The sequence below is a fragment of the Poecile atricapillus genome, chromosome 20 (assembly GCF_030490865.1).
Source record: "Poecile atricapillus isolate bPoeAtr1 chromosome 20, bPoeAtr1.hap1, whole genome shotgun sequence".
NCBI lineage: Eukaryota > Metazoa > Chordata > Aves > Passeriformes > Paridae > Poecile > Poecile atricapillus.
The window spans coordinates 2,250,853-2,374,772 of NC_081268.1; the positions used below are offsets into that span (position 1 = coordinate 2,250,853).

The 123,920-nt window shown below is 52.2% G+C and overlaps 7 protein-coding genes across 17 annotated transcripts in view; 3 read left to right on the forward strand and 4 right to left on the reverse strand.

Annotated features, from left to right (window-relative positions):
- PTGS1 (prostaglandin-endoperoxide synthase 1) overlaps positions 1 to 9,073 on the reverse strand; it is an 11,004-nt gene extending 1,931 nt beyond the window's left edge. Inside the window, exons 1-9 of the mRNA XM_058854025.1 lie at positions 8,908 to 9,073; positions 3,660 to 3,776; positions 3,414 to 3,554; positions 2,532 to 2,675; positions 2,021 to 2,202; positions 1,858 to 1,941; positions 1,293 to 1,539; positions 722 to 1,008; positions 1 to 121 (exon numbers count right to left, since the gene is read on the reverse strand). The exon at positions 1 to 121 is cut by the window's left edge and continues 27 nt beyond it. Of these exons, the coding sequence (XP_058710008.1) occupies positions 1 to 121; positions 722 to 1,008; positions 1,293 to 1,539; positions 1,858 to 1,941; positions 2,021 to 2,202; positions 2,532 to 2,675; positions 3,414 to 3,554; positions 3,660 to 3,776; positions 8,908 to 9,016 (1,432 nt within the window). The 5' untranslated portion in view covers positions 9,017 to 9,073. The remainder of the gene's footprint in view (positions 122 to 721; positions 1,009 to 1,292; positions 1,540 to 1,857; positions 1,942 to 2,020; positions 2,203 to 2,531; positions 2,676 to 3,413; positions 3,555 to 3,659; positions 3,777 to 8,907) is intronic.
- A 7,417-nt stretch (positions 9,074 to 16,490) lies between these two features.
- On the reverse strand, positions 16,491 to 30,468 carry MRRF (mitochondrial ribosome recycling factor). Of its 2 annotated transcripts, none has more exons than XM_058853543.1 (7): positions 30,336 to 30,468; positions 29,215 to 29,414; positions 28,787 to 28,942; positions 27,436 to 27,554; positions 24,562 to 24,653; positions 19,059 to 19,218; positions 16,491 to 17,641 (listed from the first exon to the last, which is right to left on the reverse strand). In XM_058853543.1, the coding sequence occupies exons 2-7, from the start codon at positions 29,387 to 29,389 to the stop codon at positions 17,564 to 17,566; spliced, it is 780 nt and encodes a 259-aa protein (XP_058709526.1). In that variant the 5' UTR covers positions 29,390 to 29,414; positions 30,336 to 30,468; the 3' UTR covers positions 16,491 to 17,563. The 2 variants fall into 2 exon arrangements, with proteins under 2 accessions (XP_058709526.1, XP_058709527.1); XM_058853544.1 differs by lacking the exon at positions 30,336 to 30,468 and adding an exon at positions 30,114 to 30,303.
- RBM18 (RNA binding motif protein 18) lies at positions 30,426 to 41,789 on the forward strand. The gene is made up of 5 exons (XM_058853545.1): positions 30,426 to 30,604; positions 36,119 to 36,245; positions 36,789 to 36,875; positions 38,603 to 38,688; positions 40,017 to 41,789. Exons 1-5 carry the CDS (start codon positions 30,492 to 30,494, stop codon positions 40,174 to 40,176), a joined length of 573 nt encoding a protein of 190 aa, XP_058709528.1. The 5' UTR covers positions 30,426 to 30,491; the 3' UTR covers positions 40,177 to 41,789.
- A 2,236-nt stretch (positions 41,790 to 44,025) lies between these two features.
- Positions 44,026 to 61,685, forward strand: LHX6 (LIM homeobox 6). Of its 9 annotated transcripts, none has more exons than XM_058853635.1 (10): positions 44,026 to 44,157; positions 44,677 to 44,817; positions 45,115 to 45,297; positions 45,374 to 45,495; positions 51,020 to 51,240; positions 53,481 to 53,581; positions 53,667 to 53,762; positions 55,366 to 55,540; positions 56,032 to 56,135; positions 58,009 to 61,685. In XM_058853635.1, the coding sequence occupies exons 1-10, from the start codon at positions 44,083 to 44,085 to the stop codon at positions 58,027 to 58,029; spliced, it is 1,239 nt and encodes a 412-aa protein (XP_058709618.1). In that variant the 5' UTR covers positions 44,026 to 44,082; the 3' UTR covers positions 58,030 to 61,685. The 9 variants fall into 9 exon arrangements, with proteins under 9 accessions (XP_058709618.1, XP_058709619.1, XP_058709624.1 ...); XM_058853641.1 differs by having other exon boundaries at positions 44,065 to 44,157; positions 44,690 to 44,817; XM_058853637.1 differs by having other exon boundaries at positions 44,065 to 44,157; positions 44,752 to 44,817.
- On the reverse strand, positions 60,948 to 75,537 carry MORN5 (MORN repeat containing 5). The gene is made up of 6 exons (XM_058853644.1): positions 75,473 to 75,537; positions 75,023 to 75,170; positions 74,647 to 74,758; positions 73,639 to 73,770; positions 62,281 to 62,395; positions 60,948 to 61,051 (listed from the first exon to the last, which is right to left on the reverse strand). The coding sequence occupies exons 1-5, from the start codon at positions 75,517 to 75,519 to the stop codon at positions 62,301 to 62,303; spliced, it is 534 nt and encodes a 177-aa protein (XP_058709627.1). The 5' UTR covers positions 75,520 to 75,537; the 3' UTR covers positions 60,948 to 61,051; positions 62,281 to 62,300.
- A 118-nt stretch (positions 75,538 to 75,655) lies between these two features.
- On the forward strand, positions 75,656 to 78,194 carry NDUFA8 (NADH:ubiquinone oxidoreductase subunit A8). Its single transcript, XM_058853787.1, has 4 exons — positions 75,656 to 75,783; positions 75,868 to 76,031; positions 77,324 to 77,489; positions 77,950 to 78,194. Exons 1-4 carry the CDS (start codon positions 75,733 to 75,735, stop codon positions 78,085 to 78,087), a joined length of 519 nt encoding a protein of 172 aa, XP_058709770.1. The 5' UTR covers positions 75,656 to 75,732; the 3' UTR covers positions 78,088 to 78,194.
- Positions 78,195 to 90,534: 12,340 nt separating this feature from the next.
- LOC131586759 (carboxyl-terminal PDZ ligand of neuronal nitric oxide synthase protein-like) lies at positions 90,535 to 121,608 on the reverse strand. 2 transcript variants are annotated; one of them, XM_058853941.1, is made up of 11 exons: positions 121,364 to 121,605; positions 117,617 to 117,688; positions 99,655 to 99,747; positions 98,997 to 99,055; positions 97,455 to 97,563; positions 97,044 to 97,185; positions 96,489 to 96,649; positions 95,335 to 95,502; positions 94,218 to 94,395; positions 93,635 to 93,992; positions 90,538 to 93,537 (listed from the first exon to the last, which is right to left on the reverse strand). In XM_058853941.1, the coding sequence occupies exons 1-11, from the start codon at positions 121,466 to 121,468 to the stop codon at positions 93,063 to 93,065; spliced, it is 1,920 nt and encodes a 639-aa protein (XP_058709924.1). In that variant the 5' UTR covers positions 121,469 to 121,605; the 3' UTR covers positions 90,538 to 93,062. The 2 variants fall into 2 exon arrangements, with proteins under 2 accessions (XP_058709926.1, XP_058709924.1); XM_058853943.1 differs by lacking the exon at positions 95,335 to 95,502 and having other exon boundaries at positions 90,535 to 93,537; positions 121,364 to 121,608.
- Between the last annotated feature and the right edge of the window lie 2,312 nt (positions 121,609 to 123,920).

Consider the following 123,920-nt stretch of genomic DNA (forward strand, 5'->3'; position numbering starts at 1 on the left):
GCTTCAGGCCAAACCTTTTGCGATACTCATTGAAGGGCTGCAGCCTCAGCTGCCGGGACTCCTTGATAACCCCAACAGCCACGTGCAAGACATTGGCATTGATGGTGTGTCCCCCACCGATCTGCAGGGAGAGCACGAGGAGGAGCACACATCAGGCACAAGGCAGAACCAGCTCCAGAGGGCCACCACACTAAAGCATCCATGTCCTGGGCTCGTGCTGTGGATGCCAGCACATCATTGCAGCAGCAAGAGGAGGGGCAGCCGGTGGACAGAGCAAAAAGCAGCTGTACAGCAGCTTGGTCAGATCAACCCTGATCCCAGGACAGGGCACGGGGCAGGAGAAGTCCTGGATGGACAGTGACACAGTGACCTGTGAGGAGGGTGAGAGAGATTTCAGGCTCACTGGGAGAACCCAAAGGGCCCGAGGCTCAGCCTCAGCTGGGCTGCTTGGCACAAGCAAAGAGGATCAGGAATGGAGCCGCAATTGCTCGGAAGAAAACATCCATGCGATGGCAGCAAAGAACAGCGCCAGACGCTGCTCCAGGCGCCGCGGCTTCCACAGGCTCCTGCCATCCCCGGAATGTTTACTACAGAGCACCGAGGGTGAGCGGCTGGGGCTGCCAGGAGAACTCCTGATGTGCCCATCGGGTGCTGCCCTGGGCAGACTCGGTGTGACATGTGCATGAATGTCCCTCCTGGGGAGGGCGGAGCAGGACCTTACCCTTCCTGCCACCTGCTTGGAAAAGGACTCCACCAGCGCCTCCACGCCATAGTCCATGAGCATGGAGGTGTTGTAGAGGAACTGCTTGTAGCTGTACTCCTGTCCCTGGATGATGAAGGAGTCGGGCATCAGCCCGTGCCAGTGATAGAGCTGGTTGAACTCCACTGCGATGCGATTCCGGTACTGGAACTGTGACCCGAACAACAGCTCGGGGTCGAACTTGAGGCTCAGGTAGTACCCACTGAGGTGCTGGACGTAGTCTTCAACAACAATCTTAATGGTCTCCCCTGGGCAGGAGAAAAGAAGGAGCTGGCAGTAGCAGGAGCCACCAGCTCTGTACCTGAGGTGTTACCCACATCTACCACAGCAGCCATCCACCTCCTCCTGACCATTTTTGATGGACCAAAGCCAATTTTTTTGCTATGTGGCACAAACCAAACGATTCTCAGAAGGATGCCAGAGGAACTGCCTCTAAGGCAGTTTGGCCATTACCCTCAAAAAGAGGCTGGTGAACGTGTGAGTCCTTGTGGGCCGCCCAGGGGGGTGGGACAGGGCGGTGCCGGTTCCTCACCGATGAGGATGAGCCGTGCAGTCTGGAAGAGCTGCTCGTCGCTCCAGGTGGGATGGTCCCGCTTGAGCAGGTCGCAGACACGGTTGTGCTCGCGTAGCCAGAGCGTGGCGTACACACAGAGCCCCGGCAGCAGCCCGAACACCTCCTGCCCCACCGCCAGCTGCTGCTCCTTGGGCACTCCTGACGGGTACACCATGTGAACCGGAGCCTCGGTGACCATGGGTGGGTACACCTCTCCATCCACCACCTGGGGACACAGCAACGAGAGGGCAGAAAGGGCAGAGGGGATAAGAACATCTTAGTAAAAGCCTGCTCAGCCAGGAGCTGCCTCCCTGAGGGCACCACATCTGCTCTCCTGCAAGAGGTGAGAGGAATGGAAACACTTCTCTCATACAGCCCCAAACGCCTGCTGCCGTCAGAGCAGCTGCACCCCAGAGATCATCCCCGGGCAGCAGCCACACAGGGCGCCAGGGCTGGGGTCCCCCAAGAGCTGCTAGAGGAACATGGGCTTCAAACAACCCTGGCTCACAGGGCTGGGATGTGTTTCAGCTCTGCTGGGTGGTACCTGGAATTTCAGCTTCCCATCTCGGAAGAGTCGCAGCTGGTGCTGCCGCTGCAGGTTGTCCCCGTACAAATGTCCCAGGTCCACCTGTGGAGAGCAGAGCTCATCAAGGCTGTTCTGAGAGGACCCCAGCACCCCCTCGCTCCCGCTGCCCCCACACCCTCACCCCGTGCCCCAGCGCCTTGGTGAAGCCGCGTCCCATCTTCCCAGACGTCTTGAAGAACTGGTGGGTGAAATGCTGGGCGAAGAAGGCAAACATCATGTTGGTGCCTCGGGGATCAGCTTCAAACTTCTGCCGCAGCAGGAACCTCTCTGCCAGGAGCTGGGGGTCAGGGAGCTGCAGCTTCCCTGCAGAGGATGGAGGGTGAGGACAGATGCCCAGTGCCGACCCAGCTGGGTATTGCTGGTGCCTGCTGCAGCATCGGGCTCAGACTCATCTGCACAGACACCTCGCAGCCCTCTCACACAGGCCATGACATGTCCCAGCAGCCCAGCCCGAGCTGTCCCAGCAGAAATCTGGATGCCATCAAGCTCCTCCTGCTGCAGAGCCAGCCTGGGCAGGACAGCGGTAGCACGTGGCACTGCCAGTGGTGCCTTGCAGATGTGTCCGTGGTGGCAAAATCTTGGCCATGGCTGGGTGGGAAACAGGATACAGATCCCCTGGAGCAGCCACATACCTTTGGTCCCCATGGGCGTGGGGCAGTCGTCCGGCACGGGCGGGAGGATGCGGGTGTAATAGCTGATGTTGGCATAGGCCTCCCAGCTGATGTAGCCATAGTCAGAGTTGAAAGTTGGGGGGCTGGGGATGAGATTGGCACGAACTGAAAGGAGAAAGGGGGATCACCACTGTGGGGCTTGAGGCAGCAACCCACAGGCTCTGCCCCTGGTCCCTGCCCACCTGCTCTGTGCTGCCAGATGCCCCCCAACACCCCAAAAACCAGAAAGGTACCAGCACTGGAGGCATGGGGGTGTCCTGGGCTTTCCTCTGAGCCTTTTAAAGGCCGCAGTTCCCTGCAGAAAAGGAGGGCTCATGCTAATGTGCTAAGTGGATTCTTGGATGATGAATGAGATGACAAACCCATAGAAATGGTGAAGCCAACAGCCAGAGCCTTGTGAGTGTGTAACTATGGCTCCAAGAGCTGGAACCTAAATATTTATATAAAGTGATGAATATGGGGACATGAGTAACAAGGGCCATATTTCCACAGGCTGCTTTCTGTGCAGCTGTGGAAGAGCTCCTTGGCCCAGGGAGCGCAGCATGCCAAGAACTGCTCGTGTTTTCTGGCCAGTTGGCAGCTTGGCACAGTGCTGGGGACCCCTACACCCCACTGCAACCCAGCTGGGCAAGCCCCCAGGCACAGTGACAGTGTGACAAGGTGATGGAAGAACGGGGTGACAACCTCTGGGTCTCCTGATGAGGTGACTGAAGCCTGATACCCACCCTGCTCACAGGAGCTGCTCAGCATCGCTGCAGCCCTGCTATCCCCACCCACACATCTGTCCATGCCAGGAGGGTCCTCGATTCCTGCTGAACCCCAAGACCCTCTTCAACCCCTCACCTGTCAGCACGAGCCTCATGAGCGTGTCCCTGATGAAGGTGCTGTTGATAATGTCCCAAAACCACTTGAAGTGGGTCAGGATGAAGTGGTAGAAGGCAGGACTGGGCTTCAGCAGGTTGTGGAGACGTGTCCAGAACTCAGCTGGGGGAAACAGAGCAGTCAGTCTCCCTGCTGAGGATCCAGCCCACCCACACCTGCTGTCAGTGGGCACAGGCTGCCCTGGCACCCACGGGGACAGGGACTTACGGGAGGTGCAGTTGACGCCGTAGTAGCCCGTCCGCGTGCAGTCGCACTCGTATCCTCTCAGGCCCACCCTCACACACACCCCTTGGTTCTGGCAGGGGAAATAGCAACAGGGATTCACTGCAGGGGCAGAGAGAGAGAGAGAGAGAGAGAGAGTCATCACCATCCAGCCACCACATCACTGCATCTGGTGGCTCCCTGCTCCTCAAGGGGGGGACACTCAGACACAGCCCAGCTGGCTCCAGCTCGGGAGAGGAGGTGCTGGGCTGCAGGAGCCAAGCACTGCCCTGTTGTGGTGGTGTCCCCCGGGTCTGGGGGTGTAGCTTCGTGCCTGGGGGGCTGCTGTGCCCCCGGAGCCCAGCACGGGATAAAGCCGTGCAAACAGCAGCTGTGTTAATAATAACAGCCATTGTCAGGGCAGTTTGCTTTGGCAGGGGCCCCTCCGCGCCCGCCCCCCGAGCGGATGGAAAGGGCCTCTCTGGGCTCACTCCCGGCTCCTGCCCAGCCCCTTCCTCCACCACCTTCATGCCCAGCCTGCAGGGACGAGATAAGGGCCCCTTCCAGCCCTTCCCAGGGCTCTGGGATCACATGGGTCAGGGAGACCCCTGGCACAGAGCAGCTCCCATGCTGAGGCAGCGCCATCCACACCAAACCTCTCTGGTTTGTTCCAGAGCAGGAAGATCCTTGTAACCCCACCATCCGCAGCCTCTCCAAGAGCAGAAAACCTCAGGAGAAACAGAAACAGTCCAGGGTGGCCAGAGACTCCTCTGCCTTCCATCAGCCTGAGGAATGCTCTGGAAATTGGGATGTTCTCTGTCACAGCTGCCTCCTGAAATCCTCACCAGAGGCATCCTCAACTCAGCAAGCCAGGTTTCTCCCCGCAGAGCCTTTGTGCCAGGAGGAGGGAAGTGCCTAAAGCCCAGACCTCCTGGAGCACATCTGGCTTTGTCAGAGCACACTGCTGGCCACCAGCCCCACCAGGAGCACTCATGGACAAAGGTGCCACCAGCACAATGCCCAGCTCTGGAGCTGTGGGCTGTGGGAATGGGGGACAGGCAGCACACCCTGAGTGCTGCAGAGATCGACAGCCACTGCCAGTGCCAGTGTCACAGCTGATGGAGGAACTCTCCTGAGTCCATCAGCTGCTCCATGTGGCTCGTGAGCTCACCAGACCCCTGCCAGACCTGCTTCAGGTTCTTCTGAAATTTGGGAACAGGTTCCATTGCTGGGGTGGTGGGATGGGCATGCAGAACAGAAACTACATTTTTCCATAGGAAATTGCAGCTAAAAATTAACGTATTTGAAAAATGTTGCTCAGTCTCCCAACAGCCACATACTCGGGGCAGGGCAGGGGCTGCCTGGGAGCCCGGGGCTCAGCCAGCAGCTTTGCCAGGCTGTGCTCAGCCCTGTGGTCCCAAATCCCTCACAGCACAGGGCCCGACTTGCAAAGACACATTCACCTTCTAGCACTTCCATCAGGCTCCCTTTCATCTGGGATCTTTTCATGTCTCCAGACGGGAGGCAGCAGGCAGGATCTTATTTATCTCAGACAAATTAAGGTCAGACCACCCGTTCAGAATTTTGCAAGATGGGAATTTTTGGAAAGGGGGAGGTGTAGCAGCGCATCTGGAGCATCCTCTGGGCTATTCCCTCGCCGGTAGCTCCACACTTGGCTCTGCTGCAGACCTGGTGAAAGCCCCGAAGAGCAGCCCGGTGCCGTGCCCGGTGAACCCGGGGGAAGCCGGGCTTTTGCCACAGGGCTGGGAGGATGCTCCGTGCCACAGGCTCCGGCACAGCAGGTCGTGTCCTGCCCCGTCTCTCCAGCTGATATGGGGAGTTCTCTCTGCCGGGGCCCTCCCTGGTGCTGGGCTCGATGGCAAGTGGTGCCGAGCCCTCCTCCGAGGTGCGTTTGGCAGCGTGCCGGGCTCGGCCGGGCCGCCTCCTCCCCCGGGTCACGGCAGTGTCAGTGCCGCGGGGTCCCGGAGCGGGGCGGGAGCAGCACGTTCCAGCCAAAAGGGTGGGAAGGGGATGGAGCGTGTCCTGGCCCGCGACGCCAACCCCTTCACATCCTCACGGAGCCTCCCTCTGCAGCAGCTCTGTGCCTCTCCACACCCCGGGCAGGAATCCTGCGCTGGCCTTGCCAGGACGGCTCCAGGTATGGGAAAGCCGCTGGCAGCGAGCGCGGCCCCTCCGTGCCGGCAGGGCTGCAGCACACGCTCCATCACCGCTGAAAAATGCCACATTTCGGGGACAACATCCGTTCTGCAAACCGCAGCCAAAGCAACCTGGGCTGAATCACGGCCGGGATGGAGCCGGGCTCGCTCGATGGGACACGGCCCCACTGCCGCAGGCTTTGAAGACGATGGAACTCATACGCACTTATTTTCCTGATCCAGGAAGGTATTCTCGGGCCCACGAACTATTCACAGCACACACACCACAGCCAGATCGTCATCTGCAACCACTTCTGGCAGCACCAGGAGCAGGAGCAGCGCGCCAGGGCCACAGCTGTGCTCCACGTGGGCTCCGCGATCCTCCCCCTGCACCTGAGCCAGATCTGCCCGCCGGGGCCGGCCCGGAGGGGTGACACAGCCCCAGGGCTCTGCTGAGGCTTCACTCCGAGCCCGGGCTGACTCTGCGAGCCCCACTGCGGAGGGGACGAGCTGGGAGGAGGCGCAGACCGCAGGCAATGTAAACAGATGTGAATGAATGCAAAGCAGCTCTGCCAGAGGTCCCCACCTGCCTTCACACAGCCGGGCCCGAGCTGCCCCGTCCGTGGCTGGGGCTCACGGTGATGTTGGGGTGCTGCCACTGCTCCGGTTTGGCAGCGTGAGTTGTGCAGTGGCTGCTGAGAGGATGGGCAGGTTTACTTTGCAAGAACAAAAACTACAAAACTACAGCCCTGAAGGAGAGTTAGCAGCCAAAGGCAATATCTGCAGGGAAAACTGAGAAACACCTTGGGACCAGGCTGGCTCTGCTCACAGCCAGAGGAAAAGTCTACAGAGAACACCATGGCTCAGAGCCAAGGTGCAGCCAGTGAGGAGTCAAATGGAGTGCTCTGAGCAGCAAATAAGTGAGCAGGAGATCCCAGCCTCAGCCCAACATCCTGTTATTTGGTCTTCGAGAGCAGATCCAAGGACTAGATTAGGGCTTTGGTCCTCCTGCTGCAGCGCTGGGGAGAAGCAGAGTCCGGACGCTCTGCTGACAGCACCTCAGGGCACAGCACAGTTCCCCTAATTTTTCAATCAGATATCTCCCTCCCTAATTAAGGCTTGGAAAAAAGCCGTCCTTTCATGTATATCGTGTATCCCAGGTATTTTTTTTCCCCCACATAATGAAATTTGCTTTGATCGTGCTGTGCAGCAGTCAGCTCCAGGGCTGCACCATTCCAGTGCTGCATCTGCCCCAGCTCTTCAGGCACGTGGCTCCCCAGCGTGTCCCCAGGCCCTGCCCTGTGCTCAGCAGGACACAGATACTGGCTCCAGCTGTCCTCAGCTCCCAGAGGAACTTCTCAGAAAGATAAGGCACATGTAAAGAGATGGCCAAGCCAGAGAAGGAGCAGGGCAGAGGCTGTCCCTTGTCTGTCCCCACCACCTGTGGTCCAGCCCAGCCAGTGACAGCCAGATCTGTCCCCTGGGGGCCCTCCTTTCAGCAGATGTGGCTGCAATGGGGTGCCTGCCACCTCCACAGCCACACTGGGGTTACTCAGCTTTGGGGTCACTCAGCCCCACTGTTTCTGATGGCTGGACCTGTCACATCCTGCTGGGTCACACCCCAAATCCTGCTGTCCCCTGTGGAGCTGACATGGCTGCCCTCTGCATGGCCATGGGTCACGTTCCCTTCCTTCACAGCCCAAACTGGAAAGTCTGCACCCTGAGGTCACTGGTTTTGCAGAGGACCAGCTGCTCTGGCACAGAGAAGTCCCTGCTCTCCCTGCAGGATGGGGTGGGAAGAGGTGAAGGGCAACACCCCCCACACTGCCCAGCTCTGCTCAGCCCAAACCCACTCAGTTTGTGTCCCGCTCCCCCTGCCCTGGGGATGCCTGCTGCACTCCACATGCTCAGCCTGTGCACGTTCTGGGGACTCTTGGGTGTGGGCACCTCGCTTCCCACAGCGGAAAGTTGACCTGGGCAGGCTACTGGAGACGGGGTCCCCATCGGCACCACTTGAACACCGGTGGCCAGAGAGCCTTGAGACACAGCCCATGTGCCTGGGCTCATTTTGCTGAGAATGTTAGAGAGGAATTGTAAAATCTGTCAAGGGCCACAAGTCTGTGCTGTTTTTCTTCAGGGAATAAGGTCATTTCACAGAAGAGGGACTGGATTCAATGCCCTGGGTAAGGATCTTTACTGTAGGGGCTGGGGATGGAGCTGATGGGGTTTGAGGAAGGGTTTTATTTAACCACATGCTCCGTGGGTCCCTGCCATAATCAGCATTATTCCTTGATATCTCCTGGTGTGCCTGAGGTTGGGCAGCACGTGGTGAGCTCCTACAGCACACGGGCATGGGAATGAAACCATAGCTGAGGCCACAGGAGCCACCCCTGCTGCCCCCAGCCCTCCATCCTCACTCCCAGCCAGTGTCACCGGCGTGTGTTTGGGGACACGGGAGGGCCCTGGCTGCCAGCACGCTCGGGTACTGTCCCCCTGTCCTTCGACAAGCCCCGTCCCGGACGGGAGGCCGCCAGAAGCAGCCGGGCACTGCCCTCAGCCCGGTGATGGGGCCGGCCCGGGGTGGCCGCGGTCTTGGCGGGGGTCCAGCCCTGTCGTGTGTCCCCGGCCGCCTCGGGCCAGCGATGTCCCCCCCGGGCCCTGCGTGCGGTCCCTGCGCGGCCGCTGCGGGAGGCGAAGGGGAAGTTTGTTCTACCCGGGCGCTTTTGCTCCCAGCCAGGCGTGACGGGCCAAAACCTGCGGCTCCGGGCTCTGCGGGCACCCTGACCCGGGCGGTGGTCGTGGGGCTCCTGCCAGCCGCTCCTGCCCTTCCCGGACACGGAGGGCACCGGCGGGCGAGGATCAGCCGGGGGTGGCGGGTGCGATCCCGCCGGGAGCCGCTGGAGCGCGGCCCGGTCCCGCAGCGCCCGCCCCGCAGCGCTCCCCGCTTCCCCGGGACTCCCGCTACGGGACCCTGCGGGACCGGGTCCCCTCGCACCCCTCGGTGCCGAGTGCCCCCTGTTCGAGATGTCGCCGCTCCACCGGTACCGACTCCCCCGCGTCTCCCTCCCTCCCTCCCGGTGCGGTCCCGTCCCCCGTACCGGAGCCGGTGCCGGCGGCGCTCCCGGCGGCGCAGAGCAGCACGGCGTGGGCGAGCAGCAGCCGGAGCCCCGCGGCCGGAGGGGCCCGGGCCCGGCACCCACCGCCCATGGCGAGAGGCAGCTCCGTCCCGTCCCGCCGTCGCACCCGGCACGGCCCCACCGCCCCCGCCCCCGCCCCGCCGCGCCGCCTCCCGCCCCCGACGGGACGGGACGGGGCCGCCTCCGACAGCCCCGGGGGCTGCCCCGGCTGCGCTCCCCTCCTCTGCTCCCCTTGGCCACCCCTGCATCGCCAGCCGGGCCCCGATCCGCGTCTCTCCCGGGAACCCCAAGTTCCCTCGTTTCCCGGTTCCCACCCACCTGAACGTCTCCATACCCAGCTTCTGGTCCCTACATCCCGCTGCATCCCCGCGCCCATGCCCTTGTTCCCACGTCCCCCTGCATCCCTATTCCACACCCCGATCCCAGGTCCCCCCCAGGACTCGGCGCCCACCCCCGATCTCCTTGGCCTGGCTCGGCTCCCCCGGCTGCCCAGGCGAGGCTGCCCTGGCAGTTCTGCCAGGCTGTGCCAGGCTGCCACAGCCGCCAGCGGCCAGAAAAACCGAGTTTAATCGGTGAAACCATCGCTGCCTGTTTCCTGCCGGATGCTTTGTTCCCAGCACCAGCCGCTGGCAGCAGGGACAGGATCCAGCCAGCCCAGCCCGGGCAGGCAGCAGCCACCCCACAGGAATCGTGTGGGGCTGGGACAGGCTCTGCACGGCTCTGGGGTAGGCGAGAGCATGGGGGGCTGCAGGCCTTGCTGGGATGTGCCCAAACTGGAACCCAGAGCTCAGAGCCTGAAGTTGCTGACCCTGTGCTGTGCTGTGGGGGGGGCAGAGACCCCAGCTCAGGCCTGGCTGTGTGAGGATTATCGTGGCTTTTGCTGAGCTGCAGGAAGCCCGGCAGGCTGGGGGAGCCCCGTTCCTGTGTGGATCCTGCTTGATTCCTCTGCGGGGTTTTAGCAGCAGGGAGGGAGCGTCCTCACAGGGCAAGTGGCTTTCACAGGTGTCCAAAAATGAACGAGGGTCTCAGATCCAGCTTCAGCAGGCAAATGCACCAGCCATGACATAAACATGAGCTCAGCAGGCTCTCGATGTGCTCACACAGGGTGGGGACACTGCCTCTGCCTCCCACGGCCGAGCTCACACAGGGTATTGGGGCAGGTTTTCCGTACGTGTGCAGTCGGTGCAGTGTGTGCCGGGGCCACGGCTGCTCCTGCCCCCTGCCAGCCTCCCCAGGGTGTCACAGCCCCAGGGAAGGCAGTGGTTCAGTCTGTGGGTGCATGTATTGCCCCTCCATTCCCCCTTGCAGCACCACCAGCCCCAGCTCTGTCCCCCTCCTATCCTGCATCCGATGCCTGACCCTGTTGACCGCAGCACGTGTGACCTGGCACAGCCTGACCCCCCCGCGGGCCAGCCCAGCAGCCCCTGGGGATGTCCAGCTCCAGCAGCGTTCCCGTTCTCACTGCCCCCTCCTTTCCCTCTCATCAGGTTTTAATAACCTCTCTCTTGCACAATACGGGAAACGCTTGCAACAGCCCGGGGCCAGCTGTCTCGCCAGGGCTGCCGAGGGGCTGCCATGGAGGGGCTGCCATGGAGGGGCTGTCCCGGTACTGCTGGGTGAGGGAGGGGGCTCTGTGGGCTGCAGGGTGTCCTGCAGATTCCCATCGCTCCTGGTGTCTCTCGAGTAGCCAGACCCCTCACTCCAGCACTCTAAAGCAGCAGGCACTGAACTCCCTGGTGCCAGCCCTGGCTGCCAACAGACCTCCCGTGACTCTGAGCTGCAGCCCACGGTGTCTGACCTCAAGTCCCAGGATGGCAGCCAGCCCTGGGTGCCCGGATGAGTTCCTGTCCCCAGCCAGGGCGAAGGAGGGTGGGTGCTGTGTGAGGCTGTGGTGCAAGGCCAGGGACACCTGAGGCATGGAGGGCACATCTGGGGATTTGCCACGGGCTTGGCAACCTGGGCACTGTCTCTGGCCACCAAACGCCCCGACAGCACTCGGGAGCAGAAGGGAGATCTCTGGTGCGGTGCTGCCAAATCCCACGTGTGCCTCAGTGGCCGGGGGAAAGCAGGAGAGAAACAGCTCCCCTGGGGCCCTGGCTGTTCCGGGGGTGCTGCCCTGGGGATGTGCCGGCCCCAGACCCACGGGATGGGCACGGGAATGGCCGCTGCCCTTCGGCTGCAGTGCCGGCCAGGAAGGAGAAGGCAATTTCGGAGCGGTGCTGGGATGCACAAGAGCCCCGCCTGAGGCACCGGTGAGAGGTGACGGCCCCGGTTACGGCACCGCGAGTATCTCGCGGCGGGGCCGGTGCTGCCGGAGCTTCCTCCGTAGGGAGGCAGCAGAACACCGCCGATGGCAGCGCGGAGGGGCCGGCGGGAGGCGCTGGGAGGCGCTGGGATGCACGAAATATCGCTGCTCCTATGCTGCTCTGCCCTGGGCCGCCTTGCATCTCCCCTTCGCTCCCCGAGTCCCTCATCCCCCGTGTTTGGGGTGGTGCCGCCCCCGGAGTCCGAAACGTAACTGGAAGAGGAGAGAGGGACACGAGAAGCTGCGGCGGGTGAGCGCCCAAAATCCCTCCCCTCATCTTCCCGAGGATGCTGGAGCCGTGGGAGCGCCCGTGCCGTGGGGACACCTGGTGCTGTGGCCCCACAGCTGTGACACAAGGGGCAAAGGAGCGGCTCAGGGAGATCACCCGCTCTGAGCCTCACGCAGGGAGCAGAGCTGTGGGGCAGCCGGGCAGGGGCACCCCACAGCTCCCCGGTTCGGACCTGTCAGGACAGCGTCGCTCTGCTCCCAGGGGATCTGCATGGCCGAGGAGCATCCCCGGGCTGACCCATCCTTGGTCCCTGAGCAGCTTCTCTGTGGGATGTGGTTCGGGGGGGAACACCGACCGTGGGCTGTAGGGGATGGACAGAGAACACACAAACTGAAACCCTCTTTTTTCTGCTGTGAGGTTAAGAGGTGGCCGGTGGCAAGTCCCACTGGGGAAGATCCACAGTAGCCACAGAAACAAGGGCACGGCAGGCGCTGGAGGCTGGAGACCCTTCACAGGACATTGCTGGTCCCTCTGGCTGGGCTCAGGGGAGTGTGGGGGCACAGGGCAGCAGCGGGGGCAGCCCGGGGGGCAAAACCCTCCCCGATGGCCGAACAGGGCTGGCGGCCCCATCCCCAGCTCCGCCGGGCACGGCAGCGGAGGACCCAGCATTTCCTCCGGCATGGGGAGCTGACAGACAGTTTGGGGGGCTACAAATCAGAATTGAAAAGCCGGAGCTGGACAGGCTGTCTGGGAACTCGTAACCTGAGCCCCAGGAAAGGAGGACTCAGGAAAGCGCTTTCAGCAATCATATTCATCATCTTCAGCTCAGCCCAGCCCCGCCACCGCCAACGCCTCCCGCACGCAGATAGAGCCGCCGGCTCAGACAAATAAATGCTTCCAGCTTCCCGGTGGATGCGGCAGGTCAGGGAGCATCTGATGCCAATTACCCGCGGTGTAGGGTTCCCCGGGCAGCCCCGGCAGCGAGGAGGCTCCTGCGCTCCGAGCCTCCCGCCCAGCGCTGCCCCGGCCGCAGCCCGCTCAGGTCCCCTCCTGCTGGGGGTGGCCCCTGGATCACCCTCTGCTCCCAGTGCCAGGAGCGATGGGGGCAGCCAAGGGGAGAGTTTCAGGGGAAGGGGTTCCTTCAGAGAGTTTCTGTAGCAGGGGAAGAGCAGCCCTGTGCCCCCGCGCTCCGGGCTCCTCCATCCCGGATCAGGGACCGGCACTGGGATCACCCGAGCACTTCAGGGGGTGGTTGAAGGCCACCTCATATGGCCATATGGCCATTCCCACCAGCGCTGGCACCAGCGTGTCCCTGCTGCCACTCCCTGTAGGGCTGGCCCCACACACGTGCCCCACAGCAGGGACGCTGCTCCCTGGCACGGGGCAGAGGGTGGGGGGATGCCCCAGCGGGTGCAGCAGGTTTGGAGCTGTCCTGGCCGAGGGGCTGGCAGAGCCCCGAGCTCTGGGCAGCCCCACAGCCAGCACTGGGAACCGCGTGGGGCTGTGCCAGCCCCGTGGTGCCCTGCTCCCCACCGTGCCCTCGGTACCCCCGGGGCAGCTCATCCCCACCCCAGGCCCTGAGCAGGACAGCTGCAGGATCCTCTGTGAGATTCAGGTCCAAAACCACAATGGAACACGGAAACCCATGGACCGGGCTGGGAAGGGTCCGGGTGTCCATCCTGAGGGGTGATGGCAGCCAGCACAGCGGTGAAATGGGCACAGGTGGCTCTGCTCACCCTGTGGCTCCTGGGGACAGGCGCACGTTCCACTTCTCCAGGCTGGGGCTGGCCTGGATGTCCTTAATTGCCCAAAGGTCGCTGTCCCCGAGCCCGGGGCCACGTGTCGGGGGGACTGCGGGCAGGAACCTGACGTGGACACAAGTCATTCGGGATCAACGCTGGGGGTCAGGAAATTACAATGGACACGAACCTAAATACGCTGCACGTCCCCCCAGGTAATCAGGGGCCGGGCCAGATTCCAGCTGACAGCTTCAATGCCTTAATTCCTCAGCCGCTGTGGTTCGAGGGGGTCCCGTGTGCCGTGGGCTTCTCCCAAACGGTCTCTGAGCTGGAGATTTGTCTGTAATTGGAGGCGTGTTGCATTCCCCTGAAAGTAGCCAGGTCCCGCTGGAGGGGGGCTGCGGGAAGGCAGCAATTTCCCTTATGGAATTATTTACCTGATTAGAGAGTTTATTTTATCAAAATTGCTTCAGAATGGGGCTGCTCAGTGTGTCCAGCGCAGGGAGCTCCCCGGTGGTGCTGGCGGCCTGGAGACAGGTAATTTGTGTGGTTAATGGGACTAATCCACCAGGCAATTACACCAATAGATTTCACTGCTGCAAAGTGCTCTGTTCCCATTAATTAAAAATCTGTTAAGAAGATTAGCAGTAAAGGTATCAAAAGAAACCCACGAGTTTCTTTCCCCACAGGCCCCCCGAAGGCGAGTGTGGGAGTGCTGGATTGCTCACATTAGCACAAAAATGATTCTTTTAAAGGTAAGGGCTTCACATCTAAAGTAACCGCTGACAGTTTACCCCGACTTCTCTACCAAGAGGTCCTTTATTTTTAATTACAGTTTTTTAAAATTAGTCCTGATTGTTCGTGTGGAGTGGTAGCTTAAATATATTTGGACCGTGATGTTCCCCTGTGTGTGGTAGCACAGGGTGAGGAGGGCAGCCCCTGGCCCAGCCCTGCACTCTGTGCTGGTGCTCGGGACTGCCTGGGAGGGCTCCGAACTCAGCATCCCTGGGATGGTCCCGCCGGGGCAGGAATGGGGATGGCACCGGTACCACCAAACCTGGCTCTGCAGCGGGCACTGGGCACCTCCCCAGGGCGCTGCGGGCACAAGACTCCACCAGCAGCTTCCCTGTGGCAGGGACTTGTGCCAGCACCCCACGGCCACCCCACGGCCACCCCACGGCCACCCCACGGCACCGCTGCCGGCCAGCCCGGCTCTGCTCAGCCCCTCGCCTGGCCACTGCTGCCACTCCTGCTCTTTGTCCACAGCTAGACACGAGCAAAACAAAAGCAAATTCCCCAGCAGCTGAAGGTGCCATTTTTACGGCTGGGCTGAACGAGGAAGTATTTTTTGATCTCTTAAAAATCCTGAATATTATCTGACAGTTTATCTTGTTTCTCGAATCCGTGTCTTTGCAGCAACGCCAGCTCATTTACATGTGTATTGCGCCTGCCTCCACGGGTGCTGAGGTCAATTGAAACTCAAGAAAAGAGGAGAAATTTATGCAAAACTGTTGATTGCATTTGTATGTAATGAAATCATCCAATATTCATCTGACTATAGACTCTAATCTGAAAGGAGAAGTGAAGGACATAAGAGTCACTGGAAAGCAATAATGAGCTTCTGTAGTGATTAAAAAAGCACTTGAGCTTTCTGAAAATCCAGCCAGAAATCGTGTCTAATCAACACGGAATATAGGAGGCAGAGATTACATTGATACATTTTGCAAAGCTCACTGTTGAAAATGTATGCGCGCTGTAAACTCTGACATGCCATCCAGGGTCTGTTGGATACAAATCCGGGCGGCACAATCAGCGCCCGGCTCGTCCCTGGCACAAAGCAATCTTGGTGTCTCTGCTCGATGACTCACAAGGAGCGCAATCACATCTATTTTGAAGAGCAATGTTGTTTTTTAACTATGTCGAGAGCTTCCAGCTTCCTTGGAGTTTTTCCTTCCCGTTGCCTCCGTTTGGCGTGTCCCTGCGGCCACGGGGCTCGCTCCAGGAGCTGACAGGAGCCTGGTGTCTGCCCTGGCGCTGTCCAGCTGCTTGGAGCATTGGAACCTCCTGGTGGGACTAAGAGTGGCTTTGGGCAGCCTGGGAAGGGCACAGCTCTGTCCTGAGCAGGGATGTGCACAGTGCATTCCTCATGTTGGGAGTGTGACCCCTTGGGGACCTCCAGGCCACAGCGGTGCCCACCAGGTGGAACCTGCCAGGCCCCAGGCTGGCAGGGGCTGTTGGGAGAGGGGTCCCTGCGAGGGCAGTGGGGTGTGGACAGCCCAGGGCACAGCAGAGGGTCTGGCCATGGCCCTCCCTCACCCTCTGCCCTGCCAAGGCCGAGCCATTTGGGGCTGATGTGGCATCGCTGACACTGAGCCACATTAAAGCAGCCCAGCCGCTTTCTGGCCCGCTCCCTTCCCCTCCTGGGTTATTTGGCACAGCTGGAGCTCCCTTCCCACCCGCCAACAGCATCAGCTGCAGCTTCTTATCAGCTCTGGGTGCAATCCAGGCTGGAACCAAGTGAGAGGCTCCCGCTGGTGCCAGTGGAGGAGTGTTTGGAGCAGGCAGACCTTGTGCTGCAGCTCCTGATGTGGAGCAGCAGGTGATTCGTGCTGCGAAGGGAAAGTGGGACCTCTCCAGGGCCGCCCTGTGAGCCAGCCGGTGGTGAGTGCCCATCCTTTCTTTTCCTGGATGCTTCTGTGTGACTGGGAGCTGCTGGGGCTCTGTTTTTTTTCTGCTTGTCCCACAGGGAGCAGGATGGACTGTGGGGGCACAGCTCCCCAGGCTCACATCCATCTGCCCTGCTTTAGTGGCACCAGGGCTGAGAGCAGTTTCTGTGGGCCCTGGGGCTGCTCCAGGGCACAGGGGTGACAGGGGGATGAAGGTAAATGGGCTCCCCAACCATCCAGCAGCTCTGTCCCCAGCCTAGCACCAGGGTCGTTTTACCACAGGTTTTATTCCTCGTGTAGTGGTAAATATTTGGGAAATTCCCATGTGTATGACCCCCTATAGCTCCACTGCCTGCCTCCACCAGTCCACTGCCTCCATTCCAAGGGCTTGGAGAATGGGAAGAGGCTGGAGAAGCCTCCATAGCAGCAGCAGCAGTTCTCCACCTGCCCTGGCTTTGTGGATTTCTCAGCCCAGCAGCTGCTGCTCCTGGGCAGGTACCAGGGAAACCCTTCCAGCCCAGGCTGCTGTGGGGATGCTGAGACTGCAATAATGGCAAAAAAAAAAAAAAAAGCCCAGTTGATAAATGTCAAAAGAAATCCAGTAATCGGCTGAAAGCAATTTCCCGAGCTGTGGAACCGCCCTGGGCTCGCCATCTTCCTTTATTCATTTATCATGGTAAGGGCTTTGGCCAAAATACACAAAGCAGAGAAATTGTTGACATGTGGGGCCCTAGCAGAGCAAATCCTTCATCCTCCTCCCCCTCCCCATGGCACACAAACTAACTTTTGGGGAGTTGTTTATTTAAGGAGTGCAGAGCACTTGGTGCTCTTTGAACCCAAATGCTTTGGGAGCAGGGCTGGGGGGCTGCCAGCATCTTCCTGCTCCTGCCACCGAGGCCGTCTGCTGTCCTGGGAAGTACTTGCTCACAGTGAGGAGCTGAGCTCCGTCATGTGCTCAGGACCTGCTCTGCTTGTACCTCCTCCAACCCTGAACCGTGGTGCCAGAGGCTCCCAGGCGTTTGTAAATGGCTGAGGAGGCAGATGCTGCTTTGGGGAAGTTCCTGTGTTGGTTTTAGGTCTTCTCATCCTGGCTAAAGCAGCCGTGCTGACAGCGCTGCTTTCAGTTCTCTCCTCACAGAGCCCCTGCCCAGCCTGTGCCGAGCTCCCTCGTCCCTGCCCGCTCTGCTGGCAGTGACAGCCATGGCACGGGGCAAATGCTTGCTTTGGAACACGTGAAGCCGAGGGAACACCCAGGACCTGCCTGTCGTGAGGCTGTTCCTCCACATCTCATTCTGGCTTTATTTCAAGCAAAAATAAATGCTGAGGTTTGCAGCAGGACAGGCAGGTTCCTCTCGTGGGTGGTCTGATGGTGCAAAGATGGGGCACAAAGTGAGCAGGGCAGTTCTTCCTCTGTGCCTCCAGCAGTTTCCAGTTCTCCTTCCTGATATTTTATTTTTGATCTCATTTCATCCAATGCTGTTCCCATCTGGATAAAGGACAGCAAGGAGAGCTCCCCCCTTCCCTTCAGCACACCCCAGGGTAGGCAGTGAGAGCTGCCCAGGCACAGAGCTGTCCCTGCCCATCCCTGAGGCTGCTGCCCCCGGGCAGGGCTGGCTGCTGGGGAATGTGGCAGCTCATTCCTGCTCCAGGGGGAGGAGTGTGGCCATTGGGATGGTGTTTATCCAAGCAGCTCCTTGGTCTTCACTGCCAGCAGCTTGTCCATCTCCGTGGCAGCCTCATCTGCCATTTGCTGGATCTGTGGCAAGACAGTAGAAATCAGAGCACTGTGTGAGGTGACGCCACAGTTCAAAGGGAAAAGAGTGATCAAACCACCCCTTGGAACAAAGCTTATGGTGCCCATAAAACCCCAAGAGCACTGGGGCAGTAACTGGCTCTTCCTGGGGGTTGCCACCAGCCCTCAGGGAATCCGTGCCAGAGTGGCACCTGGACTGTGAGAGCAGGGACTGACCAAAGGCTCGGAAAAGAGATGCCCACAAAACTCCTGGCTGGGCTGCACAGGTCAGGTCAGGTTTAACAGAGAGACTCGGGGCAGAGCCAAAGACCTGCTGGTGCTGGCACCAGGGAAGAGAGGCTCTGGCAGCACTATTGGAACACACAGGTCCTGTGCACATGCCAGGAATTCACACAGCACGTAACAATCTGTTTATCTCTTGTAAAAAGAAATAAAATGGTGATTGCTCAAGCCCTGCCCAGGGATCAGCTCTCTTGGTAAGAAGAGATGGACACAGCCAGGGTGCAAAAGGGATGAAAACGTTCAGGCAGGTACAGACTGGAGCACTCTGGGAGTTGTGCACTGGTTTCACAGGATTCAGATCTGCAAGGTCTGACAGTGACCTTTGCTCATAATGAAAAATTTGGGTACAAGAAAAAAAATTCCACTGGAGATGTTACCTCTACCAATGCAGAAAACCATCTGTGTGCTCTGGGAGAGCTGCTTCCCGCCAGGATTCGGTTACAATGGCATGGCCATTTTTCCTGCTTGCACAAACCCTCTGTATATCGATGTTTATTTTTGTGAGCACACAGAGAACTGTCCCAGAGCATTTGCAATGTATCTAACTTTAGCTGTTAATAAACAAACAGCTAAGAAGTAATGGCCTGCCTTCAGAGGCATCAATTCAGCAGAACACTTAGGCTTGTGCCTGAGTTTATGCCCAAGTAATTGACTTTAGTGACATCTGCTCTTAGGGAATTAGGCATGTGCTTAAGTATTTTCCTGAATTGGAGCCAAAAACTGTGAACAGAGATAATCTTGCAAGACCTTCATTAATGGCAACTGGAGCAATGCTCATTAACACATCTGCAGTGGCCAGGCACAGCATGAGTGGTGGTATAGCCATGCTTGTGGATTGTTTCACTCCCTAAATTCTGCTGGTTTGTGCAACAATCCCTCATAGTATGAAAGATTTTGGGGAATTCTTTTTCCCTCTATCAGCTTACAGTGGTTCCTATTCTAAGTCTGGCTTTGAGATTGAAGCCCCAAATCTCACAAAGAAAAAGCAGATACAAATGTCATTGCCAGCTCCAAAAATTCAGCCCAGCGCTGTCCATTGCCCTGCCGGGTTCTCAGTGCTGAGGATTTGTCAGCAAGGGCTGGGAGAAACCACTCAGCTGTGGGACACCATCATATGGCAGAAGGAAAGAAAAATTACCTGCTTTTCTAGCAGCCAGATGGTATCTTCTGACACTTTGTTCTTGAACTTCTTTACCTGGGTGATGCTTTTGCTTCTCACCTTTCTCAGGGCCTCTTTGGACTTGTTGGTGGACTGCTTGGCCAGCTTGGCCAGGCTCTCCCTGTGCTCTCTCGTGACCCTAGGAGAGAGAGAGGAGAGGAAAAACACGGAAAGGAAAAGCAGTGTCATGTGTAGCACAGCCAGATTCAGTTTCTGTGAAGGACTCTGGGTAAATGAGTGATCCTCTCCAACTGGTGCTGTCCTGCCCAGGGACACACAAAAGCTGCTGGGTTTAGATGGAGCTGGCTCTGTGTGGAGACACTGTGTCTCAGGCCAGAGGGACTGAACAGCTCAGGGCACATTTTTATTCTGCTTTGGTCCACCTGAGAAAATCTGCCAGCTCTGCACAGCATCCCAGGGAAGCAAGTCTTGAGCCTAGAATGGAAAATTTCCAGCCCAGCCCTAAGCTGGGGATCTTGGACTGAATCTTGCCTTACAGTTGTTGCTGCAGTGCCTGAAAGTCATCTTGAAATGCTCAGACTTTCCTTACTACCTACTGCCAAAGCATGTGTGGGAAAGAGGAAAAATCCCGCTCCAGACTTGAAAGATGGAACTGAAAAGTGTCATCCTAAAAAGCACCAAACTGCAAAGCCAGGAGGAAATGTCTGCTCCTGAAACTTGGATTTGCCTCCCTGAATGATGTGCCTGGAAGCCAAGGAGCTTCTCTTTCACTTTATCTTATTCCAGCTCACCATGACCAGAATTTCCCATCAGGATGATATGAACACCTGGGTTGACAAGAGGATGCTGCTGGACATGGTAAGCCACAGGTAACTCAGCCCAGGAGAACTTCCAGCGAACCTTCCCCCTAATGTGGGGCCAGTTACTGCTGTGGTGTCACAAAAAAATGTTCAACTTCCAATCCCAAACTAAAAACTGCTGATGAGGGGGTCTGGCCATCAAAAAGGCTCAGGAATGGCTGATGTGTCCCCTCAGCTCAGATAATGCTCCAGCACCTACAGCTGACCACTGTCAACTGCTAGTGCTTAACAATAATATTTTAATTATTTTCATAGCTCTTGGAGTTTCCAGACTGCCTGGAGAAGGAGAAACCCCAGCGCTCTCCCTGAGACTCACTAGCAGGAGAATGCGTGGGGGTGATACTGCAAAATAAACACTTCACAGGAGTATTTAGAAATTGGCTGCAGCAGCCTGGGTCACCAAAACCCTGGGGCCAGGACTCTTTCCACAGAGAGCTCAGGAAATGTGGGGTGAGAGCCCCTGGGTGTGGGTTATGGGGGGCTCTGGGGGTGCAGGGGGACCCTCAGCCCCTGCCCACAGCCAGGTCTCTGGCAGCCATCCCCATCTCACAGAGCCAGAGGGAAGAGGTTTCCCAGAACCAGTTAGGACTTACAGGAATTCAGGATTGCCAGGAAAGCTGGCAGACCCAGAGAGCAGCCTGGGCACCCCGGCCCGTCCCCGCCCTGCTGAGGGGCTGCGGAGGGAGTTGGCCAGGGATGTCACAAGGAATCTCAGAGTACCCTGAGCTGGAAGAGTTCAACTCCTGGCCCTGCACAGGACAGCCTCAAAATCCCACCCAGCACCTGAGAGCACTGTCCAAAGGCTCCTGCAGCTCTGGCAGCCCTGGGGCTGTGCCCATTCCCTGGGCAGCCTGGGCAGTGCCCCACCACCCTCTGGGGGAAGAACCTTTCCCTGCCTAACTCACCACATGTGGCAGGAGGCTTCTGGTCAGCACAGGCTCGAGCCTGGCCCAAATGCCCGTCCAGGAGGGAGCAGAGATCCTTGAGGTTCTCCTCATTGATGGGGATCACTGGTGCCTCTGGGGCTCCTCACATCCAGCCTGCCCAGGCACAGCCCCACAGCACATCTGGAACCCCCAAAGGCAGCTCCCAGGCTCACAGACCTCTGCCTGAGGTCACATTCTCAGGCAGCTTTTGGGGGGGAAGTGAGGAGTCAATCCTGGCTGCTCAGATGGGAGCTGGGAATCTCTGCCATCTCCTGCTGGGTGGGAGGGAGCTGCTCAGCTGCAGACCTGAGCTTGGCGTTCCGAGCTGTGCCGAGGGTATCGCTCGCCTGCCCGGGGCTGCCGAGCCTTGAAGGAAATGTTTTTGTTTATGCAGCGCTGCCAGATTTCCTCTGCTTCTTGGCACTGGGTCACAGCTTTCATGCCTCCTTGTCTGTCTTTATTAACACCAATTTCTTTTTATCACCGCGCAGTGCCGGGGAGTTTCTCAGCGGGTTTTATGTTCCAGCCAGACCGTGTGTAAATTCTCAGCAATGCTACCAATAATGCCAGAAACAGACACTTTTCCAAGCAGATGCTGTTTCTGGTTAAGGAATCCATCAACACGAGCCAGGCCCGAGGTTTCTAAGGACAGTTGTTTTAATCCTGCCCCGAGATCTGGGACTTTTAAGCTGTTCTTAGGTATGTTTTCTTTTCTGTCTAGTAACCATCGTCCCTACCCCCTCTTAAAGCCAAAACAAAGTGTGAATGAACTTGGGGAAAGGGGGTCAGATGGGGAATGAGGACAATGCTCCCACAGAGCAGCAGGGTCAGTCCCTGCCAGTCCCCCAGGGACAGCCTTGTCCTGCCTGGACCAGGGCAAACCTGGTGAGTGACAAGTCAGGGGACTCACATCTATTTTTCAGAGGAACATCCTTTTTTCTGTCTCCCCCAGCCCCAGGGTTTAAGCACTGCAGCCCTCAGTGTCCCACCCCGGGTGGGGCAGAGAGGGGACCCAGCTCAGCTCAAGACATTTCTCTGGGATTTCTCTACCTCCAACACCAGGAATTTCCTCTGAAGGAGAGGGATCAGTTAGAAGAAAGCAGGCTAAACGAAACACTCTGCATTCATAATTGCAGATAAACACAGGGTGCAGCATTTATTGCTCAATAAAACACAGCGAGAGGCTCCTGATGATGAGCAGGAGCAGCTCAGAACAGCTTTGGGGTGTTTTCAAGTGACATTTTTTGGTCCTTTCTCCCCATAGTAGGTATCTTTGCTTACTTCTTAAAGGGCAGAGGGGAAAAAAAAGGCTCACAATGAGTCATTAAACTTTCAAATGAGTCATCTGGCTTTCAGTAAAGCATGTGTAAAAATATTACTGATTTACAAACAATATCCAGTGTAACACAATAGGTCCAAAAAAGATGAATCTAAAAATGAGGCAATACCATAAAAGTCACAAGGTCAGGTCAAATTCGGCCAAGAGATCAACCAATACAAACGTTCCCATGGATGGTTTTTTTTCTTTTTTTTTTTTTCTTTTAATTTTTATTTTTAAACCCTCAGAGGCTACTTTTTATACAAATAAATATTGCCTATGCAGTGCTAGCCACACAAACAGGAGAATGCCTTGGGGAGCAGAGGGGTCCTGGCAGGCAGCAGAAGTAAACACCAACGACACGAGTGTATTTTTTCTGTTAAAACTGCACTGCAAAAACTAAACTGATAGAATAAATACTGAAAAGCAAATTCCATTTCTAAATGCTCTGTTGAAACACTCTGGAGCACAGCTGGACCTGCACAAGGCAAAATATGACACATGTGTGTCCAGTGGTCACACTGAAGAGTGGTTATAATAACAGGTAAGGACAATTTGGATTTGGTTCTATTTTTACTGCGCTTCCCTTAATGAAAGAACCAAAGTCTGCAGAACCAATATTAATATTGTATCTTCATTTCTTCTGATTTGTTGTTTATTTTGCACACCTGATGTAATTCTGCAATTTCACTGCATCTCTCTGTATTCTTTCATGAACTGCTGGAAATAACACAAAACTTTTTAAAGATTTTTAAAAGTAAATGAGGGATATGACAATTTCTACCCTGCCTTTTTCATTGTGGGCTTTTAAAAGGCTGGAACTGTTTGTCTTTTTGGTAAGTGGCTGAAACTCCCACAGCCCCAGCCATGGAGCTAGAGAGCAGAAGGGACTGGAGGTGCCAGACCCACAGGGCACAGCTCCCAAGCCCAAATCCTTAACTCAGGACTTCCCAAGCAGCCAGGAAGGGACCAAGAGCTGCAACCCTGACACAGGAGAGGAACACAGGAGCACAGGAGGCAGAGCTTCCCTGGGAAGAGAAGCCTTGTTTTCACTCTGCAGCACCACCAAAGATAGTGACAGACCGTACACATTTGTTTAAAAACACAGTATTTTGTTAAAGCTTGGGATTCGCAGTTTTGGAGTTTCCTCCCCTGCAATTCGTATTCAAGGATGACCCAAGTGCCCATTAACAATCAAACCACTGTGCAGCAACCCGGGAGCCTCAGCAATTACAAAGATAATGGTGCCCTCCTCCTCCTCTGCCTCCTCTCCTGAGGAATGGGGGAAGGGCAGGGAGCACAGGGAAGGAAAATCAGCAAATAGAATGATAATGTCATTCCCTCTCACCGACAGCAACGGAAAGCTGCAATTAGACTTCTCTGATCAAAATGCTGGGTAAAATTCCACAGAATTTTTAAAGGAGATTTACAGCACAAGAAATACCTGGTTCATCTCTACCAAGGAGTCACCTGCCTGTGCAAGGCAGTGCACGTGCCAGGGGTTTGTGCATGCCCTGGGTGGGAGCTGTTTGTCTCTAGCACGGTGTGAAACCGTGCCCAGCCACACCTGCCCGGGGTATTCAGATGCTCCATAAGGTCTGAGCACCCACAGGAGCTCAGGAATTTTCCTTGTGCCACGCAGCCCTGTGACAGGTTGTGTGTGTGTCAGCGGGTGGAGCTGATGGGAGGTCTCTGATTCCATCTGAATGGACCAGGCCCCAATCCCAGGCAGAGCCAGGATTGCTTCTCCTGATCCTAACTGAAGCATGGATGCACCTCCTGCCTTGTCCAGGGTCTGGGAGATACTTGTGCTGGCTGAGGGAAGTGATGCTCAGCCCTTGCCCAGGGGTAACCTGCTTTTCCAGCCCTATGCCCGATTTTCCATACAGCCACCAGTTACACACTGTGTATTACACCAAAGAGTGAGCAGATTTTTCTGTCAAAGCTATGAATTTTCTTCCTCTCACAGTTCCTTTTAGTGCTCTCTGCAGCAAGGTGATACTCTCACCTAAAACTACTGGCTCAACACTGCTGTTCTGTGCTGGTGTAATGGCAGGAATTTAGAGCAGGGCAGAAAATATCAGCCCCTGAATTAAAGCAATACAGTTTCAAAAGCCTTTGGCTCTCTCTTTCAAAGTGCTGCAGCCAGCTAGGACCAAGCTTCCTTTGCAGAGAGAAGATGAAAAATAAGACAAATCATCAGAATGTGGTGACTTAGAGCTCAGACACTCCAAAGAGGCTCCACAAGATGCTTCTAAGGGCTCATATTTTTTTTCCCAAACCCAAACTACAGCTCTTTGCAAAGCAGCTGCATGGGGCAACAAACAAGCAATCATGCATGTTTACCCTCTGAAGGGCACTCACTGCAATGCTCTGTGTTATCCTGCTCGATGATGAGCTCAGGCATCGATACTCACTTGGGAACTGGCACCCGAATCACCATCCCGTCCACCTCTGGGTTCAGGTTCATGCCACTCTCCCTTATAGCCTTTGCAGCTGCAGCTGTGCTCTGTAAAACACATCAAAAGGTAAAGGGAATTAGGAAATAATCATTCCCATATGCCAGAACTCTGTCAATAGCTGGCAATCCATCTCCATGGAACATGGAAACATTTACTTCTGTTACCAGTAAGATCAGGAAGTTACACTGGTGCAGAGAGCTTTGATCAAACCGAATGGGAAACTACGGCCGCTCGTATTGGGGTAGGGGGGCACGGAGGGAGGAGAGGGGAAGGGAAGCAACAACAAAAGAAAACTGTTTTGCTTCTTTGAAACTATTTGAATGGTTTGAGGCAACGCAGAGTGAAACCGCAATAAATTCCCAAGGCAGGGCCTGACTGTGGCAAAGGAGATGAAAGATTCCGAGCATTTAAAAATTCCAGTTGAATGTTTCCCCCTAGAAATCACCCAGTGCCAATTTTAAAACCTTAATGAACTTAACCACTTCAGCACTACAACCTGACCACAGGACAGCAGGGCAGATGGCTAAGAACCAGTGCTTGTGCCCAGCTCTGTTTATTTGACAGCTTATTAGTGAGGATTAACTTCTCAAAACTCCCCCACCGCTGGCTGACACTCTGCTCTGCTTGGAAGGTGGGGTGGCAGGTTTGCTTGGTGACTGCAAGGTGATTAAAAGGCTTCACCCCCCATCACAAAGTGTGGGTGCACCTTTACAGAGTGTCAGGCTTTGGGGTCAGAGCAGAGTTTGGCCAAGAACACCCACAGGGCTCTGCCAGGTCACTTCATTCCCAACTCTGACAAGCCCCAGGAGTCTCTTTTCCTGTGGCACTCACATTTCCTACAAGGCATGATGCTATTTCTGATACTCTTTGCCATCATTAACTTTAGCTCCAGGCTGCTGCAGTATTTATGTAGCTCAGACTGTATTTATAAAGCTCAGCTTTTGCCAGCTGAGGCACAACCTAAAGCTCTGCAGATTTGTTCAGGTCCCTCATGTGCGACATCACTGAATTAAATGAATGCTCTGCTCATATTCTGCAGGAGACAACTGCTGTCCCCTGAAACTACAAGGGCAGAGAAAATGCAACCAAAATGATCTCAGCACATTAGGAATGTCAATGTGTTATTCCACGGACAGTGCCTGTTCTGCAGGAAATAAATGCTCAATAAAAACTGTGTTTAACACAGATATTGAAGGAGATAGAAGTAGAGGAGAATAATGAGAGAAGGGAAAATATTGCAGTATTTTCCCCATCCTCCTGTAGCCTGTGAAAAAAATAACTATCTTTAAAAAAACAACATTGTTTGGTTTTGTAACTCTTGGGAAAACAGACTCTGGCTCTGCAAGTTCTTTTCTATGATTATTTTATTTGTCAGACTCTTTAGGCAATTCTATTTGCTTCTCTACATCATGATCCACTGACTGTATGCTGTAAATAATGACATCAAGTGATCGTGTCTCTAGTGGTTTTAGTTCCATCTATCACAAAACAGGTATGGGTATAAAGCAACTGTAGTGAGGGAAATGGTTCAAGTGGTCCTTTAGCATAGGAAACAAAAGTAGGCAATGCTAAATAGAGGATATTTAATTTCTCACATACCCATTTCTCAGCCTGAACTCCTGCCTGGGCATGGGACAAGCCATGGAGGGCCTTCCCTGTCCCTCTCAGCGCTGACACTCTGTGGGACCTTGCTGATGAGGGGCCTCTGTTCTTCAGAGCCTTTATACACATGGCCTACACTCTAAGAAACACTTAGGCATCAAGTGCCTTACACTGACCTCCTCTGAGACTTTGCTGACTTAATTAATTGGGGAAAGCCTTTGCAAAATAAATAGAGATAAGCCCTGGCAAAGCTCCAGCCCTGGAGTGGGATGAATTGTTAACCTTGCGCTCGCTCCTGCTCCCCTGTGCCCAGCTCTGTCAGAGGAACCTGCTGCAGGGCACCACAAGGGCTTTATCCTGAGCTGGGATTCGGATTTGCTGCCTCATTCAGGGGCAGGTCTAAGGCTCCTGCAGAAAATTAAAATAACTTGTCTCTCACAGAAGATAAATCAGAGCCCCTAATTCAGGTTCTGACCTGGAGGTGCTGCCAAGGGAGGAGCTGGCCAAGCTCAGCAGTGCCCAAGTCGAGCTCTGTGACAGCACTTAGCACAAGCCAGCTCAGTCCCACCGGGGAAGCTGTTCAGAAGGTCACAGGCTCCATCAGCAGCATCTCTCATGAACTCTCAGGGGTATCCCCAGCCCAGGTAATACATAAGCAAGTTTCAGAGGTGTCTGATGAAGTCCCCAGCACAAATTCCAACTACATGTCTGATTCTGTGCATGGCCACGTCTTGACAAGGAACTGAAATGAATACAACGGGGCTGATACAGCACTGCAGCCATGTGTGCACTTCAGGGGAGTGTGTGTGCTCAGGCTTCTCATAAATGCATGGGAAATGGGGAGGGCTGGAAGGACACAGTGAATCCAGGCACCTGGTCCATGATGCTCCCCGTTGTTCTGCAGATCCAGCTGAGGGGGAAGCGCCTGCAAAGCAAAGCCCTGCAACTGTGGCACTCCTTGGATACAACCCTGAGCAACCACAGCACTCAGTAACTCTCCTCTGACCCGGTGCTGCTGCAGGTGAGCTGCTCTGGGGGCCACGTGGGGCTGGGGAGTTGCTGTCAGCAGCAAAACGCCCCTTCTGCTCTGTGTCAGCACAAAGTGACACAGCCCAGCCCCAGCCCACAGCCCTGCCACGTTTGACTGATTCTGTCTAAATGCTCCTTTGCTCTGCATCAACCTGTTTGTTCCCGTGGCAAATAGCTCCCCTCCCAATGTGTCCTCACCTCTGGAAAACTGGTCATGTTCACTATCATGAGCTGCGGTGACTTCTGTGAGATCTGCCCCAGCTGGTTCAGCGGAAACTTCCCATCCTTTGTCATCACAGTTATGTGATCCAGGGCCCCTCAAAGAACCAAACACAAAGAGCTTCAGGGTGATAAAACACTGTGCAGTGATGCTGAAGAAAAACGTGTCCACACTGTCCCACTTCCCCCCTACCATGCAAAATACAGAGGTCACAAAGGAAAAAACAGTGTTTATTCAGACTTCAGGTGCTGTTTGTGTTCAGGCATCCCCTGTGTATTCACAAGTTAAATATTTCAAAGCTGCTCTAAAGCACAAAAACATGAAAACAAAACTCTTTGTTTGTTTTTGCAACTAGAATTGGAAAACCAAGCAGGATTGTTAAGAATTAAAGGGAAATGGTTATTTTTTAATTCTTACTACTTAAAGAAAATCAAAATGGTGCTATAAAAATCAAGACAAATATTGTTTTTAACTTAGCAGTGCTGTAAACCCCTCTTTCTTTTTTTTCCAGGTCCCCAGAGGGGTGTTGTACACTGCCTAATTTAAAGTATTCAGTTTCTCCCTGAGCTACTCTTAATCTGCTCTCTATTTTCTGCTGCAAAATGTTAACAGGCCAAAAGGCACATGGGACAGGAGGTACTTTATCAGTGCAATTAAAAAAAATACCTATGTTTAAAATAAATAGTTAAGAGACTGAGCTATGCTTTCCAGCTCCATTAAAGACAGAAGTGCCCCTGCCAGAGCTGGGGTGGTGAATGATTCAAGTTTGGTCATTGTTTAATGTTAAATTTTATCCCTGAAACTTGATACACTTACAAATGCATGTGTTCAGAGTGTTATAGTAACTGTAGCTCAGTCAAATATATTCAAATTTCTTCCTAAAACACAAAACCCATAAAATGAAGGAGGTTTGTACAGGTTACTACCCAAAAAGAAGCACAGCAGAAAAAACTTTGTGTATGCCAGACACCAGCCCAATGGCAATTTCCAAAAGGCTAATTTAATGGCAATTGGATTTTTCCTGCCCTACTGCACCATTAGCTGACAACCTGCTTCTCCATCACATCTGCAAACAGTTCAGTTAGACGCTTTTGACATCTCCCACTTAAAAAAGCTATTTCCAGGAAGCTATTAACAAAAATGGATCCTTCCTGGTCAAGCTCAGGGTGAAGAAAGCCTCTAGCTGGGATGTCAGGGCTGTAGGAATTGGATGCCCAGCAGGTAACTCCAGGAGAAGAAAACAGATTTTGAAAAAATTTGAGTTGTCCATTACTAGGATTTGTATCCTTATTTACAGGCTACAGAGCACCACACAAGGAAATTACCAACCTGGTGAGGTTCTAACATTGAGATTTCTGTTGAAATCCTCTTTCAGAGCTTCTATGACTGCCTGCATATCTTCATTGGTTTGCTCCAAATTGATAATATCCTCAACTAGAGCAGCACTGATATTCACTTTGGCTTGACTCTGTCCTTTACCTTTAGCTGAAGATCACAAAAAAAAAAAAAAAAAATTTGTTTCTATATCTGACAAGCTAGTTAGAAAGTAGAAAGAAGATATTAAAGTCTGATTTAGAATCAGTCAGATTTAGAGGTCAGATTTAGAATCAAGTCTAAGATAAACTGAAAGAACCCAAAGTAACTGTATTTTTAATGAGTAAAGAGCTCACCACTTGAGCACATCAGCCAAAATAAATAAATACATATAAATGCTGAGAGAGAGGTTGCAAAACCGTGAAAAAAGCTGCCATTTTTACCTTTTTTGGTAGCCAGCTGTCTGCTCGGCAGCATCTGCTGGGCACACTGCCTGCAGCCCTCCAGGAGCAGGGCTGGGCAGGCTCTGGGAGCCTGGGGCAGCCCCCTGCCCACGGCAAAGGAGGTTCGGTGCAGCAGGGACGGGAGAGGACGGAGGCACCTCAGCGCCAGAGCCATTGCTCACAGCCCCTCTCTGATGCACCTGGAGAAGAGAAAGGCAGCTTGGCGTGCTAAAGCAAACAGCTCGGGCAGTCGGGGCGGCCACAGGGGCAGCTCAGGGATGTGGGCTCAGGTCTGGGGTTCTGCAGTGACCACCGGGCAAGTGCAGCGACAGGGGCTCGGTGGCCGCCAGCCCGCGGTATCAGCGCGGCCTTTGCGCATCTGCCCAGATGTGCCTGGCACACACAGGAGCCGGTACCGGCTGTGAGCACATCAGCCGGGCTCAAACTTCAATTTCTGTCTCACGACCTGTAACACCCCCGCATTCACAGGGTTTATTCCAGACTGGGCCCTTCGAGGCTCCGGGGAGTTCCAGCAGCTGCGGATCTGCTGCCCTCAGAGCTGCGGCAACACAGACGGCTCTCGGTCCCCGCGGAGCCGGCGGCGGAGCCCCCGGGGGAACCGCCCCTCCCTGCGCCCGGGGCACCCGGTCCCCTGCCCCTGCTCCCGGTCCCCTGCGCCTGCTCCCGGTCCCCTGCGCCTGCTCCCGGTCCCCTGCCCCTGCTCCCGGTCCCCTGCCCCTGGTCCCCTGCTCCCCGTCCCTGCCCCTGTTCCCCGTTCCCGTTCCCGTTCCCGTTCCTGCCCCTGCCCCCGGTCCCGGTCCCCGCCCCCGGTCCCGGTCCCGCCGGTGTCCCCGGCCCCGCGCATGCGCGCCCCGGCCCCGCGGCTCCGCCCCTCACACCCAGACCCCGCCCTCACGTAGCCCCGCCCCCAGAGCCGCCCACGCCGCTCCCGCTTCTCAGGGCGCCCCGGCCCGATCATCCCGGTGCTCCGTGCAAAGCCGGGCCGAGGAGCGGGGATCGGGGGCCGGCGATCGGGAATCGGTGGCACGGATCGGGGCCCGGGGGCGGCGAAGGGGAGGGGAAGGAAGGCGGGGAAGGGCGGGCGCCAGCGCCTCGCTCACCGTCGCTCTGCCCTGCGCGTCCCAGGCGACGTCATCGGCCGGGCCGCAGCGTGACGTCACAGAGCGGCGCCGAGGGCGGGGCGAGGCCTGCGCGGGGACGGAGCGGCCGCGGCCCCCGGGGACGGAGCGAGCGGCCCGGGCCGGCCCCGCACAGCCATGGAGCCGGGCCGCCAGGCTCTGCCGCTGGAGAACGCCTCCATCCTCTCCGAGGGCGCGCTGCAGGACGGGCACCGCCTCTGGATCGGCAACCTGGACCCCAAGATCACCGAGTGAGTGACCGCGCGGCACCGGCGGCATCCGCGGCCTGCGGAACCCCCCCGGGCTCCGCCCCCGCAGCGGCACCGCCCCGGACGGGGCCATGTTCCCGCATCGGCACCGAACCCGCCCGGGCGGTGCCGCATCGCCCCTCCCCGGGCCTGGCAGCCCCCGGGGCCCAGCGTTAGCCCCGAGCACTGCCCGAGCACGGCCTCCGGTGCCGGCAGCGCTCCGGGTGTTGGGGGTGCCCCGTGCCCGGCAGGCGGCACCGGCTGGTGCGGCGCTCCCGGCTCCTGTCCCTGCCCCGCAGCTCTGAGGAGCAGCCCGTGCCTGCGGCAGACAGGGCTGGAAGCGGGGGTGTCTGTGTGGGGTGTTCTGCAGAGCAGGTCCTGAAGCACCGCTCGGGCTGCGAGCCCAGGGGCTGAAAACATCCCCGTCCTCTAAACTAGGGAAATGTAGAATATCAGGCCGGAGACTTTCAGGGTACAAACAATGGTAAAGCAAGGCACAGCCCTGCAGATTGTACCCAGAGTGGTTGGGGTCTGTGGAGAGATGAGGGTGGGCAGGGCAGACCTGACAGGCAGGCATCTGTGTCAAACAACAGCCTTGTTTTGGTGTTCTGCTGGGTGTGAGTTAAACAGAGGAGAGTGACTGCAGCAGTGGGTGGTGAGGAGGTGGAAGTGGTGGGACTGGCTGCTGTGGTGGGTAAATGCATGAATCAAACATGTGTGTGAGCATTTTGTGTTTTCTCCAGGCTATGGATAATTATCTCCTGAGCAAGCATAACATTTGAACAGCTAAATTGTTAAGGGAATATGATGTGCTGTCCAATATTTGGATAGGGTGCTGTGAAATCACTAGGTTGTATAAAAAGGAAAGCAAACCAAAACAATTTGGGCTTTACACACTCATAACAAACAAGCATTTTGATTAACTATTGTGTATGCCTGTCGTGGAATACTTTTTCTTCCTGGTTCTTTTTGTGTGTGTGCAGGTGCTGGGGTTTTATTCTAAGTGTGGTTCATCTGAGCAGAGCGGCTCCCTAATAGCCTCTAAATGGAATCATTAATGCATTGTGATTTCAGCCATTCAGCCTGGGGAGGTTTCTGCATTAATTACCACTTCCATCCCACAGCTCTGCTGCTGTGGTTTGTCCACATTCACTGACCACGTGAAATTAGATATAGGAATTTTTGAGTGTTGTTTGCTGAGTCCTCAGGGATTCAGGAGCTGTGTTAGTGTGAGGGCAGGAGTGAAGGGTGTGAGTGCATTGGATCCCAGGGTGATCCTCAGTGCTCGGTGTAAGTTGTTCCTTTTAATCTTGGCCAGATAAATAATAGGTTTATAAGGCAAAATTAACTGTTTTCATCACTTGGATGAAGTGAGTTTGGTGGTTTCTCCAAGGTTCTCAAACCTAGAGTGCTTCTATGCTCCTAAATGTTTAAAGTTTGCCCAGTGATGAGTGACAGTGTTTGCTGCTTATTTCAGACTTTATAATTATGTGTCTTTCTTTTTGTTTTTGCTTTGAAATGGCTCTTCTCTCCTGCAAATGGTGTTGTATCTCCATTTCCTTGTGAACAAAAGAAGAGGAAGCTCCTTTTAGCACATTGTCAGTGTAGAGAAAGTGTGTGGTCAGTGAGTTTCTATAAATCATCTTGACCCTTATTCTCTCATGCTAAGGGCTTGCATCTCTAGCTCTTGTTGTTCCTCTGAATTAATTCTGTTGAGGTTACTACTCACACGACTAAATCAAACCCCTGAAAACTTAAATATTTCTGCATTTGCTGCTTTTATCTGGTTTTTAAAGAGTTGCCTTTGTTATTTCTCTGTTGGATTTGTTTAAGACAGAGTAAGGTTGATTGAGTTGGCAGAGTTAATAAGTGGTTGTGACACTCTCGAGCAGAAATGAGATCAGAAAGTCTTGAATCAATCCAAGACTTCCATTTAAAGAGCAAGCTAGAGCTGCAGTCGAGTGCTGGAGAGTTAATAGGTAATGTACACATTGGAGCACAAGCTGCAGGAACAGGCATTTATAAATGTAGGGCTGCCCACAAATGACAGCTTTTGGGAGGCTGTTGCACACACTGAGTGACTGTGGCTCAGCTGGGGGTGCTGACATGCCCTGTGCACTGGGTTATGGTGGCTCTTCAGCTGGGCATTCCTCCTTGCTGGTACTGTTTGTGGGCGACTTCTTTTATGCAGCATCCTTGAAGCATTGTCTGCTGTGGAAGCAGATGGTGCTGGGAGTCTCCTGAGTGTGTTCTCAGCAGCTGGAAGGAGGACAGCTGGCACCAGGGGACCTCACAGCTGCTTGTGACAGGATGGTGTCTCCAGGCACTCTGGAAGCTCTGAGATCCCTGCCATGGGGTCTGCATGAGGACAGCAGCAGGTGGTTCCTCGTGGTTTGGTGTCACCACCATCATTTGTGCCCGAGCTGCACAGCAGGGCAGGGGATCAGTGCTGTGTGACCTCTTCACCCCTCAGTGCTCCCACCCCATGGGGCAAAACCACGTTGTTCAGTTACGTCTCCGTGTGGCAGGTGGGGTAGAATTGCCTCCTCTGCCCATTCCTGTTTGTAAAACCTTTGGAGGCTTTTCAGCGTTTTGGACAGGCAGAGATTTCATTTTCAGCTCTCTGGCTCACATGATCTGGTTTCCCGTAGCCTTTCAATGCCCATTCATTTTCCACAGGGATGAAGTAGCGGGTGTTCAACTTCCTCAGCTGTTGTGCTGCTTGTCGAGGATCCCATCTCGATGAGTCTCACCTAGAAAACAATGTGTGCACAAGTTGTTGTTACAGACCCCCGTTGGCTCCCAGTGGGGCAGAATTCCTCGCAATAATAGTTTTTGCATGTGGCCCGGTCCCCGCGCGGGATCCTTGGGACAGCATTGTTCAGAGGAAGCCTTGCCTGCGTCTGAATAGCGCTCGGGGTGCCAGGAGGAAGAGAGGAGGAAAAGGAAATGGGGGAGCTGCAGGTTTGTCTCGCATTCACATCAGATGACAGGAAGTGGAGATGGAGGTTGGCCGTGGATCTGCGGTGGGGCCGTGGCGGTGCCAACAACTTCCAAGCTCTGGATGACCCGTGTTGTTGCCATAGTAAAGCTTTTTACATCTTCTCACCTTTGGTTTTTTTTTTTAATAAGGCTTCAGGTTTTCCATTACCATCTTCTTCTTCGGTACCTCTTGGCCTGAGGAACCACTTGTCAAGTTACTGTTAATGCCTGCAATATTTTAACAATACCAATCCATAATCACGGCTTAAAGCATTAATTATACAGGATTTCTGAGCTGCTCCACAGAGAGGAGTTTACAATTTTACAGTTGTAAAATTGCAGGCACAGTTGGGAAAAGGATTCTGAACAAAATAGATGATATAAGTTGCTTCTAGACTGTTGATGAAAATTGTTTTAAAGGAGGAACTATCACCTCGCTGCTAAGTATTAATAATAATTAATTTAATTAATTAAAATTAAATTAAAATAATTAAATAATTAATAATAAGTATTATTTGAATGCAGATGCTCTCAAAAAAACCCCCAACAAACCACCCCCAAAGAGTTCCTTTTGGCAAGGCAGCTGCAGGGTTTTTTAGGGCAGAACTCAGTGAGAATCATCCTTGCCCTTCCCCTGCCTCTGTAATGGCCAGAAGGGGAACAGCATCCTGGTGGTGAGGACTTCATTTCCACACTGCTGAAATTCCCAGGGCTTTTTGTAGCAGTGTGTTTACAGAAACAAACCTGAGGTGCGTTTACATATTTTGGAGGCTGTGGAAGTGCAACATGTGGAGTTTTTTATACATCATGTCTCCAAAGTCAGTGTTTTCACTTGTACATCTGTGTCTGCTTGTTGGAAGTGTGAGGTGGTGAAATTTGGCTACTGTGTAATCAGCTCCTTTTCTTCACCCTGCTCTTTTCAGTTCCCCTTGCTTTCAGAGCAGAGTTTGAGAGCCCATAGGCTTCTTGGAAGACCATGCACTTCATCTGTATTCCAAAGGATGTAGGAAGCCTTCCATAATCAATGACAATGTGTGTGTTCCCCTGGGGGTAACTTGGCCCTTCTGCACTGCTCGTCTGTGCACACGCTGCACCTTCACCTCTTTAGAAGTGCACATCCTGAATGTCCACCGTGACCCATCCTGTGGGATGACTCACATTCCTGGAACTTTCTTGCCTGGCTTCTGAAGCTTAACAAAGGGCTAAGGCCCTTTTCAGACATCCTATCAGGCTTTATTAGGAAAAATGCTGTCTGCCCTTCCCATCTGGACAGTCCCTGTAGTTGCCTGGTGCACTTGGCTGTCTGGGGCCATTACTGACTGTTCATGTCTGGACATGGGAGTTTCACCTGGTGCCTGGTGTTATCCTGGCAGGCTCTCTGAGCCTTAAACACTGAAAATCTGGGTTACACTGCATGGAAACAAACACTGTACAGCTGCTTGGGAGATGAGTCCTGACTAAGACACCCTTATTAAACACTTAAAGAATTCTTAAATGTCAGGGATGGGGTCAGGCAGTGAAGGAGCAGGGAGTGTCACTTTTCTCCTAGGTCAGCCAGTGTTGTTAAACACTTCAATCCCAGGCAACCAAAAAAACCTGCAAAGAACTTTCAGGATTAGATGTGGCCTGTACAGCATATGTGTTCCTTGTTTTAAGTTGCTCAATGCACCAGATACTAAGCAGACAGATTTACTCTGGCTTTCCCCAGTTTTATTGGAAACAGCACACTCCCCACTGGATGGCAGGAGGATAATTGGCTAAAAAAGTGTCTGACTTCCATGAACATGTCACTGAAAAGCTGTCTAAGCCAGAAGCACTGGCAGATTTAGGCTGGATGATGCTGAGGGCTGCCTGGTGCCTTTTTTGTTGAGGTCTGCTGGCAGTTTCTGGTTGCAGGTTGTTCTGTTTATTCTTCTGTCTTCCTGCATCCCCATCTTTTCCAGGCAAGTGTCTGCGTGCCCTGGGGTGTCCGTGCCAGAGCACTGACACTGGTTGGCACAGGGAAGGGGAGGGTTTGTTCTGGGAGAGGGAGGGCAGCAGGAGGAGCGGGATCCTGAGGGGTGCAGGGTGCTGTGGGCTCAGAGTGCTTGTGCTGGGAGAGGAGTGCAGAGAATGGAGCTTCAGGTGATCACATCAAGGTTAGAGAGGGGGAGGCAGGAGGCTTATGCCTGAAAGTAGGAGTGATTTAGTGAAGCAGGAGGCAGAGCCCTCCCAAACCCCTTGGGAGCCATTGCATAATTGTCCAAAAGGCAGCTATTAATAGATCTCTGTGCCCTTCAGCTGGCAGTGCTGGGAGTGGAGGGAGCTTTGTGCCTTGGGGTTTTGGAAAGTCACTGGTAACGCTGCTCAGAGCTGTGGATGCTGAAGGGGTGCTGCACAGGGCACCCACCCCTGCAGGGATTTGGGAATCTGTGTGTGACACAGCTGAATGTGTTGTTACACTGAGTATGAGCTCTGTGAGTGTCAGGGGTTCATCTCTACCTCCTCACTGTCAGTGGGATAAAACATGTCATAAATGTTTTCTCTTCTCTCCAGATACCACCTCCTCAAACTCCTTCAGAAGTTTGGCAAAGTGAAGCAATTTGACTTTCTCTTCCACAAGTCTGGTGCTCTGGAAGGGCAGCCCAGGGGTTACTGTTTTGTCAACTTTGAAACCAAACAGGTAAGTTGTATGTTATCTAAAGTTCTGATATAAATGACTGACTCCTTTCCCATTTTTTTAGTGCTAATTCAAAACTACAAGATTAAAGGATAAATTCAGTACTTCATCTACACAAACTCACAGAATTCTAACAGCTCTGCTTTGTCACAGTCACTTCATGACTGCTCCTGGAAGTAGCAATAGCGATTTCCTTTCTCCTCTGCTGTCTTTTCCTGAATCCTGCTTTTTAATGCTAACTAGAAAGGGACAGTTCTTTGGTCCATTTTTTGCTGCTGGTGATAAGGACATCAGAAGAGCCCTAACACTGTGCATTAGCTCTAGAAAATTATTCATAGCAAGGTGGAGCAAGAAAGGCAGATAAAGTCTGGTTACTGGGAGTCTTTTGGGGATATCCCTGGATTGGGATACACTGGGATAAACTCTCTATGCTGTCAGTGAGCTGTACTTACAGTAAGCTAAATAACAAAGAAAAAAGAGCTCTTTCCATGTGAGTAGGTTTTGACTAAAGGCTTGGTTTGTTTATGGAACTGTCTTCCTGTGCAGGAAGCAGAGAAGGCGATCCAGTGTCTCAATGGGAAGCTGGCCCTGTCCAAGAAATTGGTGGTGCGGTGGGCACATGCACAAGTCAAGGTAAGCTGGCTGCTGGAAAGAGGAATTGCTTTTAGTTTGCAAAATTGAAAAACTTGAATAATAAAAGCCTTCTTATCAAGGCAGTCTTGGCCTGGCAAAATAATTACAGTCTGTTCTAGGAAATAACTTGGAGAGTTGATGTTTACAGCTTCTCATGTCTACCCAGACTGGGCTGGATTAGCTGTGAGTGAGGACAGGCCCTTTAACCTGGGGTTTTTTGGGAGGGGGTTTCTGCTCAGAGCAGTGTGAACAGATTACTTCTATAAATGCCCATGTTTTAACTTTTCCCAAACTTAGTGAGTAATTGGCTGGAAGTTTGAATCCTTCCCTTTGTGGTTTTTTTGCATAGGAGAGGTATGGAAATTCCCAATTACCGGTTACTGTGTTACTTTGTTCCACTTCTGAAAGCACTTATGTGGCAGCAGCTCTAATTAGTTTTGACTTTAAAGTAACATACTCTGCATCTAAGCTAAATATCCTTTTATTCCTTGCTCTGTCACATAAACAATCAAGTTTTTAAGATTGACTTAGGCAGTACCTTCTGGAACATCCTTATTTTCATTTTTAAAAATTCTTGCCTTGCTTTTCCTGCAGTTTTTTACTATCTCGTATTTGATAAAGCAATTTATTTTGAATAAATTTCTTTGCAGAAAACAGATTTTGGGGGAGGCACAGAGGAAATGCTTGTTGCTATTTTCTTTTGAGTAGTTTTCTTTTACATGATTATCCTCCCAGCAGCTTTCTGCTTTGTCTTATCCAGTATTTTAGTGCATCTGTTTCGGATGCTTAAAAAACCAAACCAGGTATCTCCATTAAAGGAGACCACATTGGTTTAGTTACTGATTCCTTGTCAGCACATCCAAGCTTGTACAAATCCAGTTTCCATTTTCTGTGGAGCTACTGGAGTGCCACGTGCTTCTGGATGCCTGAGGAATGATCAGGCCACAAAAGGAGTCTGAGCTGGAGGAGTGAGTGCTCAGGGGTCTGGGGAAGAACACGCAGAAATGATCGCCTCGCGTGGCATTTTCCAGTCCCTGAATGGAAAGACTTAACAGAACAAAACTTTGGCTTATTGTAACAAGAGTTTGTTTTAGACAAGAGCAGCATGTTGGTAAGCAGCTCTGAGATGAGTGGCCAAGGCTCACCAGACGCTGTCGGGTTGAGCAGCTCTGCTGAAAAACAAACCTGACTCCGTGCCAAGCGAAATAAGGAAGCAGAACACTGCAAATAGTTCAGGAGGCCCGTTGCCCACAGAGATGACAGACTCACAAAGCTGCCTTCTACAGAAGGGAGGTGGTTCCTAACTGGTCTTTTTTTATTTTTTTTCCCCATCTTTTCACCCAGGACTTCCCAGTTCTGTGCAGTCATGTGCTTGGGTTACCTTCTGGCTCTGCACATAAGGAGCATAGCAAACAGCTCAGTAGTTACCTTCAGATTTACCATCTGTGCTTCCTGCCTTACATAGAGGGGAACAAGAAGTGACAGGAGAAGGTTTAAGGATCCACAGTACAATGCACATAACTGTTCAGTATCCAGCCTGCATTCCATGTTGGTGCTAACCAAATATTGTGGTTGGGATTTGTTTCAGTGTTTGACCACCAAAATCTTTCCTACCAAAAGCTCCACAAAACCTGAGGCGATGTTAATCCAGTTTTAAAGTCCATCTGTGGGAAATGTTTCTTTGTCCCTAATTACAGCTGACTCAGTCCTTGGTCTCTTGCTTGCAGAGATATGATCACAATAAGAATGAGAAGATCCTTCCAATCAGTCTGGAGCCATCTTCCAGCACGGAGCCACCCCAGTCCAACCTAAGGTAGGAGATGGGTGAGAGGTAACCCAGCTGTGGGACTGGGTCCCAGTTGGCAGGAAACCAACTTTTTCAATTTCAGTAAGATTTAGAGTTGTTGGCATTGTTTCTGTTAAAAATCTAGCACGGCAAAAAAGCTGTTTTTGAAGGGGCAGTGCCTGTGAAATCACTCACTTGATGTGGGACACTTCAGACTGGAAGTTTATTTTCTAACATGCAAAGCCAATGGGTAGCAGGAAGGGAATGAGGTGAGATGGGGAGTTGGGAATGTGTAGCACTGCAGCTCCTTCGGCCAGAATCTCTGCACTTCATGTGAATTGGGTTTTTACTGGACTGATTTGGTTCAGCAAAATGCTCATGAGCAAGAAGTTCTACAGCAGTGGTAGAAGATTATAACAAAGTCACAGGTAGTACTTCACATAATTTTTTTTTTTTTTTTTGCCAGTGTTTTTTTGCCTGTAGGTCTTGTCTGTGGGATGTGGTTGAATTCTCCAACCACTGCATTTACCTAAAGCACATAGCTGCTTTGCTAATTCACAGTTTACTTGAAAGGGTGTGTGGTTTTCCTCTGTGTTCTGTCAGTGGAACCCTGTGAGGAACCAGGACCAGATTAATGCATTTGCCCAGAGATAAAATGAGCTTGGAATTCAGAAGTAACAGGCTAGGAAGTAAAGAGCAGAGGGGTTTGAGTCATGCAGATTGTTAACAATCTAGTTCTAGTAAGGATGGATGGTGCAAGAAGCCACAATGGGGAAGGGAACATTCCTCCCCGTCCATACCCACTGGAGGATAGGGAATAACAAAAGTCTTTGGAATTTGGGGTGTAACCTAGGATAGCTTCTCCCTTTGGGATAAACCCTGCTAATGCTGAAATAATGTTTCTTCCTGACCTAATTAGAGTCTGGGGTTTTCCCATCCCGAGCAAGCTGTAGCTGGGAGGAAGTCTGGCTTTCATTTCTCTGCTGTTCCCAGCAGCCTGCTCCAGGCTGTGCTCTGCTGCACATGCTCAGACCTCCTGAAATTACATCATTTCACGTGAAGTAGGAAGCCTTGTCGTGTTCTTGTCTCACTCTGCGTCCTCAAGAAGGCACTGAATAGGTTCAGGGGCCGTTATTTTGGGGTGCTGAAGGAGGAACAAAGCCGTGCAGAGGTTGAAATGCAGCAGAGTGGGCTCTGGGCAGTGCATTCCTGCCTCGCTGTGGATGCAGCACTGGGGCTGCCTGGCCCCTCCTTGTGCAGGGAGGATTCGCATGTCAGCAGAATCTCTGGATTTCTGTAGTTTGGTTTCATGCTAAGATCAAGCTCAATTTCCCTTCTGCTTTTTCTCTTTCCAGTGTCAGTGCAAAAATCAAGGCCATTGAAGCCAAGCTGAAAATGATGGCAGAAAATCCAGACGCAGAATATGCTGCAGCACCTGTTTATTCTTACTTCAAACCACCGGATAAGAAAAGGACTACTCCTTACTCCAGAGCTGCCTGGAAATCCAGAAGATGATGCTTATGAATGGATGATGGTAGCAAGAAGCACTGCTTTGTATACCTGGAGTCCTCCAATGCTTTTGTACTTTTGTAGAGTGGGAAGGACGGTGCCACCTGAGCGGGGCACGGCCAGCACAGCCCTCTGTCACACCCGAGGGTCTGCACGTTCCTGCCTGTGCAGCTCACAGCTGAAGGCTGTTGAGAGAAATAGGTTCCCTTCAAAGCCTCTGATGAACACACAGGCAAACCTCTTGTTAGTGTGCATTCATTAGCCAGATTAGAAACAGTAACCAGCGTTTGGAGTAAAGCACATCCAAAAATACTCCATTTAACTGATTACTTTTTAAAGTATTTTTGAACAAAATGTATTCCAATTCATGTTTTAATGGAAGGGGAAGCACTTGGTTTTGATTAACATGCTGTAGTTATAATGGAAAAACTTTTTCATCTCAATAAAACTCATTTTAAATAGATCTTGCAACACCTTTAGTAACTGTGCATGCGATATTTTATATGCACCAAAGCCAATTGATTTTGCATTTTGATTTGCACACTCCACAATGTTACTTTATGACATGGTAATGACACAGCACAGGGATTTTCAGTGTCATTTAGGCTGTAGGTGTGTGCCTGCATGTTGGAATTAGTGCATTTACACACCACTGAGATCTGTGCTGTGCCCTGAGCTTTGGCATTTGTGTTCAGTGATCCCTGATGGTGGCAGATCCTCATGAGCCAGATGTAACTGCAGCCTCTGAGACATCTGCCAAACCATGAACTTGGTTTTTCCCCCCTGTCCTGCCCAGCTTTGGTTTCCACGAGCTGGTAGAGGTGGTCAGCTGCCACTTGGTGTGAGGTGGCACCACTGTAAAACAGAAAGCTGAGGAAAAAACATTTTCTGGCAGCATTTTCTCCTTTGTGCACACAGTGCAGTGACTGCATGTGCCAGGGGGATGTCAGAGAGTTTGTGCTTGGGTCCAGGTGACACTGCTCTGATTTTCCCTCCCCAGTCCTGTCAGACCTCATCGGTCACTCTTGAGCTGCTCCCCCAAACTGGTTAATGGTGGCCTCAAACAGGAGGAGGAAAACAATTTGGGAAGAGCCCCGGTTTGTGCAGGCAGGAGGTGCTCAGTGGCACAGCCCAGGGAGGTTTGTATTCCTGCAGCAGCAGCAGCACACCTCCCTTCAGGCAGAGCTGGCTTCCTGCTGCCGAAGCGAGCACCTGGAACGGAGCCGTGCCTGTCTGTGGCGGAGGATTGTTGAAAGCCTCAATTGTTCTAAAGTAGGTCTCGTGCTGTTAATGTTTGTTTCCTAGTTTTTGGATACCTGAGTAGAGGGAAAAGTAGTATTCTTGGGAGTTTGTACCCTTCTGAATGTCAGTGACAGCCGTTTGCATTCCTGTGAACAGCCTGTGTTTGTTCCTGCGTGCTCTAACGTTTGTAGCTTTCTGGGTCTGTATCCGCATTGCTTAGAACAGCTCTGAATTCTGTTCCCGTTAGGAGTTCAGGAGATACCTGGTTTCAAATGGGTGTGTGCCTGTGCTCCCATCAGAAGCATAATTTGATATTTATTTGTATTTGAATACAATCTGTTGAAATTCTTAAGCTCTAAATAAACATTTAAAATGCATGTTTTCCTCCAGGAAAGCCGAGGGTGGCAAGCAGGAAGTGAGTGAGGGTGGTAAATGCTTGGCATCAGCCGAAGTCCACTGGCAGAACCCAGGCACAATGGCATCAGTCTTTTTTTTTTTAATTATTTCTTTGCACTGCCGTGGTCGCTAACAGAAGTGCCTTGTCTGTCGCTCGGCCAGACTCAGACCTGGGGGAGCTTTATTGCAGGTTGGTGCTCGTGTTGGTCATTCCTGCTGCCGCCGGCCTGGCAGGAGCTGCTGCTGCCTGCGCTTCCCGGGAATGCTGCGGCTTCCCTGCGCCGAGAGCACAGCCTAACCCTGGAGCTGGGAGGAGGGAGATGCTCAGAAATGGGATTTTCATGAGCATCGACCCTGGGACTTTGCATAAAACCGTCGTAAAAGAGGTTTGAAGAGCACCGGGGAGCGCAGCGTCGCTGTGGCCGGCGCGGGAGCCGTGAGTAGGGAGGTTGGCAGCTGGTGGTGGGAAGGAGAGCTGGGCTCAGTGCCCACCTGTGAAGAGGAATTGGGCTGTTTCTTGCCTCCAGCATACACTTCTGTCCTCTGAGGAGGTTCCTTGCTTCCCCTGCATTTACCAGCAAATCCATGGGAGCAAGGTGGGTTACTGAGGGTGATGTTCACCATCGGTGATTGAGAGATGGGGACATCCGAGGCGAGATCAGAAGCCAATTTAATTGAGTATACAAGGTGTTTATATAGGGTTTTACTTGTTTGGCACTTATATAGGGTTCTATTTTCGGTAACAATCTCCCATGGTTTCTGTTCAATCAGGCCTAAGATATTTGGCTCCTTTATCAGTTCTGTTGTACTCTGTTTTATTCCCCATAGTTCACCATGGCCACAGTGTAGGTTTTTCTGTGGTATTTGAACCATTCTGCCTGTGGTGACAGTCCCTCACTTGGGACAGGCATGGACTCTTCACTCAGGGAGCACAGAACATTCCCAACCCCAAATTCTGGGATTCTGGCCGAGCTGCTGCTTGACACGCTGCCACCTTGTTGCTGCCTTGTACAAACTCCAGCACTGGTGGAGGGAGCACATGGGGCTGAGAACAGGATGGGCTCAGTGCTGATACCTGTTGGCTCCAGTGCTTTGCGTTCCCCAGTCGCTGCCAGGCCCTGTTCCTGGTGCAAGAGGCACGTGTGAAATCTGTCTGCTCTCAGCAGGCAGTGAGAGCAGGAGACCCTGCAGAGCCAAGACTTACTCGTAAGGCTGAGAAGGGCAGAAGCTGGGCTGGAGTCACCCTGAGCTTGTTCTGCCTTTGCAGGGTCTGGAGAGCCTGGTCTGTAATCGTGAGAGCAGTGCAAGCATCTGCTTGGCTGTGCGGTGCTGGCCCGTGGTGCTGAGCCGTGGCTGCCAAGCCCAGCATCAATCAGGGATACAAATAAACCCCACACGGCCCTGCCTCGACCGGTGCTGCGTAGGGGGACAGACAGCTTTCATGGCTGCATCCACAAAAACTCCTACGTGTTTCTTCTGGAGCAGCCAGAATTCAGACCCCACCAGTGAGAACGAAGGGTTTAAATTGTCCTTTCTCAGCAGCTCGCCTCTGCACTTGTCCGTGTCCCCCCGCACTCGGTCTCTGTGGTGCTGGGGACAGGGGAGGACAAGCTGGCAGGCCTTGGGCTCCGTTTCCTGGGGGTTTCTCGGGCTTTCCTGCAACCTCGATGTTTAAACCTAATGCCTTGTATTTATTCTAAAATGGCTTTCATCTGATTTCCCTCTCGGTTAACAATTTAGCTGTCACAATCAATAACGGCGAGGATCCATCCCCGGCCGCCATCAGCTCACGTTACCGTCCTGCAATTACCCGGCGGTGGCACCGCTGCCGGGGCTTTGCTGGGGAATTATCAGGTTACTAATGAAGCCCGGGCAGCGGCGGGCGGCCAGACGCCGCGGCGGTGGGCGCGATCCCCGCTGCCGCGATCGGAGGGGGGCTGCGGGCCCGGCCCGGACCGTGCGCCCCGTCGGGGCGGGCAGCGGCGGGGGAGGACCGGGACGAGTCGGACCGGGCTGCCCCCTCCCCGCCGCTCCCGCGGGCGGTGCCGCCGCCGGTGCCGCCGCCGCAGGTAGCGGGGCCCGGCGGGGCGGGCGGCCCCCGGGGCGCGGCGGGGGGGCGCCGCTTCCTGCCCGGCCCGCGGCCGCCCCCGGCGGGGGAGCGGGGCCGGCGCGGTTCCCCGCCCGGCTCCCCGCCCTTCCTGCCGCGGCCGCGGGACGCGCCGCCCGCGGGCACGGAGCGCGGCGGCGGCGGGCGGAGCGGGGCGCGCCCGCCCCATGCACCGGAGCCATGGGGGCGGGCAGCCCCGGGGCCCTGGCCGCCGCGCCCCGGCCGGCGCCCAGGCGGGCAAGGTGAGCGCTGCCGCCGCTGCCGTCGGGGCCGGGAGCGGGGCTGGAGCGGGGCCGGGCTCCCCGCGGCGGCCGGTACCGGGGCTGGGGCCGGGCCGGGGCCGGGGCCGCTCGCTGCCTCCCGCGCCAGAGGGGTGGATTTTTCCATCCCGGCGTTTTCTGGGGCGTTTTGTGCTCGGCGGAGGGAGAGGGGGAAGAATTTCGATTTTTAATTACTACCATTAAAAAAATCAAATTTGCAATTCTTTGGGTGGCCTGATGGATTCCCTGATTGACAGCCGGAATTGACACTCTGGTACCTCTTATCTCGGGCATTTACGGCAATTTCTAATTGCAGGTAGTTTGGGGGGTTTTTCAGCGCCTTGGCTCGCATGGGAACCGAGCGATTACTTCAAGAGGCCCGGGTTAAGTGCAGGCAGGGGGAGAATTCAATCCACATTCAAATTGCTTCATTAAAGAGACGCAGCTTTTGTTGCAAAGGATTTAAATGGCCACTAGAAAGTTCTTATTTATTGTTTTGAGGCGGTTTATATAGGGTGCCCCGCGCTCGCCCGGCGCATGGAGCCGCAGCCTTCCTCTCCCGCTCTCTCCATCAAGGTGATGCCGCCGGAGCCGCTGCCCAAGGGGAGCTCCCGCTGTCTCGACCCGCACTCCCGAGCCATGGTAAGCGGGGCCGGGGGTTGCGGGTTCCAGCCGGGACCCGCCGGGCCGGGAATGCGGGGCCGCACTGGGCCGGGGGTGCCGGGAGCTGTGGGGACCCACCGGGATCCGCTGGGCCGGGGGCTGTGGGGACGCGTCGGACCGGGGATTACGGGGTCCCGCTGGGGATGTCGGGGGTTTGTGCGTGCTCGCCGGGCCCGGGATGCCGAGGACCGCGGGGACCCGGCGGGACGCTGCGCTTCGGTGCTGCGGGGAACGGCGGGGCCCCGGCTGACGGCCCCGCGGCGGCTCTGCCCGCAGTCGCAGCCCGACGGGGAGCCTCTGCCTGGAGCCCTGGAGAAGGAGGACGCCCGCTCAGCGCCCAGCACCCCTTCCACGCCGTCCGTCTGCTCCCCGCCATCCTCCTCCTCCTCCACGCCGTCGGCCGGCAAAAACGTCTGCTCCAGCTGCGGGCTGGAGATCCTCGACCGGTACCTGCTGAAGGTGAGCGGGGCGGAGGGCGGCGGGGGCGGCGGGGGGCGGCGGGTGGCCCCGGGTCTCAGCCCCTTCTCTGCCGCAGGTGAACAACCTCATCTGGCACGTCCGGTGCCTGGAGTGCTCCGTGTGCCGCACCTCGCTGCGCCAGCAGCACAGCTGCTACATCAAGAACAAGGAGATCTTCTGCAAGATGGACTACTTCAGGTAGGGACCGGGCCGAGGCCGTTCCGAGGGGCTCAGCCCTCGCCGGCCGCCGCGGGGTCGGGGCCGCTCCGGCGCTGCAGTGGGGAAGGTTTGGAAAACTCGCCGGGCTCCCTGGAGCAGCCGGGTGGGAGACGACCCTCAGGAAACGGGGAGTAAGGAAAGAAGGGAATTTGGGCTGCAGCTGCACAACCGCCCAGAGGGATTGCTGCCCTCTGGCCGGGCTGTGCGGGCCGTCCCGAGCTCCTGCTCCTCCCGGCTCGGCGGCGACAGCGCCCGGCTCCGGGGGTGCGGCGTGGCGGGGATGGTCCCGCGGGGGGAAACGGGGCTCAAACTGCCTCGTCCCGGCTCCTGCCGAAGGGTAAAGAGGTGCTGGCAGCCTGCGGTGCCCAGCGGCTTTCGGGGAACCCCTGTCAGCCCTGTGGGCCCGCGATGACCGGAGCGTCCGCGGCGGGAGCGCGTTACGGAACGGAAACGAACGACGGGCAGCGGCTGCGGCCCCGGGGCTCGGTCCGGACCCGGGGCTCGGTCCGCACCCGCACACCCGGGGCAGCCTGTCCCGCGGGAAGGATGCTCTGGCTTCGACAGTCTTTCTGTTCTAAACCTTGAACCACGAATTTTCCCCCAATTTGACTCTCCCGAGGGGACTGAGTATTTTGAGCTTCTTGCCGGGCTTTAACTAAACATTGGAAGCCCCGCTCTGACTTTCTCCATCCTACCAGGATGAGGGAATGCTGTTTGACCCGGGAGGAAAGGGAATGGCGGGCAGGAAATGGGAATGACCCTGGCGAGGCGCGGGGGGCTCGGAGCATCCTCCGGCCGCGGCAGAGCTCGGGGCTGCCCCGACGACAGCGGGCAGGGGAGCTCGGGGGGAACCAAGGAGATTCCTCCGGTGTTTTTTATTAACGGGTTTGCGATTACCCGATTTTCCGCAGCTCAGCCCCTGCCCCCGCCGGGCTCGGTGCGGTGCCGCCGGGAGTGCGGGGCTCACGGAGGCGGGTGCGGGGCTCGGAGAACCGGGGCAGTCCCGAGGCTGCGGTGCTCTGCGTCCTGCCCCGTGGTGGTTTTTGTTGTTGTTATTACTATTATTATTGTTGTTATTATTGTTATTATTGTTATTATTTTCAAACCGCAATTTTCGGTGATTTCAGCGAAATTTTCCCCACTCAACACAGAACGGCACAAGGGGGTCCCGGGGCCGCGGTGCTATTTTGGGGCGATTTTAGCGTTTTCATTCAATTATCACCGTTCTGGTGCCGTTGATCTTTGGTTTATTTTTGGTTTGTTTTTAAGAGCGGATCTTTCCAAAGGCGATTTTAAAGTAGCGCCGGGATCTCGAAATGACCTTCGAGCAAATATAGCAAATAACAATGTTTAAAAAATCTGTTTCGCGACTCCCCGTCCGAGAAGCCCGGATCCCATTGGGAGCAGCCGGGCTCTGCCCGCCGGTACCGGCGGGGCCAAGGGAAATAAAACGAAAATCGCGGAAGCCGCCGCAGGACGCTCCCGGTTCCTGTGGCACCCGTTCGGGGACAGCGGGGCCTCCCAGCCCGCGCTCCTCACTTGTCTTTTGCAAAGAAAGGTGGGGAGAGATTTTTGGAGAGATTTTTTAAATTTGATTTTGGTGAATCTCCGAGCGGCGGCAGCGGCGGCGCTCGGAGCCCGGCGGGTGCGGAGCTGCCTCGCTGCCCCCGGCCCCGCGGGGATCGCCGCGGTCCCCGGCCGAAGCCCGGGCCGGCCCCGGTGCGCTGCTCGGGGGGACGGGCGGGGGTCGTTCCCGTCGCCTCCCGCGGCAGAACCCGCCGGGCTGAGCCACCGCCGTCGGTGCCGGTGTGCGGCGGGAACCTCTCAGCAGGGCTGGGATCCCTCCCGCTGCTCCTGGCGAACTCCCCTCGTCGTTCGCTCTCTCGGCCCCCTCCTGCACCCACCCAGCCCTGGGATCATCCTGGCTGGCATCTTGTTGACTCCAGCCAGCGGAACCCGGTGCGTGGCACGGGGTAAACCTGATCCTTGGGATGGATTTGGGAAATTTTATTTATTATTTGAGGCAGATTAAATGTGTGGGTTTTTTTTTAAAGAAAAGCAGAAACCTCATCCTAGCGCGTGTGGTCCTTGGAGCCAAGGCAGATGGAAGGGGCAGTGAGATGCTCTGCATGGGTCACACGGATGCTCTGTTGCTGCAGCGCTGATTCCCCTCACACTGGGGCTGTTGGGTGATGCTGAGGATGAAGGGGTTGTCAGGCACGGGGCTGTCATGTCACAGCCCCACTGCCCACAGGGACTGTGGACAGGCCTGCTCTGTCCAGGTGTCCCTTCTCTGTCCCCATGAGGGGCTGCGTAGGTGCTGGCTCTGCCGTGACTCCATGGCCTTGTGCGCATTTTTAAGCAAATGCTGCTGTTTCCTGTGTCTTGTCAAATAATTACATTTGGCATCTAAGGCTGCAGCGCTTCAAGGAGAACCAAATTAAAATTGGAGCTCATTGAGCAGAACACTGTGTTCCTGGGCCATGCAAGGGCTGCTCACAGCCAAGCTCCCACGGCTCTGGCCGCCCGGAGGCCCAGCATGATCCCAGTGTGATTCCTGCTGTGCCCTCGGTGGGCAGTCTGCAGGCAGGTGACCCTGGGCTCACTGGCCTGGCTGTGGCTCAGGTGGCCTTCGCCCCTCGCCGTTATGTCCCTCAGGGATGATGCTCCTGCTCGGGCACAGTGCAGAGTGAAGGTCCTCGCTGAGGCACCGCTGCTGCTCTGCGGCGAGGCTCGGGAGATGTGAGCTGCAGCTGACTCTGAGGGCTGTGTTAGAGGTTCCTACAGGACCCAGGAGGGGACAGGAATGTTTGGAGCTGTGTGTGGCCCTGAGGCTGGGTGCCCCTTGTGCTGTCCCCACAGGCAGGGATGGACAGGAGGGCTGAGGGAGCTGCGGCACCCGGGTACAAGCGGCGTGGGAGAGACAGGATGCACCAGGGCATCCTCCCACCTCTGCTCTTCCCGCACCCCAGATGATGCGGCCGCCCCTGGGGGAGGTGGGATGAGTCTTCCTGGGCTGAGTCTCCCTGGGATGAGTCTCTATGAGATGAGTCTTTGCTGGTAACATTATTGTCAGTTTCCATCTCCCAGAGTTAGGCTTTGGGGAGAGCATCTGCTCATCTGACCACAAACCATGTATGCAGGGCAGGAGCCCACGGCTCTGGTAGCGTTTGGTGATGCTGCTCCAGCTGGTGCCACAGTTCTGGGCTTGGACAAATCCTCTGTCTCTGTGTCTCTTGCTGCAGTGTGGCCCTGTCCCTATTCCCATCCCTGTCCCTATTCCCATCCCTGTCCCTGCCAGGCAGGTGACAGCCCCTCTGTGGAGCCCCTCTCCTGGTGCTCTATGCCCCAAGCAGACGGGGCTCTTTGGGCTCTCCCTGCCCTGTGAGCCCAGTGAGCACAAACTCCCGTGTTGTGTTTGAGCTGTGATGGGTCGGGGCAGATTTCTTGCAGGCATTTCTCTCCCCGTTCCTGTGTCCCTGACAGTGGTGGTGCCACGGTGGCTGTCCCTGCAGTGAGTCTCTGCTGGGTGACAGCGGGTGCTGGTGCCTGGCCCTGGCTCTGGCTCTGATCGCTGCAGTGGTGCCGCAGACGGGAGTTGGCCGAGAGCCGCAGGCGCAGCGTCAGTGGCTGCTGGTGCCGCAGGCTGTGCAGCCGTGTGCCTGCATTGCTGCCTCAGCCTCTGTCCGGGTTCTGCTCATGCCATGGCTCTGCAGGGACAGCAGCAGCAGCCTCTGCCTGTGCTGCTGCCACGGCCTCACGAGCCCCCGCGCCTTTCAGCAAACCCTGTCTGGCTCCCTGGGCACTGCTGCCAACCTGGGGGTCCCGCCTGGTCCTCAGGAGATAGCTGGGTGCCTCTCCCACATCCCAGCTGATGTGTGATGGGGATGTGTGGCCTTTTCTTTGTGGTGCTTGTGCCTCAGTTTCCCCATGCCCGTGCTGTGCTCCCCCTGCCTGGGCTGGGACTCGAGCTGGGAGCGGCGATCACCACGTGCCATTAGCTCCGTACGCCTGCCCCTCGCTTGATACTGCTCAGCAAGTACGACTGTTTACATAGCACATTGTTCAAAGTAATTCAATTTACAGGAATGATCTTTATTTCTAAATAAAAAATTAATACAGTTCTTTTGTTTGTGCGTTTATATAAACGAGCTGGCACAAAGTCAGTTTACAATGTTCCCATCTGAAGTAAATTAGTGAAGTCTCTTAGCTAAGTCTCTGTATAATTTCAGCACAGAAATGTCCTCTTTTTTTTCTGCTTTTTTGGTCAGCAATGGTCAGGCTGAGAAATTTAGACCCTTCTTTTCCTCCCAAATAGTTTTGCTATTAGTAATCCCAGCACAGGACAGTATTTCCACATCTTGCTGGGCCCACGGTGGGCAGCAGCTCCTCGGTGTGGGGTTGGGCACGGGCAGCACAGTGGCCCTGGTGGCCTGGCCTGGGCTCTGTCTCTGCCTGTCCACAGAACCCAGGGCAGCTCAAACCGAAGGGTCTGTGGTGCGGGGTCTCTCCTGTCGCTTGCTGTGGCTGTTTCTTGTCGCTGTTTTGTGCCCGCTCTGAGAGATGCTGGAGCTGCTCGGGCAGTGCTGCCAGTGGCTCCATTTCCCACTGTGGTGAGGGGCTGGCAGGAGCCCTCAGGAGCTTGAGGTGACAGTGGCAGTGCTGGGGCTGTGTGGGGAAGTGCAGTGATTGTGTTGGAGCCAGTACCACCTCTGGTGTGGCAGAGGAGATGCTCCCTTCTCTCCTGATGCTCTTGCTGCTGCTCATTGCGTTTGTTATTTTAAGCAGCAGTAATGCTGAAATGCAGGCACCAAACCAAGGCTGGCACCTCATGTCAGACACTGACCTGGGTGTTCAGCGGGCCACACCTGCTGCTCCCTTGTGAATCATCTGCCCTTGACCATCAGCATCCTGACAGGAATGGAGGTTTTCACACAAACACCTGGGGAGGGGATCCCGGCTGTCTTGTTGCCTCTTCACTGTGCTGAGCTACCTTCCAGCACAGCTCACTCCAGCACAGTCATCATCCTCTCACAGTGAGGAGACCTCCTCCACGGGGGAAAAAGCAGATGTGTGTGCCTGTACGTGTGAGGAGAGCACACATGGTTTGATTTATGGCAGCGGGAGAGAACCAGCTCTGACACAGTTTCCATCCGAGTGTCACACTGGCTGTTATCAAAATAAAAAACCCACGGGCTCGGAAGCTGATTCACGGCGCTGCGTCACCTCAGCCCCTCGGCCGTGTCTGGCTCTGCAGGGCTGCCGTGAGTTACACCCCACTGCTGCCCACGCTGCTGCCACTGCCGCGGCAAAGGCGCCGCTGCGCCGGCTCCATCGCATCTCTCCATGCATGGTTCTGTGGGAGCTGGGGTGCTCGGGGTGAGCCACGGGGTCGGCAGCAGCGCCTGCACCCTGGCATCGTGCTGCCTTTCCCCTGCCTGCCCTCACCTTTCCTGCCCTCACCCTTCCCTGCCTGCCCTCACCTTCCTCTTCTCCTCCGCAGCCGGTTCGGTACGAAGTGTGCCCGCTGTGGCAGGCAGATCTACGCCAGCGACTGGGTGCGGCGGGCGCGGGGCAACGCCTACCACCTCGCCTGCTTCGCCTGCTTCTCCTGCAAGCGGCAGCTCTCCACCGGCGAGGAGTTCGGGCTGGTGGAGGAGAAGGTGCTGTGCCGGATCCACTACGACACCATGATAGAGAACCTCAAGCGAGCGGCAGAGAACGGTACGGAGCGCCAGCGGTCACGGCCTCGCCCCGTGAGGGTGTCACTGTCCCCTGTGCTGAGCCTTAGCACAGGGTGTTGGGGTCAGTTATATCGTTGCCAAAAAGGGGTGATGGGTGGCCCTGGGGGGGCTTGAGCACAAGGCCCTGGGCTGGCAGGGTGCTCGTGGGGTGGCCGATGTGCTGGCAGCACCTGTGGCTTGTGGCAGGCCTGTGTGCCTGGTCCTGCACAGCCTGGAGTGTGGAGCGTGAGGAAACCACTGGGATCTTGAGGCTGTGAGTCATAAATGTAGAAGGTGGGACTGGCGATTGGACAAAACCTTGCCATCATTTTCCAGCCGCCCTGCCCATCTGGGGTCGTGCCGCTCCCAGCTGGACAGCGCCATGGCCAGCCAGCCTCCGCTGTGACAGCGAGGTCACACAGCCCTGAGGCTCCTGTCCCTTCCCTTCCCTTCCCTTCCCATCCTCCTGCGTGGCAGTGCCCAGAGAGATGCTCAGGGGAAAAATTAGTGGGGTTAGTCCAGAGTGGTGTGCAGGGAGGCCGGGCAGTGCCAGGGCCTGTCCTGTGGTGGAAAGTACTTCAGCACATGGTGGGCACAGGGAGTGACACGCCATGTCCCGACCCATGCAGCATGTGGAAACCATTAACAACCTGACAGGAAAATAATGTGTTTCTGTTTACTGTGTTTGAGTAAGAGGACGAAGCAGAGTGCCCAGTTGGGCGGGAGGGTCCCGTCTCGGGACGTGGCTCGCGGCGTGTTGGTCCATATGGTCAGCTGCTGTGGGGGCCTGAGGGAGGTGATGGGGAGCAAGGATGGAGGGGGAGAAGCCACGTGTCCTGGGGGAGCAGAAGGGTGTGAGGACAGCAGGGTCTGGCAGCGGGGAGTCCTGCAGAGCTGTCACCCCAGCTGTGGGCTGGGATGGGGAGTTTGCTGCTGCTGCTCAGAACAACCTGCTGGTGTGGGCTGAGCACCAGTGTTGGACACTGCTGGGGCACCTGGTGAGTGTCAGGTGACACTACCTGTGTCCAAGGGGTTTTGAGAACGGGGTGGGATCACTTTGGAGAGCTGTAGTTGCTGTGGAGTTGGAGGGCCATGCTCCCCCCTCCAGTAATTACCCAGCAATTTCTTCTGCACATGAGGTTTTACATACAAGAAAAATAAACAGATGTTGCTGAAGTCAGAGTCCCATTCATCATCCGAAAAGAACAAGTCAAACTATATGAGAAAGTCCTTCAACTCAAGCCAAGACAATCACAGCCTGGTCCAGCTTGTGGAGCGATGGCCGGGCCGTGCAGGCGCATCCTGGGAGCGAGGCGAGCGCCAGCCCTGCTCAGCTGCCCTCCCTCAGCCATCCCTCAGCAGTGCCAGGAGCAGCCAGGCGTGCCACGGGCTGCAGCAGGGCCCTGGGGAGGACAGAGGCTCTGGCCTCCCCCTCTCTGGAGGCTGCACAGCAGCGTGAGCACGGCTGAGCTCGCCCCAACTGCGCTGGGCAAGGGGGAGGTCGGTGCCCCCCTGGAGTGCCCCCCTTAGCGTGGCTGCTGCTCAGAGCATCGCCACCCCAAGGCCATGGGCACGGTGCTGCTGCTGCTGCTGCTGCTCTGGGATGCAGGAGGAAGAGCTGGGTCAGGGTGCTGGGACAATTCGGAGTGGGGGACAGGAGCAAAGAGCCCACTGAAATGCTCTGAGCAAATGAAAGGACTGATGAAGGCAGCATCCACGGGGTCACAGGGAGCAGCAAGGGACAGGAGTGATGGATGTTGGTGAGCCTGGCAGAGACAGGGTCCTTTCCAAGCCTCTCCCTGGAGAATGTGGCCAAGTGGTGACCATGAGTCAGGCCCAGAGGAGCATCAGTGCTTGCCCTCACACAGCACCTTGACCCTCCTCCTGCTGCTGTCTCACCTTGTTCCCTGTGGCATCCACCACTTGCTGCATTTTTCTTAATTCCACAGTAAACTCTTGGGGAATGGTTGTTTCTCCTTCCCTGTGTGTGGAAGGGCCCAGGGAAGCTCCTGAGTGGCAGTGCTGGCTCCACTCTTTCTGCTCCCACAGCAGCAGGGGATGCTCTGGGTGTCTGTGCTGCTTTTGCAATAACTGCATTATTGCAGGCTGTGATGCCAGGGCTGTTGTCTCTTGGCTGAGGGCATGCTCTGGCTGTCCCACGCTGTGATGCCACCAGGTGTGTGTCCCCCAGCTGCTGCAGGAGCTGGGGCAGGCGGCTGTCACAGGGTTTGTGTCCTGCAGGCAATGGGATCACGCTGGAGGGGGCTGTGCCCTCGGAGCAGGACAGCCAGCCGAAGCCAGCCAAGAGAGCCCGCACCTCCTTCACCGCCGAGCAGCTGCAGGTAGGGCAGGAGGGCCAGGGGGGCTGGAGGGGCCGTGACTCCCCAGGCTGGTGCCAAGCCCCTCTCTCCTCTCCTCTGTGCACAGGTCATGCAGGCACAGTTTGCTCAGGACAACAACCCCGACGCACAAACGCTCCAGAAGCTGGCAGACATGACGGGGCTGAGCCGGAGAGTCATTCAGGTGAGGGCAGGGACGGGCAGGGGTGGCCACCATGGGCCGAGCAGCCCCAAGCAGGGCAGGGAGGGGGCAGCTGGAGGCTGGCACCAGACAGGGCTCACAGCCCGTGGCTCCTCAGCCCCAGACTTGCAGCATCAGCAGCTTGGTGCTGCCTCCCCTGCGCCTCGGCTCCTCTGCTCCCGCAGTGATGCCAGCACCGTTCTTTCTCTGTCTCGCTCGTGGGTTTTCTATTTGTTTTTCCCTCTTATGATGCAATGAATCAAAACCCCAACAGCCCCAGCCATTCGCAATAAATCACTGGGTGGGAAAGCTGCCGCTAGCACGAGGTCCTGGAGCGCTGTGCTCGGTCCCAGCCGCGGACAGGGAGTGTGGGAGCTGCCCCGGCAGCCGGCCCTGCCACGAGCAGGAAAAGTTCACCAGCGGCAGGGAGCATTGGGATGGAGAAGTCTAAAGAAAAAGGGGTTTTGCAGCCCCAGGGGACACAGGGGCAGGGAAGTCCCCATGCCTGATCTGGGACGGGAATGCGAGTGCTGCCGTAGGGACAGAGAAATGTCCCTTCTGCAACTCCCAGCTCACAGACAGCCCAGCTTTGGCTCGTAGTGACATTTACAGTCATCACTTTAACGTTCTGCTCACATACTTTCTGCATACAATAAAAACACGAGTGATTAAAATAAATCTGGAGCTTTCATCCAAGATTGTTTTGCCAATGACATTTAAATTTTGTGTGTGAAAATCTGGCTCGAGCCTCTGTTACTGAGATTCTTCATTTAGCAAAAGATCAAGCAGGCTGCACACCAGGTGATTTTTTATTTGGATATTTTTTAAAGGCGCTTTGAACAGGAAACAATTTGTCAAATGCTTATGATGGTTTCCTTCTCTGTGGTCCAGTGTGCTCTGCCTTGGTGAGCTGATCTTCACTCAGTCTTGGAGAAGATTTTTGCTCCCAGCTATCTTTCAAAAAGTAAAGCTTAAGAAACAGATCACCTCTTTAGCATAAAACCCCCCTTCCATACTCGTTTTAACCCTAGGATGTAATTCCCTAACTACCCCTCTAATTAGCAGCAGTGAGATATGATCAGAGATCTCATACCTGCTGCTCACACAGACTGTGGTTGTTTCCCACCACAATACCCTCCTTTCTCAGCTTTAATGTTCTGCTGATGGGGTTCTTGAATATGATAAACCACAAGTGATCAAAACAATATTGTTTTCATCATTCTTGAAGTCACAATTTACCCTAGTTTAAGCTTCTACTCGTTTTTGTCTCCTCTTGCTTCTCTCTTTGCCAGTGCTTGTGTCCCAACTGATCTCAGCTATACTTTTAGTCTGGGTGAGCTGGGACCGCAGATTAACAATTAAATAAGACCTTGAAGGGAGCTCCCATCATTTGCAGGGAAGCTCTGCAGGGACAAAGCTTTGCAGCTTCACTCTTGCTCTGCTGAGTGTAAAACAAACCCGTGGAAACTGGTGAGGTGCAAATTTCTCTATTTCATTCCTTTTATTGCAACCACTTGGAAGAAACACCCATCCAAGGACCCTGATGGAGGACCCCACTTTAACCCATTGTGTCTCAGCAGTCACGGCGTTCGCTGCTTTGTTTCAGGTTTGGTTTCAAAACTGCAGAGCCCGCCATAAAAAACACACCCCGCAGCACACGGTGCCGCCGTCGGGAGCGCCCCCGTCCCGCATCCCCTCCTCGCTGTCCGATGACATCCACTACTCGCCCTTCAGCAGCCCGGAGCGGGCCCGCATGGTGACGCTGCACGGATACATCGAAAGTAAGAGGCTGCGAGGCTCGGGCAGGGCTGGGGCAGCTCCCGGAGAGGCGATGGCAAAACCCTCCTGGTGCTGCGGCTGCGGGGATGGTGCCCGTGCTGCTGCTGCTGCTGCTCCTCGTGTTTGATTAATTTTGCCCTTGGGATTAAGTCGTCCCCAGGAAAGTCAGTGCCTGGGTTTTACCTGCCTGTAGCGCTCTCTGTGTCATGGGAAAGAGGCGTGAGTGTGTCCTGTGGGGTCTGTGGTGTCCTTCCTGCTCTGGACAGCAGAGCTGCTTTCTCTGACAGAACGATTTGGGAGGGATGGGCGGCTTTGGTCGTGCCTGCTCAGAGGTTTTGGCTCTGTGGCTCTTGTGAGGCTTCTCCCCTCCCTGAGCCCATGGGGGCTCTGGGCACCTCCTGCTCCCCGCGTGTCCCTGTGGAAAGCATCCATGCCGAAAGGAGGGCGGGTGTTGTTTGCAGTAACAGAGGCTGAAGCCTCTTCTCATCCACAGGTCAGGTACAGTGTGGACAAGTGCACTGTAGACTTCCCTACACTGCTCCACCAGTGCACCTCAAAGCAGACATGGAAGGACCACTATCTAATAGGGGTGAGAAGGTAAATGTAGTCCCTGTTCCAGGCTCTGGGGCCAACCCTACTCTGTAGCCAAGATTTGTGTGTAACATCACTGCCACCGCCATCTCTTGTCAGCATCACTGCCTCTCCACGACCTCGGGCAGCTGCCACCCTCCCATGTGTCTTCCCTTAGTTTTGGGTTGATGTACCTACTGTTGTCAAAATGGCATCACTGTGTTTTCCACTGGACACCCCTCGCTGTTGTGACGTGCTGGGACTCTGTGCCTGCATCCCCTGAAGGCTCTCACATCCTCCTGCCTGAATCCTCCCTGGTTTCCCCTTCCCGAGTGCCCTGAGCTCTGCCCTGCTCCATTCCTCTGGCACCTGCCCGTGTGGTCAGTGTGAACAGAAACTGGCTGGTAATAATGGAGCAGGAGGGACCTCCAGCATGTGCTAACTTCCCAGTTTTCCACGAGTTAACAAAAAGGACTCATTTCTTGTGGATTGCAGTGTTGCTTAAAAATAATAACTGGCTGTTACAATATCTGAAGTAGGAATGTTATTTCACAATGTCTGGCAATATTGCATGTTGATATTTTTCTGTTCAGCTCTTACAGTATCTGTTCTAACACACAGCTTATTGGGGGCAAGACTTCTCAAACATGCCTAGGTTTGGAGGATTTTATTTAGGACCCTAATTTCAGTGACTTCCTTTTGAGGGAACACTGAGCCTTTGGCAACTCCAAGTGGTTTTAGCTTTTCTCTTTACTGTTAGAAGTTCTCAGCTCCTCTCTTTTCAGATCTCTCTCTTCCCAGTGCAGCAGCTTATTGAGCTCTCTTTCAATGGGCAGAAGCAGGGGCACAGCCAAGATACTTTTTCAGTATAAATTCTACCATTTTGTCATATCTGTCCAGCAAGCTGCAGAGTTTTTCTGAAAATATTTCACAGTCCTGGTGCTGTAGTTAGAGAGGCTTCACTGCAGCAAGCAGCTCCTGATTTAAATGCAATTACTGGCTTGCAGCTGTTGCAGAACAGGGTTCTCAGGACACAGAGCTGCCCCCCAACCAGCTCCTTTTCTAAACAACCACTTGCGTGTTGAATTCCTGAAAACTGAAGCTTTTTTTTTTCCACACATCCAAAAAAATTTAAAAGCAGAGGTAGTTGAGATCCTGGCAGAACACAATTAAACGCTGAGTGGGTGTTTCCCTCTGCCTGTGGGGCACCCCCCACCCTCCTCTCGGGGTGCCCAGTGCAGCAGCTGGTGAGAACTGAGCTGTGACCACCTCAGCAGCTGCTTGTCCTGCCCGAAGGCAGGGGAGGGGCTGGACCCTCAGAGCAGGAGGTGCAGTGTTTGAGGGGAGCCTGTTCTGATCAGTGAGTGAGGGGCTGGACCCTCAGAGCAGGAGGTGCAGTGCTTGAGGGGAGCCTGTTCTGATCAGTGAGTGAGGGGCTGGACCCTCAGAGCAGGAGGTGCAGTGTTTGAGGGGAGCCTGTGCTCATCAGTGAGTGAGGGGCTGGACCCTCAGAGCAGGAGGTGCAGTGTTTGAGGGGAGCCTGTGCTCATCAGTGAGTGAGGAGCACAGTCAGGTTTGTCGGGTCATGGTCTTTGTCTTTCTTGGTAGCTGCTGTATCACGGCACAGGTGGGTGAACTGCTGCCTTTGGGGTGCTGCCCAGTTTTGTTTGGTGCACCTCTGCCACGGACCTGTCCCACTTGGGCTCCTCAGTGGCAGCTCCTTCCCTGGTCAGGGCTGGCGGCTCCTGGGCAGAGAATGTTTCCAGAGAGGGTTTTCCTGCGAGGAAGCGGCTGCCACAGCAGAGCCTGTGCGTGTGCTCCGCTGCTCCCTGCAAGCACATCGCCGTGGCACAGAGGCCTCTGTCTCTGGAAGGCGCTGACGCTCCCGTTTTTCCCCCAGGTCATCCTCTTTCAGTACTGACTGCGCGGACTCTTCCTCACCTGCCCGTGGCCCTACCAGCAGCGCTGCCCCTCAGCCGCTGACACAGCGCCCAGCCCTCGGCAGCTGCCACCGGTCCCGCGGGAGAAGCTCAGACCCAGCACTCTCAGTTCTTTCCATTGACCAGCACCTCACGTCCGCTCTGATTTCTCCAGCGACACTCTGTGTATGTGTGTGTTGAGTGCAGAGTTACATTTTACACTTGTTTCTTGTGGACTTTGTAGAATGACCGTGAGTCTCTCCAAGGCAGTGCCAGCCACAGTCAAAACTGGTGACTCTACTGTGCTTGCAAGTCTTGCTCCCAACCCATGGGAATATGAACAACCCAGAACACGCTGAGTCTCAGGGGGGTCGGTGATCACCTCTGAACACAAAGGAAGGAGGAATTTACGTGGTTTGGCCTGATTCTCTTTTTGCACCAGTGAAGCAGTTCCTGGACATCCCTCCTTCTTTCCACTCGCATGTGCGAAATCTGAAATTGGCTTTTTGGCTCAGCAACTCAATATATAGACAGACCTTCCCGAGCCAAACTCGCAGGTAGCTGAGACTCCACTGAGTGGAAAACATGATGCCAGCTGGAAATAGGCAGTTTTTCTTCCTCCTCAAAGTGCTTTAGAATCACATGTCCTTTGATCACTCAAAGGTAAGTAAATCTTAGTGTTTTTTCCCCCCGTTTTATAGGAGGGGAAGCAGAGATGTCCTAAACTGAGAGGAACCATGAGGGTTGGTGGCAGAGCCAGGTTTAGCACCCTGAAGTTTTTGATTGCTGACTTGTTCTTAGAACACTGAATATCTCTCTCCTCTCACAGCCATCTGCCAAATCTTTTTTTTTTTTTTTTTAAGTTTTTTACTCTCATTCTTTATTAACAAGCTACTTTATTTCCTTGGAGTCATATTGGATCACAAATGGGTGATTTCAGAATGTACCTACAGAAAACTCTCAGACAATCCATGCTCTGGGACTGGGAAACACTCAATAGAAGGTGGCCATAAAGGTGTAGAAATGCTCTGCTCTGCTGTGGACTCAAGCTCAGTCAGTGGAAAGAGTTGGGTAGAAACTGGAGACCAGTTAAAGAGGTGAAGGCCACGGTAAGGCCAGCAGGAACCGTGGCTAGCCGAGCGGACAGCAAGGGGATGGTGTCTTCCTTTGCCTGGCAGCATCGCTCTGATCCCCTCTGCCCTCCTGTTCTCCCTTGCTGGGTACGGCTGCCGGTCCTGCCAGGCCCTGGGATGAGGGTGCATCCCGGGAGAACGGCTGGGCTCACGGCAACGGCAAAGGAAGTGCTCAGCAGCCTGGCCCCAAGTCAGGAAAAGGACTCCAAAATGATCCTTCATTGATGGTAATAACGAAAAGTAAACAAGTGACCTCTGCCAGCCCTTCTCAGTTTGCACCGAGCCAAGAGCAGGTCTGTAACAAAACCTTTCTCCACGCAAGCACATGGGTCTGTCCTGCTGTGAAGTGTCTGTGAGGCTGCTCTTCCAAGAATGTGAAAGCCTACCCTGAGCCACAGCTAGTGAGGGATATGACTGAACCGTGCCCGAGGAGCAGGAGATGGGAATCCATCCGTTACATAACTTGTTTTGAACTGGAACTGTAGATACGCGTGTTTTCCTCTCTGGGAGGTCCTGGATCAATCCGTGGCATGGGCCGGGTGGGCAACATCCCCCTGCTCTGGCCAGCCCACACCGCACACGTGGGGAGCCTCCTCCCGCCCGTGCCCCTGAACTCCGTGTGACACCAGCAGCCAGCCACGTGGCTCCAGCTAAACGGCGAGGAACGCTCCGGGAGTGGCGTGGGGAGATGGGAGATGGGGATGTCTGCTGAGGTGGCCACCGAGATCTCTTGGTTTGAGGAGTAACTGAGCACAAGCACACGTTGATATTGGTTGGAACAAACCCGCGCACACGCGCTCCTCTGCGTGCGTGCATTATCAGAGTGATGGTACTACCTCGGACAGCTGGGCCAGTATCTGTCAGAGTGCAGCCAGCAGCTCCATTCCCAATTCAAAATAACATTTGAAAGGAGAGAGGGGAATTAAGTCCACAAAATATTATTGTCACCTCCTGATGTGTGACCGTTTCCAGAGTGTGACCAGTGACAAGGCGCTCCCGCACGCCTGACCCGACCGGAACCACCACTGCAGAGGCGTCCCCTGGGCGAGGGGACAGTCACCAGCTGCACCAGTGCAGTCCTTTTAGTCCTTGTTGGTAGCAATGAGGGAAGGATGAGTGTTCCCTTGGCTGGCTGCTGGTGAGTGTTTGTCATCACAGGTTGAGGCGGCTGCTGTGTCCTCGTGCCAGCCTTGAGATGCTCGTAGGGGCTGGAGGGTCACCAGGGCCTGACTTTGTTCTCCATTTGTGCTTGCACATCCTAATGACCATTTAGTGGTGGAATTAGTGCCATAAAGGAATGGGTGACTCCATTTGACACTGCAGGAGAGACTTCAGGCTGTAACTTGCCCTGACATCCCACAGTCTCTGAGATTGCCACAACTCTTCTGTTGAGGGAGAAAAGGGTTTGATGTGCTTCTCCCTTCTGTCTTGGCAATGCAATGAAAGGGAAACCATGAAATACGTTATCTGCTAAATACCAGCTTGATCAGAAAAACCCCACTTGTGAAATGTGCTGGATATCCAAGGGTTTGTAAGCGATACACGGCAGGGCCGGAGCGCGAGGCAGGGGCCGAGGGAATGTAGGTGTTCCTCTCCAGGGACCTGGGCTCACCACAGACTGTGCTCGGGGCACTTCCCCCCATAAGTAGCCAGGAGCAGCTTTGCTAATTCAGAAATCAGGCTCTGTTTATATTAAGCCCAAATTGTTTGCAAAAACTGGAAGCAATTCAGCTTGTGCAGTTTTAGAGCTAATTATGTGTATGGAAAATACTCAACTGTACCAAGAATGTAAGAAATCTTCTAATTTATTCAATACATTGTTTCACAACATATTTCACACTGACTGTTGCCACTGAACCAAACCTTATCTCAGGTCATTTGCATTCATCTCCTGTATGTGGATTAAAAAAAAAAAATAAAATTAAAGTCATTCTCATTTTCTTAGTTTATTCAGTAATTGCCAGATGGGTTCTGGTGCAGCAATGCAGACTCCACGCACTAAACTTTTCCAGTTGCTATTTACAAACCCTTTTGCAGACAGAATCCACTGAAGACAGCCAGTGAAAGGCTCTTCACTCCAGTTTAATAAGGTGATTAACAGAGCTCGGCTCTGGAAGTGGGATGGTTTCAGGTTTTATCACCAGTGATTTTTTTCTGGCTCATGCTGGTTAACCCAATGCCCGAGCTAAAGGTGCTTACAGAACTCACTCGATGGGACAGGGAGTGGGAACCAATCCTGCACTACTATCAGTGATTTATCTGCAGGATGCCAACTAAACACCAGTTTTATTTCATCTGCCAATCATTTTGTTGTAGCATGTTGCAATTCTGCATGTCTTGGCTACAATGGTTAAAAAAATTTTTCTCTGAATGAGTGGACAGTCAAGACTAATATTTATTTTAAAAAAGTAAAACAAAATTGTAAGCACTTTTTGTAAAACCAATGTCTGTTTTGTTACATACTTTTAATGTTGTGCTTTGTAAATGTCTTATTTGTGTAATAAATAAAGTTAATGCAAGTAGAAGTGCTGGCACTTACATCCAGAAAATGATGTAATTCCATTTTATTTTATTTTTAAATACTTTCTGGCTTACTAATCAAGCAGCAACCCACCCAGTTTTCCTCTTTTATTATTTTGTTAAACTCTGGCTTCAGGAGAGTTCAACAAACGTTCGTAGTAAATGGATATAATTTCCTAGTTAGCAAACCAGTCATTAAAGAATACCTCTGGTGTACATTATTACAATGATCAATCAATATCAAAGTACTGAGCAAAAAGAGAGGAAAGGAATTCACCAGGACAGCTAACTAAAATCTGGGAAAATAATGTTGATTAAGATGGATTTGAATGACTTCAACACCAAATCTGAGGCACTCTTTTTAACAAATTGTTTTCAGGCTTAATAATGTTTATACATACTACACTGCACACCTCTCAGGAATATTATTGTGAGTACAGTCGGCTTTTTTGCCGTGGCTTTTGCTCAGCATGACTGATTAAATGATTATTTCCATTTTTCTTTGAGCTGACAAAGATGACAGAAAGATTATATTCCTGTCGAGGGAAAGGGTGAGACAAATCCACGAGGACAAATTGCATTTATTGTGAATCAGATTACCTGCTTTGCTGGAATATTGTCTAGGAAAAACTGTTTGATGGTTTGGGTTCGTCCTCAGTTGTTATATCCCAGGCTTTCCGGCAGGTCCGAAGGATCCATTCATGCTCATCATTGTCTGAAAGGGAGAGAAAGAGAACATTAAATATCCCTGTGCCAGATCTGCTCTTTGCATCCCTGGGGTCCAGCTCAAACAAACCATTTTTCCTTTGAAAAATAAATCCATTTTTTAGCTATTTGCATCTCTTAGAACACTTTGTTTGTTTGTTTGTTTGTTTTTGTGCTGTTGTGTGGGAATTTGTCAAGGCAGGAGGAACTGGGTCTGTAGCAAGGACTGATTGTTCATCTGTTTGATAAGCTTAGCTTGGCTGAACCACGAGATTTACATGTATAGATTTGAATTTTTGCCTTTTTGGGCAAAATGTGCAGGAGAAATATTGAAACTATCAGAAATTAAGCTAGGCATTTTTTGAACACTCTGGCTGGGTTGCTTGTCGGTTTATAAAAAGTGAAGGTAAAGAAAAATTTACAGTAAAATCCCAGGTTCTTGTCTTGCAGCTTTTCTTTCCATGCTGTTTTTGAGATGTATGTTGTAGCAGGTATTGATAAGCTGATGCAGTGGCTGAGAGATATTTTAGACCAACTCCTGTGTCCCTTGTTAGTATTCATGTCTGTCGTATTTATTCTGAGAGCATAATGACAGTGTGGAAAGAAAATAAAAGCAAAGACAATGTAGGAAAAAAACAACTGACCAGCAAAGTTTGAATAGTAATTTTCTGCATGATTTACAAAAAAATAGCTTGGTGAATGTTAAGTTGTGGCTTTTTAATTTCAGGGATTTAAATTGTCTTGTCTCCAGGAATTGTTCTGCAGCCTTTTCCTTTGTGTTTGTGTAGGAGAAAAGAGATCTGTGTAGTAAACCAGGAAAAACAAACTTCAAAAAGCCTTGGAGAAAAAAAAAATCAAAATATTACTTCAACAATACCTGTATTTATTTTTATATAAATGAAATATATTCGAGCTGCTTCTTGTGTTTACCACTGTCTTAACAAATTCATATTAGCTCCTTGTGATGTGTGTAAAAACCTAAATTTTGAGGGTTTGTGGCAGCCCTTGTTAGGTACAAATCCAGATGATTGGGAGGAGGATGAAGCAGAGGGGGTGCAACCCCAGTGCTGTGACCATCATTTATTCACCCTGCTGAGCACTCTGCTTAGGCAGGTCCAAAAAAATGGAGAAAGAAGAATGTTGCTTCTTTAGGAGTCAAATTTTCATGGAGATCTTTTGATTATGGAGTTGTACCTTTATGTTAAAGTGACAGAGGAGCATTAAAAGACAGGAAAGTCCTGGGAGTGACGTGTTAAGCTGAGAAGTTCCCAGAGGGGTACGTGACAAATTCTGATGCACAAGTCGTCAAGCCTGGGGATTAATCCTACTGATTGTGGTCCCTTGTGAACCAAGCTTTGCCTTTGCTTTTTTCTACCCTTTTTTTGTTTTTCGTGCTGCCCTCCCTTTCTGTCATTGCTGGCCGAGCCAGTCCTGCTGCTCACACCCTGCTCCATCCTGGTGGAGGGAGGAAAGGTGCCAAGGTGCTTGTTTTAATCACTGCAAAAGAGTCATAATTTGGATAAAATAGCTAAGTTCAGCTCTTTCTGTGTTTTGCTGATCTCCTTTTTATTCCTTAGAGATCCACAGATCCATAACAAAATACCCTGTTAATGGCACATTTCTAATTCGGGTGTAAAGTAGGAGAAAATAGATGCTGAAAAAAATATGCTAAAAGGGAAATTAAAAACATGAGCACAGAATCTTGCTTAAAGACCATGCAATCCTCATAGGCAGATTCCACCGAGGGCTGTAACAGGAATGCAAATGTGGTCCTTAAGCTTTCTTAAAAACAACATCCAAACCATAATCAATGTGCTGGCTTTTGTTCTAGGCACTAGGTGTTGCAGATGTGATCACCCAGCCTCGCCTGTGACACATACTGACCAGTCTGTGTGGCCCTGTGGTTTTAGCTGGAATTGTCTTAACTAAAAAAAAAAAAATAGTTTATCTGAGCTTGTAATAATTGCATGAAAAGGAAACTTTTGTCTGTTTCTGTCATGGTGAAGGAATAAGAAAACTTAGAGATGCTGTGCATCATCGTGTCTGGCTGGTAGCTGGGCCCACCTGGCTCACCTGAGTGCTAGAAATAACCAGCCTGAGTCTGTCTGAGCCTTTGGCAGCGCTCACTCAGCTGAGCATCAAGGGTAGAAGCACAAAGAAAGGCAGATGTTAACTTGGCTTCACAGGTTTCCAACATACCCTTGGTTTGTCAGGTTGTCTCCTGCTCTCTGGGATTTCCTGGTCTCCTAGGAAAGCACCCAGGAGAAATCACTCCAAGGATCTTAGCCCTGCCAGACTGATTCCAAAATGTCTTGGTTTGTGCAGAGATCTGAGCCCTTGCAAATTAAATATGTGCTCATAAGCCCTGCTTAACCTGCAAGTAGTTTAACCAGATGTAAAAACTGAACAAGTGATGCAAATTTCAACTTTGTGTATGAAAAGGAAAAATAGATGTAATGACTCAACATGAAGTAAATCCCTAGGACTGCCTTCCAGCCCAGTGTGATGTACAGCTGGTCCTTGCCTAGGTAAGGGGAAATGAAAGAATTGATCCAGGATAGGAAGAAGAACCACAGCCCAGGGATGAGAATGGCTCCAGGACTGGCTATGGGAGAAGAGGCAGGGAAATATTAGAATGTAAAGAGTTAAGCTATGGTAAAACATACTTTTGCTACACTAAAGAAGACTGGTTGATAATTACTGTAGTTTTAGGGCTATTTGAATCAGTGCAGCTGCAACCTCTTCAGTAGTAACCCCTGAAACAAGACAAACTGGGTTTATTGTACTGAACAAGTCTTAAAGCTCCTCCCTGATTGTTAGTAATTGGCAGCAATGGACTTAACAGCCTCTTGACTACCCTTTTTACACTCTACCTGACTGTGCAGCTAACAATTTAAATCACAGATGCCGATCCTTCTTTGTGGCAGCTGCTTGTTAACTACACGTTCCTCTTTTTCTGCCACTGGCTGCCTCCATAACCCTGCAACACCAGGGTTAGATTGGAGAATCACATTTCATCAATATTTAAAATGGAATTAAACCTTGAGGTTTGATTAATGCTACCAGATAGTGAGTTGTAATTACTATTTTGCAAATTGCAATTGTTTGAATATGTTAATATGATTGTCTAAGCACATCTTCACCTTCAGAAGTAATTTTCCTTTTAAAAAAGATTTGAAAAAAATACAAACTCTTTAATCAGTGCTAAATTATCACCCTGTGCACAATTAGGTAGAATGTGGTTCTTCGTGTGGTGTGCTGAATTTTGCGTCAGCATATTTATCTTTAAAAGTTTATCCATTTTTTTAAATTTTCCTCAGTAGAATAAACAGTTACAGAACAGACTTTGCTGAAAGAGGACTAACCATGCTGGTGCTTGAAGGTAAAGGAAAAAAAGCTTTGTCTGAGCATTTCACTGCAATCTGGTGTATCCCTGTGCAGTTAGTAAAATGTTACCCAGTTATTTCTTCCAAAGTCAGTGAAATATTATCATTGTTATCGTGACATATTATTGGAACCTTGAAACTAAAACAGCAAAAGATCATAATAGATGAGCTCTTGAATTATTTCCTTGTGTCTCAATCAAAAATGAGATCAGTTTCTAGCACCCACTAAATATATCTTGAGTAGTGTGGGTGAGATCCTCAGCCAGCCCACACTGGGACAGCTCTCTGTTATTTTTGGGATTAATTCAGGCTGTTTTCATTAAGCAGGCAGAGGCACACGGAGCCAACCCTGGCAGCCACCTGCAGGACTGGTCCCCAGAAGCAGCATCTGCCCACAGTAGGTGATTAAGCAGGGGTACAAATCCTCCTGACCTCCTGTTGGACATGTCCACACAGCCAGGTCAGTCTGCAGAGTCTCTTTAGGTAAATAAGACCCAGCTAAAGCTGGTGGCTGGAATGTGTTCCTATATGTAGCCCAAAATTGGTTCTTCTCGCCAAATATTGCCTGGCAAGTTTCTGCCTTTGTTTTGGGGGGCTTTAGGGGAAGTCCCAGATGTCAGCTAAGTCCAAGCAGGTGTCACAACCACTGTTAAGTGTATTCCACAGTGAGCTCAAACTGCAGCCCACTTAAATCAGTGATTTCTGCTCTCTGCAAAATGAAACCACTTGCCTCCTTTCCAATGCTCAGGCTAAAAGTGGCAGAAGAGATTTCCCCAAATACCACACTCCAGATTTATCTCTCAACTGGGATTAGAAACAGCTGAAAATTCAGGGTGGCCTTGCTTCAGGGTGCTTCCAAGGGATGACATGAAAACACACTGTAATTTAGGTGCGTTTAATCTTGCTATATTAAATGCATATTGCAAAGTTTAGAATTATTTGCTTCTAACTATCGTGTTTCTGTGTTGCTTATGGAAACCTCAGCTGTGAGCGACTTCTGAGGACTCTGCATGCTTAGGTGCCTGCCATGGCACACAGCTGAGACTGACAGCACTGGCAGTATTGCCACGGAGGCTTCTCTTAACTATTGCTTTCCCAGGAAACCACCTGGAAGTTTGCTGAAATTAGAATAGCAAGTGTGAAAATGACATTGTTCACCTTGAAAAGCTTGCGTGACTGTGTCAGGTCTGTGTAGCTGTATGTGCTCCTGATGTCTCAGTGGCTGTGGCTGTGCTGGAGGCCCTGTGCACTCTGAAAATCAGATCCCAGGGGCAATCCAGGACCTGATGTGAGCGGTGTCATCCCTTTGTGTGCTCTGTTGGAGCCCAGGAGGGGAGCTCGTGTCCCTGGGATGTGGCACCACCAGGGCAGGAGCACTCAGAGCCCTGGCACAGCCGAGGCCCAGCCCTGCCCAGAGCTTTCCATGCCCATGGTTTGGAAAGGTGTGTTTCCAGCAGCCCAGAGCTTTCCATGCCCATGGTTTGGAAGGGTGTGTTCCCAGCAGCCCAGAGCTTTCCATGCCCATGGTTTGGAAGGGTGTGTTCCCAGCAGACCATCCTCCAGCAGCAGCTGAGCTTCCTCTCCATTTGCACAGGGCCAAGCACACGCAGCCCATTGTAAACAACAATATCACTGAATTCTTTCACATCCCTGGCTCCTCCCAGCACCCGCAGCGCCGTTTATCATGTTCTTCCACTGCACAATCACAATGACATGTGATAGCATCTCAGCCATGGGTTCTGCCTGGCACACCCCTTCCACTTCCACTGCCCCCTCCGAGTCCCTACCACCCCTTTCCTTACTGCACCTGACCCCACCAACATCAAGGCTGGCAAGAAAATGGAAAATATGTTTTCAATTAACCTTTGCTTCCACCTACAAATTCTCACCCTTCCATTCTCTTTTAATTACTGTCATTCCAAAATGGCCCCCAAATGAACTTTCCATCTCTTGTGAAAGTTGTTTTCACATGAGCTGTATATTGAATGTAAGTGCCTATAAGACTTGTGTGTAACCTATTTAATGGATTCACAATGGGATGGTTAGCACCTAAACAAAGGTGTTATTCTTGGCATGCCCCTCTTTGGAACTGAAACTTCCACAGTTTTCAAAAAGATAAGGCCAGGAAACCAGAAGGAACAATATATCTGCAAAAGCTATAGCTACTGAAATTACTGGAGTAACTTACATCATGATGCAAATGTTAATATTGTCACTGCTGGCTATAGTCTGGAATATAAATGATGTTGGTTCATAATCTATTTTGCTTTGAGGATGATTCAGATTAAACCATGGAAGCCAAATTTAATCTAAAATTATTCTTGGTTGCTCTGATGAGGAGTCTCCAAGTGTCTGTGTCTGTCACCTGAGCAGACTTTGACACTGTGAAAGAAATATGCATGAATTTTGCAATGGCATCCAAAATGTGCTTGATCTTCACACATTTCTATAGAAAAAATACAAAAAGAGCATATGATGGGTAGGAAAATTGGTCCAACATTTTAAAAAGTGTTTAGGGTACAGTAAGGAAAAAAAACCCAAACAGGTAAAAAAACCTTCCCAAATTCTCATAGGAGTCTGGGATCTTAATTTTAAATGAAGTGAACTCAATTTCTCTCTGTCATCTTCACTGCTCAGCCATTTGCCTTGCCCACTCAGCAGTCCCACTGTGATCCTTGCCAGGGTTCTGCCTCTTCTGCTGAGATTTGGCTCCTCAATTAATTTATTTGTTAAGCATTGGGGACTATTTAGATCCAGTGCTCTGATACGGGGACAAAAGCTATCTAACTAAAAAATAGGAAGAGGTTGATAAGTGAAACTTTAGAGATCCAGATCAAAGAGTTATAATTTCTGAGCTGCTGCTGGATGTAATATTTTTCAAAGCTTTTGACTACCACAGAGTCTGGAAAGGAAGTACCAGAAAACTGGAATTGTATGAATGTAGCTAAAAAGCTATGTCCTGGAACTAGAAATAAGGGAAAAAAGTATGTGGGAGATGGAGGAGACAAAACCAGAAGGTGAATTTGTAGGTAGCTCTGTAGAGCTTTGTGGGCAAAGAGAAGAAGCTGAATGCCATGGCAGAGAGAGGAAAATATTTTTTGCAGTGGTATTTTGGAGGACTATGAATCAAAGAGGCCAGAAAGAGGAATTAGCAGTAAAAAAGACAAGTACTCCAGCTGTTGCAAGAAAAGCAAGGGCTACTCGCATTCATTACTTGTGTAAATGGAGAGCAGTATTGGCTCTCTGCTTTACAACCCTGCTTTCAGAAATAAGTTTGTCAGCCAAAGTAAAGAGAAAAAGATCAATGGATTGCAATAAACGGCATTTAACATAAAAATGAGTAAAATTTACAATCCAGTTAACTTGTTAAATGTTACAAAATCAGCAAACAATAGACACAATTTGTTTTGTTCAGAGCCCAGAGGTAGAGACCAAATCTTCTAAACTAATTTCTGCAAAAGCTGGGTTTTTTTCCAAACAGGTCTGGATCCTATTCGTTGTAGAATATACTGATTACCAACTATTTTTAAGAGCTTTACACAAACATTATTTCTTTTGTTGTGTGAAATGCAGAATCAGCCATCTGGCAAATGCCCCAGAGCTAAAATCTTTTACATGACATATAATTCAAAATGATTAAATATACAACAGAAAATAGCTATAGCATTGCACTTAAAATAGCATGAACTTTTACTGCCGATCAAAACTGATTTCTTTAGCCTAACAAGTATCCAAAGAACAATTATTTGAAGAGCTTTTAAGAGTTTCAATATGTAGGAACTAAACCTCATCTAAATTCAGTATCTTAAGTCAAATAAAAAAGAAACAAATGTACAAAAGATTAAATGGTCCTGCCTTATAAGTAGACATTTAAATCTATGGGAAGCTAAATTCATTCTAACAAAAATACTATATTCCCTCTGTATGTGTATTGCTGGGGCTTTCCTCTCCTAGCTTGGGGCATCTGCCAAAACAACTCTTACATTCTTAGGCAATGACTAGGGGACTAGCCTGGAATCAGGCTGTTCATCCACTCCCTCCATCATCAGAACGGGCAATTTCAAAGAAGAACAGGGAATAAAGCTCTGTGCAAGATCCCTCAGTGCAGTCAATCTTTTTTCCTGCACCACAGTCAACTCGAAGTTAAATTTGCTGTCTTTTTTCCAGAAATACTCCAGGCCTGAAAAATTGCCAGGTCCTCATCCCACACCCAGTTCTCCAGTAGTTTCTGAGAAAGAGCACGCAAACATCTGCATGCATTTGGGGTACATGAGGGTAGGTATAGAAATATTACCCTGAGCGATTATTGAGTGGTTATGGCTGTTTCTCAACTGCATTTTTCAGACAAGTCAAGGTCTACATTTCTCAAAAAGCACTTGGTGCAAGTCAGGTCTGAGTTGTGAGGAAAAAAAAAAGTCCAAACGTAGGAGATTTTTCTCACGGATTTGTGTACTTGGAAAAACCTGAAATGGTTGAACACATCATTGCCGACTGTCCAAAATATTTGTGCCTCTTAGTTCTTTCAGACCAAGCACGAGAGCCTCCATGCCAAGGTAACAACGTGAGGAAACTGTAAGTTTGTGATTATTAAGGCTCAGAATTAAAATGGCTTTGCCCCCTTGCCTGGGGAGTCGGGCCAGCCTCGTGACCAAGGAACCTCAGACGTTCTAACCCCAGACTTCTCTAAACTATACAAAAATAATGTTCTTGAATCTTGACCTTTTCAGCTCATAATGATTCCTGAAGCAGCAGGATTTTTCCTGCTGCTTTTCACAAGACTTTCAGGCTTGTAGAAATGCTGATTGCTGGCTGGCTTGGGACTGCAGCAACACCAAACCCCCTCCTAATAACACACTTGTCCTGGTCTTCTGGGCCTAATCCTGCTCTTAATTCACTTCCCTGACTGAGCTCTCAGTGAAAAGGCAGATTTTGTGTCTTTCTGCTTTTGATTTATAGGAAGAGGTATAAATATATTTCAGGTAATATTGACTGCACTACATGAAGCTCCCCTATGCACCTACTAATTAAACCTGAATTCTCATATCAGAACAAGGAAAAGCATGTTTTATATTATTTAACTCATCCTTGTGAAAACCACAGGAGAAACAAGGCAATTTTCATCAGAAATATCTTTGCTTTTCATCAAGACAGGTGACCCAGGCAATCTCCTGACATCTTTTCCATCTCAGTATAAAAATTTCCTGGTTTTGATGGTATTCTCTCTTTGAAAGTTATGGGCTTTTCTGATAGTTAGAGGACCTAAAACCTGACTGTCACAGCTCTTCTTGTACCTCCCTGCTTTGCATTAAAAATAACATCTTGTAATTTCTACTTTTCGCTGAAAAACTGGGAAATCTTCCGATCTTTCTATTGACCAAACTCTGTTACAAAGGTGCCAGGAGTCCTATTTCTGGGAAAAAAAAAATAAAAGAGGAATACTCCTGGTGAAACAGGAGCCTGATCCCGGTATCTATTAAAAATAAACAACATATCTTCTTACAAATGAGCCTTCCCATTCTTATTTATGTGCTCAATTTTGCGTACTTCACAACACTGGAAAAAAAGAAAAGCTTGAAGAACACATGGAGAATCAAGAGAAATTTGAGCATCCCCAAGGAAACAGAGGTTTAGGGACGGAGCAATAACTGCAAGGCTGTAATGAGAATTTGGAAAACTTTGCTAGATAAAAACATGTAACAAAGCTGTTGCTGTCATTTCATTCCCTGGGCCTGATTATGTTTGCACGATGGGCCTTTGCACTGCTCTAGCAGCGAGAGCTCTCTGAGTAAATGAGTATCAGACCTCCGAGCTAGCGAAGCTCAGGGCTTGCCAGACTCCTCAGCAGTCTCTGCGGTGCTCGACATCCTCTCATCTCCACAGAGAAGTGCTGGAAGCAAACTCAGGAGTTTCAAATGGCAGCTGCTCTCCCCTGCTCTGGAATTGTAGCTGGGTGCTGCCAGGCTGGAGCCAAGGCCGTGCCACGGCTCAGGGATTCCTCGCTCTCTTCCACAAACAGCCGAGAAACAATTAGGAATTGCTTCATAATAGGGCCGGGGTGAAAGGTGAGGACTGGAGTATTCTGAAGGCTGCTGCCAGGGCTGAGGAAGATAGTGTCATTTTGGTAAACCTGTCAAGCTGTTGTAAGAACTTCCTGAATGCTTCCTACCATCTGCTTTTGATGCTTTCAAGACTTGGCTGGAAGCCTGGAGGTTTTCCTGCTCTTTCCTGCCCAACCTATAATGGAGTAATTCTGGATCTGTTCCCTGTCATCTCAGCCTCTTCCTCAGTTTCTTCTGCTTACAGCTGGGGTTTTTTTTTTTAAATTTTTTTTTTTCTCTTTACTTCAGTGGCCTTGTGCCCTGAATCATCTCTCCTGGGGCGGCATGAGTTCCTCTGATGTTGAACAAGTGCCGGGTTTTTCAATTGTGTTCATGTTCTTGAGAGGAAGGGTCTGGCCTACATGACACATTCCTTCTTCACACTCACATCAACAACTTTAACTTTGTGTCCAGGCCCTGGCTGGAAGGGCCACACAAAGCCCATCTCCAGAGCTCTGTCAGGCCGCACGCTGTGCCGGGCTGCTGGGCCAATATTGATTGATATAATTTGTAGGGTTTGAGATAAATGTCATAAAGGACAATGAGTTCAAAGAACAGATTAAAAAACAATAAATTGAATTCCAAGGCGTTCCCTCCTGTACTAATCTGTGTAGGTTCCTGTGTTTTTGGAAAGCATGTTGCTTATCTTCCTCATCAGTAGGCCCACTGCATTCCAGTATTTTGGATCAATGCCATTTGTAATAATCTAGATCAGTTTTTATTCAACGTTTATAAAACAGGCCATGTATCACAGGGTATACTTTATAGCAGATGGTATCTCCAATTCATTTAATCCCCCCCACTTCCCTCCTCCAATATCACAGTGCACACTCACAAAAGCTCTTGAAAGTAGAGCAGAGCAGAATTTTTTTACAACAAATAGTAAATTTGCTGAAAAACGGAGTTTCCAAGCAACAAAATTGTTAAACTGTAGCACACTGAAAATGAAATGTTCTGTTTTCTAGAAAAAAAAAAAAGAGGTTTTGCAATTTGGACATTTGAGGGGGAAAAAGAAACTCAAAAAGCAGGCTAGGTGGTTTCTTTCAGAAATCAGTTTCATTTTAAAACCCTCTGCACTGAAAAGGTGATAAACACAACTTTAAGCAGCCAGAACACAAAGTAGGTTTTTTTTCAGGTCAGATTACATTTTTTTAGTTATCCCAGTGTCAACTGTTTAGGAATCTTCTATGGCTTTTAATTTGAAAAGTTTCTCTTTTGGCTTGGTGAGAACTAATTTTCCCCAAGGTTTATTAATTTGAGGACTCAGCCATGTAGAGCCAGGCTCTACTCCAAACACAGCTCTCCAAGGTGAAGATTTCCTGTTCAGGAAGGTTAGACCCAGACTCATTTTAAGAAACTGGACTATTCCAGCATGTAGAGATAAGCACATGCTTAAGCACTTTGCTGGTTCTCAACACGGAGCTTTTCAGCTTTCAGGATCAGTGATGTGCCCCTCACAACCACTCCCTTGCTTGAGATCATGACAGAAGAGACTGAAGATTTTTCTGAGATTAACATACCAAAAGGTAATAAAATATATTTATCCATATGTGCTTGGGAATACTTCATTGTAATTTTGCAAAATATGATTTGTGCAGCTCTGGGGATACATAAATCACTGATAAAATAAATAAGTTAAAGATACTTTAGCTCAGTGATAATAGAACCAAGTCATGGAGTTGTTTATATTTTGGCTTTAATCAGGCAACCTAGAAGATATGAGAAATAAACTCTTCTTAGTTTACCTTGCAGAAGAAGTTAAATCATACCTGTATTTCTCAGAAACTTGCGTTTGTAGTCAACAACTACTCTGGTTTTGGGGTTATAGAATCCATCCCCACAGTCATAACAACCTTCTGGGATTATTTTGGGAGGATCCAGATTTGTAAGTTGAGGAATGCCTGAAGGGGAAAAACAAGGTTTGATTTTTTTTTTTTAATTTATGCCTTTGATCAAGATAACTTACATACATCTCCATGACCTTTGCTATAAAAACAACCCAGTTACCTCACAGTAAATTCTGTAACACATTTCATCAATTTTGCAGATAGGGAAAATGAAAATGGAAAAATGCACACACGAAGACTGTGTGATAAAAAGTGATCACTTTGGTTTGCTCTTTCGCAGTCCTGTGATTCAGCCCACCAAGTTAACATTACAGGTCCAACCCTAAAATCCAAAATGGGGCCAGGAGAGATTTGCTGGCTTCACAGAACTCCATGTCATCACTAAAATATTCTCTGTATTGTGTGTATTATGTTACAGACTTTACTCACTTTTTTTTTCCTTATAAACCCACCTTTTGCCTACAATAAATAGCAACATTATAAAAGCCTTTATCAAAAACACAGACTGAACACAAAGGTCTGTTTCGGTATCTACTAAAAAGCTACGTGAGGCAGATGTTTGCAGCTTCGTTCGGCATCCTGGATGCAAAATAATTGCTTTTGCTCAACCTGTCTGTATCAAAAGCACCCTGCTGATGCAGTGAGGGTGAAAGGTACAAAGGGTTAATCAGGATGTCAAAAGCCGTGGATAATAAAGCCCTGTCCTGCAGGTCATCGCTCCGAGAGACCCACTGTGGATGCAGAGCTGCAACCCAGGCTCTGCTGGTGGAAGGTGGTGTCCACATTCTTCTGGCAGCATTGTAGGGTTGTATGAAATTAGCCAGAGCATTTCTGCTCCATGTTACTCATGTAGATGAATTAATCTTTCTTAAGCAAAGTTGTTAGTTTAATTCCTTCCAGACTCTCAGGAGCGCAAACGCAATTTAGTACCTGGTGGTTTAAAACCAGAACAGATTTCTGTATAAAATCTTCTGTCGTAGCCATCGCAGTAACGCCATTTTTCCTCGTCATATTCGAGACCATCTGCAAAAGTGTATTTCCCCTGCAAAACACGTTCGAGTGCAGAGTTAATAAACATGATGGATGGACGGAACGCCAAGGCCAGGTTGCACCGGCAGGGCCAGCGCGGCTCCGCTCGACTTTTGTCGGGAATCCTGCCCGTGGTGCCCGGCCGCCAGCAGCCTCCCCCCACCCCGAGGGCTCAAACAGCGGCTTGGCTCGGAAATGCACGTATTTCACCTCCAAAGCTCCGTGGCGGCGGGGTCTCTGCCAGCGGAGCCCCCTCGGGGTGAAGCGCCGGCCGTACCTGCGTGGGCACCCCGCGGATCCAGAGCGCCCGCTGCCCGCCGCCCCTGGGCCGCTGCAGCTCGCCCTTGCCGTGGAACATCCCGTCCCACAGCGAGCCCCGGTACTCGGCGCCCGACGGCAGCGTGTAGCGGCCGAACCCTTCCATCCTGGAAGAGATGGAGGGGGTGGATGGTGGCAGCCCCGCGCCCCCGGTGCCCCCCGGTCCCACCAGCCCGCCTTGCCCCCACGGCTCACCCGCAACGCCCGCGACTCCCCTGCCCTCCCTGCACCCCCTTGGCTGCCCCGTCGGGCCTCCCGGTCCCACGTGTCCCCTGCGAACCCCGCTGTGCCCTCCGTGTCCCCGTGCTCCCCTCCGCCCTTTCCCGGACCCTCCGCTTCCACCCGTCCCCAGCACCCCCCGTGCTCCTTCCCGGTGCCCCCGTTGCCCCCTGTTGTCCCCCGGTCCCACCTGCCGCGCATGACGCCCCCCAGGTACCGGTCCCCCGCCAGCTCCATGGCGGCTCCGACGGCGCGTCCCGGTCACCGCGGCAACGGCAACGGCCCGGCCCCGCCCCCCGACCAGGCCCCGCCCCCCGACCAGGCCCCGCCCCTCGGCCCGGCCCCGCCTCCCCGGCCCGGCCCCGGCCCCGGCCCCCTGCCCGGCCCCGCCCCCCGAGCGGCGCGTGCGCGGGGCGGGGCGGGCGCTGAGGGCGCTCAAGGAGAGCCGCCATGCCCGGGGTGCTGCGGGTGCCCCCGCTCGAGGAGCTCGATGTGCAGGAGGTGAGTGCGTGAGGGCCGGCGGGACCTTCCCCGCCCTGCTCTTCCTTCCCCGCCCGCCCTCACGGCCGCTGTGCCCCGCCGCAGGTGGCGGTGAGCTCCTCCGTGCTGAAGGCCGCGGCGCACCACTACGGCTCGCAGTGCGACCGGCCCAACAAGGAGTTCATGCTGTGCCGCTGGGAGGAGAAGGACCCGCGCAAGTGCCTGAGGGAGGGCCGGCAGGTGAACCAGTGCGCCCTCGACTTCTTCAGGTGAGCGGCCCCCGGCCGGGAGGGGCCGCCGCAGCCCCACGGGCCTGGAGGTGACGGTGCTGCGGGCCCGTGCCCGGCAGTGTCATTCGAGCGCTGGCGGTCACCCCTTCCAGCGGAGCACCTCTGCTGTGGAGACAGGCTGCGAGAGCTGCTCCTCTTCTGCCTCGGGAAGAGAAGGCTCTGGGGTGATCTTAGTGCAACTTTCAGTAGCAGCAGGGGCTACAAGAGAGCTGGAGAGGGACTTGTGACAAGGGTGTGATGTGACAGAACAAGGCGGGATGGCTTCACACTGACAGAGGGCAGGTTTAGATTAGGTATTAGGAAGGAATGTGAGGGTGGTGAGGCCCTGATACAGGTTGCCCAGAGAAGCTGTGCCTGCTCCATCCCTGGAAGTGTCCAAGGCCAGGCTGGATGTGGCTTGGAGCAATCTGGGATAGTGGAAGTTGTCCCCTGTCCATGGTAGGGTGTGGAATGAGATGAACTTAAAGGTTCCTGCCAGCCCAAACTATTCTGTAATTCCAATTAAAAATGCTACTGCCATCCCCGCCTTCAAAACTTTTATACTTGCTTCTTAAAGTTAAACTCCTGGGGATAGAGCCCTTGTGTTTTGTCTTGCTTATTTATACATGAATTTATCCTGTCACTTGAAGCTCTTTTGCCTTTGCTCCAGAGCAAACGGCCTGGGGTTTTTGTTGGGAGCTCAGGGCAGTGATGTGAGGCTGCTGCACCTTGCAGCTGTGTGATGAACTCCAAGAAACCAACCTGAGCATTGCATTGTCTGTCCTCCCTGTCTCACAGGTGAACTACTGGGAAAGCTTGAGCAGGTGCACCACCTGCCTCTCCTGACCAAACATGTAGATCCAAGGCATGTGCCAGAACTGTTTATAAAAGACCTAATTTAATTATCTCAAGGCATGTCTGCTTCCAGTGTAGCAGCTAAAACTTCTGTTCTAAGTTATTTTTGAGCTTTAGACACAAAATTATTTGGAAGTATTAGAGCCCCATATAATGTAACTAAATTATTTGGCAAAACAAAGATGTCCTGTAGAGGAGCTGTGAGCATCTACCCAGCAAAAATTTTCTCCACATATCAATTAAGTCATTACTGTCATTAATTGTAGCTGCAGCCATGGAAATTTCACAGGTATTTGTATCAAATACTGACTTGACTTAAGGTTTAGATGTTCCTGAGAACTTAAAGCTGCAAAACCCACTTTATCCCGAGCTGAGGCCGGAATGAGAAGAGCTCTGAGTGGTGCTTGCTGAGGGGTTTGTGCCTGTGGTGTCCCCAGGAGCATCCGGACGCACTGCGCCGAGCCCTTCACGGCGTACTGGACGTGCATCGACTACACCAACCAGCAGGAGCTGCGCCGCTGCCGCAAGCAGCAGGCAGCCTTCGACTCCTGCGTGCTGGACAAGCTGGGCTGGGTGAGGCCCGACCTGGGAGACCTCTCCAAGGTAACTTCTTATCCTTTTGGGCAGACAGGTGGATCCTGCTCTCCCTCCTTTATGCACGTTTTGTCCAGAGCAGGTCTCCAGCATCTCTTGGCCTGATGGTGATTTGTGAGCCCGGCGCTGGAAGTTTGTGGGATAACAGAAGTCAAGGCTGGCAGAATTTTTCAGGGTTGCTTTTCCAGAAGACTTGTGCTTTTCTGAGACAACTAAATGATTGCTTTTAGCTTTTCCTGGTGTAGAAGCTTCTCCTTTAGGAATGAAGCTCATGCTCACATGGAGCTACTCTGTAGTTGTGATGAAACGCCCATCCCTTCTCTTAGAAATATTGAGGGGCTCTCATCAGCTGAACAATGTGTCCTTACTATTGTTTGGTTCTTCTTGGTAGTTCTTCCTTGAAGTTCTGACTCAACTTGGCTATTAAATATTGTGAGAAGTTGTGTCACTTCTTTGCATTTCTTTCCAGGTTACGAAGGTGAAGACAGACCGTCCTCTGCCTGAGAATGCCTATCACTCTAGACCCAGACCAGAGCCAAACCCACCCACTGAAGGGGAGCTGAAGCCCTCTCCCTTTGGCAGCAGGCTCTTTTTCTGGTCCTGGTGAATTGGGCAGGCTGTGCAATGACTCAAGTGCAGAGATGTGGCACTTGCACATGTAAATTGCGTGGTGTGTGCTGGATATTACTAATAATTAAAGAGCCCCAAACCATTGCATGGCTGAGCAGAGTTCTTTAAACTCATAGCAACAAGAACAATGCATTTCCCTGTTTTGCTCAGAGCTCTCTGCAGTCACACAGCCCTTGGGACCCTCTGGGCACCAGTAACGTCAGATGGTGATTACCAGGATTGTCTGTGATGTGTGCAAACGTAGTTCCAGTCTTTGACTGCTGTCCCATCAATCACAAACTGGCGTGAGACTTGATTTACTTTCTGAGAACATTGCCTCATGGATCAAGGAAACTCTGGGAACAAACAAGTCATTAATGTCTTCCCTTAGTCTTGCAACTGATAATTGTGCATTTTTTCCAAGGAACTCCTGTAGAGGTTTAACTGAAAATCTGTCTTGGAGCAAGGAGTTAGTGGAATCTGGCATTTGCTAGGTATGGGGGCAGTGCTGTTTCTGCCATAAAGATCCCTGTTGTGCTTCTCAGCTGCTCACACAACATTGGTCAGGGACCTCCAGTTTTTGGATTGTTCTATTGGGGGAACACAAGCTACTTTATCAGAAAAATCATATTAAATTTTCAACACTTTTCAGGAAAAAATTTCCCCTAAAGGATCTTGTGCCCCATTAAGCACTGTAGGAAAGAAGCTTGTATTCTGTCTCAAGGCCCTGACTTACAGGGTTTGGGGCAAATCCTTCCCAATTTTTCACTGTGGTGGTTTTTTTTGATAGAGGAGTTAGTGAGCTTTTTAAAATTTACCTTTTCTACAATATTTGGAAGTCATGTTTTTATAGGAGTTAGATCTAGTCTTTCATTCACCTCCACCTAATAACAAAACCCCTTTTTTAAAGGTCAGTCAAAAGCCAGTGAACTTGTTTTTCCGAAGCAACATGTAGTTTAACTTGCTCTGGGTGAGATTGTCTCACCTGAACCATGGCAAAGAGTGGAGCTGTGCTCTGCTCCTTGAGTAGCCTGCTCCTAGGAGGATCTGATGATTTGCCATTTCCTTGTTTGAGGTGGGACTAAACTTAAGGGTTCTATAGCTGCAGGATATGTTTCTGATCCATGGAGCTAGAGGGAAAATTGTATAGCATTTATCTAAAAATAGCTTGTGCTCTGTGTGGTTTCTGGGTTCTTGCTCCTTTCTGCTGGGGTGCATTGACTGAAACTCAAAGTAGGTGCTATCTTTGCATTTTAATGTACATACCAGGCTGTCTTAGCAGCTCATTGCCTAAATAGAGAGCTGGTGCTGCACCTTTGCAGTTTCTCCTTGCCAATCACTGCCACCATCTCTGAGCAGTCACATCTTGCTGAAGAAAGACAACCCGTCTCTGCAGAGACTGAAATTAGGACAAGCTTGGGGTCTAATTACATTCAGCTGAGTAAGTGAAATGAGGTTTGGCCGAGTGGAAGATAAATTCTTCTGGGATGTTAACATGTATCACATCAGATCTTTGCTGACCCACTCCAACAGTTGATCAGGAGTTTCTAGATCTTAACCATGTTCTGTTAATAACTTACAATTGTCAGCATATTGGATGAACCATTGCACTGCTGAACATCTGCTTTGGAATAGACAGGCATGGGCATTCCAGTAGTCAGCTCCTAATCACAATTAAAGAGTATTTTCTCCTGTTAGATTGCTTCTGAAAAGAAAGACATTCATAAGTAGGGGGGCAAGTTTTTTTCAACAGCCTGATAGGAACCCCACCCTTAAGTTGGCTAGTACTGTAAGCAAAAAAAAAAAAAAAAAAAAAAAAAAAAAAAGTGATTTATGCTGAAGCCTCAAAGGTTTAAGATTGTTCATCTGTTTCTTGACAGTTGAATCTACAGCCTCTTGGGTCAGAGCTGTGGGATCCAGTAATGATACACTGATCATGCTTTAAATTCAGAATTAACTGTCTGCTGGCTTAGATTTCCTCTTCAGTTTCAAGCAGGGGTGGGCAGGTGAAAGTACAAAAGAGATCAGCAGAGGAGGACAATGGAGTGATGAAGTCAAGTAGAATGGAATTGTACTCTGAGCATTTCCTTCATTAACTTCTTTGTGAAAATTGTTTCTAGTCTTTATCTCTTGGCTAAATCTCTGGAAAAGTGTTGCCAGTGGCTTCTCATGGTGCTTTGAACAGTGCCTGAATGCAGCTATTTCTGCTCAAAATCCTGTGGCTTTACTCAAACCTAGATGCCCCTTTGGAACTGTAATGGAAACTCGAACAAGTGGATATTGAGATTCAGTAAAGACCATAAAAATATTTTTGAGGAATGTGTCTTGACAATTTTTTGGCAGATGGAGAGCAGACACAGATATTTCCCTGGCCCTGTGAGAAGTGTTATTTGTTGTGCTGTGGGCTCTCAGCTTTGCCAGAGTTTCTAATCACATGTTAAATTAACAAAATGTTAAGCCAGTGTTCCACTATCAGATTCGGCAGAACCTGCTCCATTCTTTCAGACTGTGGGTGGGAAGAGTAAAATCTGAGCGTAATTTCAAGTCTCAGTGAGGTGGGACTGTGAATTTCTGGTGCAGCAGACTTATGTGGCACTAGCACAACAGTGTATTTCTGAGGAGAATGGCTCTCTCCAAATCATCTGGCAGTTAGAGATGCCCTGGTTTCAAATGGTTCTGTTCAATTCAGGACAGTACAACCCTTTTGAAGCTCTCTCTGTGCTCAAACACTGGAAGAGTTTAGAAGCCAGAATCCATCTGGGCAGTAACAGATTTCAGACTCCCTCTTGTGGCTGCGTTAAGCTGATTTTGGGCATCTCTGTGAAAATTTTGCCGTCATGAAAATCTGAAGGCCACTTAAATACAGAAACTTGATTAGATTCTTTGTCTGTTATAAAATTCACATTGTCTCTACTTGAGTCTTCCGACATATAAAACCTCTTGAGTATGGAAGGAGAAGGGGAAGAAAAATGGTTGAGAATGATTGCCTCAGTCACATTTGATGTGATTTAAGGAAGTTAAGGTAGAGTCAAAGTAGATGGAGGTGGCTGGGAAGTCACAGTGTACATTGTGATTCCTTCTCTGAATCCAGAAAGGAGATGACCCTGGTGCAACAGAGAGCAGGATGGTTCTGCACCTGTGGGGCTGGTGTGAAATGAGCGGGACAGGCAGGGATGGGGGGAGCAGGTCAATTGCAATTACGTTTGTATGAAAGCACATTATTTATCTTTGTTAGGAACAGACATGGTCTCACCAAATGGTTTTACTAATGTTAATAACTCCTGTTAATAATTTTCTGGGTTTTTTTATGTGAGCCCTTCTACTTGGGGACTTGAATCTAAGGCTCCTTCTGCGTGGCTGAGTGCAAATAGTGCTTTGGCAAAGGGAGGAGGTCTGAGAAAACACAGCACAGCAAACTAGAAGCAAATAGTCCGTGGTGTGAGTTTAACTTTAAAGCATTAAATCAGCACTGCAAGCAGAAGCAGATGCTGGAGGAGGGGTGGCTCCCAGACCCCCAAGGCAGGTCAGCAGCAGCTCTTGCTGGTGCAGGAGTTATTCCTGGGCTTGGTTTCTGCTTCAACAAATTTCTGCACTCCCACGTGCTGCCACAGCCTTGGCAAGCCCCACACAGGCACGGTGCAGGTTCCTCTGTGCTTGGCAAGGGCCGGCAGTGAGGGAGGAGAGCCCCATTCCCCTGTGCCCCAGGCTGTACCTGGGCTGGGGCACAAGCAGAAGCTGCTGTGACATTGAGAGTTTTGCTAAACCTCATATATTCAGGAATAGGGGCTCAAAGAAGAGATCAATTAATGGGGTAAAAGCTCTTTTTACCTTGCCTGCATCCCAAGTATCTCCCCATTGCTGCTGCCTGAAAATATCTTAGATCACATTTGTCTGTTGCTGGTGCTTGAACAAAAGGATTCCAATCTTCAAGTTCCTGTGCTCTTGGCTGGGCTTGGCAAGTGCAGGTGGTTCAAGGGAGTGTTTGGTTCACACTGTGTTCTGCAGCACAAAATGGCAAACAGCTTTTGCACTTTTGATAGGGTATAAATTAATTTCTCCCTTCCCACCAGGGTAAATGAGGGCTGGGAAGAATGGCCATGGCTGTTGCTTTGTTAAGCAAGGCTTTGGCTCCAATTCTGGCACCAAGAAAGGAAATAAAATACAGGGAAGGGGAGCTCTATAAAAGAGCTATGGGTCTACTCCCAAGTTGATAGGTTAAACCACAAAAAACCCTGAATCTGAGGCATTGCTCTAATATTTGTAAAATCAGCATGGCAGCTCTGTTAAGGGCTGTGAGTCAGCCTGAGGGTGGTTCAGCTCTTTATAAGTAGTAGCACAGCGTTCTGCTTCCATGCAAACAGGAGCGAGGATTTTAATGGAGCGAGAATTACCCCTTTGGTTAGAGCACTGTCTGACCTCTGCTTTGTTCTCACTGCCTCCTGTGTGCAGCTGTGCCGAGACAGGAACCTGACCCAGCTTTGGGAGAAAAGGGCTGGATGGAGCCCCTAAATGTGGGATCAGTGAAACCCTCTCCCCTCGCTGCCCCTCCCGTGGCCAGCCCGGGCTCTCTCCAGGCTGTGCCCCCGGCTCCCTGTGCTGCTCCCCAGGCTGTGGCCTGGGCTGTGGCTCTCAGGAAGCCGCTGGCAGCGGAGCTGACCCGGCCGTGTGCGCACAGCGGGCGGCTCTGCCCGTCCCTTGGCGCGGCCTCGGGCGCTTGTGGCCAGCCTGTGCTCCAGGCTAAACAGAGGAAGGTGAGGGTCAGCCGCTGAGAGCTCTGCCCAAGGCTCAAGAAGCACATTTTGGCAGAGGAAAGAAATACAATACAAGCAGGGAGGGAAACTCGACTTCCATCCAACCCCCTCCAAGAAGCTTTTGGCTCCCTACAGCTGCTGGAGTCTCTACTACCAGTTACTGGGCTTTTTATTTTTACAGGCTTTCATGTGTTTGTTTTCTATCTCTCAGACCAGTGTTGCAGAAGGGACAGAGAAGAGCAGAACAGGAGCAGCAGGGTATAACCCTGCACAGGGGACAGGCAACCCAGCTTCCCTTTCCTGCCTGTCACTATCTCATTGTGTGGCCTTGGGGCACTGTCACTTCCCTCTCTGCCCTGGCTCCTCTGCGATGGGGTGGTTCCACCCAGCACAGCTCTCTGCTTGTTTACTGTCTTTGTCCTTGTGAAGTGCCTTAGAGGAGTCTTGGGGGAAGCTGTGCCTGGGCAGGGCAGGCACAGCCCAAGGCCCTGTGCTGCTGTCCTTCCCCAGAGCAGCAGGAGCCACAGGGTGTGGGTGGGCAGAGAAGTGGCTGCCACCTGCCTCAGAGCCTCTGCCCTCTGTGGGCACCCAGCTCTGTGATTGGAGAGGCAGCTGGAGACCTCACTGCAGGCTGGAAGAGGAGAAATGTCTCTCTCAGTACTCTTGGAGGGGTATTTCCCAATTCTGAACTCCTGCCTTTCAGAGATCACAATGGTGGCACCCTGCTTTCTGCTCAGAGCTGTCCTTGGCCGGTGCTGGGAATGGCTGTGTGCAGGGAGCAAGGGAGGAGGGTACAGGAGAGACAGTCCCCAGAACACGTGTAGCATCCAGCCCTTGCACACCCCTCTCTGCTCTCCATCACTGCTTGCTCAGAGCCTTTGTTTCTTCTAACCATGAGTGAAACCAGTTGTGGGAGGTTGTGCTCAGGCATGACATAATCTGGGTCTGGGACTCCACTGGAGGAATCCTTTTGAAGCTTTACTAGTCTGGCTAATTACAATAAAACTCTGAAGGTGCTGTACTCTCTAAATCATCAGAAATTAATAAGTGGAGGTTTCTGCTTTCTTGTGATTTTTTTCTAGGACACAAACCAGAGCAATTCTGGCTACATCAGCAGTGTTTTCTTTCAGGTGGGTCTGTCAGAGGCACATTAATGTGTTCACAGAGCCATAGTCCAGCTTTGGTTTTGGTAGCATTTTATTTGATTAAAAAGATGTCACTTCCTTGCTCCTTTCTCTGTGTTGCCTTTCTGTGTTTGTTTCAGCTTGAGCAGCAACAAAGGCCTGCAGAATTTATCTGCTGTTTATTGACATTTTCATTTTCTGAAGCACATCCTTACATTACACCACAGAGTTCAGCTTGTGTCAGCCACAGACGGGTGATTTGAGGAAAGGCAACATTAACTGGAAATGCCCCTTCCAGCCTCATTCCCTCACCAAATACCCGCATTAGCAATGCACTTAAAAACTCTGAATTTGAATATCTACTTCCCTTTTAGCTGTTGTTGACCTTAAAATACATATTTGCTATCCATTTTCATCTGTATCCTACTTTTGAGAGGATGTGTCATTCCTTGTCATCTGGAGTAAGCCTGTGGTGTCTCATTCTCTGTTGGGAGCGAGTCTGCTCCCTCTCGGTGTCCCTGCCAGGCTGTTCCTGCCTGGTCACTGCTGTTTCCTCTCCTTTTTCACCCTGGGGTTGTAGCTGTGGTCACAGGTATCTCACCTGTAGCTTTCCACATTCCCAGGTGAAATCCTGTGTTAAACCAAGGCTCAAGGTGTGGAGAACCTCAGGGACTTCAAGCCCCATCTTGGTGTTTCTTTCAGCCACCACAGGCCACCTGTCCCATGGAACTGGGGGAAGAGAGGCTGAGCCCCACAAGCACTACTGGGGCTCTGTGTCCACCTGTCTCCAATGTTTGCAGAGCACCTGGAGCAGCCCAAGCTCCCGGGTCCTGGCGTCAGGCCGAGCCCGTCGGTGGGATGTGGGTGGCTGGGCCCTGGTGGGCAGGCAAAGTGCTGTCGGAACAAAACTGAATTGAAGTGATTCTTTTCCTCTCCCCTTGGCCTGCAAGGAAATCTTTTTCCATTTACTATAAAACATGGTCCTTAATAGTGCTGAAGTGTTCTACATATTTTAAATAAACATGAGTGGATTTGAGCCCAGGAGGACATGAAAGAATGCAGCATTTGCGGGGTACCGGCCCGGCACACATGTCAGCAATTTGGCTGCCTTGTGTACTTTGGCTTTTAAAAAAGCATTTAAAAGTAAACAAATGAAGGAAAATCTGGCAGCTGGATTTCAAAGTAAATTGCTTTCAGCTGATATACCCTGTTTCCAGCTTGCTTGGGTAGTATCAAGCCATACACATCCAGCAAGAAGAGCAAGCGGCCAAGGAGAAGAGCGGGGGCGGGAGAGAGAACAAAAGCAGGGAAGTTCTGTGGATTTAATTCTTCCATTTCCTTCCTTTGCACCAAACCCTCCCTGCCTGTCAGTGCCCTCTCATCAGCCAGGCAGGTTCATGCTTCAGACAGCAAACTGTGCTCCATCTTCCCCTGTGCTCTGTTCTGCCAGGTTCTACCTCCCATCATGTCTGGAGCAGGAATGGGATGGTGTAGGATGGGATGGGAGTAGCATTTGTAGAATACTGTTCACCTGTGAGCTGTAGTGCTGCTTGAGCTGCTCTATCAAACCTTCATCCCAGCCACTGCCCCACCAAGCATGGGGACAGCCCCATCCCACAGCCCAGCAGGATGAATCCAGCCATGAGAGGTTTGGGATGCTGCTCCTTTGGGACTGCCTGGCTGGGGGGGGCATCACCACTCTGCCGGTGGAGGGAAGCAGAGGTGGAAGTGACAGAGATAACAAGAGATAACAGAGTCATTAGAGGAGCAGGGCTGTGGGGAGGCCCCGCTCCTGCGGAAGGGCCTGGAGTGTCCCCTAAGGAGGAGATTCAGCAAATGCTGACAGATGACAGTGAGGTCCCGGGCTGGACAAAGGGGAGGTTGCTGAGGTCACGCTTCAGCTCAGCTTTGGGCTCCTTCTGCTTTGACTTGCATTTCCTCAAGTTTATAAAACTTTCCACGGGTTGGTTCAGTGGAAAGGGCAGAGGAAACTGGTGGGTCTGGAATGCCGGTGGTGCGGGGCCAGGGCAGGGCTGCTCCAAGCCCTCCGGCAGCCCCCTGTACACACAGCACTCCTTGCTGGGGCTTTGAGCTGGGGTGAGCCACCAAGTGTCCCCAGGGGCTCCCAGAGGTGACACAAGGAGAGTGTGATGCTCTGGGCAGGTGCCCTGGCTCAGCACCCCTGCAGAGCCCCATGGGCTGAACAGAGCACAGAAACCTGGGGTGACTGTGGTGCAGGCATGGTGGCCCCATGGACGTGTGAAGGTGGGACCTGCTGTGCCTGCACGAGGAGCTGTGGCATTTGTCCAGTCCCTTGGGAGCTGCAGCCATGCCACAGGTAATGCCAGGCTGGCAGGTGTTGCCACGCTGGCAGCATGCCCCTGGTGCTGCAGTGCCCCTGGAGCACCCAGGAGGCAGGAGAGGGGCAGCCAGAGCAGAGGGGACTGTGTCCCTGCAGCTCCCTGGGAGAGCCCTTCTGTTCCTGGCCGTGCTGGGGGCTGCAGGCACTGCTCTGTGTGATGCTCTGTGCAGAGCAGCAATTATTTAGTATGCTCCCCTCTATGGCTCTTCTCCTCCCTGGAACTCAGCACATGGGCTCCCATTCCCAGTTTAGGACTAACTCCAGGCTCCTGGCAGTGCAGAGGTGCTGCCAGCTGGAACCTGCAGGGAAGAGCCTCGGGGTGGGCAGGGCAGGAGCTGGAGGCAGCCGGGGCTCAGCCTCCGTCCTCGGCTCACACTGCCAGCAGGGCCGACTGTGCCCACATTCCAGCACGGCTCGCGGTATCCCTTGGCACAGGAGGACCCTGGCACCGCTGTTGGGAGCTGGCAGTGTCCACACGCACCTGCCGGCACCAACGAGCTCACCGGCATTTCCTTATGCCTCATTTACATGATGGAAAGTAATTTTGTGGGTCCTTTCCCCACTGCCACCTCTCCAGCCTCTGCCCTGGCTGGGGGGCACACTCTGGGTGGCTTCTCCCTGCAGGGAAGGCAGCCTGTCCCACCTGTGAAACAGGTGCAGGGAAGAGGCCACGCGACGTAAAGCAGAAGAATCTTGTGGCCATGGGGCTCATAGGAAAGCAGCTGCAGTGGTGGAGGACTCTGGGTGCCAGCAGCTGCCTGTGGCACCTTGGGTGGGTAGGGGCTGGAGAGCTGCCCCACACCAGGGGCTCCAGGGAAGGGGTGACACAGAGGATTTGCTCCTCATGCAGGGGCAGCTGTGGGTGTGAGGTGGAGAACACTGAAATGTCCTTTGGTGGGATGGAAACAACCCCACGAAGACAGTTGCTCTGGATGTCCCTGTGATTAAGGGAAGGATATGTAAATGTATATGGCTGTTGTCATGGCTACCACAAGACTCCTGGGGAGGCAGAGCCCCTGGCCCAGCCCGGGTCAGGATTTGCATTTCCTGTGCAGCAGCACCCCACACACCCTGTGGTGCTGGCACAGATTGTGCTGACCCTTGTGCCACTGTCACACCCCAGCACGAGCAGGGGACAGTGATACCCTTATGGCACTGGCTGCCCCATGGCAGCAGGGCCTGAGCACTGCAGCCTCTCACCAACACAGGTGCACCCCCAGCCTGGTGATGGGGTCCCCTGGGAGAAAACACCCTCACATTGGGACTGTCCCTCAAGTCCCCTGGTCAGGTCTTGTCATGCAGCAGCAGAAAGCATGAATGAGCTGAATGAGGATGGGCATGGGAATGCCCAATGTGCCCATGACTCTCCCACCCCAGGTGCACAAACCCCCAGCCCACCTCCCACCAGACCAAGGAGGAGGCCCATCCCAGCAGTTTGTTTTTGACTGATTCCATCAAGCTGGGAGGGAAAAGGGCCTTCCCCTGTGTGGAGCATGTGGAACCTCCCTGCCTGCAGCTCTGGTGAGTGCTGTGGGTGCAGGGTTTTGGTGGGGTAGGTTGTGCTGTGGGTCAGGCTGTGTCACTCACCAGTGTGGCTGTCACAAATCCTGGCAGAAGCCCTTGCTGAGCATCTCTGGTGCTGTTGGGAAGTGTTTGTGCCTGTGCATGAGCTCTGTCCCCAGGATGTACCAGGTGGCTGCAGCCAGAGTGGGAGGATGAAACCCACTGGTGTCCAAGTGCTCGTAACCCAAAAGTGCCTGGTGACCTGTTGTGTGCCCATCTCCTCCCCTGTGGGATGGGGAAAGGGGGTTTAAGGCTCTGTAAAAGAGACAAATTGCTCCTATAAACCAAGAAATGAGGGAAGGAGGAGAGCTGAGCCTGCTCCTGGTGTCCCCTGGCTGTGGGCAGCATTGCCAGACCCAGCTCTTCTGGGTCCCCAGCCTCATGGGGACCCTGGTCCCACAGCCTCTCCCTGCCCATTCCCGGGTCTCTCCCCAGTCCGAGGGCTCAGCGTGCGTGGCCAGGCTCTGTCTGCTGTTTCCTTATAATTTAAAAGCCTTCCTCACATTAATCTTTTTATTTTTATTTTGACAAATGTATGTTTCCAGGAAGTTGCTGAGGTCAAAGCAGCATCTGTTGCTCGTTATTTTGGGGGATGCAGAGGGTCTTTGTGAGGGTTTCCAAAGCAACAAGGAATTAAGTGGTTTGTAAAGCGGAGAGCAGGAATGAGGAGCAGGCTGGGGCTTCCCGAAAGGCAGCTGAAGATGCTGATGAAAATCAGATCGACTCTGCTCTATTTTCTTGGAAACTTGATCTATTTTTCTTGTACAACTGTCAGCCTGACTCCCGTATTCCAAGTGCTTGGCCACCGCCAGCTCCACGTTTCAGCGCTGGGATTAGCGTGGCCCCGGTCAGACTCACTTTCCCTGGCTCGTGCCGTGAGCTGCGGGATGGGAGTGGAGCTTTTGGGAGCAGCAGTGCATGTCCCCCTGGTGTGGCCCTGACTGGGGACATGGGCCAGAGACCCCTGGGATGAGTGCCAAGCCACTGCCCCCTGCCCCAGGGCTGTCCTTCACCCCCCAAACTCACCCCATGAATTGCCCAGTGCACCTCACAGGGGGCTTGTAGCCAAAAGTGCTTTTTCTTTCAAAACAAGCTGAGGAGAGTCTGGTGCCAAGGCGAGGGCTGCAAGGAGCCCAGGAGATTTATCGCTGAGGAAATACTTTCTCCAGCGAGGGCTGACGGCCGCAGCAGGAACAATGGGAGATTCGCAACGTGAACAAAGCTGATTTCGTTCTTCTTTTTATCAATGCTTTTTCCTTGCGGATCCTCCCTTCCTGGAAGTGGGAGATGCAGCTTCCCCCGCGCGCCGGCCGTGTAATCAGCAGGAATGGCCATATCCTGGCTGGGAAGCGAGCTGTGAAACGCTGTCGCCCGCAGTGATTTATGAGCCCGTGGCAGCGGCCAGCGGCGGGGCTGGCCCGGGGACAAGGTGCCAGGGCGCGTGCAATATCCACGTATTCTTTCTGCTCCTCACCGGATCCCCGGGGAGCCGCCGGAGGAAGTTAATGGATTAGACACACACGTTCCACTTGATTTTTATATTTTATTGCCGTGTCTTTCCAAATGCCTTTAGCAGATGCACGAGCACAATGGAGTCGGGCGATGAGCATCCCGGCCGGGCGGGCAGCGGGGCAGCAGCCAGGCTGGAAAGGTCAATGGGGAGAGTGTTTGCGTGGGGACAGCAGGACAGCCTGTCCTGCCGGGTACAGTCCTGCCCCACCGGGGCCGTGTTTGGCACCGGCTCCCGCTGGGGACAGCGGGGAGAAGGTGATCGCACTGACCGAGGCCGCACAGCCCCTCGGCCGCAGCCGGGATTGTCCTTCCCGGGGGGCTCACGCCTCTGGAAGTGGATCGCTCCACTGCCAGGCTCACACTTCTGCCACATTATGCAATCTTCACCCGATACTGGGAATATGAAATAATTATTCCAAGTGATCAGATTTTAATTATGCAACACAGAAGATGATTATTGTACACCAAATTGGTGCCGAGTGCTTAGTTATGTATATGCCAAATTTAGTCTATACTATTATACCCAGTGGGTGGCCGTAGACAATCAGGAAGTAATTAGTTTTGCTGGAGGTTGTTCGCCTGCCTGGTTCGCTGTGCTGTCTGGGGAGCGTCTTGCTGCGCTCCGTGAATACCGCGGGCTCCGAGTTCAATACCGTCTTTTTGTGACAAGCTAATAAGCTGTCTGCATGGCGGCCTGTAATTAGCGCTGTCGATATTCATTTGGAAACGGAGATCGCGCTGAGCGGCTCCGCCGACGGCGCTTCCCTTTGTCGCGGCTCTGGGCTGGTCCCTCCTCACCTCCCAGGAGGGCGATGGGTGCGCAGGGATGGGGATGCGGGCGGGGGCCGCAGGCACCCTCGGGTCCCCGCTGAGGAAAGCACCAGCCATGAGGGTGCTGAGCCCCGGAGATCAACGCCTGCCCCCCACCCACTCCTGTGTCACCCCGGCATTGTCCTCCATGGAAGAGCTGCCACTGGCCCCAGGTGTGGGATGTCCCCAGGGCTCTGTCCTGTGGCGCTGGCCAGGAAAGCTGAGCTGGCGTGGGGTGTGCGGTATCGGGGGGATGGGGACGTGGAGGGGGCTTGGGCTGGGGTGGCCACTCCCTCCCCAGAGTGGGGTGGCCACTCCTCCCCGGGGAGCCCTGGGCAGCACTGGGGTGTGCTGAGGTGCTGCATGTTTACACCTTTCCAGGCAGCCTGGTGCTGTGGGATCCGCTGAGGTCTCACACGCAGGATTCCTGAAGGGCCTGGGGCTACATGAGCTGGGAGATCACTGGAGCATCATCCCCCTGAGTGGTGTTTGCAGCTGGTCAGTGTTGTGGGAGCACGAGGAACCGTCCACTTCTGTTGGAATGGTCTGGATCTGCTGGGCGGGAATTGTCTGAAGTATGGAGCAACTTTTACCTCTGTTACACAAAGGAAACTTTCCTCCTCTTTCTGTCGGAGATGCTCACTCCATTGAGATGATTGGCATACTGGAGAGCTGAGAAACTAAATTGTTTATACACTAATGAATAGAAGCTTGATTGCAAGATCCTGTTTGGAAAATTATAGTGCTGAATTGAAGCCGTACAATTACATCCAAAATGCTGCATATTCATTTCATCTGCTTTGCATAGAGATTAACAAGCGAGCCCTAAAGCAGACTCTGAAATTAAAGCTAACACCAGATTTAGTCACAGGTTACAAACTAAATGGCATTGTTTGATGGATATGAATCTTTACCACCTGCCTGCCTGATGATTGCTAGCAGCTTAGCAGACAGCAAAGGAAAAAGTTTCTTCCCATGAAGGAAGCATAATAAGGCTCTGGGCTGGAAGTGCCCCCTCCCCACGCAGGCAGCCCCCCGGCAGATGTCTGCAGTGGGCCTGGGGAAGGGGCTCCCTGCTCCCCACTCTGCCATGCTGGAGGCTGCACTCACTCCATGGAGGGATGGAGAGTGGCCCTGAGACCCCACAGAGGTTCTGGGTGCTGGGTCTCTCCATTTGGGCCTCCCAACCTCCACTGGGGGACAATCTCACAGGGTCCTTGGCCATCCTGGAGCATCTGTGCTGAATTGCCCCTGGATTTCCTTCCTCACCTTGCAAGGGTCAGGAGTCTGCAGAGGCCAGGGGTCTCTTGCCCATCCTGGCTGCAGGCAGTCCTTGGGATTCCAGTGCTCTGGCATGCCACTGGTCCCATCCCACCTGGCTTTGCCATCTGCATTCTCCCACCCTCCATCCTCTGTGCTGGGGCCAGAATTTATTTCAGGAGTAGAAATGGGACCAGCAAAGAGCAAAAGGAGCATGTGGGGAGCAGAGTCCTGCCTGCTGGTACCCATCCTGGCAGGGGCTGCTCAGGGGCTCAGCTGTCGTTCCCAGCAGGGGTCTTTTCTCTTTGGGAATACCCAGGAGTTCCCAGTTCATCCCACAGGCTCAGAACCCCCTGTGTGAGGGCCCCACAGGGCAGAGACACAGCACTGGCTCTGCAAATCTGACACCTTTATTTTTTTATTTAAAAGTCCATTACCAAACCGCAGCATCCTATGGAGGGGCTGGGCTGTCGCTACCGCACTATGGGACAGCCCAGCCGAGCTTTACAACCCCTGGCCCGGTCCCCAGCTCCCTCCCAGCTCTGTCACTGCCATGGTGGGCTCTGGGTGCAGGTCTTGTCACCCCCCTCTCCCCACAGGAGCAGCACCATGCCAGGGACAGGCAGCACGGCTGCTCCAAGTTTCCATTTCTGCTTGACACTTCCCAACTCAACTCTCCAACACTTTCCCAACACCCTCTGACAAACAACCAAGGTGGATGAGCATCACCTCGGTCCCTCCACAGAACCTGCCCTTCACCCCACCATCAGCTTCTTCCTTAAACCTTAACTCCTCCCAGGACACTCAGATTTCTAAGACCAGACCCAAACACCCTAAAATCTGCGCAAGGAGCAGCCTCCTGCCTGCAGCCACCAGCAGCTCAGGGGCATGGGAGGGCTCTCTGCCCTGACCCCAAGACATGGGGTGCACCCTTCTTTAGGGGGTCACCCCCACTGCTGCAGGCTCCCAGGGCCAGCCCTACACCCATCAGTGGCCTCAGAGGGGTGGCCCAACCTGTGTAGGCAGTGGGTGCTGGGGAGTGGGAGAAGGCACCTATGGAGGCAGTGGTGGCATCACTGCATGGGGACACAGTGGTGGGGATGCTGTCCCCAAAGCAGGGCTGGGCACAGCGTGGGGCTGGTGGACACTGGCAGCCCTGGAGAGACCCAGTGTGGTGGCACACACTGGGACACACCTCAGGCAGCTGGGCAGGGGAGTGACACCATGGCTGTGCTGTGTGGCCCTGCTCAGGGGTTCAACTGATGAACCAGAACAGCCTCTTGTCCCACATCGCTGTGCCATGCCCTGCCCAGGGCTGCCACCCTTCAGCTCCCTGGGAATTCTCTGCTGTGAGCATCCCTGGCTGTGTGAGCAGGGACAGGATGGCAGTGTGACAGCAGTGTGAGCTGGTGCAGACTGAGGCAGGGCTGGCCAGTCCCATCCTGTGGGGTGGGGAAAGCTGTTATGTGGGACAGGGACAGGAAAGGGACCTGTCTTGTAGCCTGGGCACAGGGACCCCCAGTCGCAGCACAGGGCTGTGGGCAGAGCTGCTGGGGCTGCCAGCCACCAGCTACCACATACTGTGGCCCCACTAAGAGGGGACTCTGCTGGGCCCCACAGCAGTGTCCAGCTCATCTTCAGAGAAGCTGATGTGCAAGCAGGTGTCGTCAGCAGGGGAGAAGGGCAGTGAGGTGTCCGTGGGGCTGCCCAGGGCCACCAGCTCCTTGGCCAGGGTCTCGCTGGCTGTTGGGTCATGGATGCTGGCCAAGGGGGACATTGGCCTGCTCTCTCCAGTCCTGTCCTTGCCCAGAGTGCGCTGGCAGGTCCCGGCAGGGCCAGGCTCCGTGCTGGAGGCAGCACTCCGTGCAGGAGTTCTCGCCTCAGGGTCCAAGAGGGTGAGGGAGCTGGCAGTGATGCTGGTGAGGCTGGAGATGCTAGCACTGGGTAGGCTCAGGTGGGCAGTACTTTCGGACTTCACCTCCACTTCCAGGCTCGGGGAGGTCTTGCTTGACCTTTTGCGTAGGATGGGTGGTGGTGGGTTGAGCTTGGGAATGGGCGGCTGCCGCCTGCGGAGGGAAAGCAGAGAGAGGAGGTGATGCACAAGTGTTTACCTGCAGCACTCGGGGTGTTCCCAGACAGTGTGACAGAGGTGGCACACTCTACCTGTCCTCGTCCCCTCTGTCTGTGTCATCCACCTTCTGCCGGCTGTTCCCGTTGAGCAGAGCGAAGTCGCTGACCTCGGAGCCCTCCACGCGCCGGCTGAGCCCATCCTGCCCCTCCAGCACCGCCAGACACTCGTCCCCCTCCTTGCTGCTGTAGCGGTGGCTGCCCCTGTCCAGGCTGACGAGGTTGAGGTAGGAGTCCCTGGGGCCCAGGGAAGGCAGCGAGCCGGGGGCCACGGGGCTGCCCAGGATGCTGGCGGGGGTGGAAGTGGACGGCACGTGGACATCCAGGCTGTAGTGGTTCTTCAGGTTCAGGGAGAGGGACTGGGCCAGGGACAGGTTTTGTAAGGAGTGGTCAACTGTGAGAGATGGACAAGGGGCATGTGAAAAACTCGGGATCTCCAAACCAGCTGCTCCCCTGCACTGTGAGTGGTGCAGAAATGCCCCAGAGCCTGCTGGGGATGGTACTGGGAGCGCTCCGGTTGATTCCTGTGAGCGCAGGGAATGCAGCGATTGTCCAGAGGGATGGAGCTGGGGGCACACCAGCACCCAAACCACCCCAGTGAGTGTGTCACCGTGCTCACCCGGCTGCCGATGCTCGTCCCGGTGCTCCTCCCGGGCCTCCAGCACTGTCAGCTGCCGCACCAGCAGCGAGACGTGCTGCAGCAGGTCACGGTTGGTCAGCAGGAGCTGCCGCACCCGGGCCTGCGCCTCGATCCGCGCCGCCGTCTCGGCCGCCAGTTGGTCCTTGAGCAGCTGCACCTGCCAGACGGGACGGGAGATGCGAACAGGGTGGTGCTGACGGGGTGATTGGGGACGGGGGATTGGGAACGGGGTGATTGGGAACGGGATGATGCAGATGGGATGATCGGGAACGGGATGATGCAGATGGGATGATCGGGAACGGGATGCTGCGGGCGGGATGATGCAGATGGGACGATTGGGGACGGGATGATGCAGATGGGACGATTGGGGACGGGATGATGCAGATGGGATGATTGGGAACGGGATGATGCAGATGGGATGATCGGGAACGGGATGATGCAGATGGGACGATTGGGGACGGGATGCTGCGGGGCCGGGCGCTGCGGGACGGGAGGAGCATTCCCGGAGCATTCCCGGAGCATTCCCGGAGCTCCCGGTACCGGCGGGGCCACAGCGCCCCCTGCCGGCCCCGCCGCGCCACCCCCCCGGCCCCCCCGAGCCGGTCCAGCCGCGGGCGGGGATGCGGCGGCATCCCGGGGGTTTGGGGGTGTCCTGCTGCCCCCCCGGTAACGAGAAACGCGTAGGGGAGGTGCCCAGCCGGGAGGCACAGGGCTCCCCGCTCTGATGCTGGACTGGGGGTGGGATGGTTTCCAAGAACGGGATGATATGGGGTGAAACGGGAGTCGGGGGCTCTACCGGACCCTGCAACACTCCTAGAGCAGCCTGGGGCTGTGTGAGCAGCCAGCTCCGTGTCTGGGGGAGCTCAGCTGTGCTGCAAGCGATGCTGCACGTGGCGCTGAAAGCAATGCTGCGAGCTAAGGCTGCAAGCGATGCTGCGAACTCTGCTGAGAGCTGTGCGACCGGGAATGCTGCCAACACTGCTGCCAGGGCCCCGGCCCGCTCCCACCTGCCCTGCTGTCGGCCTAGCCTGGCTGGACGCTGGAGCAGGGGGAGGAGAAGGGCTGGTGCTGCCTGAGGGGAGGGCAGGACGTGTACCTGGGCCACAGCCACCTGCGTCTGCTGCTGCTGCTGGAGGAGCTGCTGCTGGAGCAGCTGGAGGCAGTGCTGGGAGGCCAGCGGGGTGATGGAGGCTGAGGAGCAGGGGCTGCTCGGGCTGAGCAGCTGCTGGGAGCTGGCCAGGTGGAGGGAGCAGTTTTCGGCATCCTGGGCACAAAGAAATGGGCAGGTGAGCGGATTGACCAGCTCAGGCTGGGATTTGGAGTTTGGTTCCCCACGGCACTGACCCCAGCACAGCAGAGGAGCCCCCTGCTTGGGGCACCGAGGTGCTGAGGGGCAGCCCTGGGCTGTCAGCTCTGTGCATCTGTGGGATCCCAGGACAGTGTTTGAGAGAGGCTCCTCCCAGAGAGCTGGCAGAGCTGCCTGGGCTGTGTCTGGGGAGGGCAGGTCCCCGGGTCTCCCAGGGAGGAGACAGCAGGGAGTGACCCAACCATTTCACCACCTTTCCGTGCTGTGGCTGCCCAGGCTGGGTGGTGTCCTGGTGCCTGGAGCATTTGCCAGTGCCTGCGGCCACTGCCCTTCCTGCTCCTGCCCTCCCCTGCTTGGGCAGTGCCCGAAGGAATGTGCAGGAAAGCCCAGCCTTTCCAGGCACGCAAACGAATCCCATGGAGTGCATGTCACTGCAGCTGTTTCCAGCCAGGCCCTGTGAGCATTACTGTTGTGTGAGCTCAAGCGATGCCATTCAGGCCTCCGGGAAATGCTCCCAGAGCTCTCTGGAGCACCCATTCATTAAGGTGGAACTGCTGCTCGAGCTGAACGTGCCCCGGGTGCCTGCGCTGCCAGGGCTGAGCCTCCTGGGGACGTTGCTCCCTGGGCCTGCAGCATGAGGAGAGCCAGGGATTGCTGCCAGGACAGTCAAAAAAGCAACTGCTGCAGAGCAGCACTGAGGGCACAGAAATTCACCCTGGGTGGTGTGTGAAGCCTGCTCAGCCATGCGCCACAGCCCCCACCCCACTGGACAATGCAAGTCAACTGGGAGCTGAACAGCCTGGCCTGAGCAGGGAGCCAGGAGGGAGGGCTGCAATGGGGTCTCCATGAAAGCACCTCCAAATCAAGCCATACAGTGACCCTGAGCAGAGGACCCTCAGCAGCAGCAGAGCACTCAAACCATCCTCCAGCCCAGCCCCCATTACCTGGCCGTTCTTTTCCTTTGAGGCTTGCCCAGGTTTCAGCATGCTGAAGTCCCCTCTGGCACCTGGCAGCTCTCTGGGTCCCCTTTCGGACACACAGATGCCACCACTATCGATGCCAACCTCGTCCACATCCGTGATCTTAGAGCCCTTTATCTGGTGAACTTCAAACAAGATGGACACATGAATCTGAGCCTTCCTTCCCTGCTCAGGACTGCAGGAAGAGCCGGGGCCCCGCGCAGGGCTGGGAGCTGGGGGGAGCTCAGAGACAAGGGCCAGGACTTGCTCCAAGTCTCAGCATGCTGTGAAGGGTCAGGAGGGAAGGAATGGCTTGGCTGAGAGGCTGCAGACCCTCAGCTTGCTGGATGAGGGGTCTCAGCCTGCCCCCCCCCGTGCTCAGTAGGAGTGGGCAGGCAGGGCAGATTCCCCATGCTCCCATCCGGAGGGACCCAAACCTCTCACCCGTGAGATGCCACCTCGGTGTCCCCACCCCAAAGCATCCCCGCACCGCTGCCTTAGGGAGGGGCGTGCCCACGTCCCTCGGGAGCCACGAGTCACCTTCCAGCGGCTGCTCCTCGGCCGATTTGTCGCTGGCACCGTCGGCCTGTCCGTCGGCGTTCTGCAGGGCGTGCTGCAGGCTCAGCTTGTGGCACACCTCGAAGGCTTGTCCCACGGTGCGCACCACGCGCATGGCCTGGCTCTGCGGGGCAAACCTCGCTCTCAGCCGCGAGCCTTCCCCGCTTCCCACCCGCACTGCTGCATCTCCTCCTGGGCTGGGCTCCAGCACTGCCCCCGCTTCCCCACTCTGCATCTGCCTGCTCCTACCCCCAGTGGAATGTGCCGCTGCCCAGGAGGGAACAAGCACCAGCTGCGTTGTTTTGGGGACACCCAGCACTGGCGCTGCCTCGCTCGCTCCCCAGGGATCTGCACCCTCTGACCCTCCTGGGTGCATCCCCAGGAGCATCCTACCTTCTTCTTGGATTTGAAGACGTTGCACCTGAAGGAGTTGTTTGCACCATCCCTTGCGATGTAACTGAATATTTTCAGGTCTTGCGAGTCATGGGAGACGTAGAAAATTCTAGGTGGGAGAGAGACAAAGGGAATTAAACACCATGGGGAGTGTCTGCCCTCCAGACCACCTCCGCTCCTGTGTGTCCCCAGGATGGGCTGGTTTGCAGCCCCCAGGATTGGAGGAACGAGGCAGTGCTGATGCATGGCCCCTCCTGCAATTTTCAAGGCAGGAGGTGATGGATTTAGAGAGCATTCCAGGCTTGATGGAAAATCTTCTGCTTTCTGAAGTAGGCAAAAGCTTTTTAAAGATCCTGTGGGAAAGCGAAAAAATCTATAGTCTTGGAAAGTGAGTGGCTATTTTTAGCCCCAGCAATTAACCCCTGCCCAGGCTGCAGCGAGGCAGAACCGCCTGCATGGTGCTGACTGTCCCTGCCCTTCAGGACCCTGAGGGCCCCTCCTCGGCAGTGGGCAGGTGGCACAGCACAAAAGCCTCTCCCAGGGATGCTGAGTGCACTCAGAGGATTCCTCTCTCTGCTGCTCAGCCTCTCCTCTTTGTACTGCAAAACCTTTTTGAAGATTTTTATATGTTTGATTTAATTAGGTGAAAATGTGACTAGTGAGCTTGGCTCTTAAGAGAGAAGAAACCAAAGGGGTTCTTGAAATTTTTTTTTTCTTCTGCTCTTTCTGTAACTGGAATTTTTTGGGTGTTGGACTTTCAATTAGAGCAGTTACTGCCAATGTACCACATCTTGTAGTAATCTTTAAAGAAAGCCAGAGGTGAGAAGAGGGCCCAGATAATGCATCAGCATATCCTCTGTTCCTTATCTCCTCACTACGGGCTCTGATCCCAAAAACCAATGTTGGAGATCCCAGTTCTCGGGGCTGTGGGCTCAGTGCTCCTGGTACAATAATTCACTTTGCAGATCTAACAGCCTGGAGCACCCTGTGTTCTTAACCTGTCCTCAGGCCATGCACCATCACTGGGGTCGCTTCTTGTCCCCAGGAGCTCCTGAGCACAAGTTTATGCTCAGTGGAAACCTCTGGGTGGGGCTTGTGGTTTCTGGAATACTTCAATATCCCATGGAAGGTGCTATGGATAGTCAGTGCTTTCTTGCCATGTCTGCAAGGGTTAATTCCAAGTGAGCACTTACACCTTAGAGTAAGGCCCTGCTTCAGAAGCACAGGGAGAGCCATGCTCTGAAGGAAAACCATAGGAAGCCTGTCTTCAGAGGCAGAATCAGAGAGTAATCCAGGCTGAAGCATCTCCAGGGTCACTCAGTCTAACCCTGTTCAAAGCAGAGCCAGCTTCAAAGCGAGATCAGTCCATCTTGCTCTCAAAAATGTATGAAAAGGATTCTCCAGCAGCAGTAACTTTGTACCCTCGTTAATTTTAGATGGTCCTTTGGAAAGCCTTGGTGGAAGGGTCTCAGCAGGTGGGAGGAAGGGCACGGATCCCCCAGGGCTGGCTGGCCCTCCCTGGTTGAATCCCCTGCCATGTACCTGTACACGGGATCGTGCATCACCACCATCTTACTCTCGTCCCAGGTCCACTCCTTTCTCTGTAAGCAGAGACAATATTACAGTAAATCAGGTGAAACTCCACCAAACTGAAGGGCAGGAAACCTGGGGAGCAATGCTTTTGTCCCAAGCCACAATCCAGGCTGCAGTGTGACCAGATGAGCCACGGCTGTTTCAACAGTATCTCAGATAAAAATAGATTTTTTTGGTCGTTTATCATATCTGATCACAGCCTTCAGGGCTGAAAATGGTCCCCAGGATTAATTTATAACATCAAATATGCAGAAGAGTTACACGATTTGGGGAAGAAGGCTTGGAGCTGGGGCTCAGGAGATCTGGATTCAGTGACTTGGTGGAAAGGACAGTTGGGCAAAGAGCTGAGGGGTGCTCAGACCAGGCAGCCTGGAAAAAGCCTTCTGGGATTAGCAAGAAAAAGAACCAGTATCTCCTGAGAGATATATTTTTTTGATAGAAAAAAATCCTCTTCCTACAATGTAATATTCCCACTCTCTTTCCAGCAAGGTTTTGTTATTAGTTGTATGGAAATTGGAGTATTTTCTTATGCAAATTCTGGGTGTATTTCAAGAAAAGGCCGGTTTTGATTAGAAGAGTGACTATCCCTGGGCCAGAGCAGCCTCACCTTCTGCTTCTTGCGCAGGATCACCTTCACCCCGTCCACGGACACGATGATGTTCACCTTCTTCTTCTTAATGTTCTTGGCTTTGAATTCGTACTGGTGGGAAGAAAAAAACAAGTTTAAGAGAGTACTGGGGGTATCTGGGACAGTGTGTGGTAGTCAGGGTCTAACATGAAAATGTCAGGTTTTGGTTTAATCCCAACTGCTGAGGGAGGTGGAAATTTGTTTAATTCTGCTGAGAAAAAACCATTTTGGGCAGGACTTGGTGCAGTAGCTGGGATGCCAGGCAGGATCCTGGCTTTGTCAGGAGCATCCCTTGGGAGAGGACAAGTGGAGCTCAATCCTCTGGACTACATCCAGACTGTTAATTTGGATCTGGGAAGAGCTTTCCTGATGCATTGGCCATGCCTGTCCAGCAGGACTCTGCTCCAGAGGTCTGACAGGGAGGTGGCACCTGCAGCAAACACCAAGCAGTGACATCTCTGGTGCCCTTGTGTGTCAGCACTGCGCTGCACGGGGAATACAAAATCACTCAGGAGCTGCAGGGAGGGCCAGATGGGCGGCAGTAACGCAATTATACCTCAGTCATTTGCATAATCACATTAACCTCTGTGGGATCAGGATCTCTGGAGAAAAACCCTGCAGGTGTCTGCAGCCTGAGCTCACCTCCATTTGTGTTAAAAATTAAACACTGGCTTTTAAATGTTGCTTTAGCTGACAGTTAGAAGCATGGCAGAGCCCTTTACTCTGGGGACCTTTGTTTACAGCACTCATCCTTCCTGCTCCCATTTTAAGCAACATTTTCAGCTTCCAAATACAGCATTTTGATACTCCATATTTTTTTCAGTCCCTGTTTGAAATCCACCACTTTGTCACGTTGCTTTGGCAAATCAGTGCAGACTCTGATTTGTGGATGTGGAGGAAAAGGCAATGGAAAGCAGCCTGAAATCTACCTAGGCCATGTAATTAGACATCTAATTAGAACTCTGATTTCTTTATACAGTTAGGGATGTGCAGGGAGCACGTGAGATGTTAATGGAGTCCAGGCACCTCTTTTGGGATGCTGAAGTTGGAGGACTGTGTGTGGCTCTGTCACCCAAGCTCTGCAGAGAAGATACACATCTTCCCCGCTCCTCAGCACCCATTGTGAGCCTCGCCAGCTTTACCGACAGAAAATTGGGTGGCTTTCATGTTTATCAGGCTTTTGATGCTGCTCATTGAATTCTTAGCACTCTGCAAGGTTTATGGTATCAGACAGACCCCGGATTAAACCACAGCCTTTTGATCTCCCCATGAATTATTACTTTCAGACAAGCTCTTTTAAAATCTATCTATAGTGCTATTGCGTGTGAAACTGGAACTAAATTAGCTATACACGTTTTTTTATTTATGGGGAGGAGTGAGAGGAAGGGTGAGGTGGTGAGTGCATCCTGCAGGCTGCCGGGGGGCCCACGGGGATGCAGCAGCGCCTGCGGGTCTGGGGCCAGGCAGATGGACTCGCCAGGCTCAGCACCTGAGAGGGCTTCCCCACCCTCTACCCCTCATGCCCAGCTCCTCCAGCCCAGCTGCTCCCCTTCCCCTGTGCTCACCAAACTGTTTGTCCTTGTCTGCTCCATGAATGTCAATAAACCCGGGATAGACTGTTCTTCCCGCTAAAGAGCTGTTTATCTTTCTTTATACACAAATGGCTGGGAAAATACTAGCTGAGCTTTCCAAGAAAGAGCAATACAGTGTATTTTCCCATTGTAGCAACAGGGGTGCAATTACATTCAAAAAAGGCTCTTTACTCAAAGGCTTTAAGCAAAGTCCAAGCCTGGATTTTGCAGAGATGCTTTTTCTTTCTCTCTTGGACAGAAAGGAACAATCAGGAGCAGCAGCAGCAGCAGTGAATCTGTGGGTGCTGCCAGGAGTGATGGCAAGACTCTAAACCCGGGGAACTCCAGCCAGCTCCCCCACAGCACCACCCCAGCCTGGCTGGGACATGTACAGGGCTTCAGCTGCAGGCAGAGCTGTGCAGCACCACAAGCTGGATGTGGCCACAGTGGCCTCAGTGAGGAAGGAGTTTGTTTGCTCTCCTCTCTCCACAGAGCCCGTGGCCACTGCTGCATCCTTGTTGGAGCACACGGGCAAGGCACAGCCCAGCCATGGCCAGAAGCAGCTTGGCCTGGAAGCAGTTAAAACACATTGGTCCCTCAAATCTTTTCTAAAGGGTGGAACTGTCAAGCAGCAGAAGCTGTAGGATGTCCCATGTCCCAGCAGAGGAAGCAGGAACATCAGCTGGGTGAGAGCACCGTGCCCCGAGAGGAGGGCACAGCCCCACACTCACATGGCACCAGCTTGGCTTGGACTCTCTCCCCATCTCTCCACAGAAGAGGCAGATAGAACACAGCTCTCACTCATTTCATTGCTTCCTATCAAGCAGGAATCAGTATTTTAATGAACTATGATTTATGTAAGGACAGGAAAGCACATGGAAAAAGGCACTCTGAGACAGCTGACTTTCTCCTGTACAATGTTCATGCATAACCCAACCTCCATCCAGGCTCCAGGCTGACCTGTCACTGCTGTCACAGCAGTCTAGTCACTGATTTTCTTACTACTGAATTGATGGGGTTTTTTCCCCCAGATTTGTCAAGGTTACTGACAAATCCAAACCCACAGCAACATTTCTCTCTGCTGCCATCCATGATTCAATCGTTATTCTCCTGTTGTTTGTGCTGTCCTATGAGGAAAAGCTTTCTGGATGCTAAAGGATCTGGAGTTGCCCCTACAAGTGGTGATACAGCAGCCTGGCAGCTTTCTTAACTATGGAGACAAGACGGGACATTTTATAAAAAAATGCAGGTCAAAAAAGGGTAATTAATTTCATTTATTTTAGCAGTGTCATTAATTCTATATATCTGCTGTGTTTGACCTGGAATACTTTCCACTTCTGCTCTTAAATCCCTGTGTTCAAGTCTTTGCCTTTCATATGATCCCACACACTGCTGGTATGTAATATTAACTTACCCATGAGCTAAAGACTGTATGACTAGAAATGTTAATGGTGCTGTGTGATGCATATTTCATTGGATAATTCCACCCAAGCAGATATAAATTACACATGCAGTTACCAGCTTCCATCTGCTGATGAAACTTGGGCTAATGCACATTGGAAATCATGTGCGGTTTCCAGCACTAGGAACAACCTGCATGAATAGAGTTATTCAAGGAAGCAATTCTTAATGTGATTAATTACTGAAGGTATCAGGGCCTTCATTATGCAAATTAAAACTGTCATAAAATAGAGAGTTTGCAGGTCTTGGAGGCAGTCTCTGCTTCCAAAAAATGCATCTTCTTCATTAACAAGGAGCAGCAAGGCCAGAACATGCTCCTGGACATGGTTCAAATGGTGGTTTTGGTTGTATTAAGGGAAATCAAAGCAGAGGCTCTGCAGGTTTTTGAAGCTGGAGTACGTCAGTGCCCACAGCCACAGCTGGGTATGTACTTGTTTGCATGCCCATAGGAAGATGCCACAGGCTTGGAAACCAGTGACTTCTTCCTGTGGCTGTAAATTCTCCAGGCAGCCCTCAGCCTGCTGTCCTGCCCTGGCCTCCCCTTGGCCCATCCCAGCCTGGCAGGCTGCAGGATCTATGTGTCCATAAACAACCCCCAACAATAGCCCTTCCCAGCCCCTTCCCCAACCTCGCCTTCCAGACAGACACTGGGAGCATGGCAATGAGGAGCTGGGAATGAGCTGGGCTCTGCCCCCTGACTAACCGGCTCCGGGCAGTGCTGCCCCAGCAGGACCCCAGTCCCTGCTCCCACTGACACATGGCTGCACCCCAGCAAGAGGGGAAGCATCCTTCCCTTCCCTTCCCTTCCCTTCCCTTCCCTTCCCTTCCCTTCCCTTCCCTTCCCTTCCCTTCCCTTCCCTTCCCTTCCCTTCCCTTCCCTTCCCTTCCCTTCCCTTCCCTTCCCTTCCCTTCCCTTCCCTTCCCTTCCCTTCCCTTCCCTTCCCTTCCCTTCCCTTCCCTTCCCTTCCCTTCCCTTCCCTTCCCTTCCCTTCCCTTCCCTTCCCTTCCCTTCCCTTCCCTTCCCTTCCCTTCCCTTCCCTTCCCTTCCCTTCCCTTCCCTTCCCTTCCCTTCCCTTCCCTTCCCTCTGCAGCGTCTGGTATTATACAAGTCCCATTTTAGGATTTAAAGCCATGATGAATCCAAGTATTTCCAGCTCAGGAATGTAATTAATTTCAAACCAGCTGACCTACACGGGTGAGGACAGGGTGTTATCTCGGCTGCTGTTTGAACTACCCACGCTTGGAGTGCTGCCCTTGGAACTGCTGCTACGGAGAACTCGGGAGGTCTCCCAGCCAGAGGGGCTGAGCCGAGCGCTGCCCTGGAGCTGCGGTGTCCATTCCCACACCTGGGACCGCTGAGGCTGCTCCGCTGTCCAGCCTCTGATCTCCCCTCCAGCATCACATCCCACCTTCCCCGGGTCACTGCCAGCCCCGGCCAGCGCAGCCTCCCTGTGGCTCTGGGTTAGGGGTTCCCTTTGTGGCGCTGGGAAGTGTGAGCGATGGGGATGCTGAACCCGGTGCCCGCCGGGACACACACTGCCGGGCTGCGATGGGGATGCTGAACCCGGTGCCCGCCGGGGCACACACTGCCGGGCAGCGATAGGGATGCTGAACCCGGTGCCCGCCGGGGCACACACTGCCGGGCAGCGATGGGGATGCTGTGAACCCGGTGCCCGCCGGGGCACACACTGCCGGGCAGCGATGGGGATGCTGAACCCGGTGCCCGCCGGGGACACACACTGCCGGGCAGCGATGGGGATGCTGTGAAGCCGGTGCCCGCCGGGGCACACACTGCCGGGCTGCTCGGAATGCGGCCGGGCATAGCCTGAGCCTGCGCTGCAGTAGCTGGGCAACACGGACACAAAAGCCGCGCAGGAAGCAGTGGAGACCAGGAGTGCACCTCCTGCCCAGTGGAAAAATGAGAATTTATGATCCTTGGAAACATAAAACTGCTCACTGGAAAGCAGAAACCGAAAAGGGAGTACAATAGGCAAAGAGAATGCTGGCAATGTACTCAAAGTCTTTTTTTTCTCATTTAAATGAGCTCCTTCCACCATCCAGCAAACTCTCAGTAGAAGCCACAGACCACTCCCCACACACTGAGCTGAAGGGGCTGAGGTGCTATCATGGCCCTGCTGAGTTTCTGGGAGTCCCTGGAAGGGCAGCAAGGAAACGTGGCCCCAGTCCATCCCAAAGGCTGACCTTGGGCAGAGGCTGTGAGGATGCTGCCCTGGCTGCAGCAGCTGGAGGCTGATCATGTAAGGGGAAGAAAGAGAAAGAACTGCATTTTGTCCAGGGCTCCTTTGACATCTGGGGAATCCAGTTTGAAAGCATTCTGATGGACATAGTAATACAGGCCTTCCTCTTCATCCCCCTTCTCCTCATTTTCAACAGATCTTATCCTTTGGAGGTCCCTGACTACTGAAGTCTCAAACAGCCCTTAAGGATAACTCAATCTTTCCACCTTAAGGTGACATGGCAAAGGATGTGGCGTTCTGTGGAGTTCAGATATTTCTCTGTGCCAGTCAAAAGGAGGAAACAGAATTACACCCACAGCTTGAGTGGGGCTCCTGCAGGTGATGGGAGCTGGTGGGAGCCCAGGGCTAGGAGTGGTTCTTTAATTAGTCTTTTCCACCTCTGAAAAACCACAGTGTCCTGGAACAAAGCTTCTTCCCCTGCTTTTAAGAAAGGGTGGGACAAAAGCAGCCTTTTCATTGCCTCCTCCCTGTGGAAGAGATAGTGCAATACTGCTGAGCTCCATCCTGAGAGGCACAAGCAGCCTCACAGCCCAGTGCAAGGTGACATCATCTGGCCCTTGGTGCCTCTCTGACAAAAGCACCATTGTGTGTCTGTCACTTCCAGGAGCTCCCTGCTGTCCCCAGGTTTAATAGGGAGCTTTCCCACACACGGCCCTTCAATCCTTGTCTTGCCAGGGCAGGCCAAACCCAGCTCATGGGGAAGTTGGGTTTTCTTTTCCTCCCTACCTCTATTCACTTTGCAGGAGAAAACAAATTACCTTTTCCATCTGCAGTGCCTTGGATGATTAATTAGCATCAGTAATGAAGTAGTGTCTCGGGACCCCAGCCCAACAGGAGCATGAAAATGTCCCTACCTGAAAAAGCTGCTAGGTTACTGCAGATAAAAAGTGCTAATTTCATTAGAAGCAGGTCAGATTCACCTGAAATAACCCCTGAGAAGTGAAACTGCAATTATACACTGCAATATCTTCAAGTAATTCCTTATTTCCCTACAAACATCTGTGTCACAAGGCCCTGCAGAGAAGGGCCTGGTTTAGTGCATGTTTCATATCCTAGCTGCCCTCCAGGCTGGTATGTAGGACAAGAGGCAAGTTAGGAGATTGGATTGCTTTAGACCTTGTCCATCAATGTTCAAACAAAGCTCTGAAGAGCAGGAGCCAGGACTCTGCAGCAAGCTCAGAGCTCCATAAAAAAGCCTCAGACCCCCTGCATGGCTGTGGGAAGGTAATAGAGTATTTTCTGTGTGTGTTTCTCACTCACAAAGCAAGGATATTCATTTTCTACTTCATTCATTCAGTTGTTCTGGTTACAGCCAGCCCCTGCCAAGTGACAGCTATCCAGCACCTCACTGGCAGGGCCAGGCCACCAGATACTGCTTGTACAGACAGGAGCAGGAGGCAACTGAGGACTTCTGCTGCCTGCTCCAAAATTCCTGTTGTACTTTCAGTCCCTACCCACCCCTCTCCATGAGCCTGACAGGCCATGGCAGGGCAGATGCTCCTGGCTCATTTGCTGGTATTTTGGCTAGGCTGTGCAGAGGGGGAAAAGAGGAGCTGGTGTCCTCAGAAACAGGAGGGAGAGATGGAGCAGGGGTGAGTAACAGGGCTGCTTTACTCTGTCTCTCTGAGTTGGTGTTTATGGCTTGTTTGGAGAGAGAATAGAAAGCAAATTTTGTTCTTCTGTGGCTTTTCAGAGGTGTGTTTGTGATGCTGTTCTTCAGGAGAGCAGAGCCTTGTTCAGCCCACGAGCAGTTTGCAGCCATGGGGGCCAGGCAGAGCCCACCACTGCAGAGTGTGGGGCAGGGCCTTACTGAGGGTCCTGGCAGGGACTCACCAGCATGGTACACAGATGGGGAGAAAACCTAATCCCACTGCCATGCCAAGGCTCTGACAAAGGCAGGTACTGGGATTTTAGGCCTCTAAATAATGCAAGACTTTGTGTTTATGTAAGGATGCTATTTTAGTGCAGGTAGTCCAAGGGAAGGGGGATGGCAGTCGGAGATGAAGGCAGCCAGAGCAGGCTGGGAGCCATGCTCTGAGTGCAGGGACGGAGTGTCCGTGCTCCTGAGACCTGGGGCAGGCAGGGGAGGTTCAGAAGGAGAGGCAGAGAAGTGCCCACGTGTTCAGCCTGATAACCAAACCAACCCAGCCCCAGCTCCCAAGAGGGCCAGGCGTGACCTCCTGGGGCTCTCCATTTCCAGCACTGCTGCTCTGCAGCCTCCTCCTGAAAGCCTCAGTGACTTCAGGGTGCTCAGCATGTCCTCCCAGGGTGGATACTTATCCAAAGGAGAAGGAGAATCTAGTTTGCTGTTGAGAATCTGGAGAAGCTACATCTGCATGACTAACACCTGCTCTGTGTAAATGCTGCAGGGAGGAAACATTCCCTGGCTTCCAGACTATTCCTGGATATCACACCCCATGTGCATCTCGGGTTCTGTCCTCCAGCTCTGTGTCTTGCCATTTCTCCTAGCCATCTAGTAGGGAAATTAGCATTTTCTTTGCATATCCACAGCAGAGTCAGGAAGCTGGACTTGGCACCTTTATCTTTCAGCAAGCAGAATCCAAGCTAGAACGGAGGCTTGATCTCCATTTGCATTCAGAACCAGCACTTGATTACAAACTAGACCAGCATGACAATGGGGGAATGCTGAGTGTGCTGCTGTGTGCAGACCAGGCTTCAGGACTCCTTTGCTAGGTGCAATTCATCTTTGCTCTCCTGCAGGGCAATGAACTCTTTGTTAGCTCAAGCCCTGGGTGCAGCTGAACCTTTCTCCACCTCAGTGCCAGCAACTCCCATGAACAGCCTTGCTACGTATTGGTTTGAGACACTCAGGGACAGAAATAATCTGCTTTATTGCCAGACAAGGAGACTTTTTCTGTGTAGCTGTTAATTCTATCGATCTCCAGCAGTTCCACTTGAGAAAACATTTCTTACAGACAACCCAGTGACTTACAGTCGACCTGCAGGCGCCGCACTGAAAGGATGTGTTTGCATCTGTGAGCAGCAACAGTGCAGCAATTCCAGCCAGGAACAGGCCATTGAGCTTGGAGGGGGTCAGCAGCACAGGGCCACAGGGCTGTGTGTCAGGTCTGCTGGTAAAGGCTTGGCATGCAGTACTGACAGATCCTGCTTCCTTAGGAAAATCAGCAGTCGGGCCCAATGCTCAGATGCAATGCTAGGAGAGCTCCTAATTCCTAATTCACATTGACATCAGAATCTCAGTGGCACAAATGTCTTTTGCAATCTGCCCACAAACTCCTGGGAATGTGCATTCCTGGAGCAGAAGTGAAGACAGAAGGGAGCTCACCCCTCTCCTGCCAGGCTGGCCTGAGCATTACCCAGATGTGCAGCCCTGAGCAGAGCCAGGCACAGCTCCCACGCTGCTTCTCTCCAAGTGGGCCTTGGTTAGGAATTATTGAGTGCTAATAAAACTGCAGTTCCTAAAGTTAAAGGAAGGTCTCTAGGTTCTCCTCAAATTGTCCATGAAACTTCACTCAAATTTGGAAACAAGACTGCTACTGTAAGAGAAAGAAAATTCAAGTCTAATTGTGTCATTTCCAGAACTCCAGAATATTAAGCAGTTCAAGGACTCTATTAGCCTCAGGGGAGCTACTGAGATTAGTGAATCATGATGAGAAAAAAGCCTGGATTTAGATATGGAAATTATGGAAAAAGGGTTTTATTCTCTCAGTATTTATTGTCACTGAGGTCTTGTCACCAAAACTGTACCAGAACATCACAGGCTCCTCTCTCTCCCCAGTGCTGTTCCCTGTGTCCCTGGGCTTGCAGTGGTGTCAGCAGGAGGTGTGAAGCTGTGGACAACAATGCTGCTCACACACAGGTCAGTGATTAACCCCAGAGTCCCCTGCCCCAGCTCCTGCCACCAGCTGGGATTCAAGGAAGCAAGACAAGCAGGAGCCCAGCATTGCCCTGGGGGAGCAACAACATGAAAATAAGAAAATGTGCCTGAGATGGAAGTTTATGCCCTGTAATCATTAACAGCAGGAGCACAGGCTGCAGCAGGACTGAGCAGGTCCATGGTGCTGGGGATCACTGAACCTTTAGTGCTCCAATGAGCCATGTGTGGCTCAGCAGCAGGTAAAGGACACTCCACAGGTGGCAGGTGGCATTTGAGCCTGAAGAGCACCCGTGTGCTTTACACCCTCCTGAAGCAGCTATGACTGCCTCATCCTCCACCACATTGCACCTGGCTTGAACATGTCCCTCTGCTCTTCTTCATCTGACACAAATAATTTGATTTTTAGTAAGAGAAGCCTGGAGCTCAGAGGGTTTGGTGGGATTCCAGGGAGTACATTGGACCTGGCTGTGCAGGGAGCAGGGTGATTTGGGACCCTGGCCTGGGATACTCCCTCAGTGCACAGGGCCACATCCAGCCCTCCAGCAGATCTACCCAGGCAGGATCTCTGCAGGAGCAGTGACAGAAGGATGGAGGAAGTGGGAAGTGACTCAGGTGTCCTGAAAGCTGTCAGGCGGCTGCCAATTAATCCAAGTAACCCATCTGGTCCAGGGAAAGGACATTTAAATAATGTCTAATCACTGCTGCAGGAAAGAAAGAAAGAAAGAAACCATTCCATAATGCCTTTAAAAAAATCCCTGCTCCCTCATCAAAGCATCCTTCCTTCCAGGGACCCATTCAAGACTTTTATGCTATAGATTTATCACATTGTTATTTGGTCAAAACATGAAGTATCTTGTCAAAGTGCTATGTAAAGTAGCACAGATTCTGTCTGCCTTCAGGCCTCATTTACTACAGAACAAAAGCAGATTGAAGAAAGCAAGCATAGAACAAAGCTATTGTTAGCAAATCTTATTTTACTGGGCTGAATTTGGCTTTGTGGTCACAGTCCCTCAGGGTCCCTCTCCTCAGAACACTGATCAATGAAGTACAAAGGGCCCTTGCACGTGACAAAATCAAGACAACATCGACAGGGGCAGCCACTGCTGTGCCCTGGGTCTGGCCTTCCCCCTGTGTCCAGCACAGACCCAGCCTGAGAACCAGAGACTCAGTCAAAGTATGAGGATTACACTTTAGCCACAGGCTGATGTTTTTTCAGGTTTTTCTTTGCACAGAGAGAAACTCATGGGACAGATTTAAGTGTTTGTATCTCCATGGGCTATTCTGTTTTGTTCCTGAAACACATCAGCCTGCTCTGGTGGAAATCCACCCCTGCACTTGTTTGGCTGCACAAGGAGGGTCTCTGCTCCACCCCACGTGCAGCCCCAGCTCTGTGCCCCTGCAGCTGTCACTCAGATTTAGGCAGCTCCTTGTAACCAATCCAATGCTCTCTCTACACTCTGGTTACCTTCTCAATTACATTTTTTCAGGCACCAACAAAGAAGCAGCTTTGAGTAGTGGCTGAGTGTTCTTCACCAGAATGTAATTTGAAAGCCATTATATTTCATCTCTGTAATAGTCTACAACCAGTAACATAATTGGTGAAAAAGTCTCTTTATTTCAAACTAGATAAAAGCTTTGCAGAGATCTCATACGGTGATATTTTAGCTAGTAAAATTAAATGCTTCAGTAATATAATGATAATACTGTTAAAGCCACTTTATTTTACAATTAAAAGGTACCTGCTTCATTGCCAAGATTCAGCATCAGACAAAAAGCTCTGTCTTATTCTATTTAGCACTAACATTTAAATTTAGCTTTTATCCATTTAAATGCTGCTTTTATTAGCCTTCAACTAAACTCCAATCCACCATGACTCTTATGCAAAACAGAATTAATGTGCCTGACTGGTTCCACCCCCTCGCTGGAGAAGCAATGGAGTTCTGAGGGCTCTGGGGAAGGCACTAAAGGTCGCTGTTGCCTGGAGATGACACATTTCACTGACTGATCCCTCCACCCATCTGTTATCAACCCTGCTCCGTGCACTCTGAGCAGGGTGGAAGAAGTGAAGCATCTCTAGTCACCGGCCACTCCTCAAAAACTGGGTCATAGCACGTGGCTACTGAAAAAGCTCTCGGCTGTCTTCTGGCACAGTGGCCTCTATCCACAGCTTGACCAGTCCCCACTCGTTTCAGCTCAGAGGTTAAGTGACAGAAGGTAATTAATTATTCTGTGGCAGGAAGTCCAGAGGTGATTTAGGGTTGGAGATGAGCAGGGTGGAAATCTGCAGGAGTTTCTAAGTCAGTGGGGCAGCTCCATTGCATGGTGAGACACCCCCCTAAGCAGTGAGCAGAAGGTTGGATTCTTGTGTAATCTCAGAGGTGTTTTTTCCTCTCCTCCCACTCAAGACACACAAGCCGAGCAGTCAGTTCTCCACTACAGTCACACAATGCTGCCTAGAAACACTGTGCATGATGCCACTGCAGAAACAGCTCATTAAGAGCTTCTTCCCTTTGTTTTAAGATAATACCAACAGCAGAAAATGGGTGAAACAAGCTTGGGTTTGTCTGAGACAAGGCAGACTCAATTATTCTAGAAAGCCAGCTTCCACATTTTAAATTCATCTTTTGTAAGGCTGGGAAAGCAGCATGTGCATGAGCACACCAGAGGCTGCCAAGGTGACTGTGGACCAGAGGACACATGCAGAGAGGCCTAAGGAGCTGTACCTGCATCACCCACCCTTCCCAAGCCAGCCTTTCCCTTCCTGGGGCCTTCATGGCAAGGGATCTCAGGGACATCTCACCTGGTGTTTTGGTGCTGCAGGGCAGACTGGGAAGCCCTGCCTGGAGGTGGGATGGGAGCAAGGTGAGGAGCAGTGCCTGGGAGGCTGCAGCTCCTGCAGTCCCAAGCTGAAGCCACTTGTTTTACCTGGGGAAATGGATTCTTGCCAGACATTCTGCCAGAGGGCTCACCTCCTTCAGCATCCTGTGCTGCATGCAGGTAAGACCCATAGGGTGTCTGCCATCCCTTGAGGTAAGGTGGCATCACTGTCATCCTTTATCTTCCTGAAGACCAGGAAACAGTCAGTGGGAACCAAACCTGGGGGCTATTTGCAATGTGGAGCAGTAAAATGCTTTTCAGTAGAGCTGTGCATTGAATGTGGTCGTTTTGGTACTGCCTGCCCTGGGTAGGAGCAGGTAAGAGTTTTCTGGCAAGGCTCAGAGACCCTCAGAGCACATGGTGGGACTCCAGCCTCCTGGGAAGCCCAGCCTGATCCCCATCCCTGTGCAGGAGACTCTGCTGTAGATGCAACAAACAGAGGAAAACAAACTAATGAGGCATTAGGGCTAAACTTAGCTGCAATTAACATTTAATTACTATCCTGAAAACACTTGCTGTATTTTGCCAGGGCCTGGAAAGGTAAACCCAATTAGCTTAATCTTGTGTGGTAGGAACCTTAAACTGGTTCAGATGCCTGGTCTCATGGATGGGACCCTGAGGGTAACTGGTGTTTCTGGGACCTGGAGCTGAGCAGCCCTGTGGGATGATCACGTAGTGCCTGTGTAAAGCTGCAGGAGCCTTTCTTAGACCTCTGCATTGGAGAAGAATCAGAACTGACACCAGACATTGTGCAGAAGGTGCCAGAGCAAGTTTGTACATGCTTGTGTGTATTGGTTTGGCTGCCTATAACCACAGCTCTCTCCTGGGGGCCATAGGCTGTGTCTAACACTTAGCAGGGTAAACATGGTTCTCCAGAGATGCAGGGAAGGTATCCTAGAAAATGATGCTCTCTTGGAGCACACTCTGGGGTGAATACAATGTCTTCCTAGTGTGGGGGAGAAGGAGGAAGAGATGCCTGTGTTTCATACTCTAACCTTGTCAGAACTGTCATCTGTTTCTCCTGCACCTTCCTGTAAATGAAAGGAAGGTGCATGGTGTTCTGAGAACTAAAGAAAGGTCCACCCCAGCAGTCTGAGGCTGCTGAAATATTTTAAGATACTAGGATTGTTGTCTGTCACAGCCCGGGGCTATCATTAGCTGAGCATTTGGATGCTCTTCCAAAGAGGCTGAAAGGGAAAACCCTCCAGGAACTGCAGCAGAACAAACTCCCACCCAACAACAACAGCTCCTGGCGTGCAGCTACAGAGGTCTGTACCCCAGGGCAAGTGCTCCAGCAGTTTGCACTCCCACGTTTGAGTCTGTGCCTCAGCTACAGCTGACCAAATAACTTCATTGTAGAGGGAAAGGCTGCAGAGACTAACCAAGCAACCCATCAGCTGGGAGTTCAGCTTCTCTCTTTTATTAGTTCTGATCACAACTCCAGCTCAGATTAACATGAAACTGGCAGGAAAACATAGCTCTGAGCTTAATAACACAGGAAGGGCTTATAGGCAGAATATGTCAGAGGAATCCATGCAGCAGTTTTCTAGGTGAACTGTAGTGAGAAAGCTGCCTGCCTGGGAAAACTGAGGGAACTGTGTTCTAGAACAATCTCATGGACGAGCCCATGAAACATCTCTACCTCTGAAACCATCACACAGTAATAAATTAAACTGAGAGGGCTGAAGGCAGTCTCCCTGCCCTCTGCCAGCTGTCCACCTCGTTTCCTCTCCTTCTGTAGGAAGAGCAGATAAATCACACCCGTATTTGCTCCTGAACTGCTGGAATTTACAGCCTGGCAGGGCTTTAAGTGCAAGGTGCTGTGTGAGCCAGCCCAGCTCTGGGACTGGGAGCTCTGGTGTGCAGAGGCAGGTTCTCTGCAGCTGTCCCTGTGCCTCTGCTTCACAAATTTGCAACTTACTCATCCTGATTTAAATTGCTGTCATGTCACACTTCAACACTACCAGTTGATACTTGGCAGTCAGTCTGATTTACGGTGTGGCTGGATTGCACTTCCTCACCCGAATACTGTGTGCAGTACTGCAAAGTGCTGAGGCTCTGCTCAGAGATGCAGCACGAATGATCAGGATAAGAGGGAGGCTGAAGTGAGAACCCAGTTCTCGCTCCAAGGAGAGCTCAGGCACTTCTCGTGTATCCTGCGTCAAGATTTATAAATGTTTCTGTTTCTCTGGCACACTGGCCTCTGGGGAAAAAGGCTTTTCAATTAAATTAAGCCCAAGAAATGTGGAGGTAACAGAAGACACATTACTCTGGATGCCTGCCTCCTGTTTGCTCATCCTGGTGTTTGGATGGGCACAAACCCAGTTGGCTGTTCCCTTATGGAATGATTAAATAATCGAACATCTGGCTCCTTTCTGAGTGTCAATACCTGCTTAGGTCCAAGCTAAACCTTCCAAACAGAACTGAAATTTGTAGGCTCCAGAGATTCTGAAGTGCAAATTCCAGGGAAACTGATTCTGTGCCTCAAAGGTAGATAAACCAAGTGTCCTGGAGAATTGCTGGCAGCAGGCTGTCTGTGGGGATGACAGGCTTTGTCACTTAGCCCTGCTGTGCCCTTGTACAACTCACCACTCAAAACAGCAGCATGTCACTAGGCCTGCTCAGCTGGACTCAGGGTAGAGGTGCTCTGGGAAGGGAACAGCTGACTTTCTGCTCTGGCCAGTGCTGGCTCTGGGGAATACATGCAGGACATGTGGTGATGTTAACCCTGCACTTGAAGCCATCCATTCCCTGGTCTCCCAGGCTAACATTTTCCAAGCAACCTCAGCAGCTTCAAGGAAGTGCTTTGTGTTTTACAAAACCCATCTTCACATTAGCTACTGCTTGAATTGTGAGGAGGAAAGATCTTGATTTGTACATAGACTCCCTGGAGTGCTGAGAAGGCTCCAATACCTGCAGAGGGATGTGCTCCAGCAGAAAGCCAGCTCCACCAGAACGCTGACGGAGCACAGGAGCTGCCAGACACCCAGACCTGGATGGCCTTGGGCAGCTGCAGGCAGCAGATGCTGCTCCCTGGGAGGTGGGGGAACACCTGCCCAGGGTGCTTGGAGCTGTGTGATGAATTGGACTTTCCTAAGCAGGCCCTTGCTGTGCCTGTCAGGGTACAGTGTATTTATCCAAGCTGCAAACTCATTTCATCACCTTCCCTGCCAGGGCAAGAGGTAGAGGGATTAGCTTGAACTCTGATCATATAATAACAACATGGCAGCTGTAGGCAGCTAATAATCCACTGGGAGGATTAGCAAACTTACAGTTGTCTAGCTCTGCATAATGGAAAGCTAAGAACAGCAGCTTCCCTGTTCTACCTACTGCATTTGCATTCTCTCCAGTAGAAGCATAGAACATGATGAGACAAGGCTTTCCAGTCTGTTATGAAATGGGATCTAATGTGTGACTAATGGAGTATTGCTAGCAATTCTACAAGCATCCATTCAGCCCAGAATATGGATTTAAGCTTTACTAAGAGACTGTACCTCAAATACCTACTGCTGAAGAGCAGGTCACGTTTTTAGCAGGCTAATACTAAAAGTTGTTATTTGAGGCTCCCTGGGAGTAATGTCCTGAAGTCTGCAGGCAGACTGTTCTGCTTATGCATGGAGAATCCCACTGATCCAGAATCCGTGCTATGATTCATGTGTAACTGGTAAAAGAGCCCAGTACATAACACAGAACATGCCAAGGAGCAGACTCGTCACCTGCTGTTGCTGCTTTCCTTATGAGCCTCTCAGGACATTTGGAGTCCTCGGCAGCTGAAGACTTTTCCCCCAAGGCAGTTTTGGCGCTTGTATCAATTTACTGATGAGTAACCAGAGTAACCAGCTCTGACAGAGCCTGGAAAAGAGAGCTGTGACTCCTCATCCTCCTCCCTGCTCGCTCTGGAGTAGCAGAAGCTGTGAGTAAGAGCCCTCCTGAGCCGTGGGCCGGCTGCATCAGCACCAGGATGGCTCCCACCTCCTCCCATGGCACAGGGAGCAGCACAGGGACTGCTGTGCTGGGGCTTGTACTGCAGGACTTTATTCTTCTGCTCCAGTGGAGAATTCCAGTGGAACACTGGAGTGCACAAAGGATGAAAGCTTCACCACGACATGCCCCTGCCAACACTTGGCAGGGATGTGGGACCTTACTCACTCTTGCACTGCAAAAACAGCCACTACTACTCATAATAACATAGGAGCAAAATACTCATTTCCCCCAAGAGCTTCTTCCACTGTTTCCTCCCAGTTGTAACTGGTGCTGCTGAGAGTCCATGGGAAAAAACTCTAGTACAGACAAGGCCTCTGCATGCAAATGAACGCTACATAAATAACCCCCATCTTGCCTCAGTTCCTAGGTTGGGTACTCTGTGCACTAGAATTCTCTTCAAAGACCTCCCAGTTCATTCTTTATGCTCTAATTAAGGATCAGTGCCAATTAACTATCTTCAATAGAGGAGCATCTTCCGCTCAGCAGCCAGGAAGTGTCTGAATAAGATCCTGCTGTACAATGTGCACATGAAAAGGGAAGCCCTCCCTTTTTGGAATAGGCTTCCAAGATTAAAAACTCAGTATAGATTACTGGATGCCTACTTAAAAAATCCTGTGTGACAAGATGAAGTGACAGCACCCAGGAATGCAGAATGGGTTTTTCACATGTTTCTTGTGGTCCTCAAGCACGCTATTGCACTGCCAAAGCTCTGAGCTAGGTACCACTGTGGCAAAAGCAGGTGTGACACTTTATTTTAAGTGGTATTAAAATACTGTTTGCTTTTTCTTACAAGGGTGTCAGAGATCAGCAGAAGTGCTGTGTCAAATCTGATGATAAATATTGATTCAGATGAAAAATTGCCAATAATTATGCCACCACCCAAGCTGCCCTGGTAGTCTTCACCTATTGCTTTTACTTCCTACAGATATTCACCTGTTCCATAAATAACCAGGCAATTTAGACTGCTGCTGCACTGTGTTCTGAGCAAGAGCTGTGCTAATAGTTTGAGCAGGCAAAGGGAGGGAATGTCATTTCTAAGCTTGGCTGGAGATGAATACATCAGCTCCCCAGCCAGTTACAGGCTAAGTTTAAAAAGCACTATTCTAAAGGAAAATTAGATGGTTAAACACTGTGGGGGAAGGGGGGGGGAAATAGGATAATCCCTTCAAAGCTTTAAATGGAAGATTCTCAAACTTGCTTCAGCTGATGTGAGACATATGAAGAGCCTCAGAATTAAGACCCCTGCAAAACTTCAGCCAGACACAACAGCTGCACTGCCTTTTGGGGGAGATGCACTTGAACTGGTTATACTCGAAGCAGATGTAAGCCACCCAACCCTGCTAATCACAGCTAAATCTGGGGACCATTCACAGGCTGCTCTGCAGAATAAAGGGGCAGAGCAGGAAGAGAGCAGGCTTAGTGATGAGAAACAGGAACTGTAAAACTGTATTGGAGCATGGGGAAAGCAGCAAATTATTCTAGGAACAGCAGAATCCATAGTCTAGTCAGATGAGATTTACATCAATCATACCTGTCAGGGCACTGATATTTCAATACAGAACACAATATACTTGGAACTGTCAATGAACTCAAGTGCTTTTGTGGAGCATATTGTGTCCAGCTTATTTTTCATGCACATAAAATTCCAAACAGGCTAAATAAATCTCTTAGGTTCAAGGAAAAGCCCAATGTTCAGCACAGGAGAGGGGGTTGCGTTTGGGTTTTGACAACTGATCCCTTTGCAAAGAGCATGGGCCTATGCTAAGATGCCTTGGGAATTTCTGGAGAAGCTTGTTGCAAACCTGATTGGGTTGAGATTTGAGCTCCAGATAGGAAGGGCTGGAGGGAATGCAGAACAGTAGATTGCAACCAAGTCACTCCAGGGAGTGTAACCTTCAACTCAGTGTGGGGCTCAGCTCTTCTGAACTTACCCGGATCCTTCTCATGGCTGCCACAATCTCCACGCGGCTGTTGGGCCTGGGGACATCCAAGCTGCCGATGTACTGAAAGACACAACAGTGAGATGTCTGTGCAGTAATGCACAACTTCATGGTGTGGGCTTCTTCAAAACAGACAGCATTTCTCATTTATTTAGTCCCTCCTTGCTTGGATTCCTTTGACCCAGGACAGGATAGGAATATCTGTTACAGATAATGTTATCAAGTTGGGGATTTCTGAGGTTGGGTGTGAGGCTCTGACCTCATTCAGGTTCTGGATGTGCCTTTACCAGTGCTTTGCAGGGCGATGTCTGCTGCTAATTGAGTCATGATCCCATGTGTCTGAAACTGGGACTCTCTATCCTTTGTTCCTCCTTACTACACCTGCTCAAAACTAAAAGCACATAAGAGCTGTAAAGCTGCCAGGATGTGCAACAAACACCTTTCCTGGGAAAGCCTTGTGATTCTAGCTTAAGTTTTTAGTCTGGACCACCCAGACCTCTGCATACTGCTGTACCTGCTTGGTTGGACCAGCTCAGCTGTCTGCAGAATCCTGGTAAACCCACCCAAATCTGTGTCCTACAACCCTGCTTAGGGGAGCTGCAGTCCTAACCACAGGACTGAGTGTCTGCATTCCAGTGTCTGTGCCAGTGATATTAGCAGGGTCTCTTACTGGGGTCTGAGACAAGGCAGATGGCAGGTTCCCATCACCTCCACCTCTCCCCCTGCACCACAGCTACAGCCTCCTGGAGCTGCCTGTTCTCCTGAACAGCATGGCAGCACACTGCACACGTTCCACAGGTTATCATGGAACAGCCACGGGCAGCTTCCCGCTGCTGGCATTTCTCCCTCCTGTGCTGCCTGTACTCTCCCCTCGTGTGCCAAAGCAGAACCTGCTCGTGCACCTGTTGGCAGGAGGCAGCAGCTGCTGCCTGGTGGCACCAGGGACGGCACACGTGGCACAGCTGCACAGGAGTGCCCTGCACTGCCCAGGGGAGGAGGCACAAAGCTGCCAGCTCAGCCTCGGGAATGAGGAAAACGCGGTGTCCTGGACAGTCACACCGCGTGGGGAGCAAAGGCTGCTGACGCTGTAAGGTGCCGTGGCTCAGCTCTCAGGGAAGACCTGCACGTCCAGGGCATGCTGGTGAGGACAGGGAGGATGTCACTGAGTGAGAGGGAGATGACAGCATGTGCTGGGAGTGGCCCTGGCAGCTGAGGACAGGGGCTGGATTTGGTGCTGGAGGGGTCCATCAGGTCCCTTGGGGTAACACAGCCCAGCTCTGCTGTTAGTGGTGGGGACTGAGGGCAGTTCACAGAGTTTAGTGACCCTCCCAGGAGCATTTGGTTCATGAACTGTGTCTGGATTTTAGTGTGTGGTTACAAAATTTTGGTTTTTTGGAAATTGTTCCCTTGTGGAGAGGAAAAGGAGCAGTTAATCAGGAGGCCCCTGCAAATATTCAGGGTGATATTATATATATGAACGGAGACAAAATAATTCCCCAGAATAGCCCCATAGGTATTGCTGTTAGTAAGACAGTCCTGGATTTATTTCTCCACTGTACTACTTGCAGATTGCAATGGGTTTTATCTTGTAAAATGTCTGCTTAAAAAGGCTTTCAGAGATGAGCTCTCCTGGCTCAGTATTTACTGCTTTTTCTCCTGCCTTGAAATAAACACCACAAGCAATCTGAAAGGTCATCTGGCTTTGCTGCTGCTTCTGTAAATGCCTTTGCAAAATGGCATTTTTAAGAGCAGTTAAGTTCATCTATAGCCTTTGGTAAACCACAGGAGAGCCAAGCTCAGAGCACGAGAGCTTGAGGGCAGCAGGGAGGGGAGCAGCAGAGCCAGGGCTTCCCTCGGGCTGCTGGGGAGGGCAGAGCTGTATTTCAGTGCTCTGTGGCCTCTTTGGTGTGCAGATCTCCTTCCCTGCCCCGCTGGTCAGGGCAGTCACTGCTAATCCAGATGAGCTCCTTGCAGCTGGCTGGCCTTTTGTCTGCCAGCAGCAGAGCTGCAGTGGGGAGCAGGCCATGCTCCTAATGACAAATTTATTGGGGCAACAGGATAGCTGGGAGTGCTGAGCTAGAGGAGATTCTTTCAAACTCTGGCTGCAGAGTTTGGGTACCTGTGCTCCCACACAGTGCCATGAAACTCATGAAACAGCACACAAAGCTCTGCCCAAACAAGCAGCTCCCAGCACTGACCTCCTGAAGATTATAGGGGAAGGAAGGCAGTTTGGAATGTGGAGATTAGAGAGTGAGTGTGGTCAGTAAGATTGCCTGGTGTGAGACACCTGCAGCCAGCTGCAGCCTTGTCATTGTCAGCGTCGCAGCTGACTGATGTGCCCACAATGAGCAGCATAATTGGAAGAGACAGACTGTAAAGCAGAACTGAGCAGGCATGTTACTAAGGTAATGCAAACCCCATCCCAGACCCACACATCCTAACAGGGTGTTATCCACTCACTAGCTCTGGATGCCTGGAGCTGTCAATCTGAAAAGCCGGTTTCACTCAGTTAAAGGTACAGTTGCTTCTCATCTTTTAGAAACCAAATTAAGAATTTTTCTTCTCCTCTGCACAGTCTGCAGCAGAGCAAATGTTAATTTAAATAGAGAAATCACAGATTAAATGTTTTCTTCCCTAAGGAAGATAGATTTTTTAAAATACATGATTAGCTGTCTATTCAGATTCATCCTGTATCCTGCTTAAATCTTACAGCTCTTTCAGCAGGAAAACCAAGAGGCACAAAATCCGTATTTCAAAGCTTTATTGGAATGTATATGCCCCTTCTTTCCAGCTCAGGAGACAGCAGGCGTGAATTCCATTTCTAATCTGTGTTAGGCCACCTGCAAAGAGGGGAAGGGAGCCTGTGAGTTGCTCCAGCAAAATGCAATTCTTCTTGTCAGCTGAATTATAAACCCATTCCCCATGCTGTCTACAGCGTGCCAATTCCAATGGAGTCACTTTCTGAGAGTGCTGCTGTGCTGCCAGGCTGTTCTTCACGATCAATACGGGATTTCTGACAATATCAGTATTTCTTTCTGATGCCTGAAGGCTGCAGACCTTGTCTGTCCAGCTTTTCATGCAGGGAAAGGGTCAGCTGGAGTCAGGCACTATTATTTGAGCAGCACATAGCAGTCTGCCGGTTTCCAGGGGAATAGGGAGCTGTCACCCCGACGTGGCAGGACAGGGCAGCCCGGTGGGGGACAGGACAGGCACTGGATCAGGCAGGGATGAGCACCTGGGACAGCATCCACGGTGCTGTCAAGAGGGGTCATTCCAGAGCAGTTCCCAAATGAAGCTCACAAGGCAGCGTCTAAGGATTACACAGCTGCAAAAATACTCGGAAAAGAGCAAGAACCTGTTTGATTGTGCTAATTAAATGTACGGCTTTCATAATTGATTGCTGTTTTCTTTAGACTCCCTCAGCGTGGCCCAGGGGCACTTCCAGAGCTGAAGAATAACCGTGGCAGGGCTGGGGAGGCCCGGCGAGCCCGGCCACGGGGCCATGGGCCCGCGGGTGCCACACCGGGGGCTGCCGGACAGCACCGGAGCCCAGCCCGCGGGCACCCCGAGCCCGCAGAGACCCCGGGGCCCTCTGTGGAACAGCCAAGGAGGGGGAACCTCCCGGGGGCTCGCTGCCAAGGCCCCGGAGCGCGGGGGCCGCGGGGCTGCGACAGGCGGGGGGCACCGGCTGCGCCCCCCGGCCCAGGGGCTGCGGAGCGGAGCGCGCCCGGGGCTCACCTTGGCCTGGAAGTGGATGCCGTGCTGAAAGGCCTCCTCGTTGTGCAGCGGGACGCGGGAGTCGCAGCCATCGTCCACCAGGTTGTACCGGTTCTTCACCGGCATGGCGGCGGGCGGGCGGCCGCCTCAGCCCGCGGCCCCGCCGGGCATCGCGGCCGGCAGCGCCCGCCCCGCGGAGCCCCCGGCGCCGTGCAGGGCTGCGGGCACCCGAGCCCGGCCGCGTTTTGAATGAGCGTCCGCGGGAGCGAGCGGGGCCCCGGCCCCGCCGCGGCGCCATTGGCCCGAAGTTCCCTCATGTGATGCGGGGGGCGGTGGGAGCCGCCCGGCCCTGCCCGGCCGCCCCGCCCCGGCCCCGCCGCGGAGCCACCGCCGGCACCGGCCGGAGCGTGCGGGATGCTCCGCTGCACGGACAGAAGATGATGAGGGGCCTGGAGCATCTCGCTTGTGGGGGGACGCTGCGGGAGCTGGGCCTGGTTAGTCTGGAGAAGACTGAGGGGATCTCATCAATCCGTGCAAATATCTCCAAGGGCTGTCCTGAATGAGTGGCCACCTACATTATGTGTGTCTCATGTCAGTGTGACTTACAGCTCTGTTAGAAATTAGCACGTGCTGTCTCTCAGAACCCTGGTACGCAGTCGATGCCCACTGTGTCACTCAGAATACTCTCAGGATTTGTGGCACCCCATGTGCTCATGGTGTTCTTTCCTTCCAGCGTGACAAGGCACAGCCAGGGCCAGGTGAGCCCTCACGGATGCCGCTCTGGCACACCTGGCACACCTGAGCACGACATTCCTCAGCCAGCACCAGCACAGGTGAGGGATGAGATGTGCACAGCTGCGATGGCAAGGCCCAAGGTTTGTCCTCTGACTGTTGGTACAGCCACACTCCATTTACAGGAGTGATCAGAAATGTGAATTGTGTAGAATCCAAAGGGTGGAGGGTTACATGTGTGCCAATGGATCTCATCTGAGTTCCCCCAAATTAATTTTTGAGTCATAAAAGTAACTCCCAGCCAGATGTTTGAATGTTTTTTGACGCCCCCTTTTATGTGGCTTGTGCATTAGCCAAAAAGAAAACTTTGGCCACAGGCAGACAGTGCACAGTTCCCAGTATCCATCTCAGGAGTGTGATCACCCTGAGCTTCCTGGCATTTTGAGTCCTTGTAAGTCAGTGGGAGATGGGCAAGAGCCAAGAATCCAGAAACTTATAATTAAGAGAGGGAGAAAAAGCCCAAGGAATTAATATTGGTTCACAGACTATGACCCTACATGTTCAAGTATTTTGAGGTATTAGCAGCTCTTTCTGGGGAGGGTTCTGTGGTCAGCCTTCTCCCTTTGTGAAGTTTTTCTCTTTCCAGACAGACTTTTTTCCTTCCAATCTATAGCACTGCATTACCTTCTCATTTAAATATTCACAACTTTATGCTAATCCTGCTTTTATACAGAATAACTCAATATGGGTTTTGTCAGTTGGTTTCTGTCCAAGATGCTCCTCTAGATACACATCTCGCCTGCAGATGCATCAGTTTAGTTCTTTGTTGGTGATTTTTTGTGTGGTCTGTACTGATGGTTTGTGTGTACTTAGAACAGTTCATGGTGCTTTTCTTACCTTGTACCTATCTCGATTTAAAAAAATATCTGTTGACCTGAATAAATAACACAGATTTTGTGTGCAAATGTCCTTGGACTGACTGAGCAACATTCAGGTCTTTGGTTCTCTTAAGCCCAAGGAGGAGGAGATGCCACCCAGTCAGGCTATGCTCATGCTTCCTTTGATGCTAACGCCAGCAAAGCTCAACTCATATGGGGAAAAACCTAACACAGCCACTACTGGTGAGTGTCTACATTGATTCTGCAATACTGCATTTCAGCTGAGGCATGCAGGAACCTGCCATCGTGCTGAGCTGCTCAAAGCTTCTCCTCATTACCCTCTCATTGCCACAAGAGCATTCCTATATATGTGGGTGCATATGGACTTCACTTGGGAGAGTTAAATTTTTAAATCTGATAGAAAGAACAGGATGAAATAACAAGAATGGTCTTTTTAATTCCATTCTGGTGCTTTCCAGTATCCCGCAGATTATAAAATCCTCTGGGTAGGAGGAAAGAAATATCTCATGGGAATCCTGAGAAAAAGAAAGCAACTGTTATTTAATAAAGCTTGCAGTGCCAGTTTCTGTTAGATCACAATTGAATGGAGATGTTTAATACTCCCTGTTCATGAACTTCTGTGAACTTTTCATAGGGCTTAAATCTCCTGAGGTTAATGGTTTGGATCTGTGTTCAAGAATTGAGTTTGAAGGCTGCTAAACCTAAAAAGCTGTTAATTTTCTAGTTTGTTTGTTGGGCAAAGAAAATTCTTTGACTCCACTGGAAGTAAGAAAGCTGTATGCCTTTTCTTCTGGACAATGAAACCGGGCAAATATGTGGAATGAAGCATTTACACAGGACATCGTCACGGATTTAGTATAAACAAACCCTGAGTAGCATTGAACAGTTGGCCAAACCTCATGGTGGGTGTTTGCATCACATGGAGGTACTGAACGAGTTATTCCTTT

Bases quoted from the DNA above. Each gene is read 5' to 3' on its own strand.
- MRRF (XM_058853543.1), bottom strand. From the start codon at position 29,389: ATGGCTCTGGCGCTGAGGTGCCTCCGTCCTCTCCCGTCCCTGCTGCAC. The intron at 24,654-27,435 runs GTGAGGACACAT...TGTGTTTTACAG, and splicing joins ACATGACCAGTTTTCCAGAG to AGCACAGCTGCAGCTGCAAA. The intron at 19,219-24,561 runs GTGAGTATCGAT...TCTCTCTCCTAG, and splicing joins ATTCGGGTGCCAGTTCCCAA to GGTCACGAGAGAGCACAGGG.
- RBM18 (XM_058853545.1), top strand. From the start codon at position 30,492: ATGGAGCCGGGCCGCCAGGCTCTGCCGCTGGAGAACGCCTCCATCCTC. The intron at 36,876-38,602 runs GTAAGCTGGCTG...TCTTGCTTGCAG, and splicing joins GGGCACATGCACAAGTCAAG to AGATATGATCACAATAAGAA. The intron at 38,689-40,016 runs GTAGGAGATGGG...TTCTCTTTCCAG, and splicing joins CCACCCCAGTCCAACCTAAG to TGTCAGTGCAAAAATCAAGG.
- LHX6 (XM_058853635.1), top strand. From the start codon at position 44,083: ATGCACCGGAGCCATGGGGGCGGGCAGCCCCGGGGCCCTGGCCGCCGC. The intron at 44,158-44,676 runs GTGAGCGCTGCC...TATTGTTTTGAG, and splicing joins CCGGCGCCCAGGCGGGCAAG to GCGGTTTATATAGGGTGCCC. The intron at 51,241-53,480 runs GTACGGAGCGCC...TGTGTCCTGCAG, and splicing joins CAAGCGAGCGGCAGAGAACG to GCAATGGGATCACGCTGGAG.
- MORN5 (XM_058853644.1), bottom strand. From the start codon at position 75,519: ATGGAGCTGGCGGGGGACCGGTACCTGGGGGGCGTCATGCGCGGCAG. The intron at 75,171-75,472 runs GTGGGACCGGGG...CATCTCTTCCAG, and splicing joins GGGGGCGTCATGCGCGGCAG to GATGGAAGGGTTCGGCCGCT. The intron at 62,396-73,638 runs GTATGATTTAAC...TCTCCCTTTCAG, and splicing joins CAAGTTTCTGAGAAATACAG to ACAATGATGAGCATGAATGG.
- NDUFA8 (XM_058853787.1), top strand. From the start codon at position 75,733: ATGCCCGGGGTGCTGCGGGTGCCCCCGCTCGAGGAGCTCGATGTGCAG. The intron at 75,784-75,867 runs GTGAGTGCGTGA...GCCCCGCCGCAG, and splicing joins AGGAGCTCGATGTGCAGGAG to GTGGCGGTGAGCTCCTCCGT. The intron at 77,490-77,949 runs GTAACTTCTTAT...ATTTCTTTCCAG, and splicing joins ACCTGGGAGACCTCTCCAAG to GTTACGAAGGTGAAGACAGA.
- LOC131586759 (XM_058853941.1), bottom strand. From the start codon at position 121,468: ATGCCGGTGAAGAACCGGTACAACCTGGTGGACGATGGCTGCGACTCC. The intron at 117,689-121,363 runs GTGAGCCCCGGG...TGTGTCTTTCAG, and splicing joins GCATCCACTTCCAGGCCAAG to TACATCGGCAGCTTGGATGT. The intron at 96,650-97,043 runs GTGACTCGTGGC...TCTTGTTTGAAG, and splicing joins CGAGGAGCAGCCGCTGGAAG to TTCACCAGATAAAGGGCTCT.